The 112,728-nt window shown below is 48.1% G+C and overlaps 6 protein-coding genes and 1 further gene across 15 annotated transcripts; 6 read left to right on the forward strand and 1 right to left on the reverse strand.

Moving 5' to 3' along the window:
• The first annotated feature begins 9,612 nt into the window (after nt 1-9,612).
• On the forward strand, nt 9,613-23,010 carry MPG (N-methylpurine DNA glycosylase). Of its 6 annotated transcripts, none has more exons than XM_085238097.1 (5): nt 9,613-9,678; nt 11,973-12,090; nt 15,337-15,562; nt 18,496-18,700; nt 22,493-23,010. In XM_085238097.1, exons 2-5 carry the CDS (start codon nt 12,062-12,064, stop codon nt 22,885-22,887), a joined length of 855 nt encoding a protein of 284 aa, XP_085094223.1. In that variant the 5' UTR covers nt 9,613-9,678; nt 11,973-12,061; the 3' UTR covers nt 22,888-23,010. The 6 variants fall into 6 exon arrangements, with proteins under 6 accessions (XP_085094223.1, XP_085094222.1, XP_010717700.1 ...); XM_085238096.1 differs by having other exon boundaries at nt 9,630-9,682; XM_010719398.4 differs by lacking the exon at nt 9,613-9,678 and adding an exon at nt 10,003-10,560.
• Nucleotides 23,011-25,154: 2,144 nt separating this feature from the next.
• NPRL3 (NPR3 like, GATOR1 complex subunit) lies at nt 25,155-65,073 on the reverse strand. Of its 2 annotated transcripts, XM_085238095.1 has the most exons (14): nt 64,802-65,063; nt 63,537-63,606; nt 59,000-59,038; nt 55,601-55,730; nt 52,477-52,551; nt 48,694-48,847; nt 47,808-47,889; nt 42,265-42,402; nt 41,625-41,781; nt 39,877-39,983; nt 38,505-38,634; nt 31,046-31,235; nt 29,727-29,919; nt 25,155-25,896 (listed from the first exon to the last, which is right to left on the reverse strand). In XM_085238095.1, exons 1-14 carry the CDS (start codon nt 64,917-64,919, stop codon nt 25,731-25,733), a joined length of 1,749 nt encoding a protein of 582 aa, XP_085094221.1. In that variant the 5' UTR covers nt 64,920-65,063; the 3' UTR covers nt 25,155-25,730. The 2 variants fall into 2 exon arrangements, with proteins under 2 accessions (XP_085094221.1, XP_085094220.1); XM_085238094.1 differs by lacking the exon at nt 59,000-59,038 and having other exon boundaries at nt 64,802-65,073.
• Nucleotides 65,074-70,459: 5,386 nt separating this feature from the next.
• Nucleotides 70,460-71,147, forward strand: BLVRB (biliverdin reductase B; the record flags this gene model as incomplete). The annotated part of the gene is given in 2 exon segments (NM_001303174.1): nt 70,460-70,583; nt 70,878-71,147. The product of NM_001303174.1 is annotated as a biliverdin reductase B (mRNA).
• Nucleotides 71,148-73,147: 2,000 nt separating this feature from the next.
• LOC100551072 (hemoglobin subunit alpha-D) lies at nt 73,148-74,118 on the forward strand. The gene is made up of 3 exons (XM_003210742.4): nt 73,148-73,306; nt 73,440-73,644; nt 73,943-74,118. The coding sequence occupies exons 1-3, from the start codon at nt 73,215-73,217 to the stop codon at nt 74,069-74,071; spliced, it is 426 nt and encodes a 141-aa protein (XP_003210790.1). The 5' UTR covers nt 73,148-73,214; the 3' UTR covers nt 74,072-74,118.
• A 2,030-nt stretch (nt 74,119-76,148) lies between these two features.
• On the forward strand, nt 76,149-77,004 carry LOC100539006 (hemoglobin subunit alpha-A). Its single transcript, XM_003210748.4, has 3 exons — nt 76,149-76,312; nt 76,462-76,666; nt 76,778-77,004. Exons 1-3 carry the CDS (start codon nt 76,218-76,220, stop codon nt 76,904-76,906), a joined length of 429 nt encoding a protein of 142 aa, XP_003210796.1. The 5' UTR covers nt 76,149-76,217; the 3' UTR covers nt 76,907-77,004.
• Nucleotides 77,005-83,598: 6,594 nt separating this feature from the next.
• PGAP6 (post-GPI attachment to proteins 6) lies at nt 83,599-101,867 on the forward strand. Of its 3 annotated transcripts, none has more exons than XM_085237335.1 (13): nt 83,599-84,043; nt 88,654-88,831; nt 89,833-90,040; nt 90,131-90,264; nt 90,659-90,924; nt 92,107-92,420; nt 93,189-93,282; nt 94,172-94,295; nt 95,060-95,196; nt 96,664-96,842; nt 97,309-97,455; nt 97,921-98,037; nt 98,474-101,867. In XM_085237335.1, the coding sequence occupies exons 1-13, from the start codon at nt 83,950-83,952 to the stop codon at nt 98,768-98,770; spliced, it is 2,289 nt and encodes a 762-aa protein (XP_085093461.1). In that variant the 5' UTR covers nt 83,599-83,949; the 3' UTR covers nt 98,771-101,867. The 3 variants fall into 3 exon arrangements, with proteins under 3 accessions (XP_085093461.1, XP_085093462.1, XP_085093463.1); XM_085237336.1 differs by having other exon boundaries at nt 83,606-84,043; nt 92,110-92,420; XM_085237337.1 differs by lacking the exon at nt 83,599-84,043 and adding an exon at nt 86,693-87,957.
• A 155-nt stretch (nt 101,868-102,022) lies between these two features.
• On the forward strand, nt 102,023-105,160 carry MRPL28 (mitochondrial ribosomal protein L28). The gene is made up of 5 exons (XM_085237338.1): nt 102,023-102,363; nt 102,440-102,592; nt 102,803-102,937; nt 103,582-103,668; nt 104,742-105,160. The coding sequence occupies exons 1-5, from the start codon at nt 102,076-102,078 to the stop codon at nt 104,832-104,834; spliced, it is 756 nt and encodes a 251-aa protein (XP_085093464.1). The 5' UTR covers nt 102,023-102,075; the 3' UTR covers nt 104,835-105,160.
• Nucleotides 105,161-112,728: the final 7,568 nt, after the last annotated feature.

The following is a 112,728-nucleotide window of genomic DNA, read 5'->3' on the forward strand; positions in this document are numbered from 1 at the left end:
GGGAAGGTGAGGAATCTGAGTTTCTCCAGGGATTATTCTAATTAGACACTAGCTATTTTTAGCCCATATCATACGTTGGAAACACAGCTTTAAAATCACCCTAGAGCAGCCAAGTTAAATACTGTAATAACCCTGAAAATAGGGTTAGTGAATTTAATGGCTAACAATAACATTTCTAGCAATAACACTAAACCAGAGGCACTAACTGCCATGCTTCTTGGCACAAGCTGAATACCAGGAGGGTCAGGAAATAATCTGCAACATTTGATGGAAGCTCACAAGTCTCTTGTTCTGTTCAGCAGAAGCACTGTCATTAGCCACTGTGAGTGATGGGTGTCCGAAGTCACTTGAATATACACTGTCAAATTGTAGAAACAAATTATATTTACAGCAGCTTCTATATTTATGAATATTACTGCAGTAAGTCTCATAAATTATCCAGCAAACCAGTGATTATGGCTAATGGGAAGGAGGCCAGTGGCTTAGTGCCCAGAGTAGCACAAGAATCCTGGGCTTCGTCTCAGCTTGTTCTGGGACCAGGAAGGAGCAGCACCAAGTCCTCCCTGAGTGCTCCACAGTCCCTCTGTGCCATGGTGTTGAGCACCTCAGCTCAGCAGAGAGCTGTGGACCTGTAAGTATAACATACTGGTGAGTCTGATCCGTATTTCTTTCTCCTGGGTGATGCAGTATGCCCTCATATCAGGATCGTGCTTCCTGGGCTACATACACGCCGAAGCTGAGGTTTGGCAAAAGCTCTGGGGGAAAAAGTCCCTTCTTATTCCTAATGTAGCAGCCTCATCTGACAGTCCTTCAATTACTTGAGCACAGGTTTGGAAAGATTCGAGTTAAACAGCTCCAAATATGCAAGTTTGATCTTATTTTATAGCCACAGAATTGCCACCTGCTTTAAAACCTTTATGCTGTCCCCTGAGGAACAGCATGAAGTATTGTCCCGCAGCACTCCCTGGCACAGGGGAGTCTTCACACCAGGCTCCCAGCACAGCCTGGGCAGAGATCTCCATTCCCAGGTGGGGGGCAGGCAGAGGCTGCTGGAGCGATTCTCTCAGGCTTGCAATCTCCCACAGCCAGAGACAGTTCAAGTCCTGGTTCCCTGCAGGTAACCCTGCGGATCTGTGCGGTACCGTCATCCTCAGACGTTTGGGCTTTGTTTGCCCTTATCCACATGTCTCTCACTCTGCAACCTTTTAGCTGCCTTCCCACATGGTAACAACTGGACCTAGTTCAAGCCACCAGCTGGAGATTCAGCTCCCAAACCAGCTGTGGGAGCAGCTTTATTTGAATAAATTCTCTAAGACTGTCCAGACCAAAGCAACAGAGCACACTGCTTTTCTGCTTTCCTGCACTTGGCTCTCCCAAGGGCTTTGTTGTTGGGGATGCAAAAAGCCCCTGGGGTTACACAGTTGGAACTGTCCATAGCAGTCAGATTTCATGTTCCCATGCATCTGACTGGGGTAAAGACTGTCAATTTGCATCATCTTGAGCACAGCTGTCTGCAGAAAACTGAGATTTCAGTTTTGGACTTTTTTTGATTTGCTTTACTTTTGTGTGTGTGTGTGTGTCCAGACATCACCCTTATTTATGCAGCAAACTCTTTCAAGGAGTGTGACAGGTTCAGGGCTGTATGAGAGGTGACTGCACAGCCAGTTGGCCTGCAGTGCACGTTTTCCATACATCCCTTAAAAATATCTGCCAGCTAACCCAATCAGCACAGCTGGAATGTGCCCTTCCCCATCCATCCATGGCCTTTGTGAGCACATCTCACAGGGGTCTCTGACACAAAAGGATTTTCCCCACACACATCACCACGAGGACCAAGAAATCTTGACAGCACTGGGAGAGTTAAACTCAAAATGCGAAGTTTTGCTTAGTTTGTTGTGGTCTGCCAGAGCACTTCAGAATCTGCCCTGAGCACTGGAAGCACCACCTCCACCCTACAGACAACGAGGTAAAATGCTGCTCAACAACCAATTTCTTTAATCCCTCAGGTTTTTTGCTACTACAGCCCTTTATGTCAGCATCAATTTCTCTGTCGCTGTGGAACATCTCCATAGCCCAGGTGTGTGGCTGCAATCCTACATCTGTTGATCCCACTCTGCTGGTGTCCTCTCTTTCTCCAAAGGAGGATTTCAGAGTTCTGAAATCACCCTGACTTTCTTTCCGGTGGTCCCAAAAGTAGTTTGCATTCTTTGCATTTCTGGAGACCACCCAGTGCAAGCACAGTTTCTCCTGGCACCAAAGACCCAAGTGCCAAAGTCAGGGAGGGTGAAGCCAGACCCTGGGAGCACCTCGCCACTCCATGGGAAATGATTCCTCTTGAATGAGACCACGGGAGAGTGCTGATGGGGAAGCTCAGCTTCTCTTGTTCCTGAATGCACCAAATCTGGGGTATACATTATCCCCAAACAGCTGGTTCAGCAATGTGCACAGCCTTCTCCTGGGAAAGGTCAGGCATACAGCATGCCGAGGGCTGACAGGGCAGGGCAGAGGAGTCACTCGCTGCAACATTTCCCCTCTAGTGATCACTTAGTTTATCTTTGATTAGAAGAGACTTTGTTTTTTACTTCAACCAGTCAGCCTGAGAAAAACAGTATGGCAGTGCTTCAAACTGTCCAGCTAACTGCTTTCCTGAAAGCATTTTGAGGGCTCATCTTACCCACAGAAATTGCTCCAGAGAAACAGCACTGAGTCCAAAAACGGATCCTACAACATGTAAGTTCTAGCCCTTCCAGCTGAAAAAATGAATTTGATTCCAACAGGAACTGATACGTGAGTGAATTTAGTGATGCCCATGTAAGATGTGTAAATAGCATGTGTAAATAACACCATAGCTATTTGGATGTTGGTGACTGCAGCAAATGCATTGAGCCGTTCTGCCTCCCCTTGTGAACGCAACAAGTCGGCTGCATTAAGGCATTCTTCAAAATTATTTTCTCACTGTGGACACAAAGAGAAATTCTACATCTGCTCAGACCAAGGAAAGCAAACCCCAAAGCCCAGCTGTGGTCATTTTATCGACACAAGGAGGAATTCTGGAATTCTGACTTAACTCTAACGTGTCTTTTGTTACCCCATATCACTGTACATTTGTTAAGACTACAAGTGGCCAACAATTCCAGTGGAGACACAATGGCAAGTTTTATGTGAAGGTTTAACTAGCACAGCCCACAACATGTAGCAATGCACAGCTCCTGCTGCACTTGCAGAGAGAAAACAGATAAGTAGGAAAAAGCCATGAGCTAAGTAAATGTGATAAATTTTCAGGAAGTAGGAACAAATAAATTGGGAGCTTAGCTATTTTGAAAGTCATTCCTATTTTGTCAGTGCGTATTTGTATTGGCTCTGTGTTCCTAACTTTCCAGTAAAAATTCTGTTTCTCACCATGTGACAACATATTTTAACACACAGCCAAAAGCAATCCATATTCCAGCTAAAGCACCATCGATGTCCATGTTGTACGTACAGAAAACCTCCGTTATGGCTGCTTGGAAAAGGGAGAAATGTTTCAGATCACTGCATCCAGGTGTGATTTGTATCTTAACCAGCTCCAGGACTAAGCCTGAAGGGAGTACATATGTTCCACTACAAGGGCACAAAATGTTCCCAATTGCAGTTCTTGCGTGTCTTTCTTTGCCCACCCATGACCACGGAAGAGTGAGCAGATGTGGAAGAATGAGAAGCAGTGTGCTAGTTAGCCCTGCTGCTCAATGAGCATTAAGGCCTTTAGTTAGGGTGGGTGTGCTGTAGAAGATTGCTGATTTCTGTATAACCACCCCAGACTGTACAGAAGTGACAGGAGGATGTGGCATTGGTTATTTAATCCTGGTTACCCACACAAGGCCATCTGAAAGCTGGAAGTCCTGAAGAGCGGAGCCCCTCCACCATCTGTGCAGCTTCCAGGGGCAAAGCCAACTCCTTCATCCTTCCTTCAAAGCCCATTAAAAACCCTTACATAGAGCTTTTCTCTTATACTGCCAAAAGTTTCTCCTTGTCAGTGTAGAGGAATTACCACCTCAAACAGGGTAAGATCCCCTAGCAACGGGACTTTTTTCATTAATAATTAAACTACACTGGGATTTTCCCAACAGAATTTGAATGGTCAGAGTATGAATTTTCTTGGTCAGAATATGATTTTCCTTTTATTTTATCTTTTATTTTTTCTTTCTACATTCCTCAAGTAAAAGCCACAGCAAAGCTGCAGCACAGACCTGTCCTGGCTGAAGCAGATGTTAAAAATGAGGGAATGCTGCAGAAAGCTTTGGTGATTTATATGTGAAGCAAACTTCACCTATATTGCAGTTATGCCTCAGGACTGCTTTTTTTCCTGGGAATATCCGAGTTCCCATCTCTTCAAAAAAAAAGAGACATTTGTTTTCAGTGACAGTACTTGGAACTGGAACACCAAGTCCAATGCCAACTGAAAAATTGATATGCAGAGGGTGCACCTCACTGCTTTCCAGTTCCTTGAATTCTCACCCCAGAGCCTGCACGCCACTGCAGGCAACAGTCACATCAAACCTAATGATTTTCTTTCAGATTTGACAGTTCAAGAGCCTTTTTAAAGGGGGAAAAAAACAAACAAACAAACAAACAAAAAAAAAACGAGACCTCAGAGAGAAGCAGGAGATCTTTCAGTGAAACAAAGCACAACAGACCTCCATATCTGATTTCCCTTTTTTTTCCATCTCCTCCTGTCCTCCTGAGGACCTCATCATGCTATCAGCTCCCCTGCTCCCCCATTCCCACCTGTACCTCCCCATATGCTACATCTCCCCGGTGCCCCATAGGCAGCATGGGACAGGAGGGTGGCCAGCACCACTGTGTTGAGTGCCTGGAGGAGTGCAAGGAATTGCTGAGCACTTTGTTTTTCTTTTTCTAATGTGGCAGAGAGAAAAATGTCATTCCAGATCTGTACCCACTACCTAGAAACTGGGTTTCATAAAATCTATGGGAACTCAGTCTGCAGAATTCAAAAGGGAAGGACACCTACATTAAGGCAATGTGAGTGCATTAGGATTCTTATCCTGGAATAGGTTTAAAGGGAGATGAAACAGCAATTTTAGTCACAGTTACTACATTTGAAACGCAAAACCCGTGAGAGAAGGATCTCTGGTTCCTGTTTGGCCTATAAGCCCTGAGATGAGCCTCTCTTATGCAGCATTTAGAATCTTTTCTTTTTTGTATCTACTGGGACAAGCAGCTGGAGTTACCAAACACTGGGAATATCATTAACTTACACTTAAGTCAGAGCTCATCTTTTTGCTGCTAGCACTGCTACACAGGCAGCACACCCTTTCTCAGATCACAGCCCACATACAAACAGCTCTGGTCAATGATTATCCCTTGCAAAAAGCCTGTGACACCGTCCCTCCGGTCACCTGTTTACATCCCAAATGTTCTCAAGTTCTGCTATTTCAAGCTTAACTCTTCTGACCTTAGTCAACGATATTCAATCCAAGCCCTCCTTCCCATATCCTGCAAGGCAAACAACTTCAGGTCAGTTTTAGCAACCAGTGCTATGTCGTGCCTGTGGTCAATGACTAAATATGCCCACGCCCACGTCTCCTAAATTGGGATGTCTGTGATAGCAAACAGCAGGGTCTGGCTGGGCAGCTCTGTTTCACTGAAGACAATTTGGGGCGTTTTTGCTCTTGAACATTTTCTTTCACCTTCAGACCATTGCCTGGATGATTTCTGACTTATTAGGAGGGACCAACAAAGCAGGATAAGCAAAACCATTGTGACTCCCACAGAATGCCTCCACAAGCAGATGAGTCAGATAACAACTCCACGAAGCAGAAGATATCTGCCTCCAACAGTGCAAAGTACAAAAGCTTACAGATGGTACAAAACCAGGTCAGATTGTCATATTTCTCCTAAATACTTCACAGACTCAGCAGGTTGCAGCTCAGAGACTTCCTGGGTTGGAGATGGTGTGTCTGTGTTTAATACCCCTGAATGGAGCTTCCTACCGAGCATTTACTCAAACAGTTCTTGAGCCCATACAACTTTCTGTGTCCATAGGGCCCTATATAAAAAAGCTCCTCAGCTTATGTGTGAACTCTTTCTTTTTGATTCTGCTCTTTCCATTTCAGTCTTTGTTCACTGTCCCCAGGACAGTGAGAGACTGAGTCCCATTCAAGGGGTGAGCACCTGGTCTTGTTTGGAAGATGCTCTGTTGTCCCAGGAGAGCCAGTCAGTAGGTGAGCAGTCTTTATTCCAGCACACTCACACAACACAAACATCACCTTTGCAAAGTTCCCTTTGGTGGACACCAATGCAATGTAACGAAATGACTCCCTGCAGCTTTTCTGTATTTAAAGGGGTAAAGGATTACTCCTCTAAAAACAAATGTTCAGAAGCAGCTCAGCTGCATCTTAGTTCGTGCATTTTTCATCTCTTGGGAGACAGTGCTAAAGCTTACCTGAACTACTCCACGCCATTGCATGCTGACACTGCACAGGTTGCAGAAAAAGTGTTATTCAGTTTGTTACCCTGACCTCAACTCTGCTGATGCGTCTCATTTGTGCCTGCTTCTCCTCTTACTGCTCTAGCCTATGCATGCCAAAGGTGATCTGTTGCTGGTCCAGGGATTACAGACACGCTTGTGTGCTTTCACAGGGATAGACAGCTCCGCACCATCACACCATCAGAAGAACCAGTTCAAGGAGCTGGTTTAAGTACAAGTCTGCAAGTTATCGTACTGGCACAGTGGAGGGGAAGCTGCTCTGCAGGACAGGGACAAGAACAAGTGCCTGGAGGCAAAGAGCACTGAAAGTGGCATTTTCCCTGCATCCAGTACATGCTGAGCACTCTCAGCAGATGGGCAGTGCTGGAGGTGGCTGGTAGCTCTTAGGCTTGCAAAGCTCTGACTTTATACACACACATACATATACACATGCATACATATGTACGCAGTTCCTTCCCACTATATTTATATGTCAAGCATGCAGTATGACTTCTCTTGATTTAGGCAACACTGAATAAACCATCTTTAACACTTTCAGAAAAGAAAATGCAGTTTTTAGAAAAGCCTGGCTGCTGGCTTGTGGCAGCTCCATCTCACGTCTCCCAACAACCAGTCAGTTCAGCCGAACTTTTGGTCTCTGTCTCAGCTTCCCACCAGTCCTGCCCCATGCAGCTGGGAGAGATCTCAGGCACATCAACGCCACCAAAACCCAGCAGACTGGCCTGCTTGCTTGTTTTTTTTTCTATTTGTTTCTCTGCATTGAGTGATCCCGTAAAGCAAAGCATTTCTGTCATGTCAGGGAACCAAAATGTCCTGTATCCAAAACAAAAATAGAGACCCAATAAAATCCATTAGTATGTTACTAAATAAGACTTGCCTGCCCTCTCTGGCCCAGAGCTGAGGTTCCCAGGAGGTCTGTTAATATTCTGTTTTCCCATTACATGCAATGCACTTGCTAGGATTCTTTGCACTCCGAGTACAAAGTGGGTGGAATGGCATCCATCATGGATGTCACCAAATTTAGAATAAAACATACACATCTGCTTACATAACAAGTCGAATGGGCTTGGTTCACAGAACTAGATATTTGATCCATGGCTCAGCTTGGGTGCGGGAGATACCAAAGTGGCTATAAGCCTTTCTCCCATCCAGTAGCTGAATAGCTCTGGTACTAATTTGAGGACCATGTGTACATACCTCTAACAGGCACTGGCTGGGAATAGCTCTGAACAAGACACACTGGGAATTGAAGCGAAGTAGGCAGCAGCAACCAAGACTGGATGTCACGGGAGGCCAGGAGTGGATGTCATAAAATCCCTGTGCTGTTTGGAACTTCTTCATCCATAAGAATTCTTCAATAGGTTGCCCATTAAATTTTGCAGCTGACTTGCAAATCCTGGTGAGAGTCATGTGGCCATGGCAAATGACCAGTCAGCAGTCACTGCGGGGAACTGACTTTGTGTGTCCTTCTAACTGAACACGAAATCCTGTTTCCACAAATATCACGAAAGTTTTGGCATCTTACATGGAGAAAACTTGGATATCTGTCCCTTAAGCTTTCTTCTTCTTTCATGCTGATCTGCTGTCTGCACATCCTGGAAGCTGTGGGGAACAACTTTGCAAGCACTGTACACATGCAGTGTGTACACTTTGCAAGAGTGTGCCACAGAGCCCAGGACTCCAATAGCCAGATTTTCTAACAATGGGCTCCGAGTCATTCCTTTCAAGGAAAACATTAAAAATGCTTTTGCCCAATAGGGGGGGAAACTTCAGTCTTCCCTTTAATCTTCCCAAACGAATCAGCTTTTACAGGAGGCTATTTTAGGTGTTGATTCTGTAATAGTGAAGTTATTGGACAAACGAAGAACATGGTATACGCTGTAGCTTTGAACGATTCACATTCCTCAGGTGCTAAAAGCTTGAAATACTTCCTCTGGGCATGAAATAGATCTGCCATCAAAGAAGTCAGCAGTCCTCACAGTGCCTGTTCCACAGATTCCCAAAGGAGAAAGTCTGCAGAGCTGAACTGGTCTGACCCCAGGAAGTCCTTTCCACGTCTCTCATTCTTGCCTCGTTTTGCCTTGAATTTTCAGGATTTGCTGAAAGGCCAATCTGATGATTGGCTGTCTGTCTTTCCGTACGCATTCTTGGCCTTCCTTCTTAGATTAACACAATATTAAAGCTGGGATGTTAACCATGTGAGTGAGGGGGTCCAAGATGCTAACAAAGCCCTTCTGAAGAATTCTCAGAATTCTGGAGAACTCAGTCAACACTGCTTACACTTTTTTTTTTACATTTCCTGATTTCTTTGCTAATAACACAAGAAACTGATTTCAGACTGAAGCGAAGTGCAGCCAGACAATAACATCTCCGTAACAATTCTAACTACTGTGAGCTTATCTGTGTCCATTTTAGCAAAACAAGGTGCTGTAAAGATCTCCAATTAAAACATTCATAACTTTTCTTCCCTTTCTTGGACCACCGATGGGAAAAGCATGAAGAAAATAAAGCAAGCACAGGGTGTTGCATGGAGAGCTTTGGATGTAGTAACAGTTGGAAGTGAACCAAGTAAAAACCAACCCAGCAACTCCCTCCTTCCTATACTGGGAGATAACTACATCATCTCTCATTGCAAGTTTATGAATTAGATGATGCTAAATGCTCCTTCTTGGCATGGCTGCCTCTTGCACACCCCACACAATTGGTGCAGTGCTAAGTATTTTTAGGACATTTTATTGTAGAAATTATTTATGAACCAACAGCCCCAACTGCGTGTCTCCAGAACACGATGAGGAAAGCTGTGTTTTGAGCCTGCGCTCCATCTGGGTAAAAGCTGAAGCCGAGAATCTTCTGCAGGCCAGGCACTCGTTCAGGCAGCTGAGGGAACAATTCATGCAGCCTTCTGTAAAGTCGGCTTGTGGCCGTATTCATCACAACGTATATTTTTCTGAGCTTTATTAACATGAGAGCGCAGCGTGCTATAGAGGTGATACTGAGGCAAAGCCAAAAACCCGCAGAACGCTTCACAAGCGAAGGGAAGCCAATACACGGCCGTCGTTCCACGCAGGCCGCCGCCGGCCGCGGCCTAGCCGTGCGAAGGGAGGCGGCTCCCCGCAGCAGCCCGCCCCGCAGCAGCCCGCCCCGCCCCGCCCCGCCCCGCCCGGCTGCGCCCAACGGCGGAGCGCGGCCCGGTAGGTGCGTGTGCGGAACGGCTGGGCCGCCTGCAGGCCGCAGCGAGGCCCGGCCCGGCGGGGTGCGGGGCGCCTCGGGGAGCCCTTGTCCTCTCTGCGCCCCGGGTGGGCTGAGCGGGTGTCGGTGGGCCGGGCGTTGGAGCGTAAACGCGTCCTGCGGTGTGAAAGCCGTGTGCTTCTGGGCTCTTCTCAGCGCAGCCCTGACTGCTCTTTTGTGCCAGCAGGAATGGCGAATGCGTCGGGGTTTGTCGTCAAAAAGGCTGTGAGGTCTCACCCAGCTGTCGGCGTGGTTATCGGTGCTGTTTGTTTCCACGTTACAGGGCTGCGTCCTCAAGCATCGCTCTTCTAAAAAATATTTGCTGTGTGCTGTGAGTCAGCGGTGTTGCACAGGCTGTAATGGACACTCAGAAAAACGCTACCATCCCCACTGTGTGCATACGTTCAGGCTGGGGGGAACGCGGCCTGACCAGCTGTACAGTAAAGTGTACACGTGCATTTTGAATAAGGCTGCACTGTGGTTTCCTGTCACGTTGCTTCTGTTCTGCAGGGAGCTTCCTTTGGCCTCTCTGTGCGTTAGGTGAAAGGCTGTGGATTCAGTGACAGGTGGTGCAGAGATTTCAGAGAAGAGGGATCTTGTAGCTAAAGGCTGGAAATTCAACGGATACTGTGTGTATCTGCCACAACAGTGACAGGATTTGGACCCAATCAAGAGGAGAGATACCCAATCTACAGGAATGCCATCTGATTGGAAGATCTGCTTTGAAAATCTCTTCTAAACAAGATTGCCATGTTAGAATTGAGGCTACTGTGCCATGAAAGGGAAAGTGTTTGAGGTCTGCTGGTTCACATCTATGTTTGACTCAGATTTTCACAGCCTTTACAGTAAGCAGTGATTTCATAGCTTCCAGTTATAGGAGAGGCTTTAGCTTTTGTTCCTGTGTTATCAGAAGTTTTTTGTCTCACCAGTGTTATCAGTTTTTTGGCTCACATACAGCATGTGATCCAAAGCTGTGAGGGAATTTGTCCTCATTCCTCAGATCCTTTGTTGATGTAGAGCCCGAAGGCTTCATTCTCGGGTTTTGAAAATGCTTGCTATTGTGGTGGACATTACATCAGCTATTTATCTTAACCTGCATTTACAAGTGTATCTCTGCAGATCATCATCCATTAAGGCTTAGAGTCAGTATTTTGTTTTCTTACTTTAATTATTTGACTGTGTCTGGTACTACAGTGCAAAACACAGACAAATATTCTCCCTGTTACCATACAGATTAATCCCAAACCACTAAATGTAGAAAATCCTTCCTCTGAAAATAGAAGAAAGGCAATTTCTCACTCACAGACACAAGTTCATAACACGTGTGATTCAACCTCTCAGCTGACTCTCCTAGAGCAGCATCTTAGCTATTACTGAGTTTGTTTCATGACTGATGGCAAAGTGTGATTTTCTGCATCTGGTTTTGCTGGAGAGTTCAGGCTGTGCAGGGCTTCAATACTAAGAGCTTTCTTTGAGTAGCTGGCCTGAAATCTGGAGGAAATTATCTGTCCCATAGCCCTACTGTCAAAACCACAGGACTTCAGATATTACTCCTCTGTAAGGACTGGGTATGCAGCAGATCCTTTCTCTGGGTTTGAGCTGAGGAGGAACCATGAGAACCTTCTGCTTCTGTACTTATGCAGGGAGCAACTCCAGGATTCTTCTGTGGGTAAATCTTTGTGCTCTGTGCCTTTCCTCCTGGTCCTTAAGTTGCTGTGCTTCAACAGAAGCCCTTAAGTGGAACCCTCTGGATATTATTTGGATGTTTGAAGGTTTCAGTCAGTCACAGGTTTTCCTTTTTATCAATGCATTAATGAGAGAGACATCTTTGGTCATTCAGTGAACTTTACAAATCATGAGTGTTTTCAGTGCCGTCATGTAAGTGGAAAAAAAATTACTCATAGATGATTAGCCAAATACTCCCAAGGGACATTTGCTGTACATGTCGATGTACATCAGAAAACGGAACTGCCTATCAGTGTTTGTGGCCTCGCTGAATGCTGCTTGATAATGGCTTGGTCAACTCGGGTCTCTGGGGACTGAGCTAACTAACATCCATTGCCAGTGTTATACTTAACTTGTGTGCTTTCATTTCGTGCAGCTTTGTCACACTGCTGGAGTGGTGGGGAAGAATTAGAATAGAATAAAGTGACTTAAGAAAGTCAACCAAAATTAAGTGGAATTTTGATGAGGGATTTTTTTTCTTCATGATGTTTCATTGCTTTCTCTCATTTGGTATCTTCTTTGGTCTTCACAGAAGCATGATTATTTTTGACTCTGAAAAGCTCAAGATGTCCAGCAGGCAGTAGGAGCAGAGACTGGAGCTGAAAGGACTCCGTGCAGGAAATGACATTGCCAGACCTACAGAGCCCTCAGTAAGGTGTATACAATCATTGTTTATTTTACCATCCTTTGGGGTATTAGTAGGATTGCAAATTCTATCAAAGTCTGTATCTGAAAAGATTTATGTAGTATTTGTGATTATAGTTATCAACCCCTGCCTGTACTCTTCTTTCAGGAAGGTTTTTATGCCTCTTCTCACACTGTTGTCCAGAGAAATGCCTGCAGCCCTCTGGTTCAGTGTGAGCAACTCCTGCCTCAATAAGATGGTTCCCATCCTAAACACTTTGTGGAAAGATAGGAAAAAAGAGGGTGTGAGTAAATAGGCAGCCCTCCCAGTGAGTGGAGGTCACCTCTAGAGTGGTGCAAGGATGTGCTGAGCAACATTTTGCAGTGACCTGGAAAAGGGGCATGGTGCTGACTGTCACAATGTTTCCAGCTGGTTTAACTTTATTTTAGGTGGTGAAGAGGAAGGGTGGGCAGTGAGTTGTAAATGCAAACTGATTCATATGGCCAGGGGAGCAGTCCTAATTTCACACACAAAATGAGTGAGTTTTTGGAGCTGTAATGACTACTTCTGTTATGCTTTCTTCTTCAGTAAAGAAGGCAAGGCATACTTTACCATGTCTCTTGCAAATACAAGTAGTAGGGAGAACCAAACTGCATTTCTGAGAGGCAGGCTCAGAACTCCTTAAGGGAACGTGTAGCAATGCGTAGGTAAGTGGTGGTTGTTGCAGTGTGGTTGGATGATGTTACCCTGGTTCAGAGGACCATTGGATGAACTGTCCTTTGGTTACTACATACGTGGAGCTGTGTCTGCTTCAAAGTTTTCTGGCCAGAGATGTGGAGGATGCTTTGAGAAGCACTGTGTGTTCCTTCTATTCTTTCCTTGCCTTCTGCTTTTGACCTGTGATGAGAGCAGGATGCAGGAAGAAATGTCCTTTGCTTTTGCCCACTGTGCTATTTGTATATACCCACATAAAATTTATACAACTGGGAACTGTATAAGGAATTGTTTCCCCAGAAGTGGCACACGCATACACTGCTTCATCATATGTGTGTCAGGAGCATCTGGCAGCTGCAGGTATCTGGGTATATGCAAATTACTGATGCAATTACTTTGTCTTATTGACTACACAAGGAAATACCTACCCGTGCAGTCTTAAAAGGATTGAAGAACTCTGTGTAGACTCTGTTGTCCCTTGTCTTCAGGGGGTGTCTGCTGCTGAGCTGTATTTTTACATCAGTGTCAGTGTTTCTGATTCTGGCTTAACAGGGGCCCTAAACAATTGCCTGAGAATAGCCCAGCAGGCCTGAACACTTCAGGCACTGCGCAGAGCTGTTCAGTTCTTTCTCTTCTGACTTCTCTGCTTTTTTATGTATCTGCACACAGGTGCTTAACAGCTTGCAGCTGGTTTGGTTACAACAGAATTAGTAAAAAATGATTGAATCCACAGCTGGTTCTTATTTGGGGGCACACAAAGGCTGTAGAATTTGTCTGCAGATGTGAAGAGATGGTGTCTCTTACTTCCCAAATAAATAGGGCTTGGGTACTTGAAATGCACTGATACCTATGCTGTGTTTTTTCATATGCAAGAAGGGATTTGTTCATAAAGGTAACATCCTGTGTAGAAAAAGCAGATAGGCTTTGAGGCATAGAGTTTTATGTCTTGTATCATGGCGTGGACAAACACAAAGCATGCATTGGGGCTTTTCTGGATTTCTGAGACAGTATTGCATTCCCTTCACTCTGTTATTGCTTTTAAAGCAGTCGCATGTTGTAGGCTCTGAATTTCTCATGACTGTGAGGCAGTATCCTACTGCTGCCTCTAATGAGAAGTGAAGATGCTGAGGTCTGTGTAGGATCAGCCTAGAGCAATGTAATTACAAGTGCCCTTGGGCTGCCAGTGTAATGTTTGTCTAAGAGCACTTTTATCTTCTAAGAATGACTTAACTGCGAAGGCAGTAGGTGTCAGGCAACTCAGATCCTGTTTCTGATGCTGCGTTCCATAAAAGCACAAATTGAGAGATTGGTTACGTTTTCAGCATGTCTTCATGTAGTTCCAGTTAATACTGTCAGAGAAGCCTGGAAGTAGTTTTCAGCAGAAAACATTTACTTGGTTGACTTTTTAGAAGTTATGATATGGAGAAGTGTTCCTCTTTTGTCCCTTCCTTCCTAAACTTTCTGTTATTCACATCCCCCTTCCCAGACAGGACTCATATTTGCAAAGTCCATCAGACAATTTAGTCTGAGGGAGGTAAGTGGCTTTCAGTGACATTTCTAGGAGTTGCCACAAAGTAAAAGCTGTAGCACAGAGCAGAACACCTGACGTGGAGTTGGCAATTCTATGGCAAGTCTCTGACATGTTTTTATTGCAATACAGAATGCAGATGTTGCACTAAAATAGCTCCAACCAAAGCTGGTTGCAGTCTCAGTGCTAATCCATCACCCCTAGCTTCCACATCATGCTGTTAGCCAGCAGACACTTCGGAGAGCTTTACAGAATAGGTAAGTTTGTTCTTGTTTGACAAGAGTAAGGACTGCAGCACAGAAAAAGACACGCAAACATTTTGAAGCCAGCACATTGGTGACAAACCTCGAAGAACAATTTCAGGTTATGTAGTTGTCACAAATACATTCTGTAGTTTGGAACACGCTGTTCTTCATCTCTTTGGTAGGTGAGCTGAAGCCTTACTTTGTGGAGGTCTTAGTACAGTCATTTCTGCAGCGTGACAAGCTTGACAGTGACTGTAAATCAGGCATCTCCCAGCTCCAGTGTTCTGTATCCCCTGGAGATTTGGATTCTTACCCATTACATCACTATTTAAAACGATTGATATGTCACTTCTGTGAACTTTTTGAACCAGCACAATTTTAGAAGTGTTTTCATATTCTCTTTTGTCTGCTTAATAGATTATTTAAATTCTCAGTAAAAAGAAGATGGTACAGGTTTACCTTTGCTTTCATATTTCCTAACCTAACAGTTAGCAAACATATTTTTACTGCTACGTGGACCAGAGTTTATTGTTATCTTAAGCCCTTAAAAGATGAAAGCTCAAACTGCAGTATTCTGTTTGCATGTCAGTAGAGCCCAATATTTGCCTAACCTGACATAAATCCAGCTGAATATGTCACCTGCTCCTTTGGTTTGCCTGGACTGTCTAATCAGTAATACCTTTCACAGCCTTTGTAGAGGGATGTGTAAAAATAAGAATTTGTGGAAATGAATTATTTTAAAATAATCTTTACATTTCCAAATATGTTTGCATTTATTTCCTAGAACTATGTCAAGAAAAAGAAAGCTGTTGGCTCAATTAAGTGCCCTCCAAAGCAACTCCAGCATCCCCCCTTCTGATGCCTTGAAGAGCCCCACCACGACTCCTGATGGGAACTCTTCTCCAAAAAGCAGCAAATATTTTGTAACAGAGAAAAAACAATCTTCCCAACTTGAAGCAGATTTCTTCAACCAGCCCTGTATCAGCCTGGCCAAATCCTTCCTGGGACAGGTAAGACATAACACTGACATGAGCTCTACATGCTGCAGTACAATAATAATTCAATGTAAAGGGATGAGTTGGTTTTTTTTTTTGCAGTTTGCCTCTGGGGCTTTGCTATTTCAGGAGTAGTGTTCTCATTATTTTTCTTGTAAAATTCTGGTTAAATTGAAGACTAGTTATTAAATCTATTTTGGATGTAGTCACAGAGGTAATTTTTTAGGTTTAATTTACTGTCGCACTTCAGAATTAGTTCATTTTTTGTGGAGTTTCTCCTTTTTTTCTGGTTTACTGAAATACACTTTGCTGTTTGTGGTTTGAAGGTTGTTTAAGGCCAATTATTTTCCCTTCAGGTACTTCTTTGTTTGTTTTTGGCTCCTGCTTTTCCCACTGGAAAGTAATGCTGTGCAGCCAGCATCATTTCCTTCTCTACCTCCATTTGATGATCTCGTGATGCTAATAGCAGGTCCTTGGCCTTTTCTGACTGATCTCCACTGTCGTAGTGTACTGACATATTTTATTCTCATCTGGCAGTTCAGCAGCCTGCTTGATACTTTCCTTTATGCTGCCTTGTATGCTCTAAAAGTTTGATCTTTTATTTTTGCAGTTCTGAATAACTCAGGCTTACCAGTAGAGATGGTGCTCACCTCTCCCACATTATTAACAGAAATATGTGAGGCAGCATAGGCCCTGGCATGGAGGCCTCTGGGACTCCACAGCTCTGCAGTTAAACTCTGTTCACTCTGAAATCTGTTCTTTCTGAGGTCTTAAGTCATTACCTGCTCATGAAAGGACCTCCTCCCTTATGCCAACGCAGAAATGTTGAGGAATCTTTGGACCCTGCCTTTGGGAGAAGGGGAGCTAAACTGTGTCTCTTCTGCTCAGCGAGTCCTTCAAAAAACTCTCTTTTCATTTCAGAGAGCTCCTCCAATGTTGTCCCTGTAAAAAGTTTGAGTCTGGGACCTTCTAAACACAATTGCAGAATGTGTTTTTACTATCAGTGCTGTGATCTTACCTTCTCTGAGTCCTCTTTATATTTTTATTACCTATAGGGTAAAGAAACTTCCTGGGTTCTCTTTGCTTTAGATACTTCAGGAATTTGTTCCAGTAACTTTGTTTTGGCCTGTATCTCTGAATCTACCATTGGTTTTACTTCTGAAGGATATTGTCTTACATGTAATGGACACCTTTGCTCTGCTTTGCTCCTGCTGTGTTTATTTTTAGCCTTTCTCAACCTCTCTCTTATACATCAAATGTATTTTTTCTCTTTATAGACATCCTGCTAGAAGTTTGCCTTTCCTGCTTTGACTTCTGGCTGTCTCTTTTAAGTTCTTAACAAGTTTCCTTGTTTTATGTAGTTTCCCTTTTTGCTGATAAGCAATACTGTACCAGATTATTTTTGGACTTTAATACTTGTGTAAGGATCCTGAATTTTAAGCTTCATGGTCATGACACAAAGTTGTTTTTCAGTGCTGAGTCTTTGGCAAAGAGTTTGGATCAGTTTGAGAGCTTTGTTTTCTCTTGGGAGGTCCCTGATTACTGACTCTGCAAAGTACTTTTTGGTGTCTAGAAAATAGAGTCCGTGTCCCATCCCACTGTGAGATTTTCTTGCTGTGTATGAAGACACCTGAAGCTGTCCACTAATGCATTTTCTGGTGTCTCAATGACTTTAACATCCTCATACATTCATCTCCCTTGGCAGATAATACTTTACTCCTAATTCTATCCTTTTCCTCTTTAGGCCTAGAATTACAAACCAGGCAAATTCGATGTCATTTTAACATTTTCTTTAAAGTATAACATATGTTCTCCTGTGACCCACTCCATGCTCTTGTTTTCATATAACTGCACTGGTAGTTTAGTGCTTTGTTATCTTTGTTCTACCAGACCTTGGAGGTGCTTTCTGTACTAGCATTACTTATTACATTTAACTGTTTCAGTTGTAGATATTTTTTCAGAAGAGTCAGGGAAATGCCTGCATACTCTTAAAACTGTAACCTTACCACTGCTTTTCATTGTACTGAAAGAGCAGTTTGGCCACATGGGTGTGCTTTTGGAGTATTGACATGCACCAGTACTTTTCTGAAGTCATTGTTTTTCACAACAATAAATTACTGATGTTTTCAATTAATTGGGAAATACTGTGGGGAAAGCATGAGATGCAGGAATTGCAGCTTTGTAAGGAGTTCACTCATTGTTTTATTTTCTTCAGGAGAATATTTTCAGAGTTGTGGCTGTTTATTTTTCTTTTCCTCATCTACTTGGTTTTATTTAAGGAGCTGGCAGCAAGGAGGAGCACACTGCAGTAACAAAGACCTGCTGTTTCTGCCTGAGGCCAATTATCAGCTCTCCTGCACTGGTCCTCTACGTGGTGCAGAAAACACAGAAACAGCACTGATATTTCAATTATGGTTATCTCTATAGTTAGGTGCCAGGACTTTTTTGAAACACCTCCAAGGGGAGAGTCTATCCAATCACAGCAGTTATTTGGTTAATGCTGCTGTCATATTTCTTCTGATTGAACGAATACTCATTCGTGGTGCTTTGTATCAGTGGTGCTTTTTGCCTTAAACCGCGTGCAGTCCTGGTGGTTTGGGGTGAGAATGCAGAAAAGAACCACAGAAGCAGTTCTGTGGGCTGTGGGGATTGCTGCTTTGTTGTACATGTGGTCATAAATTAATTCGGTACGATACTGCCACAGCTTTGTCCCCCAAGCATTTTGCTGGGTGAATGATAGGTAGAAACGTCTTGTACTGGGATGTGGTCCAGACAGTAGAAATTGGAATCGTTCATGCTAGCTTACAGACTGCGTTCAGAGAGTGAGAGGACAGTGGGCAGTGCCATAAGGGCCCTTTTCCTGGTGACTTTGCTTCAAGCAGCCTTGTGCTCTGGTTACTTTGCACGGGGGGCTGTTGCTAACTGATGCCCTCTGACCTCTGTTTCAGATTCTAGTTCGCAAACTTCCTGACGGCAGGGAACTCTGGGGGAGGATTGTTGAAACAGAAGCTTATCTTGGTGGGGAAGATGAAGCTTCTCACTCCAAAGGTGGGAAGCAAACTCAACGGAACGCAGCCATGTTCATGAAACCAGGAACTCTGTACGTGTATCAGATCTATGGGATTTATTTCTGCGTGAACGTTTCCAGCCAAGGTGAGTTGAGGCCAAAGCACATTCAGTGGCCTATATGTCAGCTTCAAAAACTATCAGCAGGGCCATCTCTGGCTACACAGCCAGCTGGGATTTTGGTGCTGTTCAGATGCAGAAATAAAGATCAAGGACTGGAAGGGAATCTTTGCAGGATGGTGCTTTCGGTTTGGATGACCCGAGCTGATGCCTCATCCCTGTGATGCGGTGCACTTTGTTCCTTCAGGGTGGTGGTGTGAAAAGAAACTTGCAGTCTAGTGAAAGTCTAAATCTTGGTGTCCACTGTCAGGAGAAGAAAGTTTTCTGTCTCCTGCCTTTATCCCCAGAAACTAAATGCCAAGGAAAACGAAAAGATCTAAGATGTCTGAGCATTTTATCTGAGTTGCTACAGAAGCTTTTTAGCTGCTTTGCTTTATCTTCAAGAAAAACAAACTAAAAAAGAAAATCTCAAAAGCAGGCTGTGACAGGATCTGCAATCCTCCTTTATTGCTCTCATGATAATAAACCAATCCTTAATCAAATGATTCTCCTTTTAACAAGCAGGTGTTGCTTTCCTTACAGATGATAGTTTTTGCCTCAGAAAAAGAATGGTTTTGGTTAATTACGTACCTTGAAATTGCAGTATGTGTTTCTTAAACACTGATTTTGTTTGAAAAATCTCAAAAAATTCTTTTCCACCATTTCCAAGATACGGCATATTGTATATTCCACAGCAGAATGCGTTGTGATGATGACCATTAGCCCTCTGGTTTTGGCCTTTGGAAGGTAGCCAAGCAGAAAAACAGTGCCAGGTAATAGTGTGGGGAAAGAGCCTGTCTTCCTAAGTGGAAGTCTGGAGTCTGATGGATGAACACATGTGAACTGCATTACCACGTCTCTGCCAAAGCTGTTCAGATAACGAAAGCAGAATGATTCTTTGTTCAAAACGGGGCTCTTAGCATTTGAAATACTGGCAAATAATAAAGGGACGAAGGGGGAATCTTTGTGTACATCACTGAGGTAAAGCTGAGTCCTGTAGGATTTTACTGGAAGAGGCCTTCCTGTTGCTGCTGACAGCCGCGTGGTGTATCTCTACATTGCTTTGCATTGAGGAGAAATCCTAAATGATAGCAAAATATACCCAGTGTCTCAGTGCACATGAATCCCACAGCGCATCTTGGTGCTGGCAGCAGAATCATCTTAGCACACAGAGCTTTCCCAGGAGCTGAGAGGCACACTGGGCTTCCCTCACTTCAGGAAGGCAGTAATTGCTGGTCGAGCTTCTCTTTGACTTTGCTGTGGTTTGTTTGTCAGGAGTTTGCCAATGTGAGCATTTTGCTGCCAGACCTGAAGTAATCTCTTGTAAAATGGGGATCCCGGTGATTCTGTACCCAGGCGCGGGGTCACACAGCGGGGATCCCAGACCGGGACTTTGAAGGAAGTGTTTTGGGAACAGTGAGTCAGATGGGTGGAGAGAGGAGAAAATTTTCTTCTCTCCGGCATCCAGGAGCTGTTTCCAAGACTGAGAGCTGGAGTCAGTCCAGGGAAGGAGAAGCGAGCAGCGCAGCGCGGGTGTGGGACTTCCTTATCGTTCTGTGATTCCTGACTGCCCAAGGACAGAACCGGCCTCTTCCTTGTTGTCAGATCCCAGCTTTTAGCTCTAAATCCACTCCTTACATGGAGTGACTCTGCTAGGCGTGGGAGGGCAATGTGTGGTGTTTCTGGGCTGGAGCACGGGCCGGGCACTCCTGCCAACAGCAGTGTCTGTGTCAGGCAGCTGCTGAAGGCAAGTAGCCCTGGGAGCAAGCTGGGCAGGCTATACAGAGAAGGCTGCAGCACTCTGGCAGGCAGGAGGTGAGCCAGAAGGATGCGGCTACTGCTTAGCAGTTAAATAAAACTGATGTGCAAGCACCCTCAGGAGGTCCCAAACGTCCTCCTAGGAGGAGTGGGCAGAGAAAGCAGTAGCTCATTGTGGCATCCCTGAGCTCCTGTCTTCCCCTGGCGGTCTTGCTCTAATTCTCATCTGTTGTGCACATAGCTAGAAAGAGCTGGAAAGCTTTCCAGTGGAAATGCTCACAGAGCAGCTGGAGACAAATGCCAGGTACCCTGCTACTGCTGCGTGGGGGTCAGGGAGCGCTGCAGCTGCTCTCAGCATGTGCCTTTATTCACATCAGCTCACAAGGACACTTGAATTCAAGTGCCCGCAGTTTCTACTTGCATCTGTGATGGATGAGGGCAAGGAGTGTAATTAGCCATTCCTCAGATGCAAGAGCATCCCAACGTGAAGGATATTTCTGTGTGCATGGATGAAAAGCAGAATTAGGACGTGGAGGATGTTCTTAAAAATCTAAAATGATCTTTGAGCTCTAAATCACTGCAGCAGCTTTTGGCTGCCAGATTAGCTTCATTCCCTTCCTTAGCAAAGGGAGTGCCTGCAAACAGATTGCGGACAGCTGTTGGAAGTGTTTGTTTCACGGAGCTGTGCAGAGGGCAGGGGGGCTCTGTGCAGTGCAAGGCAGTAGGCACACCTGGCAACAGCAAGAGATCGGGCTTTCAGTTTGTGAGCTGAGAGCAGCTTGTTGTGGCACTTGTACAAAATAGGAGAGGGATTCTATTTGGGGGAATTGCGGGTCCCTGGGGATCTGCTGGGCTACGAGAGCCTTTGCCAGGCTTGAGCACAGCTCCAGATGTTTGCGGCTGGAGAGGGAAAGGAAGTCCTTGCAGAGCAGCATCCCCAGTGCTGAGGCGGAGGGGAGGAATGCCGTGGGCAGCCCCGCACAACAAGCACTGTGTGGGGCAGCACACAGGCTGCATTGCCAGGCCCTCACCTCTCCCACTCAGGGTCAGAAGAAGACCTTCCCTGCTTTCCAATGGAAAATACTGGAGAAGTATTTCTGTCCCATTTGGGCTGGAAATCTTCCTTGCAGGGGATTTTCTCTGCTCAGAGCTGCGTCTTTGCTTCACCTTCACCAAAATGAGGGGGAGCAGCCGGTCCCAGTGGCTGTGGGGAGCCATAAGTTCCTAGGCTCCTTGCTGGCAGGGTGATGAATCACACTGGAGAAGAAAACAGGAGTTTTCTTCACTTTTTGTCACAGATGGGGCTGTCTTTGCTGAAGCGATGCTCCCAGGGCTGTGCAGCCCCATGCTACCCCAGCACCCATCTCACAAGAGCTTCCCTGGCACGAGGACGCTGACCTCGCTCCTCTGTATCACCCAAGGCCGTGTTTGTCACACCCACACCTCAGCCTGTCACTTGGATCAGTAATGCTTCCACCCAGGGCTCCTTCAGAGCGGCCCAGCTGCTCCCCAGCCCACAGCTACATGCCAGAAGCCCTCCTCCAGTCCAGCTCTGCCTCGTTCTGTTGGCAGCATCTGGACTTCTTTCTCCTCTCATTTGCTGGCTGGAGACCTTATCATCAGAGTTTATTATAAATCCACTGGGTTTGGGAGCAGCTTTGGATAGTTATGTCAAAACTGAACCATGTGTGTATTCATTCCTCAACATCGTGGTGATATAAGAAAAACCTCTTGCCCTCTGGCAAGCCTTGGAGCTGCAGCTTGGCCTAGGAACATCAGGAAGTGGGGCTGGGGGAGGACAGATGAACCAAGGACACAGAGCTGTGGGATGCTGGACATTCAGCATAGGGAAGGGAGTGCACTGACCACGGGTTAGCAGCCTGAGGGAAGCACAGGCCCTTTGGCTGGATGCTGCAGGCAACTCCCTGCTCTGCCAGGGGCAGGGAATGCAACTGAAGTGCTTCTGCTGAGATGTTCCTTCTGAACAAACCTGTACTAACACGTGGCTCTTTTTCTGCACAGGGGAAGGGGCTGCAGTCTTACTCCGCTCTCTGGAGCCTCTCCAGGGTTTGGATGTGATGAGGGAGCTGCGCAGCACTTCAAGGAAAGGACCTGCAAAGCCACTGAAGGACTGGCAGCTGTGTAATGGGCCCTCCAAGCTCTGCCAAGCATTTGGGATTGATAAGGCTTTTGACCAAAGGGACCTGACTCAAGATGCAGCCATCTGGATGGTACCTGGACAGGAGCTGCCAGGGGAGCAGGACGTGGTAGCCACGACCAGGATTGGTATTGGGAACAGAGGGGAATGGTCACAGAAACCTCTGAGGTTTTATTTACGGGGAAACAAATTTGTGAGTGTTGTAGACAAGAAAATGGAGCGAGAGATGGCAGGAATGGAACCCATCTCTTGCAGCTGATGAATCTTGCAAGTGTGCCACCAACCAGGACTTGAGCTGTGCTCTTTAGGAGAGTCTCAAGCCATGTTGGGGCAGCAGCAAGGGCAGCTTGGAGGTTTTTAACAATAAACATACTTTATTGCAGCAAGGTGGAATTTTATTCATGGGGCAGGCTAGAATGGATCTCCCAGCAGAACTGAGGTTGGATTTGAGCACTGAAAGCCACTTTCTCCCTTGTGAATGGATCCAGGCTCTGGTAAGGTGGATGACTAGTGAAGGGTCACTGCTTTGACCTGCTGTGCTGCTCCCCTTTGTGCTGGCCCCCAGGAGAGGCCAGAACACTTGGTTTCTTCAGTGGAATGCCAAAAGAGTGGGTGGCAGTAGGGCTGACAGAAACTATGGGAGAGCTGGGTTTGATCGGACTGGACATGAGGAGGGGAAAGAAAAATCCTGCTGCTGACTACAGCTGCCTAGTGGGAGGATGCAGAGAAGGCAGAGCCAGAGTTTTGTCAGAGGTACACAGGGACAGGATGAGATGTAATGGGCACAAGCTAGAAAACAGGAAATTCTCATTAGCTATATGGAAAACTGTTTCACCATGAGGGTGGTCAAATGCTGGAACTGGGAGCAATCAGACCTACCAGACAAGCTCTTGAATGACCTGATGTAACATTTTCTCTGAGCAGAATTTGGATAGAAGACCTCTAGAGACCCTGACCAACCTACACTATTCTATAAAATCCAGTGAGTTTTTTGCTTTGTTTATTTTTCCAGCTGCTTTTGAGACCAGTTCAAAGTTTATGAGTGTGGGAGCCCGAACATAGAGGAAGAACCAGTGCTGAGATCTCTGCCTCACAGCTCTTTCTGCAGAGCTGCAGCCTGCTATGAAGTACAGAGGGAGGGAAAAAGTAGGATTCAGGGGAGAATCCACAGAATTGCAGCCATGCTGGCAGTTTGCCCTGCACATGTGGCACCAAGCCCTGCAGCTAGGCCAAACAGTTGCTTGGATCTCAGGTTAGCTGCACGCTTCTCCACAGACAGGTGCTCCCTGCCTTACCTGTGCTGTGTGCTGTGCTGCACCAAGCCACATCTTGCACAAATAATCCACTGCCAGACTGATGGTACCACTGTGCTGTGCTCCAAGCAGCCCCTGGACAAGCTGTGTCTTTTCACAGCTGGCTGACAACCAGTAGGCAGCTGTCCTGCCCATTCCAGACAGGGATTTCTCTCCTCATTTAGGATTCTTGTGCAAGAAAAAACTCAAGTTTTCAAACCCCTCGACCCACCCCTTCTGAACACACCTTGCCATGTCCGGCTCATTAACTCACCTTCAGATGCAGCTGCTGGGGACTGGGTGGGCCGGTGTTGTGCTGATTTCAGCTCAGACATCACTTTTGTTCTTCTGTAACATCCCTGCTTGCAGCTGCAGGAAGGCTCGCAAAAGGGATTGTGCTGAAGTAGCTCCCATCGGGAATCCAGTGCGCTGCAGGCCCTGTGCTGTTCCTTGCTGGCTGCAGGTAAGTTGTACAATGCTCACATTTTCACCTCCAGTTGTGTGGGCAAGTGAAGCCCCACTCACAGTCCTGCAGCTCTGGGAAAAAGCTCCAGCTTGTGTGTGTGTGTAATAAGGGAAAGTCTAAATGAGGAACACCACACACCCCTGGAAGCCACCAGCACCATAGAAGCAAAGATCTCCCCACCCTCCTCGGGTACAGAGCTGTGCAGACAGCCTGGGCTCTCGCTTGGTCTTTCCTTCCTGAACAGAGCAGCAATTGCCAGTGCAGCTGCTTTGGCTGAGCAGCCCAGCCCGGTTCCACCATCATAGCTGGCTTACGTTCACGATGCAGCCAAAAAAAGTGGCAGCTGTCTGTGCTGTTGCCTCTTGTTGTAGCCTTGGCATAGCTGAATGAAGATTGCTGGACCAAATCAGGAAGCAGAGCCATGGACATCCCTGTACCTTGTTTTTCATCCGGACAGCTTTAGTGCAGGCCAGCTCCCTAATCTGCTTCCCTGCAGCCATAGTGGGACAGAGTAACAAAACAGGCCCTGGAAGGGCAAGCGTGACTGCTGTTAGTCTGCAGCTTTGGGGAACTGATACAATGCTGCACCTGCAGCACAGCCAGCCAGGTTCAGTCCTCCTCAGAGCCAACCAACTTCCTCCCACCACAATTTAAAACAGACCTGCAAATCAGCTAACAAATGGGTTGCCTGGTGACAGCAGTGCCCCTACAGACACTCTGTAATAAGGGTCCTGGGCAGAGGAAAGCTGTAATAAGGCAAGCAAATCATTTTCATTCACAAAACTGTTTACTTGTGATACTTTGCATTTCTATTTATGTCCCCACTGCTTCCAGATAACAGTGGTCAGATAGAATTAATTCCTCAGTACCCAGGATCATTCCCCTAAAAGCCAGGCCAACTTCACTCTGCCCTTAAGCAGAGGCCAGGCAGTGAGGACAGGCTGCTCATGAGCAGTGCCCACTGCTAAGTGGTGGTGGAGAGCAGGGAAAGCACCTCTGGTGCAAAGCATCCACCCACACATCAGTAACACTCCAGTAAAAGTCATGGACCACTCTCACCTATCTCAACAGCCCCACTGAAGGAGTAGTGCCAGGGAAGGTCGGCGAGACAGCAGCTCCTGTGCTGTGAGTGTGGCATGGCACAAATCCAGGCTGGGAAGGAGCACGCTGCCCTGCAGTAGGCACACAGCCCCTCACACAGAACTGAGCTGTCGCACAGGAAGGTGTGAAATGGAGACACAGCAGCAGAGAGCCTGCTGTACGCCGTATGCTGAGAAGGAACCAGACTTATCTTTTTTAGGCATCTTGTAGAATATCAAGAGTGTGGCAGGTTTCCACTAGCAGTCATTTCAAGAGGGACTGAAAAACTGAAATGACCGGGTCCTCGTGGCTGGTCACCACCAGCACGCTGCGGAACTTGTCGAACAGCATCAGCAGCTGCGAGCGCCGCATGTTCTCGTTGTACATGATCTCCTCCAAGTGGTGTCGGCCTCTGAAGTAGTGAAGCAGCCTGCAGGAAGGAGAGCAAGAAAGGTGTGGGCCAAAAGCAAATGCATGCAGCAAGAACTGGTACTGTCACCTTCGTGCTCCTCTCCAATTGGACACAAACCTGGAGGCATTCGGGTTGTGTCCTTCATTTATGTGCAAAGTGAAATGAATGAAATCTGCTCTTAGCTCAGGCGTGCCTCGCACACAGAATTCCCCTGGAAAAGCAGCACAGGGACCATTACCCACCAAATTCTCATCTCCTGAAGTACCCAATTCCCATCATGCTCACTTGGCTTCACAGCAGCTCTCTGGATGGATGCCCTGCTCCCATGCTGGCCTGATTGGTAACAAGAGAACACAACCCTGGGGTCTTGCAAAGGTACCACAAAGTCTCTTAGCCTGGTGCATTTCCTGAGATTGTCAATAATTCTAAAAGCAAGAGTTAAAACTAAGAGGGTATTTTTGCCCACAGCAGTCCATTACATGGTTGGCACTGGCAGATAAGCACTGAGGTTGGATGAGTCTGCAGGTGGGGGGAGAAGCTGCAGCAGGGAGATGGAAATTTCAGGCACAGGCGCCCCAGGGAAGCTCTGAGAGTAACAGAGGCCCAAAAGAAGCTCTAAACACTGACTCTAAGCCTGAGCCATGATGACTACTGAAATCCCCCAGTCCCCTCTGGTCAGTACAGCCATCCCCTTGGTGGGCACCAACCTGTCACACAGACACCAGAAGCCTCAGCCCTTCCTCTCCCACTTTGTATCACTGCTCAATAAGTGATTTTAAAGGAGATTTTAAAAGCACCATGCTCTCTCTGCTCTATGAAGCTGCTCAGGTGATGTCCCCTGGCACAACCACCTGTGCGAAGGATCAGAACCTGGTTTTCAGCAGTCACACGGACCACGGAGGAGTTTTCCAATAAGTACATCCACCCTACGTTCAGAGAGAGTCTGGATTTGTAGCGGGTGAAGATGAAATAGTTTCCATTCCAATAAAAGCTAGAGAGGATATTAAAGAACACAGAAATGCTGTTGGAAGACACCCCAGAGCCCAGCCCAGGCTACTGCTCCAGCCGGACTGCTGCCAGCACTGGAGAACTTCTTCAGCCTTTTTTTCACCTTGTTGGGCAGTGAATATTTATGGGACTCAAACGAGGCATAAGATGGAAGTTTTTAGGGCAGTGATTTCTTTTGGGTCCTTCTGAAGCTGCACAAATACATCTGCTGACAGATGGCTGCCTCCAGATTCAGACGCAGTGATGGAAGATTATTCCTTTCCATTGCTCAGTACTGTTCTCCCCTCTCTGATTTACAAGAGCTGTTCTGCGATCAGCAGTGTGGTGATACAGCAGTTCCTTAAACTACTTCACATTAAAAAAAAAAGCCAACAAAAGCAACTATTTCACCTTAGTCATTCAAATAAAATTAGCTTGTCTGGCCAAGGAGATATCCCTTCTACCAGTACTGCTTGAAGATGGAGCACAACTGTCCACAGCTTGATGTCACCTCTGAATATTCCTCTGTGGAGTAAAGGACCCCTGTTTCTCAAGCTAAGAGCAATAAAGAAAATCCTCAGAGTGGCTCTATGCCCATGGCTTGGGAGAGAAGCCATGAGTGAGGCCTCAACCTGTCTACAAAAGCACTGGTTGACGTGCAGTGAGGAACACTTTGTGCACATAACTGAAGATCTGGTTCAAAAAGAACCTATGGCTTTCTCAAGTTGATTCTGGAAGAACATGCCCCCCTTTTCCAGCAGCAGCTATGGAAACAACTTGGCTTTGAATTCTGGTTCAATGCTGTGAGGGTTAATGCAGCCAATGCTGGAGCCAAGCTCCCATTTTCCTCATTTCCCCCTTAAGGTTTCTGCTTGCAAACACTGCTGTGCATAGCAATGGACAGACACAAGTCCCTTCTGTGCCATCTGTTTAATGAATACCAGGAGTTCAGAGGCACAGGCACGCAAAAATGTATCAGGCTGAACTTTACTGCCATGCTGAAAATAGACCATCCCTTTGTGCACACAAAACTATACTTGGAAGGTCAGTTACAGTATATTTAGTGCACTAACTATGCATTTATAGCAGGAATTTGTTCTGGGAGGCAGCTGATCCAGCACAGCTATTTGCCGTAGCACAGCCCTCATTAGGTGCTGCTCCTGAAGACGAAGCAGAAAGCAGAGCTGATGCAGTAACCTTTGCTGGGGTAATGAGGAGGATCAGCTCATTCACTGCAGCAGCTTCTCTGCAATTATTTACAGTCTCATTAAGAGCCACGGGTTTACCCAGACACTCACCTCAGATGGTTCACAGCACAACACGAGAGAAAGTACATACAGAACCACCAAGTTACACTGCCTCATAAAGTCACAAGTAACCAGAGCATCTCGCATTACCATTTCTATTTTTACACTCCAGCATCCTACCCGCAGGGCTGCTTTGTTTATTCTACCTTCTCTCTTCCTCACTGTTGACTTTAGAGTAAGTTACAGTCGTCAATTCAATCTGCAGTGGAATGGAAATTCAGGCTGCAGATGCCTAGGATGGCTCTGCTAAAGAACCTGGTGCATGGGCAATCTGCAAAGCAAACATCATTATGGCAGCTGCCTGCTTACTGAGCCAATTTGCTGAAGAAACTGAAGTCATTTTTGGCATCTGCAATTCAAAAGCTTTCACACTGCTGCTTCACCCAGATGAAGAGGTGGCAGGGAAGCAATCATGAGATCCTTTCCTCTCTCCAGGATAATTAACAATCTGCGTTGCCATTAAACCAGCCCGGTGTCCCCACAGAGTTTATTTAAAATAGCACCGGTTATGATTTTGTTTTTCCTTCTCTTTTTCGTAGGTTTTGTAACCACTTCTCCGGTAATGAAGAACAAACATTTCAAAGTTCTCAAGTGGTCCAAGTGTTGCCACTCAAGCAGAGAATATCCTCTGAATAGTTTACAGAAGGTGGAGGAGACGCCTACCCAGCAGCACCGCAGAGCTCTGCACAAATACCTGAACTGAGCTGCAAACCAGGAGGAGCAGAGCAGGCTGCAGAGGATGTCCACCCGCGTTTGTAAAGCTCAGGAGAAGCTGCAGATCTCACTCCTGGTTGTTTTCTGCCCTATGAGCGTTCCAGCCAGTGAAAGAGGCGTTCCAGTGATGCCACTGTGTTTTGAAATGCTTAGGAAAGAAGAGATTCCCTCTCCTTTTTTCCAGCTGTTAGGAAGTCATTCTGCTTTTCACAACATGCAGAGCCACATCTTGCTTATTTTAAGTGTTGAAATTTGTTGCTGCACAACATGACTTTAACCTACAGAACTAACTAACCCACTCACACGAGCAGCTCATTTCAGATAAACAGGCTTGGAAGTCTTTGCAGGCCGTTCTGTGGAAGGGTTCAGGCTGACTTACCTCTGATGCTTTTTTCCTTTGTCTCCTATTTGTATGTAGTTTACAAACCTTAAAATAAATAACAGCTGTCTTGGAAATACTAACAGACACAGAACGACAGCACCAGCACTAGGTCTTTGCTTTGGATGCTTAGAATTGTGTTCTCAAGCTAAGCAGTTATGTCTGCCATGTGTGAACACAGCAAAACTGGAAGGCAAAAAGTGAAGGCCCTGTTGTCTGACCAGATGTCCTGATGCTCCTTCACCATCCAGAACTCTGTAAACAAGTGTTCTTGTAACACATATATTAGTTTTTGTTCAAAAGTGCTGTGTGCATATGAAATAGGTACATGAAACAAAATCAAAATGATTTATCTTCCAAAATCCCAAGCTAATGGTATTTGATAAGAGCCCACACCTATCTGTCCATAAAACAGCAAGGATAGGGAAAAAAGGTCACGCTCTGCACTCCCTATTTCCTACCTTGCAAACATGCGAAGATCTTCTGGATTTTGGGCAGCAGGGACATTGAGGATAGCTTCCCGCTCGTGTTCCAACAAGCTTGCCAGGAGATTCTCTGTCATCCTTTTATTCAGGGGTGAGTCCCCGCCAGGTATCAACTCAGCACTGGAATTATCCATGCTGGGACTTGTCAGAGTCATGTCATCACTGCTAGCTATCAGGGGAAGAGAAGAGACACGGAATTTCTATGTTGCTCAGCATAATGAAGTAAAGATTATCATTTCAGGCCATATCCATGAAGTCTTTCCAAACAGTCCCCTCAGATTTGTAGAACAAAGAAAGTGGGTCTGGAAACACTACGTGTAATTGTAATTTGTGATATGACAATGTAGGGATTTTCTCAATGGGAAAGTAAAGTGTTTCAACAACACCATCAATTTATGTGGAAAACTCTACTTCTGGAGACTATAAACAGTCCATAAAATATTTGAAGAGAAAATTCCCAGCCAGCTCTGCTGGAACACCATGAAGTGGTAAAACAAAAAGCCTAACAAAAAGCCTAACAACACAGAAGATGGAAGCATGCAGAAAGCAAGGCCAAGAAGCAATATCCTCTTGTGAGTGAGCCAAAACAAGCAGATCGCAGACTTATCAGACTCGTGTTCCAAGAGTTCTGCCCTAATTCACGAGCTGCGTAAAGCTGCAGGTTGCACAGAGAATCTCTCCCACTATCCAGCCTCAGTGGTGCTTGGCATTCTGAGAACACTGCTCATAACAGCATAACATAACCACACATCCTGGGGTTTCAGCATTGTATCTCATATGCCCTCTTGAAAATATGCTTTCCTGGAATCACGCCGATGAACGGCACTGAGGAGATTAAAGAGCCCAGGGAAAGAGAAATCAGCCATTTGTGAGACTGACACCCCTGCACTTCTTTAGGGCAGCTCTGCAGCCTACAGAAACAAATGCTGCTTACAGCACATTCTCACAATACTATTCCTCTCCTGCTAACCAGAATCCACGCAGCAACAGCAGTGCAGGCAGAGGACCACTGCTGTTACTCTTTAGTTACTGCAAGGAAGTAGGAAGTTCCCTCAGAAACACAATGAAGTGCCTCCAATAAATACTAAAATTTTGACATGACCAAATGAGATCTTAGCAAATTAAGAAGAACTACTTGAAGCACTTAAGACATCCACCAATGCCCAGCTCTACGTTAGCAAGCACCCCAGTAACGACAAGTTATCTTTCTGCTAAGACCTGTCACCCTCGGCACTGCTAAAAGGAGGGCTAGAAGTGGGCTGCAGTATGAACAGCAGAGCAAAGTTGGCTCATACTTGGAGAACCAAAGCTAAGAGCATTGGGGGTGCTTAAACTTCGGCCTCCAACTCTGGCGGTGAAGGGCATGTCTTCATCCTGGGCACGGAACTCCTCCTCGTTTGGGGGCACCATCAGACAGACGTAGGTGTGGAGCTGAATGAGGAGTCGGTGTTGGAGCATCCATATCACCATTTGAATGAGCTGAGTCTGCAAAGTGAGAAATGAGGTATTAAGCACTGTGAGAGAAAAAGCAATGCTCAAAGAAATCACAAGGAGAAATGCTTTCCAAGACACAGAACAGTTTCACATCTTCTCTGAACCATTAGTTTGTGCTTCCCATCACAAGCAGGTGACCAAGCACACATGTCCATCACACCAAAGCCTCCATGGATGCTTTGCCTGTAATCAGACCTTTAATGACCTGCACATCTTTATGCAGCACTAACCAGCTCAGCCAGCGTCCTCACACCAACCAACCTTGCAGCCAAGAAGAGCTTCAGCACCCACTGTGTTTCAGCAGAGCCCCCAAGTGCCCTCAGCACACGATGCCAGCCATATGAACACAGCCACACTTCACACTGCAGCCATACAAACCCACGTGTTCGGTCCCCTTCCAACAAAACAGTTCAGAAGGTGCTAAATAAGGGATAATCGTCCTTTCCAGACACGGTACAGATAAGAAACGAATCACCTAGGTGCACATCTCAATGGCCAAGGTGCTGGGATCAGTTTGGGGGTCCATGACAGTCAGAAATCCCCACAGGGTTAACCCAAAGCAGTAACATTAAAGCCCAGGTTCTCCCAGGAAGACAGGGAGAAGGCAGGGAGGAAGGACAGGGCCTGACATACTGTGATATACTGTTACCCATTTGCTCACCACCTCTCTGCCATATGAGGGCAGGTCAAAGGCACCTCACTTTCCATGGTATGGACGGGCAAGACTGAGAGTGCCAAGAGAAGAGACTCGTGTTAAACCAACATGCAGAACACCTCTATATTGCTGAACAACTCCACAGCGCCCCAAAAGTGATGCTGAAAGCACAGGGTGGGATGAGGGAGAGGCATCTGTAGGTTCTTGGCGTAGCCTCTCTTCAGGAGTTTCAGAGGAGCATTCAAAAGCCATCATCGTGTCTGAATTTCTGCACAAAAAGCCTTTTCATTTCAGTACAGGCAACCCTTCCCGTAGCTAACAGCTCTGAAAACACTGAATCACTGACAAAAGCTGTTTGGGGATTTCATAGCAACCAGTGCTGTTTTGGTGAGAGACACGCAGAATGAGCTCAGACAGAGAAGGAAGCTATAGCTCCACTGCATTAATCATCAGGAGAACGGCCAAATCTCAATAAAAGCCCCAAACTGAAGTTCATCAGCCCACATCATTTTCCTTTTTCCATAAGTCATTTAATTTTCAATTCCTCCTTTGCTATCGAATCACAAAAGAAACATCTCCTGCCTGCAGATAAGCCCACACCCCCTTTCTAGGGATTACAACTTTTTGAGGCTGAGCGGATTTTAATCTTAAAACATATGATCTGGGATGGTCTTCAAACACTTCTTTTCCAGAGAAGGTATAATTCATTTTCTACATTTAAAAGAAAACGTACAGAAGAGGAAAGTTGGCACGAGATAACAAGGACGTTTGCATATCATTCTGCTAACATCTGAAATCAGCCTGGAGGAAAGACGAGGCCGACTGCTCGAAACCTTCCAGATGCAGGAAAAGATGTCCCATATGTTTCATGTAAATTTCTGACCTGCTGGCATGCGGTGGCATCCCACCAGCTGGTGTCACAACAAATCAAAAGGGGTCTGACACTTCATGGGACAAATCACAGCAATTCAAGGAGACAGCTTTGCTAATAAAGTCTGCTGCCTGTTCTTCTGGACACACACACAGAATTTACAACCATTTTCCATCTGCTTCTCTTGAGCTTTGATGGACCTCTCAGACAGGTGTGTAGGAGGGCAGGTTTCCCCATACCACCTGCATTGCTGTCTGTTGGTTTATCTCCACACTTGGGCTCGGTCCATTTGACTTGCCGGTCTCTTTTCTGAAGCCAAAAAGAGCTGAGAGTAACTTTGCAGGGCAGGGCATGCTCCACCCCACAGCTGCCCCACTGAGACCTCAGCACTGCAGGAAGCCACAGCCCTGTGAGGCCAAAATGGAAATACAAAAGGAGACCAATTTCATTGATTAATTCAACACTCAACACTCAGTTTCATCCACACCCCTCTCTCTCCTCATGCTGCCTCTCTCCAATCTGGGCTGAGGGGTTCCCATCTGGGGGATGGGCCCCATCAACGGGGCCATTCCCACTGGAACGGATCAGCCACCCCATTCCTCACCCCCACAGTGGCACAGCAGCACGTGTTGTCATGCACGACACAACGCAGGGCACTGCCAACAATACACTGCTTTGTGCTTACTGACCAAAGCAGAGAAGATGGACACTCTTATGTCAGCCCATCTGGGCAGGGAGAGCCCCTGTCCCAAAGGGGCAGGATCCAGCACTCGTTGGTTTTGTCCCTCTGGGAATCAAGGGGAGCTTTTGTAAAACTGTTCAGTATGTGTTAAATAAAATGCAGTTCTTACAAAGATTCTTTAAAGCTGTTTCTTTCCCAGGCCTAAAAAGCCAAATGCCCAGAAAATGGGAACTGGATCCAGGCTGGATGTGGCTCTGGGCAGCCTGGTCTGCTGGTTGGTGACCCTGCACACAGCAGGGGGGTTGAAACAAGATGATCATTGTGGTCCTTTTCAACCCAGGCCATTCTATGATTCCATAATTCTGTGACTGGCAACACGTTCAGGAAAGGGAAGAGAACAGCAGCATGGAATCACTCAGATCTCAGCCTGGTGTTTCTCTCTGCATGAAGATGTACTCTTAGTTAAAGCACGGCTCACTGTCCTACTGAAGGACACGAGTGCCTCTTCTCCAGCTGAGCTGTTGATGTGACACACACTGTCCACAGTCTGACTTGAGAACAGCACTGCTTTGGGTCAGCACCTCCACTGCGGTATGTGTTGAAACACAGTAAGCTCCTTTTATCATTCAAAATACTCCATTTTGCCAAAAACTAAAGCTATTAAAAGTTCTCCCTGTTTTGCATAGACAGCCCCTATTAATGCAGAATATTACTGTGTAATATTGCCACGTTAATCATTATGTGACAGCTCTGAATTCCGCCAAATCAGCTTAACTGTTCTCTCTAGTTAGACTTGGAACACCCTCTTTTTAAACTTGCCACATGAGAAACCCTGATTTTATACACAACCCTGAATCTTACTTCCATACTTCTGCCACCAAAAGCTCCTGTGACTCTTAACACCTTCCAGACATCCACTCAGCATTTGCATGCAGCTCTCCTCCCACTCCCATCCTCTGACACGCACTGTTTTCCACCGTGCTGCTACACAAAGCACAGCACGTTTTCCATGTACAGCAAAGGCCTCATCTGCTGCAGCCTTACTCCAGCACTGTGGCCAGACTTACGAAATCAAAGGTGAAAAAGCATTTGCTTTGTCTTCACTGGCAGCCGTTGTACTTTCCCACCTGTTTTTTGGCCACAGTTACCCCAGCCCCATGAAGGGTTAGATAGCTACAGTGAGCACATGCACTATGACAGTGCTTCAGCAAAGGGGATGCAGGGACAAAATGGGATGTCGAATTCACACGAGTACACTCCTACCTGAGGGGTGGAAAGATCCCCTCTGCATCTAATGCCACAGCACCAGCCGTTGTGTTTCTGAGTGCTTGCACAGTCACACACACACTCACAGCTCACTTCAGCAATGCTCCTTGGATGGTGGTGACACCCGTACATTTAAGCAGCGACTGCTGCACTCTGAAGTGCATACAGTGACATGACCACTGCTGCTCTGCCACACACTGCAAGAACATTCTCCAAAAAGGCACGGGGCCAGGCTGCCACGGAGGGTGTTCTCCACACATGGGCACACGTATTCTTCATAAAAACTGAACCATTTATTCTGTATGCAATCTGTCCACGCAGTGCCTCCTTATCACCCACCTCTTTTGAGGAAGAGCATCTACAAACGTACAGCCTGATTTAGACTATATTCAGATCCACTTTTGAAAAGGGAATTTGAATTATACCTTCAGTGAAATCTGCAGTCTCAGATAAGCTGAAAATGGGCCTAAGCTCAAAGCTCAGAGCTCCCTGATTCTTTTAACTAATGCTATAATGATAAAAGTAATCGTAGCTTATCAGCAAGGAAGGGAACAAGAGGCTGGTAATTCTACAAGCAATCCTGTGCAAATTGGAGGGCCAGATTCTCAGCAGCAAAGCTCGTCATAGTCTTTAGAAATCACTTTGTTCTAAGGCAGGAGAAAATAGAGTGACCCTAAACAGGAAGGTGAGTGCCAGAAGTTTTCAGGTGCAACACTAACCTGCTTGCTGAGACCCTTTGCTTCCGTACGTAACCTCAAACCTTCTTGATCAAGACAGAGGCAAGTCCAGGCAGCTAAAACTACACAGATGTGCAGCCAAATTCTTCCCAATAACAAAAATACCAATGCTGTTCTAGCTACAAATGCAAAGCACAGCAGTATATGGACTGCTGTGGGGAAAGCTAACTCCAACCCAGCCAGACCTGGAACACCATTCCAGCAAAAACACCAGATTTGTTCCCAACCACAGAGCTCCATTCCGGACTGCTGTGCAACCACCAGTGCTGTGCCACACAAGGGAGAGGAGAGGCTGGGATAAGAGCCCAGAGTCATGGGCAGCAGAAGAAAGACAGCCTTCTTGGGGTCAGGAGAGAGGAGATGCAAATTGCTTTTATTCCAGAAAAAAACACTACGAGGGAATATGAGTTTCCCCTGCCACATCAGCTCATGAGATCCAATACCAGCAGTATGAGATACATGGGCTGCTGGTCAGGACACAGTCCAAGGTGGGGGGGCTTCCTGGAGTCCACGTAACACTTCTCAGTGCTGCTAACAGACAACTCGCCTCTGTGAAAAAAAAAGAAGTCACATCTGCTTTCCTCCCTCTCATTCCCAGCTGCAGAAGTGCCTCCCTCGTTCAGCACCAGCCCTGGAGCTGCTGATCCTCCCCTGAGCGAATTCCACCTGCTAACATGGCAAAGAACTTTAGTGGCTGAAATGAGTTACATGAATAGAATCGAGCTGGACAGGAGCCAGAGCTCCAGCACAAAGGGAAGAGGGAAAGGAGGAAGGCGTGTGCACATATTGAGTGGGAAGGGAAAAGAGGGCCCCCTCCTCCTCTCAGCAGCACCAAGGTATCATTAGACCAGCTAAGCTGCAGTCACAGGCTCAGTGCAATATTGCTATCCAAGCAGGGCAGATGTAACAGAAAAAGGGAAGCTAGCTTAGAGATCTCTACACAAAGACCAACAAGTTTGCAAATATGAGCACGAGACCACAGATCACAGACTTAAAACCACTGCAGAGCTCAACTGCAATGTACAGCTTGTCATCCCAGGCAAGAAAAGAGATCAAGAAGACTGGCTCCAGGAAAGCTACTGTCTCGTGCACAGGACATGGCTGAGAGCACAGGCAATGCTGACAACTGCGTGGACACCTCCCCTACCTGACAGACAGATGCTCATCCAGAAGGGCATGCCAGAAGGAAGGAAGCCAATCCCAGGCTAAAGACAACAATCTAATGGGATGGGTGCCATGAGACCTCAACTTCTACAGACAATACAGCCCTTCCTACTGCAGCACTACAGGCAGCAGGCAGCACGATGAATGGCACAAGGTATGGCCACCAGTTAAATTCTTCAAAGCTTTTTTAAAAAAAGGACAAAAGAAAACAAAAAACATCCACTCCTATGTACAGAGAGTAAAATTACAGTGAAAGATCCAAACTTTGTTCATTTTTTCAAAGGCAAAGCAAACATAATTTGACAGTATTTACAGTTCAGAGTGCAGCACATTTTATTGCTGCACAGCAGAAAAAAAAAAACAAACAAAAAATAAAACACCCACATTTCATCAGATTAATCACTCTATCGACTAGATCTCTGTTAATTATAGTTAACTACAATTGGAGCCTGACCACTCCTGCACAGGGATTAGATTCATCTCATTAGGAACCAGCCTTTTTTAAAGGCTGGTTCATAATAAAACAATACTGCATAGGTAAATCAAAGTAGAGGAAAGCACTGTTTCTACACGAATGTGTGATATAAAACCACCTAAAAGCTCTTTCCAGACCGTATTTCTCCAAGAACCAGCATGCTTGCCTTCATGGGACAGAAACTAACCATGTCTCACAGCAGCCCAAGGGATGTGATGGTCTCCATACCTTCCCACAGCAGTCCCAAGCATTCTGCAAGCACAGAGACTCACATCCCCTTTTCTCAGCACCATCCTCGTCCTCAGTGTGTGGACTCACACCACAGGGCTGAGTAAAACCTCTCGTGCTGTTGATCTTTAGAGCCCCGTCAGGCAGGTGAGCACCAAACTGAAGACACACGCTCCAAAAGAGCCATTTCAGCCCTCCAACAGCTCTGGCAAACATAGGCACACATTGCTGTTTCAGGGCTTTCCTCATGACTGCAGCAGTATGTGGCAAACATTCGTTATGTGTTTTAAACAGACATCTGAGAACAACCAGAAGTATCAATGGAGAAATACTAGAGCAAGTCATTAATCTTAAATGGGCTACTGAGAGTAAGAATGCCTCTCAAATCTACTGCAGCTACAACAGAATTAATGCTTCCATTTTCCAGACACAAATTTGTCTGTAATACAGCAAAACGCTGCCAGAACAGCAGGCACTGCTCTCCCCCACCTCCAAAGATGGCAGCTGACCAGTACATACTACTGGGATTAGAAGCTTCATAAATAATTATCTCTGATCATAATCTCTGCCAGCCTGTAATTACAACAAATTCTTCTCTCGTAATTGTGTCTGTGTGCTTAATTGATGTTAATCTTCTAGGTGTTTGAATTGTGACTAATTTCATATAAAGACAGCAAGTCATCAAAGCACAAAGGCTAGCAGCATTTGGAGGCACCCCAACGGAATCTGCCCAGGCTCCCTTTGCCACAGTAAGCTGTGCTCAGGGGTCTCATTTTCTTCACCTGGGAATGTAGCAGCATCAGAAGGTGTTATGTTGTTATGCTCCTGAGCCCTTTCTTACATTTCACTGGTTCCCAGAAAGGCTGCAAACCATGATCTATGAGCTCCTGCCCTACTAATGGTGGCAGACTACAAGAGTCCCTACTGCATCACTCAAAGAAAAGAAGAATTCTGATTTTTCTTTCAGGAATGTGCTTTCCTAACACAGATCATCCACATGGCTTCACCTTGACAGTCCCCACAGCCTTTTGGTACGTGGTTATGAAACAACAAATTATGTTTGGAAATGTATTAAGAGGTGAATTCTACAAGAGCAAGTTCCTAAGCAGAAGCAAACCCGATCCTCGCTGGCAGGGCAGTGACCCAGTGCCCAAACAGCTCCTGCACGCTCCCCCATCTCACCTCCTGCACGGGTGGCACGAGGGGGTTCTTGAACTCTGAGAGTGACACTGGGAGGGAGAACTTGGAGAGCATTGATGGCAGATTGTGGCCCCGGAACTGACAGGAAAATGCATCTGCCAGTGGAGAGTAACTGCAAAAGAGAGGGAGAGCAGAAATCAGTTAGTTTGATATTGTTGGTCAGTGTAATATTTATCCACTTAAGTATTACAGAAGTGGGAATTCCCAAATGAAACATCTAGAAACACGTTAAGGGTAATTTATGGCATGTTGCTTCTTGCTTTAAGTAACCAAGCAGTGTATGTATTTTCATCCTGGCACTGCATTCAGCTTCACTGTATTATTCAAGGTGTTGAGGAAATCCAAAAGACACAAATAAAAATTACAAAATTGTAAACCTGGGCTGTCTGTGATCAAAGAGCAGGGACTGTACAGCTGAGAGACTACAAGAGTGGGGATGGGCAGCATGTAAGCACATCTTCAAATACACAACATGCAGCTGCAGATGGGACTGCTCTCCCTGCCTGAGCAGAACAAGAAAAGCAGTACTGATGATTGATTACAAGTGTGGGAGAGGCAAGTTAAATATTAGGAAAACTGTCTTTAAGAACAGCACTACCATATATGACAGGCACAGCTGCTCCTGAGTGACCTCCAGGTCTGTTTCAGTCCTATTTTTATACCTCCACCCCATAAGTTTTGACCTAAAATTATTTTCCTACAGCAGAGTTCCAACACAAATTCTATAAACATCTCAAAATCCAACAGCAAAAGGGCTGTCAGTCTTCAGCAAAGTACAAGTACCCACTGCAGCTTCCACACCTTCTCTGGCATTGCCACTGCCTTTTCTCAACCTAACTGTATCACATTCTGCCTACTAAAAACACAGAAGTATAAAATGTCATCACATGAAACAATGCAGTAGTGATGGCAACACTACCCTGACTGATTTGATACACTTCAGGCAATGTCGTGTGCCAGATACTCAGATGTCCAGTGAAATATTCACTGATTTAACTGAATCAAGCTTTCTAAGTCTTTCCCTATCACTTCAGGTCCATATTACCTCTTCTGAAATGGACAATCAATGATAAACAATCCCAAAAATACTAGAAGGAGCATCACAGTATAAATATCGTTTCCAAGTCCACGTTGCTGCAGAAGCATATTGACCTGCTCTGATGTTGCTCCCAGCCCCAAACTCTTACATGGCTTTGTAATTTCAAGCACATGGAATGGTTCGTGCTCTGCACAACTGCAACAAATTGGTACACAAAGAGCTGTCCCATGCTGCATCCAGTAAGACAGGGAAGGAAAGGGTCTCTGCACTTCTCACCGCCTTCTTAATACAACCATTCATCTTCCTTCTACTTACAGGCAGACACTGGCATTTGGTGAAAGCATGTAGACATTGTTCTCACACAGCGGATAAATAATAATGGCTTTTCCCCAGTAAACGAGATGTGCAGCAAGCTGGAAAACCTGCATCGAGGAAACATGGAAAAATTAGGAGAGCTAAAAAGCAAAACTCGGACCCTTGGCAACAGTTACATACGGTGACAGAAAAATCATGTCAGATGACTGCAAAGCCTTGCTGGAACTGAAACGAAAGCGAAACATTCCGTCCTCTCACGCTGCCTTCAGAGAGCGTTTGGGCTTTAATATAACACATGGCACTTCAAAAAGCATTTGACAAGGTTATTAATTTCCAGAGGTTTGCATCACATTTGTAAGGAACTTAGTATTTCCTGTTTTTAAGGAATTCCTTCAAACTGTATTAACAGAGGTTTAGTTGCATTTTATGCACCAACAGCCTATTTTTGTTTATGCACAGAATGCACTTAAGTTTATGCATGAAAAATAAAGTGAATTGGCCTCCACCATGACACAAACATAAAGGAAACAAAACGGACCTTTTAATGCTTGGAGATATTTCAGTAATGAGTTACACAAAGCATTTTAATATGTTTTAAAAGGTCAGTGGTTGTAACAGGCTCTGGAAAAGCCACATAAGTAGCATCTAGGAGACGTAAAATCCAGCCCGTATCATTAGATGTATTTAACTTTGCTTTTTTGTGGAGAACAGAACCGCAGACGAGCAGGGAATTTCCAAAGTTCATCCCACAGCTGTAGAACGCCAAGTCAAAGTAACACCACAACCACTGTAAGTAGACCTGCACATCTTATTACAAGAGAGGGCCTGGACTCATGACCCAGAGCACCTGAGATGACAAGCCATGCTCTCCTTTGTCACACTGAGCACAGGACACATCCCTGGGTCTGAACCAGTCCTTAGCAAGGCTGAATAGCTCTCCCCACTGCAGTCCCAGCACAAGAACCAGGCCTGACAAGCAAAGAGCCACAATAACTGTGCTGCTCCAGTGCTAAGTGGCCAAGTGACCTTACACATGTTTAAGGCAGCCAGCAGGTAAGAAGCTGCACCTTGGCTGTCTTCTGCCCTTGGGCAAGAGAACTGCAGAGATGCACTTTGGCCAAGCAGGTCCAGCCACCTATTTGGCCACGGCAGCTGTAAGCACTTTGGATGTCTTCATTTGCACATAGACAACAGCATGTTAGAGCCATGACAGACCACTGTGGCATAAGTCAGCAGTGCTGTTTGTTCCAGGTTTGTTTTGGTTTTAGCTACATAATGAAAGGCACAGAGAAGGCAGAGATGCTCTCATCAGTGGAGCGCAAAGACTGGACAAGAAGTATCAGTCACAAGGCGGAACGCAGGAAATTCCCACTGGTTATGAAGAAAAGTTTTTCACTCAAATGCTGGTGAAATGCTGGACCAGGGCCCAGAGAGGGTGTGGGATCTCCATCACTGGAACTATTCAGAATTCAGACATATTCCCAAGCAGCCTGCTTTCATGGACTTGCTCGGAGCAATGTGGGACCTCCAGGCTGCCCTACCACCCCACAGCAATTAATGATTCAGACGTGGACGCACAGTTACTGCACCACTGATCTTTGTCTCTCCAGTCTTCCCCACACTCTAAGGATCAGGAGTTCTGTTCACACGGAAAAAACTGGCATATACCACAGAAACACACTGGCACACAGAAAGAAAACGTCTCATGAATTAAAAGAATTTCAACTACTGCTTACAGTTCCCCATACCTGCAGCAATGCCAAGTCAGCATCCTGAGCCAGCTGCTGCAAATTCTTCACAGCAGAGGTAGTTTTAATTACTCTCACCAGGGCAGGAGAGCAGTCCAAGGGGAGCTCATTAAGCAATGACTTCTCATCATTTAGAAGTAATAAGGCATGGTAAGGCCTGCAGAAAAAGAAGGGAATACATCTGTAGAGTAAACTGCAACTTTTCCTGAAGGTGTAGTTATTCCCAGATTGGGATACCCCGTCAATCTACTGGCAAAATGAAGCCCTTAACATCCTTTTGCTGTAAGCAGATTTAGAGTAAGCCTATTTTTATTTTACAAGATAAGATGTTCCCCATTAAGGGGGGAGAGAGGGCCGTATGCTAACCCTAGTGACTGCAGAAAAAAATGATGGCACTGTGTTGGCACACAATTAATCCTAGAGAATTAGACTGAAAAGAACTAATTTGCATTACTGAAACATAGAATGAAATAGAAGAGGGAAAAAAAGCAGGATCTGGTTACTTTTGCAGCTATAAAGCTGTAAACACGGAGAGCAAAAAGTAAGGTATCAAGGGGCCCAGGCTGTCTCTCCTATACAAGTAAGATTGGTCCTGAGTCAACAGATGGAAATGGGCAGTCTGAAGGACTCTTGCTCTTACCTGATAGATTTCAGGCTTCTCTCAATCGCTTCAGGGGGAATAAAATTTGTTGCAACATAATGGATTTTATGAGGCAGGCAGAAGCTCACTTCCAGCCAGTTGTTGATATGTAACCGGACCACTCCTGTTGTACAGAGACTACAATAGGAAGAAAAAAACACATACAGCATTTATAGTGTATTCCAAATGAAAATAGTGGTCCAGATTCACTTCTGCACGTGAGTCACATCAGGACAAGCAAGGAGTGAGTGTACCACGTTCACCCCCAGGCTGACTGAGGCCAAGCTGGCTCCTGGCTGTGAGGGCTCCCCTACCTTGTGCTCACAGAGCACTGCGCCCTACGAGGCTTTGGGGCAACCTGCAAGACTTCTTCCCACTGGTCTGCAGCTCCCTCTGCTATTAACACTGCAGCAGTATCTCACGGGAGAACAGTTTCTTGAAGGTCCATGCAAGGCCCTTACACTAGAACACGCACACACAGGGCTCGCTTTGGGTTGTGACACTTCCAGATACTTCAGTGATGAATGGAACTGAGTCAGAAGTACTTCAGAGGAACGGAAACAGGAGTCTCTGAATCTAAGCAAGAAATGAAGCACACCCAGATAGGTACCTAAGCTATTGGAAAATGAGCACAGGTGGGGAAGAGAACAATTCACTAAGCTAGCAACATCTTACAAATCTCTATAAAACTCCCAGCCTGCCAACTTGAGACATGCCTGGGGTCAGCTTTGGTAGAGGGAGCGGGACTAAACAGGGGAGAGGAGGCAAAGCTGAGCATCATCCCTTCTGTGGGGAGTGAGGAACAAACACAAACTTGCAAATCAATCCTAAACAACAGCCAACTTTGTGCTGGAGAGCTGAATTTCTCAGCGTGCCTCCAGGCTGTTGTCCTCCGAGATGTGTATCAGAGTGTATCAGAGCTCAGGAAAAACTGCATGAACTCGCACCTCAGCCTAAGAAGTGAGGCCAGCCAACCCAGCACCAGCCCCTAAGGACACACTGCCTAGGATCAGACACAAGGAGTGTGCATGTAGGTCTGTCATACATGTAGAACTTAACAGGCCGTGTTTTCAGACAGAAAGGAACACCTGGCTCCTTCCAAACATCCTCTGGTTTTAGAGTTTGTTGTAAAAGATATTTTTTTCTAAACAAGACAATATTTTGAAGTTTGCACTCTGAAAATTCCAGTCTACATTTTAAGCAAAATTGTGTTGAGATTAGCAATAGGACTTCTGTGTCAACAAAACACGAGAATTTCCTCTCTGCACAAAACACATTCAGGAACACTCCAGGAACAGGCAGTGTGAATACACGTCCTGGACATTCCTTATCAGGTGGCTTAAGCACTTCTACCTACTGCTCAGCTTCGAGACTCAAACCAACATGCTCCTTTTTAACTTCATCTGCTTGGAGATAGAGCTTAAAGACAGATGGAAATTCAGCTTTGAAACAAAAGCATCAGCAGCTCATGCTGCTAGCAGAACCGGCCACCAAAGCACACCAGTGTGAGAGCACCAATATGATCCTGTCCTGCCCTGTTCATGAGGGAAAACCTCACTGCAGACAATGCTTTGTAAAGCAGCGGCCGTGGTTTTGTTCTCAAATCCTGCACCAAACGCTGAGAGGTATTTATTTGTCAAGGTGCAAAAAGAATAAGCACTGCACATTTCTTCCTTTTCTTAAGAATGCACTGAAGAGATGAACCTGCTCTCCCTGCTGCTGCCATCTCCCACCTGGTCAGAGCTCCGGGCCCTGAGGCAAAGCATGGGCAAACACCTCCCTTTCTCTTGCATTAAATGTGCAAGTCCATTAGCACTGCTTATCCCACCAGATGTACATAGCTGACAGAGAAAGGTGGATTATCTTAAACACATGCACATAAAGGGCAACCTGAAGCAGAAGTTACCCATTCACACCAAACACTCACAAGAGAAAACGTGACAAAAAATCCATGAATGAATGAAGAGAGGACATGAAAGCACAAGGGGCTGTTAAAGTGGGCGACCAAACAATGACAGCATGAAGCACTTGCACGGATATTTTCCCAGCGAAGTTGAATGTTCAGAAAACAGAAAAAAGTGCAGTTGGCTCCTTTCATCCTCTGGCCCATGTGCACGATTTCAGAAGCTTTAATTATATAATTACCCTCTCCACAGTATAATTGTGACTGCAGTGCATTATACAACAATAGTTTAAAATTAAAGACAAGAAGAAAAACAGATTTTGAGTTCTGATCTCGAATTTAATTTCATTTTTCCACATTTGCATTCAATCCCAAGCCTTCATTATAGCTTTCTATAATGGTTTCTCCTCCACCCCTCTCCCCTCGAGCGGAAAACAATTTAACTCTAATAATCTGGCTGAGAATAAGCAGTGACCCCCAGCAGCAACGGATGGGACTGCACCTGGCCAGTCACAGGCAAACCGTTACACCACCGTGTATGCAAGGATTTGTGAAGCATGAAATACAGTCACAGAAAGCAGGCTGGGGTTGAGTCCTGAGAGCTGGGGCTGCTCAGCTGGAGGAGGCTCAGGGGATCCCAGCAGTGCCATAAATACCTGAAGGCTGTTTGCCTCACGTGCATTACTGTACATCCGGCCGCACTGAACTTCAGCTGCTGTTTTATCCAGCAGTTTACTGGCATTCAGTAGTAGCAGTAAGCCCTGGGAGATGGCTAATGAGTCTAGGAGGAGCAAAGTTCAAAAAGAAACAGAAAGAACAGAGCAGCCATGGAGCCCCTTATCAGAGGATGCTGTGGTCATTAAATATTTACTTTGGCTTGCAGGAGAGAGGACTGAATTCGGGAAGTGAGATCAGCTGAAGGCTCTGGAATATACAGAAAGCACCTCCAGAGCTGCCAGCTGCAGGAAGCTGGGGAATATTGGATGCAACATCACTGCTCCTTTGCCCTACTCTTATGCTCTGCCCAGAACAGCGGCTGCAAGCCACTGCCCCGAAGTGGGAATCCAAAGTTTCCCAGTATTCTGCATGATTCCAGCCTTCTCTGTACAACTACCAACAAAATATACACTATACTTCACCTCATATTTTATAAAATGGTTATGAATTCCTACAGACACACAGAGTATTTTATGTTTATTCCATCTACATCAGAATTTAATAACATTTCTGCTAGTTGCAGTAACTCACATCTGAGTTTATTTTTGCTAGAAGTTGTGACTGTTTGGAGCTCTGAAATGGTTTTACACTTTGGTGTAAAGGATACATCCACTGTCCTTTGGTCAACTAACTGCAGCTCATTAATATCTTACACACATCCATATACATCCCCATATAATAATTCATTATTCCCCTTCTCAAGGTAGGATGGGCTAGATCCACTGAGCAGTTCTAATCCCACTAGCTAAAAATGTATGAAGGCACTTTGTGTATTAAGAACAAAGAAATACAACAAAAAACGCCAATCCTCTCCTCCCCAAAAGATCATCTTTTCACTTTTTTTCTGATATAAAGCTAGTAGAAATTTGCTAAAACCAGATGAGCACTTAGCTATCATCAGACTAACCAACTAAATTACCTGCACCTGTAGATAAACTTAGTGAAAGCAGTCTTTATTCCTTAAAATGAGCACTGGCCTAAAAGAGGCTGTCATTATAAAAGAGGTCATCTGTGGGCACTGGAGGTGCTAGCAATGGGAATTGTTAGTCTGCAGCCATTGCTCTTTGCTCTATTACAGTGCAGGAGTGTGGGAAGGGGAAAATGAAAAAAGATTCCCAAATCAGTTTTCTGAATTGAGTGAAGAGAAACATTCTGGTTTTAGCCCTTAAGAGTCAAAAGGTCCCAGGAAGTCATGCTGACTACCTCTAAATTCCCACTTTAATAACACTCGGTTCCTACAGCAGTAGTGTTACAGTCCAGATGACCTGGAATTGCTTGCTGCCTTATAAACTACGGATGTTTCATTCAAAATGCAAAGGACATGCTGAATTACAAAAAGATTCACACACTTGTGGTCCTGCATAAACCACCTTACTAAAAGATGTGTTGGATCTCGCCTGAATTACCTCAGCACCACCTACAGGAAAGCAAGGGCTAGGAAGCATTTCTGGAGCAAGTGGAGTAATTCAAGTGGCCCTTTGTCTGGAATTCCAAGAACACCATCCAGTAACATTGTTGACTGCTCTTCAAACAGAGCTTTCCACTCAAATGCAAAGTCATTTTATACTTCTACTAACAGCTTATTTCTTACGTTTGCTCGTGACAGTGCTGTGCAAAGCAGAGCCAAAATAGGCTGCGCATCCCCTCTCTCCCTCCCACACTGCCTACATGAGAGAGATTGCTTTATATTACCTCTGGGAGCCAGCACCAACGTGTGCTTTGCCATGCTCCTCGTTTTGTGGAAGGGCAGCAGTAATACACCCCACACTCCTACTGTCACAGCTACATGCCACAAGATGTCACTGTGTCACTAAAATGTTTGGAAACGAGATAAGGAATTGCCTAGTCACCAGCACACAGCCTGAGAGGAGCAGAACAAAGTAAGAAGTAGGTGAAAAGTTTCAGGTAAGAACAACAGGCTACACGAAGAGTGCCCTATGCTAACATTTAGGACAGATGTTGTGAGAGTTGCACTGAACAATAAACAAACACGCTGAAATTCAGAGTTCTTGAACACAGTGTAAAAACATCTTATTAAAAGCTTTAGTATCATTTAATTATTTAGGTTCTCAGTGTCTTCCCTTTGTATAAGGGGAACTGCATCCCAGGGAAGCTTAAGAGTTGCTCTGAGATAATGCAGTGCTCTAAAGTTAAAGAAGGAACTCAACAGCAGTTTGCCTAAGCCCAGACAAACACCCACATCAAGGGGCACATCTTTCTGCCCACCAAACCCTTCTGTTCTCTGTCCTTATTTCCCCAGGTGCATTTCCTGAATGAAACTGTCTGCTCAGCATGAGGAGTCAGCACTGACATGCTGCTGGAGGAGGACGCTGGAGGAGCTAGGTGCCCAGCTCCTGCTGAAATCCAACCTTTAATCCACACTTCTTTGAAATCCTCGCCAGAGCCTTTAATCCAGTCAAGAAACAGCATGTTGTACTTTCCATTCTGCTGAAAGTCTCACAGTCTAATCCAAATTCTATGTCTAGACATGCACAGTGTAGACAAATGAAGGCAAGGCAGTATCTGGCATTGCCACCAGTGCTTGATGTAGCGTTTTTCCCTTACCTGTTGGTTTTGACCACTTCTACGGAGATAAGATATTCATATTTTGACACTTTCCAATTCTACAATTTGTTTGTCATTACACGCCTCTATTCTGAAGAAGAAAATAATTCTTAAAGCTGCAACAGACCACCAACTGTTAAGAAACATAAAATACCCAAAGAGACACCATGGTGATGATTAGGAGAGCAATTCTGCAACCATTTCACCTGACAGCAAGCCTTCACATCATTCTACCTGGTCTAAAAACAGATTTCAGTGAATCAGCAATATGAGGAGATGGATAACTGCCTAAGGAACAGGGCCAGGAGGTCTCAGTGAGAAGCAGTGTACTATGAGCTACGAAGGAAACGCTACTTACCTGTCGTAAGTCTCTTTGAGATCTCTGGCCAGTTTGCACTTGGGCAGGATGTGATGAAAAGGTGACTGTGGCCCTTCGGTAGCTATGGAACATTTCAAAACAAGAAAGCAAATAACTAACTTCAAAGTAGAGAGAATTTCCTCTTCCCCCCTAGGCACAAACCAGCACCTTAGGCACAGAATCCCTACCTTCTTAATTTACACTTCTATTTCAAAGCCTTTATGATAATCCAAGTTAAATGTCAAGATAATAACAGAGAACTAATGTCAGCTCCTTCTGATGCTAAATTCAGTTAAACACACATATTTGTGAACTTGACAAGCAATGATATTAAATGGTTTTGTTTTTATACATACTAGTTTTAGTTTTCAACACTTGCAGCAAGACGGTGCATCAGACGGTGCAGTCAGTTCACCCTGACTGTGGTTATTATTATAGTTAATTGTTATAAAACATGGTCAATAAAAATGCTGTAATACAATCTGTTGGCCATGTAAACAGGTAAAATTTCTCCACAAGAGGTCTGGTGACTTGGGACACAGCATTAGCACGTGCCAGGCTTGCTCTAGGCTGAATGAAGCTGCACCACATGAGTTCATCCATCTCATCTGACAGGCAAATTCAAACATTCAGTGCACACACTCCAGTGATTGCTCTGAACTAAGATAGCAAAGAAAGCAGCCAGACTACCTCACTTTTAAAGCTGACATCTCTGCACAGGAATTGTGATCTTGGATGAGGCAAAATGCAGTCAAAAGCTGTCAGAATGCAAAAGAGCACCAAAACGAGCACATCCTGATCCCAGCCACAAAAGGCTCCATCAGCACTTTTCTGAAAAAGTACTCCTGACAAACATATTCCTGTCCAATCTAAGCTCAGTACTCACTTTCTGACATGGCAGACACCTCATCCTGAATAGCTAAGATGAGTTTGGCCTCCCTGGTCAGGTACTGGCAGCGGCGCTCCTCGTGCTGCAGGACGATGGCGATCCGACGGGAAAGATTGTGTAGGCAGTTTATCACTGATGGATCTGCATTGGCCTACAGGCAACACAGAACTGGTCGGTCAGTCAGCCACAATCACATTTCTGGAACTAAAGTGATGGGTAAGTAATCATAAGTAATCAAATAATCATCTTCAGCAGATACCGTGGTCAGTCTTTGGCACTGGGTGAAAAAAAGGAATTTTCCGTGAGAGCAAAAAAGCTGTCAGAGATATCTACAGGTAAGGAAGAGCAGGATGAGGGATTTCTAAGCTTTTCCTTACACAAGAAATTAACACAGCGCTTGGAGTATGTGACTCATAGCTGTTTTATTTTTTCCAGTTGTTTCTGGGCCTTTTGCTAGCAGAGAAACCAAAGAACTCAATTTTACACAGCAGAGAAGAAAATGTCAAGTTGTTTGAAAAGGAGGAACAACATAGAATCACAGAATGGGTTGGGAAGGGACCTCAAGGATGACCAAGTTTCAACCCCTGTGCCACAGGCAGGTCTGCTAACCTCTAGACCATGTGCTAGAACAGGCTGCCCAGGGCCCCACTCAACCTGGCCTTGAACACCTCCAGGGATATCTCCAGGGTATCCACAGCCCTCTGGGCAGCCTGTTCCAGCACTTCACCACTCTCTTGGTAAACAATTTCCCCCTGACATCCAATCTAAATCTCCCTTTAGTTTAAAACCCTCCCCCCTTGTCCTGAACATCATGATGTTCAGCTCACTGGGAGCGTAGGGACAGCAGTGCCTTCAACATCGCCTGTTTATACTGCGATTCCCTCACATCCTCACAAGACAAATGCTCATTTTATTAGAAGCACCAACATACGACCAACACTTTGATCCAAACCAGGATGAATGTGGGTTTACATTCCAAAGCGTTTCACGAATATGGCTTGTTACAAACACTACATTTGTGCCAGTCCCCTTTGTGCTGGAAAAATCTATCACGTAAGGACAGCTGACAAGGGGAGACTTGGTGGCTCTAGTCAGGGAGTGCACAGCACACAGCTGCCTCATGTTTGTTAAGATATTTAGAGGAATTTACAGTTCTAGCAAGTGATAACTTGGCACGCAAACTAGCAAACCATGAGTCAACACTTCTGAATTCTGCTGTTCTTGCTGAGTCACGACACGTTGTAGCCCTGAAGCTTAACACAGCAGGATGGGTGCTGATTATAGCTTTTGGGACTTTGCCTGCTGTCTGCATGCTGCAGATGGACTCTCCTCTTTATCTCAGAATACCTCCACCCACACTTTGCAGTGCACAAATTTCCACTTGCTTTACACACAGCACTTTCCAAAAACTTGACAGCTCTCTATGAAGTATGAGTGTCTTATTTGGCAAATACCGTTCACTGCTGCGTTAAACACGTAACTGCATCAGTATCCTCACACTGCCAACACACAAAAAAGCAAGTTTTCCCTGGAACCACTAAACCAGATTCTAAATAAACACACATCAGCTGAAGTCTTCATTATACCTCACCAAGCCCTGGCAATGCTGTGAGTGAAGCAGCATTGTTTTCAGCACTCCCGCTTCCTCAGTGTACAAAAACACAAAGTGTTTGCATGTCCAGTTACTTACTCACAACCAAAGCAGGATGCTTTACTAGAAGATCAAGACTTTTGAAGCCTATGTCTCTCAGTGCGTGAAATACAAAATCAGCTTCTATACAAATGAGCACCTCCTAATCTAACAATATCCCACTGGATCCGCAGCAGAACTTGATGAACAACTTCTTGCTTGATTCAGATTGATTGCTGGCATAATTGTCACTTGTGAAGCTTTGCTCTTCCACTGAGGGAAAGCCACTTGGTCTGTGAGTATGCATATAGTCACCACTGGAAAGCCAGCAGTAAGAAAAGTACTAAAAGTACTTCACAGCCAGGTAATTGGAGCCTTTTAAATCATGACATGATATCTAAAGTCGTGGTCAAGCCGAAATCAACCATCTCTGGAAAGACAGTTATTCCAACTCTCATTTAAAAAATGTTCCTTCACACGTATACAAGGCACAAAAATAGTATGATGGCTCCACAGATGTAATATGTGGCTGCAAAGAGAAATCCAGAGCTCAGAAATCAAACAAAGCGTGAACATAATGAAATTTCTATAGTTTTATGCTATCAAATTAGCCAAATCAGGATCTCTTGACACAGATCCTAACTTCTTAACAATAGATTAGATCCGAGGAGAAAATTGAAGGAGAACATACATAACTTCTCCAGCTTTTTGGTTAGCATTAAAATTCATTTATTCCTCACGTGTACCTTCACCTCAATCAGAATGCTACAGCCAGCTGCTCCCTGGCATGTTCCTTCTTTTACAGAGATCTCATGCCTAAGAAGTGGCAGCTTCCAAACACTTCCCACTGAATTGTAAAAGAGGCCTGGAGGCACTGAGCAACAGCACAGTGTATCACACAGCATGACTATGGGCACAAAACAGTGTTGTTCTGACATATCATTTCAAGAAAAGCATCAGGGTTATAAAAAGGAACAGCTTTTGTCCAAACACACAAGGACTGCCAAGAAAACTCTTCAGGCATCAAATCAAGAGCACCTTCATCCACAGACCGGTTTTAGATGAAACTGCAAGACCATCACCCCAGGAATGTGGCCCCACTCAAAGCACTGTGAGAAGAAAGAGGGAAAAAGGAGGGGGGGAGAGGATGCAACAACATAATTTACATCATTTAACAAAGTCAAGCGCCTAATTTATTATTACTCAATTGTCTGTTATTCAGGGGAGCACTGAATTAGAATGCTCCACATAATGGAAAAAAAAAACAGGCAAAACAGGTTCAAGGACTCAAACCCATTCCTTCTAGTCCAGCCCACATAACTCCTGGCCCAAGTGATACACCTCCCCAGAACCCAGAGCACTGCACTAGCACATGGAGCTGCCCCCCATCCAGGTCTGAATCCGAGCCAGTAAACCTTTACTGGAGTGTGATGGGTCTAGAGTGTGCAGAGCAGATTTCTGAATGGCTCTGCACTGAGCAAGCTTCAGCTAACCAAAGCCATGGCAAGGATGTAACTCACAAGGCTGGCCACAACGTGCCACTGTCTGTGTGTGCTGTTGCCTCTGATTCTGGAGCAGAATTGGACACCAAGGTCAAAGTTGCACGGAGCCACAAAGGCCCAGCAACATGCTAGTGCATTACAATGGATCTGGGCTTATTCTGGGCAGAAGAAAACAGAGAACAGCATCTGGCACACAGCACAGGAAGACACAAGCTGCCTTTCCACACAGCTAGCTTGGACAGGCTTCAATGGCACTGTTAGAAAAATCACAGCAAGTTACCATTTCACGAATCACAAATGACAAGACGCAAGCAAGACTGGCAACAGAGGTCATATATAATTTACAAAGTGATATCTTGCAAGCCTCTACCCTATAGCTATTTAAAATAAAACAAACAAAAAAACAGCTCTACAGTATGTCCTGAAGAGAACAACTGTGCTTGAGCTATATAGAGCACTGGGCTGAAAAAGTTTCCCACTTCTCAGTGTGATGTTCTACACTGTTTAGTTTTGTTGTTTGAAATGAAAATCTCCAAGTGAAATCAGGCACCAAATGTTTTAAAAGAGACTACTGGAACATGAGCCTACTGCACCCTGTTACACAGCTGAGGTGCATCCCACTCCCCAGTGACAAGGGACAGTCCTTACCCTTAGGGCAAACACGACATTGAAGAGGATCATAGTGGGCATCTCCCTCTTTGGTGAAGGATCTGTTTTGGATACCTGGAAAAGATTTAGAAGAATTCCATAGACTTGTGTGCTTTGGAACCGGTAATGAAGGGAGAAAAAAAGAGAGAAGGAAAAAAAAAAAAAAAAGAAAGAAAGAAAAGCCTAAATCAATCAAGTAACAGTTTGCTGAGAGGACAGAAAAATCAAATTAGAACATCAAAAATGTCTTGCAAAAAATAAAACCGTGGTTTTTGTTGTTGTTGTTGTTGTTGTTTTTTAAATTAAAGTGTCACAGTTATTCTACATTTTCCAAGAAGCTGATAAAGCATTTTGGTCAGAACAATAGGAGTGTGTAGCAGCCTTGGAGGTGTCTTGTATTGCATCTTAGTACCATTAGGGGCCTACACAGAAATTTTCCTCAGCACAACTGTCATATACTGTTAGCACAGAAAATTTCTCAGCTCTATCCACATCTATTTCTCTCCTTTTAAAAAATCCCCCAAAGCCCCCATTTGGACTGCATCATGATAACTATTGCTTCCATCTGAACTCTAGAACTGCCCCAATTCAAAATCACCTTCTGTGTCCACTTGTTCTCAAGCTACAGGTTCTAGGATGCCTTGTGAACTTCAATAAAGATTTAAAAGCATTTATGTGCAGGGTCTGATTCTTCCTTAGAATCAAAGAAACCACCACAATTAACATCAGCTGGAATTGAGCTAATTTTCACCTCAGCTCTTGTGCAAGAAAAAAAGAATCAAATACTAAAATGGAATAGAAAATGGTGAAAGAATTTGAAGAATTCAGAACATCACTACATAAAAGGCAGTCTGACACCTATAATTAAATACTGGTGCTCTTCTAGTTTCTGAATCTCATCTGAGGAAGAATTTGCTGAGCTGTCCTGTGCAGTAACTTACTGTGGTATGAACACCAAAGAAATTCAAACCAGAGACTGTCAGGTTACTGCTTCTGCACCGTGGGAAAGGAAAGAAACAATCTAGCTTCTTCCTAACTGCCAAAGGGTCCCCGATTTAGACCCAAATGAAGCAGCAGAGATGGCTGCCACATCCAGAACATTCTGAAAACTAGAAAGTTCTAGGGTGCCTGCTAGGGTGATAAGAACACACCCAAGAAAAAGATTCTTCTAGAAGCAACAAGAAGGTGTTTCCAGCACTCTGTCATGTTGTTTATTTACTCAGATGCAATTTCATTTAGACAAATTGAAAATGAAGTGAAATTTCATGCAATTATGATAAAAGTGACTCCAAAGCAGAGAGAATGTATAACATGTGGTAAACAACTGCAAATATGACTTTTCAATTTCATTCAGATTCACCACACCACATTTAGAAAGCTGTGCCTTTTGGACAACACTGGCAAAATAAATGAATCTAGTTACTGTGAAAGAGCAGGCCACCGCTGTCACGGCCCTGAGGGCACCAAAAGGTCTCAGTGGCATTGACCAGCACCACTTGGGTCCCCACTTCAGCCCATGGCTCAGGAGCCATGCTGGCTCAGTATGGAGCCTTCAATCCCTGTCCAAGGATGGGCCTTGGACCTATGTTGTGGGTAGCTTGTCTCCTGGATAGACCCCACCAAGTACACAGCAGCCCTGTCCTCCAGCCCTGCCATCTCCTTTTGCTCCTGGCTGGGCTCCCTGGATGGGCCCTGGGCCTGGTTCATCTCTTGCCTCCTGTGGGGTTGGTGACAGACCCTGACCACTGTAGTCAGACCCACACCTCTGTATCCCATCTTGGGAGGGTGTTGCCTGTGTGGGATTGCCCAGACAGCAATGCAGAAGGTCCAGAGCATCCCCCTCTTCTCTCCTCCCTTCCTTAGTCCTTTCCTCCATCATTTCACAAAGCCTCATACACACTGAGATGGGCTGTAGGAGTTTCTTTGACAACAACACAAGGTAACATCTTCTTGTCTCTCTGTTAGCACCATACTATTTGCTGTATGTGTCTGAGCTAGAACCATGAATGGCAAAACAAGAAGTACCTTGCAAACCTGCTTCAGCTTCCCAACACCTGACCAACTAGCTTTCTCCACCAGCACACTTTTGGTGCCCTAGGGCAAGTGGGCACTGTTGTTCTAAGCACAGACTAGGCCTTTCTGAAGTACTTGCACAGCTTGGGGGCACTTGAATTCTGTCCTCCAAAGCATCTTAGACATTTGAGGGTTGAGCCTTGGTCACATTCGGTCACATTTCCTGTAGGCTCATGAATGAGTTTCGGAAGTGGAACACCAGCAGCTTTTGATGCTTGATGCCAGCTTCTTACTTGGATGAAGGTAGTCCTACAGCAATTCGATCCTCTAAATATCAAGCAGCAGTTGCCAACAATCTGTTTGCACCTCTAATTATAGATAGAAAGGATGACAGAATTGGCAAGCAGATCTTTGCCTGAAAAACTGAACAGTTTTGTAAATTTTTGAAAAATGAGATGAAAGCAGTTCAGTGATACAGATTAGTGTTGTATTCAGAAATTACCAAGCCTACTTCATTTTCACGGTCTGTCAGGAAGAAAGAATGGGAAAGGGATTATTTTCTATATAGAACCATGCAAATTCTTTCCTAGAGTTAAGCAGGGCCTTTTCCATAAGCTGGGTGGCAATTGCTTTCATTCCAATCAGCTAAAACACAGGCCACAGATCAAGGTCTCAATACAAACAGCAGCCTAAATTTGTCCATGAGAAAATTTTAGACCTCTTTCTAACATCTGTGAGGGTTTTGTTTTGTTCGGTTGTTTTTTTTTACTGCCCTGCTAATTGGAGGTGCTAAAACCCTTCCGTGCAACAACTAGCATCGTAAGAAACTTGTTTCTTGAGGTGGACTGTTTTATTACTACTTCTCTTTATCCACACTGCTTTTCTTAAGTAACCAGGTGGGCTTTTCTGGGAACCACTGACACAGCTTCCTCAGTTTGCCAGTCATTATGGTTATCTGGAAATACATACAGACAGCTCCAAGCATTGTGAAGAATCAGAAATCAGGAAGAAACAGGATCAAAAGAAAACATATCCATTCTGAATTTTAAGTCCCCTAGCTGATACACAACTGGAAAAGAAAGCATGCCCGCAAGCAGATCTCTTACCATACCTGCCCAAGGGCATGCTGAAGCAATGTAGGGTGGCCAACAAAGCGAACATTATCAATCTTCAGTTCAAATTTTTTGCCACACATATCTGACTTTGTAGCCAAAATTGTTGCCAGGATGACATCTGAAAACCTTGAAGAGCAGAAACAGAAGTTATTACAGTTTTCAAAAAGCACGCCACTTGAATGTTCCTCCAAACAGATTTATTTAATTTGTGAGTTTTTTTAATATTGTAAATTGTGTCTAAATTACTGTACCTGCATACCCCAATTATGGAAAATTAAGATTCCCTTAATTATATCTCTCAGATCATCACAATTATCAAACAGGAAGCATTCAAGACAAAGGCTGCAGGGTCATGCTTATTTAAGTACATGCTCAGCAAAATACATTGGAAAGATTAGATGCAGTTTGTTTAAATACAAAAACAGCTTGAGTTAGCCATTGCCTGGATTTAGCTGCAGGTTAATGAACTTACTAAGCAACTACATACCAAAACAGCCTGTCACTCAAGCACAACAAAGACCTTTAAGCCACCCACTGCGACAGAGGGGAAGGCAAGACAGAGCTGATTCAAATAAGAGAAATAAATATTCTGCACTTGTCCCTCCTATTCAAATCTAACCTCATGAAAGTTACTTCACTTAACAGACCTCAGGCTGCAGTCAAACGCCCAGCGGCACCCTTCTGAGAGCTGCATGGCATCACCCAGGCTCATGTGCTGCACTGAACCAAGACAAAGTCATGGCAGTGGGCCCTCATTGCCCACCTTCTGCAGTGGGACTGCGCTGCTCCAGAATTGTGGTGGGAAGAACACAGCCACGAAATAGGAAGGCAAGTATCTACAAGGAGTCTGCCAAATAAAATACATCCACAGCTGCAAAACTGGGTCAGAACTGCAATGTGACAGGGAAGGATTCTGCAACCACTTTCTGATGGCTTTACAACATTGGCCTGGTCTTTCAAAATATTCCTTTTCCTCAGGGCATCCCCTGAGACAGCAGAGCTCAAATCCATAGGAAAGGGGACCTCGGTGAGCTGCCAGGAGAAGCTCATTATTGCAGGATGGGAGCAGTGAGAGGTTTGATATTAGCAATGTTCTTTCCTTTCTGATTTCTCTGAGACTCCCATTTTACCAAACGCATATCAAGCCAGCTTCTGAAGAGACCAGCTTTTTTAATCATGGCAATATTTATTTCAGTTTCTTTATTTACATTCACGATGTGTGCCCCTGTCTGACCACCCCCTCCACCATGCAGGTATCCCAGATAACACCGTATCACTCAGAGAAAAGGGCAGACATGGGTGTGTTCCACACCCACCTTATCTCCTGGCCACAAGCAGGCCCTCAGTGCCCACAGAAGCAGTCAATGTACCACATTCCTGGTTTACTCTGAGTGAGTTACGGTGCATTACAAACAGAGACAAATATACAGACAAGTCTTTTGTGTGTATCCACCTGCATATGATTCAGGGGCTATTTTTTCATTAGACCTACATACACTGAAGGTGTAGGATAACACAGGGCCTTTCTGAGATGTCAAAGCCTCTGATGCTTGTACAATAAAGTCATCCCGACCATGGTTGGCTAGTGGAAGGGGCAGCTCCATACAAACTTCCAAATCTTCTGCTCCAAACAGGATGCCCAGCACTGCTGAGGGCTAGCAGAGACAAGAGGAGACTGGCCACAGACTCCTGGGACACAGTGCCAATGCTCCTCAGCCACGGCACTGGGTTGGGTTGAACAACTGGGCTGGAGTTTGTTAAAAAAAGGTAATGCTTCCTCAGACTGGGCCTGGCTTGGCAGTCCCTGGTGATCACATTTGAAATAGGAAAGAAAGTCACCAAGACAGCAGTGAGCTTCCCCTGTTCTTTCTGTCCTGCTCAGCTGTGTCACTTAACAGGTTCTTCGTGGAGCCAGGCAGACTGTAAGAGCAACAGATCAAAAATGACCATCTGCTTTGTTAAGTGGAAGCAGGAGGGCAAACTAGGAAGTGCCTGCTTGCTGGTAAGAAATGAGTCACTTCCTTCCCTCAGCCTTGACAAAGGACATCTTGGGAGCTGGAAAACCAGACTTCATTGTGATGACTGACACCACTGTTAAGATTTGACTTCAAGATGGAATTACAGCAACAGTTACTTTCATGCAGAATTGTGGTGCCAAACAGTTCAGCATTTCCACAGGAGAGCTCATGACGCTGACGTTCACCATCAGCGTGACTTTGCATTTGGCTTGGTAGGGAGCAGCAGATTGAAAGGTTAATTTTGTAAAGCTTTCCCTATCTTCTTGCTGGCTGGAACCTCCTTCTGGGAAAATGCTTCAACATGCTCAGGATATGTGTAACCCTCGAGATGGGTTGCAGGGGTTCCACCTGATGGCACCTCCAGAGCAACCTGGACTCCAGACACATTCTCCTGGTCTGACAGACTGGATTCATTGGTTTGGTTGTTTGATCCTACTTCTCACCCCCCAAAACTACTACACATGATTTATACATTTCTCAGGCCTCTGGATGACAGGGAAACTGAGGGACAGCAGATACGTGACTCCCATCATTTTATCTCACACAATAAAGCAGCCAACGCAGGCTGCCTGCTGCCACCAGCATCTCCTCTGGAACTGACACAGCTGAAACAACAGCGCCTTTGCCTTAGCATGCAGACAAGAGGGGGAAAGGATCTCAAACAGAACTTCAGTGTTTCCCCAAGGGCGGATAATCACTTTTAAGGTGCCATAGAAATTTAAAAATTCTTTATAATTTTCAAATTACAAAGAATTTGTATTTGAGATAGGGTAAGGGGGGAGCTGACTATCTAGGTGACCATCTTTATGCTATACAAGGACTAGAAATGTATTTTAATACTTTTGGGCCCTTGGCAGAGACAAGCCCTTTTCCCTCTGCACGTTCAGGAAGGGGCTATAATGCAGTTGTCAATTCAGCTTAGAAGGGCACCAGGAAGGAGCAGCTGCTCAAAAACAGCTCTGCAACGAGCTCTGCATAATTATTGTGAGATTATAAATAGTTCAGTCACTCATCTGTACTTTTCAGTCATTGCTTGTCAGAAGGCAGTTTGCTTTAGGGCTCCTTGCTGGAATAACTACAAAGCTAAGGCTATTCTTTTGCACTCTTGGAGGATCACAACTTTTCTCAGTTCACATTAGGGACGGTACCACACTCATTCTGGTTGCCCTGCAGAAAGCACAGAAGTGTTAGTAGGACCTCTGTAATTATCCTAGCATTAACTGTTAGCAATATATTTCCTACAGACACTGTGATTTAGCACATAATTGCCTCATCATTTGGTGTAAAGTAGAAACCAGAAACAAAGCACATTGACAGGATGGTGAGAAAAGAAAGCCATTCTAGACAGAGGTTGTTGTTGAGAACATTTGGTCTTACCCTGAAACCAATTGTTCATCGGTTAGAGGACATTGGTCTCTGAAATGGGAACATGGCCATAAACACAAACAAAAACATAAACAAAATAAACGACGCAAGTACATAAAATACAAAAAGAAAAAAAAAAAAGAGAAAAAGATAATGTTAAAAACTAGGAGGATCTATTAAGAGTCAAACTCCTGTAAAGAAAACGGTAAGTATTGAGAAGAGGCACAAGTTAATGGTAGGTGAGTTGCTGGGATGTGCTGCAGGCTGAGGTTGGTGGCATTTCAATTCTCTCAGCAATGCTATGGCAGTGTGTTTCCACAACCTGCTGCACTTACGGAATTGCACTCATTAAACTCATGCTTACCTTAAAACAGACAAACAAAAACATAAACAATATGAAAATAACAGAAGAGGTTCCACTCTGATTTAGAGCAGATTCCAAAAGTCGGTTTGTTTCCTAGAGTTTCGCCAGTGGTTTAAAAGGCTTTAAAAGCTTTACGCTGCCCACTGTAGAAAGGGGAGGTCAAATGGAAACCTCCAACAATTATTTAATGCAGGAGACAGCTGATTTCCACTGGTCATGTTGAGAAGGTAGAACAACCCTAGAGGACAAACTATACAAAGAGGGTGATATTACAGAAAGGGATGGATGGGTGACCGGACAGGAAGAGGCTTACAGAAAGGAAAGCTTTCAGAACAAATAACAAGGAGAACACTGAGGTCCAGTGAAAGAGGGACAGAGGATATAGAAACATTACCACAGGAGAATGACTGTTTGTTAGAAAGGGTCATTCTTTGTTTCAGTAGCTTGGGTTTCTGTAACAAAAGTATTTAGCCAATTGATGACATCAATGCTGCAAAGCTTGCTAAATCTCTTTGGTGAAGTCAGTTATGCTACTGAAAAATGCAACAGGTTTCTTTATGTGCATCTGCATTAGAATTTTTGCTACTGTATCCCCTCAAAAAAAAACCACCAAAACTACAAAAGACATTTCAAACCAATTTAACAACGCTTTATCTTCTGGCTTCAACAGAGCTAATGCCCAAATCCACATTTTTGGAGGAAAAAAAGAGAATAGCAAGCATCTCCAATAGCTCTGAAGGGTGTATATTATTGGGATAGCACTCAAATCTGAAGGATGTTTTTGAAGACAGCAAATTAGGGAAGTATGAGAAGAGGCCAGCATGGAGAGCCACTGACCGGTCATTAGTTTCAGCAGTGACAGATTTTTCTGAGCACCTCTCTGTTGCACGGCCACCCCCAACACACCTCGACCACTTGTGTTGCTTGACTTGCTCTTGAGGGGAATAAAAGATCTATATTCAAAAGACCTGGAGTTACGACTCTATGGAGCAGAAATCAGTATTGCCAATACACAGCAGTAACCTGGAGGTAGGACTTGATGAATAGAGTGCAATTCTCTTTAAGTAACAGAAAGCATAATGAACACCAGGAAATTCATGTCTAAGGGATTCAAGAAATTATGCATACAAAGGTGGAAATGGAGTTATGGCACCTAAACTGATGTAATGTTCTGGAGCCATAAAGAAATATTTACAACTCAACTGCTCCACAAGCGATCGGCTCAAAAGTAACCATTCTGGCTTCTAACAGCTTAGAAAAAAAGTGATATTGAATGCTCTCTAGGACATATTTGATCCTAGATTGCCAGTGAATTGAAGGCAGTCATCCAGTATAAAGCAGGATGGGTCCAACCTTCATACAAACCATTGCAGTGACTAGATAGATCTGAAATAGCCTTTGTTATTAAACATGAGAACATTATCAAACTTGCCATACACCATCCACTCAGCTTAGCATCTGCCCTCTCCAAAACCCCAATTTGTGCTGCCAAAAAACATCCATAGCTACTACCGATATGTGGTGATTTAAAGGGATCTTTTTGCCAACCTTTCCTTGAAGCAGTCTTCCAGAAATAACAGTGATTCACAAATGACTTTCACGTGGGACAACTCCAATCAGATAATCAAAACCAGCAGCACGTGGATGGGACTTCATGCTGATGAATCTGAGGACGACTGCTCCAGGGAGAGCGCTGCTGCAGCTCTGTGCTGCACCAGGACAGAACTGCAATGGGGAGACAGGAGGGGCTCTCACAAACCTGGTCACTCCCCAGCCTTCAATAGAAACATAAAAAACAAACATTCCAACCTGGAGCCCAGGGGAAAAAAATCATACAGCTTCTCAGCCAGAATCCCGCTGGCTCAGTGACAACACTGGTTTTATGGCATATAATGTTTAAGATCCTTCCTTCCCTTGTCCACTCACAACGACTACAAACCACAGGTATCTCCCTCTCTCCCCAGCCATTGCCCCTCTGCCTCCGCTCACTCCCAGGATCTGTTCTTCTGCACGGTCACCAACTCTGTTACACCTCCACCTGTCTCATGCATACCAGAAGCTCGAGCCACCTGCTGTGCACAGCCCTGAAGAGACTTTATAGCTTCCTGATGGAAGATGTGCTTGCGTACCTCATGCTGGAATATTATTTCTATCTGTGTCATTAAGTCTAGTGAAAAAATAAACAACTTCTTGCCTAATGTGACTTATCAGTACTCAGTGTGTAAAGAGCATTGGTAATTTCTTCTACTAGCAGGTACTGCTGAAGAGGAGGATATTTAGCTGTTGCGTTAAATGCACCCGCAAGCTTCCCTTCTACATTCCTGTGAGAGAAGATAGCTTTTTCAGTGCATTCACAGCACTGTGAATATGGGATAGAGGTTTTTCATAAACAAAACTGAAACAAACGCAGTTTTGAAAGACGCTTTGAATTTCTGAGTGCAGACACACAGCTGTGGGAGCAGGATTAGTACCTCAGAGCAACAAGATGCTGCTCCCACCACCCCCATACCTGCATCCATAGGGGATAATATAAGGCATGTCGTGATAACAGACCTGTGTTGGCAAACATCAACATCAGGTACATAAATATAGGGCTTATAAACTCCAGTAACATCAATAAGCATCAGGTGCAGACAGTGCAGGATGGATTTGTGTGTGTATTGCTGTGTCAGACTGCACAAACAGCAACTGTTTTTTCTGAAGGCCATCACTGCAGAGGGGGATTTCCGTCGTAGTATTTCACTCAGTGCTTCAGAACAGCCCAGATCCACTTGGTGGTGTGCCAAAAAACTGATACTTTGTGCTTAGGGAACTCAGCTCCCTAAAAGCTTAATAGCTAATACCCGACCCAAGAGACCTGAGTGCTAGCCTTCAGCCCCTGACTCCTGCACACCACTACAATAAAAGCATCTCCTTGTTTAAGGCAGACTACATGTCAGGACATCCAACCATTCAACCTACTTAAAACTACTTTCAGTAAAATACTGAACTATGAGCAGTTGTCTCATCTGACCATAATTTGTCAAATTATCATAACCACCAAACATTCACTGAGCACTCCCAGGTTGCATCGTTGGCACTGTCCTGTGGACAGTCTGAAGTGCCATTCAACAGATATCAAACTTAAGAAACACATTTTGGTTTTGCTTCAGTTCTGCACTGTACCACACTGTGTTCCATGGAGACAAGATAGAACGCTGCAATGGAAGGTTTCAAAAATACCAGAAGATGTAATAGACACAAATGACCTCAAGCAAGATGTGTTACCTCTGTTATACTGTTTTCCTAAGGTGCCTGGAAAAATGTATGAACTTAATGAAGTTAATGCCAGAGATGGCTGTAATTTCAGTGAAACTGTTCTTAGTCAGACTTAAGAACCAGCTTACATTTTGCAAGGTTGGCATCTAAATTGCCTTTTGGTTAAAAGTAATGACAACTTCTTCATTCTTATATCAGAGAACAGCAGCAAGTACTCCAGTATTAATATCTGAAATTAAAAGACGTGCCACACACACACACAAAAAAAAGATCTACGACTGAACTATGGCCCAGGTTTGTCTCCTATCTGATAATGATACATTTAGAACACAGCAGATTTCAGATTTTCTTCCAACACCAGTTAGAGTGTCTATGTATGTGCAAGCTGAACAACGCACCACCTATGTTTGGTGCTTTTGTTACTCTCTAATTTCCTGCAGCCAAAACACCCAGTTTCTAAGTCTCAGAGCCCTCCTGAGCCACTGTTTCACTTCATGGATACACAGGCAGCTACATCTCCAGAAACAAGATTAGTTACTCAGTGGTGCACAGCAATTCTGTATCACTGTTAAGCTAAAGAAGAACATGAGGCAACTGTGTAAGATAACCAGTTACAGGTAGGTAAGTGGAAAAAAGTGGAATTTTGCCAAAGGATTAATGCTCCTGGCTCTGAAAGAGTACCACGGCCTTTCTAACAAGCACAACTTCCCCGAGCTGCACTTTGCCCAGAACACAGCAGACTCACCAGCATTCACTCATTAGACATTTCTTATTATCACTGATTTTCTCCTAACTCGGCATTACAATACCCCTTTGCAGGTCTTCTGTGCACTACAAGTGTTTGCCTACTGAACTAGCAGGAAGAAAAAAGGAGGCCAGCTCCTCCTCAGTTTTAAAGTCAGACGAGGAGAATCATTTTCTCCCTACCTGGAGTCCCCATCTTGGTCCTCTGAGGTATCACCAGAGCTATTCACCGCATATCGACTCCGTGGTTTATCTGAGGCAAAGAATAAAGACAGCTTTCTCAGGGAGCAAACTCCTGACAGTGTACAGTAAGGTCTTGGTTTGGTTTTTTCAGTTCTCACAAACACATTAACAAATGGGAGCAAGAAGCTTACATTTTCAAGGGACATAGAGAAAACAAAAGCATTCAAAGAAACAACTTTCCTGCCAAGTACCAGGGAACAATTCATGTTTGCAGAACCATGTTGCAATTCAAGGAAGCAAAAATTAAAAATTCAACTCATTAATTGTCCACATTCTTGCTCATGTTTCAGGACAATAACGATGTTCCAGAAGCCCCCTCTGCAGTGACACATATCCAAATCTTTTACCAACAAAAAGCTGGGGAGCAACAGGAGGGAAGCAGACAGTAAATAATAACCATCTTTTCAGATTTTACTTATAAGGACAAAATGGGGTTCAAAAGTGATTCTTCCTCAGTGAAAAATGACTCACGATCTAAAAAGGGGCATCAAATCTCACATGAGATACAGGGACTGCTGTGACAGGACAAGGGGAAATGGTTTCAGACTAAAAGAGGGCAGATTCAGATTGGATGCGAGGAAGTTCTTTGCAATAAGGGCGGAGAAGCACTGGCACAGATTGCCCAGGGAGGTGGTGGGTGCCCTGCTCCTGGAGACACTCGGTGTCAGGCTGGGAGAGTGCTGAGCACTGATGGAGCTGTGGGTGTCCCTGCTCATTTTGGGGGAGTTGGACCGTCCATTCCAATTCAGGTGATTCTATGACTGTGATTCTGTGACATGTGGCAGCTGCAAACGATCCATGGGAAACGACCTCATCACTGGATTAAGACCCATCGCGTGCCTCTCATGATCACTTCGTTATGTTCTCAGTGCCCAAACCGTTAAATGTTCCCAGGCACCAAACTCACACGGGAACTGAAAACTGATTCTAACGCTGCCCGGTGACAGGTCAGGTTTGCAAGCCGTGATGCTGTAATCCCACAGTACTGACCGCGCTAAGCCCTCCCAAACCCACTCTGGCCTTTCAGCAGCGCACTGCAAAGCGCAGGACACGAACACCAGGGCTGGCCGCACGCGTGGGCACGGCTCCACATCCTGAGAGCGGGGTGCCACGCCAGCCAAGAGAGGCCGTGGAGGGGCTGCCGGGACACGGGCCGGATCGCGGCCCCGCGGCACGGAGCGGCCCCGGGCCCGGCGCGCACTTACTGGCCTGGGCGGCGGGGTGCTCGGCGCCGCGCTGGAAGGGGAAGCGGAAGAGCAGCTTGTTGCCGCGGCTGCCCGAGCTCACAAGGATAACGCTGATGGGGCTGGTGCTCTCGCCCATGCCGCCGCGCCGCAGCGAGCACCGGGCGGGCAACGACGCGGCTCGGCAGGAAAGCGGCCCGGCCCGCGCGACTTCCGCTTCCGCGCCTCCGCCGCCGCCGCCGGTTCCCCCGAGCCGCGGCCGATCGGCGGGGCGGAGCTGCGGGCGCGGCGCTCCCGGGCGGCCCGCGGTCAGGGCCCGGGCCGCCGCTACGGCGCCCTCGGTGCGGCCTCGCGCCTCTCAGCTCGGCGCCGTGCCCGCAGCGCGGCCCGCAAGGCCTCGGGGTGCCGACGTGAGCCTGAAGTGCGGCCCAGCACCTCACAGCTGAGCCCCGAGCTCCCGGTGCGGCACAGCACGTCAGGTTGGAGCCGCTTGTCCTCGCAACAGCTCAATGTCCCACCTTTCACAGAATCACAGAATGGCCAGGGATGGAAGGGACCTCAAGGATGATGAGTCTCCAACCCCCTGCCACATGCAGGGCCACCAACCTCCCCATTTAATACCAGCCCAGGCTGCCCAGGGCCCCATCCAACCTGGCCTTGAACACCTCCAGGGATGGACGGGGCATCCACAGCCTCTCTGGGCAGCTGTCCCAGCACCTCACCACTCTCATAGTAAAGAATTTCCCCCTGACATTCAACCTAAATCCTCCCTTCCACAACTTAAAACCATTTCCCCTTGTCCTGCTGTTATCTATCCTTTCAAAGGGTTGATTCCTCTCCTGTTTGCAGGTTCCCTTCCCTGTGCCCCCCTCCCGCCCCCGTTCAGCCCAGCACATCACACTGGAGCCCCTGTGCCCCCAGTGCAGCACAGCACCTCACGTTCAGGCTCCCAGCACGCCAAGTTGGAGCCCTGTGTCTCCAGCCAGCATAGAATCATAGAATCCTTAGAAGATGTCTGAGTCCTTCTGCCCCCAGTTCAGCCCAGCACTTCTCACACCCCACTCAGCACTCCCACTTCAGCCAAGGGCTCACAGCTCGGCCCAGCACCTCATGCTACCCAGCAGTGCTCCCACCATCGGCCCAGTGTTCCCATTTCGGATCAATATCTCACATGCCCATGCACAGTGCACCAGATCAGCCTGGCACCATCAGTACCTTCCAGCACCTTGCATATCCACAGTGTCCCTGGCACCTCACACCTCTCCGATGCCCATGGTGCCTGAAGGTTCATTCCCACCTCTTCCCACATGCCCACACACCCCTTCACTATTTTCATGTCTCGAGATCTCCTTTGGTCACTTTGAGTCATTCAGTTATTACAACTCAAGAACTTCAAGCTGCTGGCCAGCAGCAAGTGCCACAAACTGTATTCCCCTGGCAGCTCTTTTGGCTCATTTGTCTTATTGTGTGTCCAACTGAGATCAGAAAACTATCAGCAATTATGTCAGAGGATGGCACAGGTTTTTCACATAAGTTCATCCATATTTGATAGCAATATTTAGATATTTGAATGCTCTGAGATATCCCCACTCTGGATTTTTCTCTGCAAGATTCTTCCCTTGGACTTCAGGCAGAGATGGGTGGTTGGAGACTGAAAGGGAGATGAGCACCCGCAGTGAGGTCTTAATCTGCACAGCCATTCTCTGCCAGGCAGGTGATAACAATTGAAGCAAGAGAAGCTGTCATTGAAGAGAGAGAGTTGTTGGTGAGCGATTAAAGAGCAGTCACATTATCACAGCAGAGCATTCATCGTGCTCCAGTGCTGGGCAGCTACGTTAGAATTTCCCAGTGTGTCCGCTCCCAAGCATAAATTTATGTTCTTCAATAAAAAAACTGCAGGTGTATTTGTCACTTCCAGCTCTTGGAGATGAGTTAAAGCAAAGCTCTAGAAAGCTGCAAGCTCTTTGAGTGCTAATAGGAAATGAAAGAATAAAGCCAGGATAAAGATTCTGCTTTTAAGATTTCCAAAGCTTAATGCACCCAAATTCTTCAGAGTTAGAGCAGGTGTGTGTGCCACTGTTACCCTCTGAAATTCCCTTGAGAGAGAGGTGACGGTGCAGAACAGAGGCCCATGGGGACAGTTACCCCATCTCACAGAGGTACAACCATTCATTTAATGAGCTGGAAATTATAACCCCACTTATAATGAGCAGACAGGTCTGTTGCTGACTTCAACTGACACCCTGCTTTGGCAGCAGGATGAAAAGAAGACCTGCATTAGTGCAAAAAACCACTTTTCTCATTTGCTCCATGCTTTGTTCCTGCAGGAGCAGGACGTGGCAGGACAGGCAGCCCCAAAGCCAGGCTGCTGTGCAGCGGGACTACATGCCAGCTCAGCCTGCTGCTCCTTCCCAAGGCTCTGGAAACATTTCACAGTTTCATAACAAAGATACATAGACTGTAGTCATGCTATAGGTTTATGAAGCCTAAATATGAAAAGCAACAGAAAGAGAGAGAGAGACACATATTTGATGCAGTTTTCCGGATGATGTATTAATCCTGCGACCAGAGAAACAACAGTGGCTGTGTTGTCCAATTCCTTGAGTTGCATAGGCTTAGCACCCTGTGGGCAGCTGGAACAGTGGGTGAGGAACTTGGCTGAGAAGGGACAGAGCCCATCATTCTCCATGTCACACTGCTGCACATGGCTGCAAATCGCTCTACTCCCACCAGGCTCTTTTCTGAAGAGCTCCTGAAGCTGTCCCCAGCACAACTCTGACCCTAGGCAAGCAGTGAGCCCCTCCTAGCAAACTGTCACCTTTGGGCTGCTCTGACTTTTGTGATAGTGCAGGAGCGACTCTTGGAGAATGAATCCAAATTCAATAAAGATTTCAGCGCTTATAGTTCATATACAAACCAACAAGCCTCTGGTGCAGGCATCACTCTGATCTTCATGCCTACATGGACATTAATCCTCCAGTCATGGAGGATCGTTGTTCAGGTTAAACAGTTGGCAGCAAAATAGGAAGGAGTACTGCTGGCATCTGCCTGGCTATATCTGAGTCACGGGGACTTCCCTCAGGCACTGTCAGCAGAGCTTGGAGCATAGCCATGCAGTGGGCAATGTAAGAGGTAGCGCTTTCAGAGGGAGACAACAACAGCATTATTTTCAAAGTATTTTCCTATTGGAACACTGCACGTGTTTTTTAAATGCATGTAATTAGAGATGATGAATACAGCTTCCCTCAGTACCTCCATCCATTTAAGCTATGTAAACTGAATACAGCATTTTCCTGTATAAAGTGCTTATTGCCTGTCCTGCCAGCCACATCTGGTGCACATTGCGTGCAGCTGCTGGTAGTGCTGTGAAACACAAACACACCTTGATAAGGAATTTGGCTTATACACATCAACCTGCTCAGCACAAGCATGCAGCGTTGTTTGGGCAAAAAACATGGTCTGACACCTGCCCGTGCCACCAGCTTGCTGTGCACTGCTTCTGAGGTTTAATGGGGTGGCAGAGGGACTCACCTCTGCTTCATGTGCTGACACAAAACTCCCCAAGCATTGGTAGCAACCATCTCCAGCTGGGCATTTCCTGAATACTTTGCCCACTTAGCTGTGATTACAGACCTATGCTGGCCTTTCCTTTACTCATTTGACCCTTCACCCATCACGTGTCCATGCGCTGAAGACACAAACCTTCCAGCGCAGGACCAGGCTTTATGTGCATGCCCAGCATGCAGCACAGTGCATATCAGCACTGTCTGAGGTGCTGAGGGCTATTTCAAGACACAAGGGATAACTGGCTGTAAGAATCACACAGCTGCAAATCAAAGAGATGCAGTATGAGGCACTTACTGATGCAGCTCAGATCTGTATCAGAGGGAATTGCAGATTAAGGAAACAAACTGCTGGAAACATCAATGTTACCGTCTCAGGAGGCACTCAGCATTTTGAGATCTGTGGATGGTGAGGAACTGTGCACATCTGACTGGGCTTTCTCCCATAAACACGCTTCTTTTTAGTACTATACTTGATTTCATAAGCTGTCTCTCCCTGTCTCCATATGAATCATGACTCCTGGTGCTGTAATCAGCAATATCAGTAGTGGAGTTGGTCCCTAACTCTTTGCAAGAGGCCAGTAAATGCCTGACAGTGCTGGAACATGTGCCAAAATCTCCACTGTTTTCCTCAGAATCAGGGTCTCACTCTCCCTCCCGAGCCATACTACACATATCCCAGCTGTCCTTAGCACTACCTAGGAAGTACTGAATATGCAATGCTAGGCCATGTAGTGGCTGTGTGTTTTGGAGGTATACGATACGGCCCAGAAAGACCCAGTCTAGTGTGCACGTCTGTGAAGCAAGGTGACAAATACAAATTACTGTCCAAGCTTTTTAGTTTGCTCAAAATCCACTCAAAATCCACTTGAAGACATGTCCTTATCCTCCATCACTAGAATGTTCCAGCTCTATCTCTCCGTTCACATGCGCCCAGTCAACTTTTTCAGGCCACACGGCCAATACGTGTTAAGAAGCAAGAAGCTGATAACAGCAGCAAACCAGGAGGCCAGTGCACTGACCCTTACGAAATGGGCTTTGTTTCAGGGGGAGATAAGGGTCTCCCACCTCCATGGGTGGGCCTCTGGAGTGACCAATGAGTGTGGACAGACGCCAAGGCCCGCTCTCCTCTTCCTCTTTATAACCAGGGCCGCGAGGGCACTTAGTACAACCTGCTCTGGGTGTTCACTGCAGGGAGCCTGAGCCAGCACTCTTCTGCAAAATGACACTGACCCAAGCTGAGAAGGCTTCCGTGACCACCATCTGGGCAAAGGTGGCCACCCAGATTGAGGCCATTGGGGCAGAATCACTGGAGAGGTAAGTCATCCACAGCACCCATCCAGAGGGTGCTTCCTCTCACACTGCTGTTAGGATGCATCTCGCTTCAGTGCTGCATGAGTGAGATTCATGCAGCCGTGTTAGGATTGATGAGAATTGCTTGATGAGTTGTATGCTTATTAACGTGATTTTTTTTTTCCTGGAATCACACCTCTGCTACTAAATCCTGATGGCTTCAAAATTTTACAGCAAAAAAATATTTTTTAGCCATTCTATGGGTTTGCTTCCCATTGTAGTAATTGAGAAGAATTCATAACTAGGAGCCCTAAAGAGGAATTCAAAGTCACTCATACTCGATATCCTGAAATAGGGTTATCACTACTAGGAAATGAACTTAAACTGATTTATCACATAAGTTGCCATGTAATGGACATTAAGAGAATAGCTGTCCACATCTGTTAGATGTTGTTGTTATTCAAAGTTATTTAAATGCTATTTACAATCAGTCTGAAATATCGTGATATTCCTGCTGGGACTCCAAGTACCACTCATACCAACCCTGGTTCATTCAGCTTATTGCAGTTTGAAGATCTTACAAAATTGCTTGTGGTATAATATAGGAAATGTAGTGACAGTTTCAAGCTTCCAAACTTCAGGCTTCCAAAGCTCTACTAATTGCTGAAGGAGTGTATTTCTGCAGCTTTACAGTGCACTTGTCCTCACACATGCTGAACTTTGTTGTCTTGTTCTCCTCCAGGCTTTTTGCCAGCTACCCTCAGACAAAGACCTACTTCCCTCACTTTGATCTCAGCCAAGGCTCAGTTCAGCTTCGTGCTCATGGCTCCAAGGTCCTGAATGCCATTGGGGAAGCTGTGAAGAACATCGATGATATTAGAGGTGCTTTGGCCAAACTAAGCGAGCTGCATGCTTACATCCTTAGGGTGGACCCAGTGAACTTCAAGGTGAGTGGGCACACTTTCAGGGATGAAAATTACCAGTCACTGAACTAGAGGACACTGGTCATTTAGACTAATGGGAGTTTGATCCCTGACTGTGTGGTACAGCCTCATGTTGCTGCTGGTTCCCCAGCTGATTTTTAACCTGAGACTAGATTTTCTAGCAAACCATCTGGTCCAGTTTAATCTGCTACCTGGTTGGGACGTGTATTTTTTTCATTCCAGAGCATGTTGCAGACTCTTAGATTGGCATCTGTTACTGATTACAATGGATTTCACCTTTTTTTTTTTCCCTTTCAGCTGCTTTCCCACTGTATCCTGTGCTCCGTGGCTGCCCGCTATCCCAGTGATTTCACCCCAGAAGTTCATGCTGCATGGGACAAGTTCCTGTCCAGCGTTTCCTCTGTTCTGACTGAGAAGTACAGATAAATGGCTTCCACACTGGGTTAGGGATGTGCACCAATGGCACACAACAGCTGCCAAGTTCTGGGGTATTCTTCCTATGCAGTCCCCTCCACTGTCCTATGCAGGGGCTCAGCCATCTGCAGACCACAATAAATAATTCAACTGTGATCCATGGTCTCTGTGCTTTCATCTTTCATGTTCCACCCACACCTTAGTGTTTAGGCAGTGTGTTTGGAAATCACTACATAATTCAGAGGGAAAAATACTAAGCTGTGTAGTTCATGTACATAATGAGAATAACACACTGCTGAGTAGAAGCCCAGAACAGGCTAGAGCCCTGTGACTACTACTGCTCACAGTTCAGAAGCTATGTCAACCAAATATAAAGCTGATCAGGAAACATTCTTTTATCCTGCTAGGATAATGAATGGACCCAGGCTTCTTGTTTAGACTCTCCAAAATCCAGCACAGCCTGTTCTGAACAACAGCTGCATTGCCAAATGGTGTGATGTGCACAGGGCAATGCTGCGTATTGACTGTGTGTGCTCTTCTCCAAAGGGCCTGGACAAGGTGAACACCTTAAGCAATCACACCTGCTTAGTCCCACCTGTTTGGTAAAGGGACCTTCCCCTCAGCTTGACATTTCCTATATTTATATCGGGAACTTTGCTTGCTTTTGAAATTTGGGAAGACTAATGGCCCCTGGAGATCAATGATGATATCTGAGGGACCAAAATTCCCAGTGCTTGGCATTCCCTTGAGGGGAATGCATGGACCTTCCATACCTCTCGGCCAACACCCCAGCTCCCAGATGATAAAAGTTATGTGAATTTCTTTGTTTGCATCCTTGCTTTCTCTTCCAAAGTATTTCCAAGACTTTACAGTGGTACACATCACCTCTTCACACGCAAAAAAAACACCTGGAGTGTTAGAGCAGCTTGAAATTCAGAAGCCCCTCGTTTGTTTGTTGGTGTGTTCTCCACCTGAGTGACCCAGATGTTGTGGGCAGGCCAATAACTGTGATATCATCCAGTGCATCTGGATGGGTCTGTGTCTAAGGGCAGAGTGATTCCAGCTTCATTTACTGAGCTCCCTTCTCTTCCAGTGAAATTCTTACCAAGTTACACTCACTGCTCATGCAGGTCTCAGAAGATTTTTGACATGAAAAGATGTGTGCAAAGCCCTAAGCAAATGAGCGTGAACTGGCACTACAAGCTGCAGTGCTCATCTTGTTCACGAAATGTAAGCACTGTATTTGGGCAAGGAGAAGAGAGATAAGATGCAGAAGTTTTAAACCACTGAGCTGCTCTAAATCTGCTGATGTTGACCAGGGCACCTTCTTTGAGCAGTAAGTTTTTAAAGCATCCTATCTTTGTGGGTCTCTGGGTAACCTGAATGTTTAAATCAACAATTTACAGTGTAGGTCAGCATGGGGTACATCCCTAAGCCCAGATTTGTATCAGTGATTTCATGCAGAAGCTCAGTGAAGGATATGACAGTCCCCAACCACTGCATGCCCTATGAAATGTCCTATGGGAGAGTGGCAGGAACACACACTGGGATGGGAACAAGGCAGCAAGTCCAGGCGTGATGAGCAAGAAGGTATGGACTTTAGAAAGACCAGGTGCCAAAAAAGGAGATTCTTCCTCACCCAGCTTTCTCTAGGCTACTGCAGACAGAAGATGGGAGCACACAGAGGGCAAAGGTGGCATGAGAGGGCAACAGGCCCAGAGGCTCTTTGGAGAGGGCTGGATGTGTCAGAGGCTGGAAGATAGCAGGGCCTGGGACACATGGGGGACAAGGAGCCATGCAGGCTCTGGGCGAGGGAAGAAGGGTGCATCCTGACAGGAGTGCCAAGCAGCACAAGGCCGAGGCTGCAGCATCCACAGGACAGTGGCTGCCAACTACGGGGTGCAGCCCTGATGCACGCCTTCCCCCAGCCTGGTGAGGGGCTGCCTGGGATCCCCTTTGCATGCAGTGCAGAGGGCCAACCCAGGGCAGGGCAGGGTAGGACAGGGCAGGGCAGCAGTGCCCCCTCAGGGCCCCCTGTGTGGGCGTCAGGGCCCCCCAAGGCACCGCCGCTCCCTGCTCCCAGCGTTGCACAGCCACGGCCCCTCCATGTGGATAAGATAAGGCTGGGGCGGGTGTACAGGGAGCTATAAGAGGTCGGCCTTGCAGGCTCCTCCACCACACACTGCCACCAGCCACCAGCCCACCCCACCAGCTGCCACCATGCTGACTGCCGAGGACAAGAAGCTCATCCAGCAGGCCTGGGAGAAGGCCGCTTCCCACCAGGAGGAATATGGAACTGAGGCTCTAATTAGGTGCGAACCAGGGCCAGGAGCACCTGGTGGGGTGGGAACTGGGGAGTGGGAGCCAAGGGGCCAGGTCCTGGGTTGTGTGGGCTGGGCCAGGGGGAACTGCAGGGCTGCAGATTGACCAGCCTTGTTCTGGCAGGATGTTCACCACCTATCCCCAGACCAAGACCTACTTCCCCCACTTCGACCTTTCGCCTGGCTCTGACCAGATCCGTGGCCACGGCAAGAAGGTGTTGGGTGCCCTGGGCAACGCCGTGAAGAACTTGGACAACCTCAGCCAGGCCATGTCTGAGCTTAGCAACCTGCATGCCTACAACCTGCGTGTTGACCCTGTCAACTTCAAGGCAAGCAAAGGCTTGGGTCTTGGGGTCCTGGGGTCTTGGGGTCAGGGATCTTGGGATCTTGGAGGTCTTGCGGCCAGGGGATCTTGGGGTAAAGGGGTCCTGCTGTCAGGCAGTCCTTGGGTCAGGGGTCCTGGAGCCTTGGGGTCTTGAGGTCAAAGTGTGATGGGTTCCTGAGAGCTGGATCTTGGGGGCCAGGAACTGAAGGCCAGGGATGGTACCAGGGCCAGGATGGGGGACAGACTGGGGCTGAGAGCCCTCTATCCAGAGCAAGGGTACTGAGCCTCTGTTTGCCTTGCAGTTGTTGTCGCAGTGCATCCAGGTGGTGCTGGCTGCACACTTGGGCAAAGACTACACCCCCGAGGTGCATGCTGCCTTCGACAAGTTCCTGTCTGCCGTGTCTGCTGTGCTGTCTGAGAAGTACAGATGAGCCACCGTCTACAACTTTAAGTCTTCAATAAAGACACCATTGCTGCAGCACTGTGTCCATGTGTGCTGGGGCTGGGGAAAGGGCATAGGGGCCCAGGGTGGGCTGGGGCACACTCAATGCTTCCCTGAACCCCTTGGGAGGGAGGTAGGGAGGAAGGAAGCTCCTTCTTCCACGTCTGGCATGGGGCTTGCCTGGTTAAATGTGATCCTGAAGCTGGTAGCAGGACTCTCAGGACAGAGCTCAGCCTGCACCTTCCCATGCCTGCAAACCTGCTTGGGGTGGGTGAAGCCAAATGTGTTTCTTTGAACACCTTGAACAATTTTCCATAGGGGAAGGATTGACCTCTCCTGGCTCTATCACCATGGCAGGACTTCACTGGGAATGCTGTGGGAGCTTAATGCCTGTATGAATTTTGTGAGCAACGAGACAAGTTCATTGAGTGAAAAAAATTCCACTGTGAACTATGAAGTACAGACACAATTCATAGCCCCTAAGCCACAACTCTCTAGCAATTGCCTGGGAAGGGCCCCTCCACTTGTGCCTTGGGTGCTTGCTTTTCCCATGTCATCTGGAGAGGCTGGAAATGTCACAGGCAGAGCTGTAGTCCAATACAAGGCTCCTGCTTTTACATCACTGGCTTTAGATCTGAAGGAGATGGTGGGTGGTAAGATAGTAAACTAGCCCTGGGTTTGCTCTGCATTGTGACCAGAGGAGAAAATCGGGGTTTGTGAGGAATGAGGGAAGCTGCACTAGGAAATCAGCACCTGCTTTGCTAGGGAGTCCCCATGCCATACCCCACTCCTGTGAGCACACTTCCAAATGCACTGCTTTTCCTCCATACTTAAAGCACTATCTACATCTCAGCACATCTGTGTTCATTTACACCCAGTTATTCCTGTGCCCACGGTTTGAGGAGCTCTTCTGCCTTTGCAGTTTGTCCCACTGACGTGTGCATGGGCAGCAAACACACAGCCTCCCCTCCTTCTGCTTCCCAGAAGAGCAGTCCCCCTCCTCCACTCTTCCCCTCCTCCTGTTCTCTGATATGGTGCCAGGTCAAGCTAATCTCCCCCAAACACAAATGATAAGAACCGCTGGAAATGGAGGAAACACGGGTGTAAACTGTCCCCCCCATGCCAGCTCTCAAACCTACTGGAACCACTGCAACCTTTTTCACCTTCCCAGCCCTCCTTATCTTCTTCATCCTCTCACCTTCCTCCTCACCTTCATCATTCAGGACATGCAGAGCTCACTGGGGGTCGTTATGGCCATACATTCCCCTCTTCCCCTGCTGCAAGCTCCTGTGGCTGCAGGACAGTGCCTGCATCAGGATCTGGCACTGACCCTGCAGCTCTTCTGTGTGCCCCATTTCCAGCAGTCAGGGTCACCCCAAGCCCCCATAGCAGCAAGGGCTGGGACAAAGGGAGCTCTGGGGTCTGTTTGCAAAGGGATGCAGCTGTGGTCAGGGAGAAAGACATGAAGATGCATTGGGGTGCACTGGTGTGAGGAGTGCAGAAGAAATGAGCAGAAGCTGCAGTGAGAAAGAGTGGTGGTGTGTAGGGGCTACATTGCAGAGTGGTGTGTGTAGGAACAGTGCACGTGCTGGGGCAGTTTGCATGTGTGCAAGGACTGTGCTGGAGAGGTCAGCCTGCATCACAGGGGCAGCTCCTTGAGGCACAGACTTCCACAGTGCTCCTGAGCCTACAGCCCCCATATTTCTGTCCCCTCCACTCTGCCTGCTCCTCCTGAGCAGAACACATCCCTTCTGGCCTCCTTGAGGGACCCCTCGTTGGCACCTCAGCCATAACTCTATGCCAGGGGGCTGGGGACCGACTGCTCCACCTGCTCCAAGACAGACCCTAACCTCAACCCATGCCGATGCAGACACTAACCCTAATCCTAACCCTAAATCCAGACTATGCCAACACCACATTGCCCCAACCCTAACACTGAGCCCAAGCTCGTGCCAGGATCCAACCCCCCCAGTCTGTGCAGTATCGTGGGTGGGGCAGGGCAGCAGCCCTGCCTGGCTGGGGTCCAGAATCTATGGGGCGGGCTGGGGGGCGGGCAGTGACCAGCACAGCATATAAGGCTGACAGCAGACTGCAGGGGCACCCGTGCTGGGGGCTGCCAACGCGGAGGTGCAACCATGGTGCTGTCCGCTGCTGACAAGAACAACGTCAAGGGCATCTTCACCAAAATCGCCGGCCATGCTGAGGAGTATGGCGCCGAGACCCTGGAGAGGTAGGTGTACATCTCTGTCCTCCAGCTGCCTCTCTCCCATCTGTCCCTGATCCTCTTCCTGCCCTCAGTTGTCCATGTCCTATCCCTCCCTGTCTAACCTGTCCCCCTCCCCTTCTGCCCTGCTGGCCCTGACTTACTGTGCTCCACAGGATGTTCATCACCTACCCCCCGACCAAGACCTACTTCCCCCACTTTGATCTGTCACACGGCTCCGCTCAGATCAAGGGGCACGGCAAGAAGGTAGTGGCTGCCCTGATCGAGGCTGTCAACCACATTGATGACATCGCAGGCACCCTCTCCAAGCTCAGCGACCTCCATGCCCACAAGCTCCGCGTGGACCCTGTCAACTTCAAAGTGAGTGTCCGGGAAGGGCTGACCCACCCTGCCCCGACCCCAGCCCTGTCTTGGGCCATGCAGCCACCCTTCGCCTCACCCTCTCGCTCACCTTCTCCTTTTGCCTTGCAGCTCCTGGGCCAATGCTTCCTGGTGGTGGTGGCCATCCACCACCCTGCTGCCCTGACCCCAGAGGTCCATGCTTCCCTGGACAAGTTCTTGTGCGCTGTGGGCACCGTGCTGACTGCCAAGTACCGTTAAGACAGCATGGCAGCTAGAGCTGGGGCCAACCCATCGCCAGCCTTCCAACAGCGAGCAGCCAAATGAGATGAAATAAAATCTGTTGCATTTGTGCTCCAGCCCTGGTGTCCTGCTCTGGTTGCTGCCTGTGGGGAGAGAGCGGGAGGGATCTGCTCTGGGGCTCCATGCAGCTGAACTGGGAGCCCCTGGGCCAGGTGGGTGTGCAGAGGATATGGGCTCAAGTGGTGGTGTTTGAGTGGTGTTTGGGTGGTGTGCCCAGAAGACAGATGTGTTTCTGCTGTCTGTGGGCATGAGTAGAGCTCTTACAGGTGCTGGTGGACAGGAAAGCTTTATGGATTCTTGAGGTCTCCAGCCCATCCTGAGCTCCCCAGCAGAGCCACATACCCATGCTGGGATCCCACACAAATTCCTTACCCCATGAAGCCCAAAATGTAGGGAAACAGATCTCATTCTGGAAGGGCTTGCAGGAGGTGGTAGGGAACAGTTCCCTGCATCTGTCACTGTCTGTGAGGTGGCATAGCAAGGACATGCTGAGGACCTTCTGCACTGGGGCAGCTTTCTGTGCATGCCTATGGACTGTGGCCCTCATAGGACTTCTCTGCTTCCATCTCCTGACACCTTGCTACATGCCACTTGTGGGGAGCCCAAGGTACACCGAGTGGGCAGACAGGCTGGGGAAGACCATAGCACTCCAACAAGAACCATCAGTACCTGGGGCTCAGTTCCTGCTCTTTGAGCTGTGAGCCTCAACAGGGCAGGTGGTGAAGCGATGCTGGGTGCTGGGTGCGGGCCCTGGCTCTTATCACAGCCAGCAGCAGGGCTGGGGATGGCCATAGCCAGTGGGGTCTGCAGGTGGCTGATAAAGAGCTGCACGGGCTCTCCTCCAGCTCACGGGTGTGGTGAGGGACGTGGACAGGAGATAGCCTTGGGGGGGTAAAACCTGCCAGGTGCTGAGTAACTGCAGCTTGTCCCTGCCAGGGATCTTAATGCAGAGATGGAGGTTTGAGAAAGCCCCAGGGTGGCCAGCACAGCAAAACACAGCATGAAGCCAGACTGGGGTTACCACAGGTCCCCTCATTCCTTGTCATACATACCGTACAAATGAGTCCAGATGGAAGGATGGACATTTGCCCCAGTTCTACAGTGACCATCAGGGACCACATGTGACTCCAGAGAGCTTCCAGCCCTCAAAGATTCCTCCTACAAAGCACCAGCCTTAGGTGCCACAACTCCACCAGGCCACGCTCCAGTTTTCCCTTCTACCTCACACCATCCAGACACATCTATGGGCATTGTTCTCCACAGCAGAGAGCCTCTGCTCCTGGGGAGCACAGGGAGAACAGGGAGCAGGGGCATGGACAGGCAGGGCATACACAGCACTGGGAACTAGTTTGCCAGGCACCAAGAGCCAGTGCCAAATCCTACATAGATCTGGGCTGCTTCAAACGCTGCTGCAGGGGATCCTTGCAGTCCTGAGCGTGGCAAAGGCAGTGCTTGCACAAGTGGGGCGAAGCTGCACGTAAAGGAATGCATGTTCTCCAGCCTGGAGCTGGAGAAAGCAATGGGCAGCACATATGGAGTATATCCATGTGTGTGTGCATTAATAGAAAAGTGTCAGGAGCAATGCAGGGGGATGATGTGTGCCAGGCTTGGCTGTTGTCCCTGCTGCCTCTGCCAGACCTCTGCCTCCATTTGCTCTCACACCTTGTTCTGACCTCAGGTGGGACTCAGCAGGGGCAGTATTTTGGAGGAGGCAGCGAGCAGCGTCTTGGCTGTCTGGCTAAAAAACACTGTGCTGCAAACAGCTGTGTGTTTTGTCCCAGCTACTTGTCCCTGCTGCCACAAGATGGAGGCCTCAAGCCGTGTTGCCTTTATCAGAGCCAGCCAGACAGCTCAGCTTTGAATTGGAGCCTCCAGCCTTGGCTAGGATGGGTTTCCATCAGGTCCCAAGCTCCTTGGGGTGCTGGTGTTGGCTTGAAGGGGTGCACGGAACCCCATGCTGTCCAAGGGGCCAGACTCACTGCCAGGAGGGTCTGCACTGCCAGCTCGGCAGGTCTGGGCATGGTGTGGGAACAGGCCCCCCACCCTCTTCCTACAATCAGAAATCACAGAATCATAGAATCACAGAATGGTTGGGTTGGAAGGGACCTTACAGCCCCCAACTCCACCCTGCTGTGGGCTGGCTGCCCCCAGCTCAGGCTGCCCAGGGACCCTCCATGGCCTTGGGCATATCCAGGGATGGGGCACTCACAGCTCCGGGCAGCAGTGCCAGTGCCTCACCGCCCTCTAAGTGAAAGATTTCCTCCTCACATCTCACCTAAATCTCTCCTCGTTTAGTTTAAAACCATTCCCTCTCGTCCTATCACTATCTACCTGAGTAAAAAGTTGATCTCTCTTCTGTTTATCAGCTCCCTTTATGTACTGGAAGGCAGCAATGAGATCTCACTGGACCCTTCCTCAGGGTGAACAAGTCCAGCTCTGTCAACCTTTCTTCACAGCAGAGGAGCTCCAGCCCCATCCTCATGGTCCTCCTCTGGCCCCGCTCCAACACCTCCATATCCTTCCTGTGCTGGGCCCGAGGCCTGGATGCAGCACTGCAGTGGGGGCTCACGAGGGCAGAGGAGAAGGGGACAGTCCCCTCCCTGTCCTGCTGCCACCCCCACCCCCTGATGCAGCCCAGGATACAGCTGGCCCTGGAGAGAGTGCTTCCTGGAAAGGGACACGGTGATATGTACTTGTGGAAGAAGGCAAACATCCTAGAGGAGTTTAGCAAGAATTTCCCATTCAAAACGTACTTCCTCAGTTAGCAAAGAAGAAAACACAGAATTTTCTTCTTGAAAGCCAACTGTAATATACCAGTTGAGAATCTTGCTAGAGAGATGAGGGAGAACATCACATGTTTACAAAAGGTTCTTCTATGTTTTCATCTGACATTGGCATTCAGTAGACCAATAGCAAAAAAAAAAAAAAAAAAAATAGCAACCTATAGGTTGCTATTAGACAGGAAAAAATCCTGTCTAAGCAGCTTGTTTGCCTTAGGTTTGGGCAGTTTTTCTTTCCTAAATGTCAGCCTTTCCATATTCAACTGCTCTCTCTGATATATCCAAACCATTTTTAACCCAATGCTTTGGGTTGCTCACAGCCCTTCCAGCTCAGACCCATCTGAGATTTTAATAAGTGTATTCTCTATTACAACACATAAGTTATTGATGAAGGAACAGTGAAAAATGATGTTGAACCAAGAACTGGAATCTGTCACAGAAGGAAAACAGACTCATCTGGAATGATTCATTCTTGGCAGTAGCAACGCTTATTACTCATCTCTTACTTCGATTAAATGTCCCACTGTTAGTTGTGAATTGAAGTTGACTGCCTTATAGTTCCCTGGTTTCCACTTTTTACCCTCCTAATAAGAATAGACCCTATTGTCTTATTCTGCAACCCCATCACCCTCCACCATTTCTCAAAGATTCTGATGGAGTGAAATGGCTTCAATCAGTCGCTGAAGTAAAGGGGAATTTTTTTCAGGCAGTCTGGACACACTGAAATGATTGAACTATACTTTAATCCACTCTTTTCAGGACCTATCTACCTTCCTTAAGTGTTAAGTCCTTTATCAAAAATGACATTTTAGTGAAGGCTGACTCTATTTTCTCTCTTCTGTGAGTACTTTTCCTATCCCTGCTGCATCAACACCTTCCTCAGGGGATATTTTATTTTTAGGCTTTAAGACCCTCGTGAATTTTTGTCTTGGTCTTTTGATCATGTCCCTGTGTGCTCAGTATTCCTTCACCATAATGTCAGTTTTGATGGAGGACTTAAAGTATTTTCTCTCCTTCCTTTCCTGAAAGCAGACTGCTCCCAGTGGAGCAGCCACATCAAGCATCAGCTGCCTGGGTCCATAGAGAGAACAGGGATGATAAAAATAAGCACTATCAGAACTTAAAACATTGTCTGGGCTTTCTTGCCATCACAAAAAGTTTAATGCCATAAACAATATCTTAGAAAAACTTTTTGCACATCAACCTCCAAGTTGACCTTTGAGTAATCCAAGTCCCATTCTGTGAGTTCCCTTTGACCAAGAAGGCATGAAGCATGCTGAACCCCTTGCTGCTGGAGATACCCATGGCAGAACCCAGGCCTTGGGTTTTACAGCTGAGAGGATGTGGAGCAGATATGCAGTAGTTTGACACTGGCCACAAATTCCTTCTCAAGGCTGTCACTACTGCATGGGAGCCATTCATCAACCAAACAGCAGAAATTTACCACAGCTCTCTCACAGTTTTTTCCCACTTTGTTTGTGGCTAACCATGTGTGTTTTGGTCATCAGATCCAACCAGGTTTCCACTGTGACTGTACCACTGGTAATCCTTTTCAATGACGAAACAGCACTTTTCTGTCAGGCCTGCTGGACGTTGTCCACTAAGGATTGATCTGACTCTCAATACGGAATGGAAATGCAGACACTTCTTCCTGCCATTCACCTATCTTCCTACCGCACACCAGCCACCTGAGGTGATCTGAATGTGCTTAGGGATGTTGACACAGAGAACATAAGAAATGCTCTGCTGGACCTGATGGTTGGTTCATCTCACTCAGTGCTATGGTCGGCAATAGGAGATGGCATTGGGGAGAGCACACAAGCCTCGCCATTTTAGGTTGTGCTCCTCCAACACCTGCAGCAGCAATAAATGATTTCAGAGAATGAGTTCCTGCATGTTGCCTTCAGCATCTGTTTATTGACCTGTTGTTGCATGAATTTATAAACCTGCTGACCCCATTTGTTTCTACAGCTTCCTGTGGCAGCAGGTTCCAGAAGTTCATTCTCCCTCCCTGCCTCACGTGAAGTCCCTTTTGTCCGTTTCAAACCAATCTACTGGACTCATCGATGGCCTCTAATTCCAGTACTGCAGAATCCAATGAGCACCAGATCCACATCCCCCTTATGACTGAGTAAAGTAGGCCCTTTCTGTGCCCTCTCCTGACAAACCTCAGTCTTCCCAGACCATCATCATACTGCAGCTGCCCCACGTCCATCTCACTTGCTCTCAGACACTCAGTTGATCTTAGGACTCTTCCTGCATGCACTGTGTCCACAGATTTAGGGGCCAGAACTGCACGGCCATACTAGGAGCCAACCAGTGCCTGGCCTGCCACAGGTGTGGCTCCTAGGGCAGATCAAGAAAGGCAAACCTGCAATGAATCTGATGCATGAGAAAAGACCTGAGACACTGCTGGATCAATTAACCATACACTACAATGGAAAGCCTTTCACCACTCTCCTGTAATGAAGGAACAAAGTCTGATATTTCCATCTTGAGTTGAAGTATACAGCTCTCCATGTTCCTGAGATGCAGTTCTTCATTGTAATCTTCCTTTCTAGATCCTGTATCACTGTGATTTCACTTAGGCAACGAGCTGCAAGGCAGACATAACATAGCCAGCCTGTAGCTGGAGGGGGATGGAGAATAGGGTTTCCCACCCAGCTCTGCTTTTTGACTGCTTGTACCAGAACCAGACAAACAGGGCTACGGGAGCAAGCTGTGCCAGCTCTGTGCTCTCTGCTTACGGCCAGGAGGAGCCCAGCAATGGATTTATGGAAAGCAGTATAACAAAATGTGCAGCTGCTTAGTCAGGAAGATTTTATGCCTCCTTCAACAGTTGAGCAGCTGAGTGTCTTTCTTTAATAGAAGTGTATTTACCAAAATTCATGGGTCAGCATTGTTAAAGCTCCATGGACTGAATTTGGACAGGTCACCATTACTTATTTTTCCAGATCATACCTTCAGACGGGGATGTTTGCAGCACAGATATCACTGCTGCTGGGTTGTCTGCCTGGGAAAAACACGGCAAAAATCATCATGAACTCCAGAGAAACCCCCAGTAGACTCTTACCCACACCAATTAGCAAACTGCAGATGTAGCCCACGCATGAGATTTGCAGGAGTTTTAACGGTAAACAAGGAAGATAAAGAATTTCTGTTGGTTCATTAAACAAAAAAACATTCTCTGGAATTCTTGACATTCTCTTTGAGGCAGCACAAAAATGAGATCGTGTCCTCACTTTAAAGGCCAACTCTGCTTATGACAATAGGACAACAATTCCTCTGTGCAGGATGGGCTACAAAAGATGCCGCTGACCTCAGGAGCACACAGGCTCTGAGGTGTGGTTGAGCCAGGGTGGTTCTGTGGAGAAAGGGGATTTTTTCAGCCTTGGTACACACAGAAGGTTACTGGCAAGAGGCGAACAACCCATTCCCTGTGTACACAGCGGCTGGGGCAACAATTAAATGTGAGTGATGTGCACTTCCCGGTGTCACTGCAGCGGCTCAGAGGTACAGAGGCAGAGCTGTCATAGGGTGGGGGGGGCGGTTTGCCACGTCCCAGCACCCGAAGATAAGGATGTTGGCGAGCTTCGAGCCCTTTGTTTGCCCAGCTTTGCTGTTCCCGGGGCAGAGGAGCAGGGCAGGGTCAGCAAGCCGCCGCTGCGAGCCCCGGGCAGCGCAGGGAGGGCGGCTGGAGGTGAGCCAGCACCGGGCCTGCGTGCGGCCGCACCAGGGAGCCAGGGCAGCATTCGAGGACTCCGGGAGAGGCTCGGAGCAACGCCGAGGCTGTGAGCCCGTCCCACGTCACCCTCCTGGGGTCTCGGGAGGTGCCAGGGTGCGGGGGGGACGCGCCAGGACCGTGTGAGCTCTGGGTCTGTGGGTTCCCCGGGGTTATCCGCGGGCCCTGGGGTGCAGTCAGGGCTCCAGGACTCCTCCAGGACCAGAAGCTCATCTCGAGGGCCGTCCCCACCACGAGGGCCGTCCCAACCACGAGGGCCGCCCCCCGCTCCCAGATTCATCCTGGCGCTCCCCCAGCGCTCCCTGACGGCCGGGACCTTCCAGCCGCCGGCGAACCCCCGCGTACCGGCTCAGCTCCGGCCGTCCCGGGGGCGGAGCGGGGCGGGGCGGCGGCGGCGGAAGCGGGAGGCGGCGGCGGCGGGCGGCGATGGCGCTGCGGGGCGGGCGGCGGGCGGCGATGCCGGGGTAACGCGGGCGGCCATGGCGCGGGGAGCCGGCCCGGCGCTGCGCCTGCTGCTGCCGCTGCTGCAGCTCCTGGCGCTGCCCGCGGGGCGCGGCAGCCGCACCGGCGCCGGTAAGTGCGCGCTGGGAAGGCCGGCCGGAGCCGGCCGGCCGGGAGAGCCGAGCGGCCGTGCTGAGGGGCGGGCGGGGTCGGCGATGGCTGTCCCGGACAGCGGCCACGAGGGTCGGTGTGGGTCCCCGCCGTGCTGCCTCCAGCCCGAGACCGCCGGCGATGGAGCCTCGCGTCCCTCTGCGGCCGCATCGTGGCACGAGGAGAGGACGAAGTTTAAATGGGGCACCGAGGCGAGGAGCTCCGGGAGCCCCGCTGATGCTCCGGGACGCGATCTGCGTGTGGCGCTTTGGGCAGGGTGAAGCCCGGGCTGTGCGCGGCAGCGGGACGGGGCTGGGATGTGTGATGGATGGGCCTCGGAGGGCAAGCTGAGGGTCCGGCAGGGCCGAGCCTTACTTCACAGTGGGCAGAAAGCTGTGCGGAGTGCAGTGTGAGGGCTGCTGAGATCCCTGAGCTCGGAGCCGGGAGCTGCCGGGAGCTGCTTTGTGCTGTATAAACTGTCGTCTGCGCTCAGCAGAGCACTGCTGTGCTCCTTCTGGGCCAGGCTGGTTCCTCCTGGAGACATCGGGGATCAAGCCTGGATGGATCGAAGGGCCGCAGCATCTCTCCTATGGAGGCAGGCTGAGAGAGCTGGGTTTGTTCTGCCCGGTGGTGAGAAGGTTCCGGGGAGACTTCATTGTGGCCTCCCAGTGCTTGAAGAGAGCTTGTAAGCAAGAGAGGGACTGACTTTACATGGCTTGATAGTGATAAGAGAAGGAGGAATGACTTTAAACTGAAAGAGGAAAGATTTAGGTGAGATTTTAGGAAGAATTTTTTTATTCAGAGGTGCTGAGGCCCTGCCACTGCTGTCCAAGCAGCTGTGGGTGCCCCATCCTGGGATGCATGGAGGGCCAGGCACTGAGGCCCTGCACAGCCTGATCTGGTGAGGGGCAACCAGCCCACAGCACAGGGGTTGAAACTAGATGATCCTTAAGGTCCTCTCCAACCCAAGCCATCCTATGACTCTTAAAATTTTCCCCTCTGTGTGTGGTGGTTGTTTTGTTTCTCAGGTGATGTGTTGGGGTGGATGGGCAGAAGCGGGCTGCGAGTGGGCTGGAAGCAGGTGCAGTGGTTTTGGAGGTGCAAGGGCTGCTCTTTAGGGCAGTGAGCCCGGGGCTCCCACTGTGTGCATGGCAGGGGCTCTGCTGGGGACCTGTGCTTGTCAAGGGCTGTGCCTTGTCCTGAGGAGAGCCAGCAGCTGATTGTGGTGCTGGAGAAGTGTGGTTGTTCGCTCTCTTCACCCTGATGTGGAGGTAGGTGTACGTAACTGTGGTTATCAGTTGCTGAGAGTGGTTATCATGCTGCACTTCAAATAGCCTGCTCGGGGAGCTGCTGGCGCCACGGTGAGATGTTGCTTTGCCCCAGGCCAGCCCTGCTCCGGCATCCTGCTCCGTGGGTTCCCAGCCCTGAGGAACCTCCCCTGTGTTCCAGGTGTGATATTGGGTTCTTCTCAGCGTCATCCTGCCAGATCAGGGGAATGCCACGTTGAGTCTGAGAGCTGTTAAGGATCAGGTCGTCCTGAGAGGAGTGAATAGTCCTGGGATACATAAAGATAGGGTTTTTTACATGGGTTACATTATAAATAGCATAAAAAAACCTGCCGCAGTCATCTCTTGTCTTGAGTCAGATTGATGTAACTGAGTACAGTCTGTGTAGCTGTACTCAGGGTTTTCTTGCACTCTTTATGTCCCTTTAGAACTGCTGCTTGACCTAAGCCCTGCACAGGGTTGAGCCTGCTGGCTTGTGAAGTGCTGGCTCTTCTGAAGCCCCAGAGATGCTTGCATCTGCTCTGAAACTGGGACCTTGTCCTTTTCATGGGGAGCTCTGAAACCAGCAGTCAACATGTCTGGAAGTAGAATGAGATAATCTTTGGATGAACAAATCCAAGCTGTCGCAGGTGGTTCTTTATTCAGAAATTCAAAGAATGTGTTTCCTCTGTGCATCTGTGATTCTCCTCATGTTTTGTTTGTTTTCTTAAAATCTTTTCTGCTTTTTGCATCATCTGTTTGAAACTTTTAGAAGGAAGCTGTTGTTCAGTGTCAAATTATGTTGTTTCCATCCTTTCCCACAGGGGTTTCCCAACTGCCTTGTTCAGTTCAAAGAGCTGTGAGCATTGCTGGATGGTCAGGTCTGACTCCCCAGGTGTTGCTGTGCTTCTGAAGAGTGAAGAGCAGAGCGGAGTAGAAACAGGCACATACAGAGCACAGCAATATTTGAATGCACGCTCAATGCAAATAGGGAGCAGGAGCACATGCCTCACTTGCACATGACCTGTCTTTCTGGCTTTTCTCTACTAATAATCTATTTTATCTGCATGCAGTGTTTCCTTCTCAACCCAGGCTGAGGGTGAAGCAGGAATCAATTCAGCAATTCGGTGCCCAGCATAACAAAGCCTGTGAGTGGAGCCCTGGTAGGTTCTCTCCAGGCAGAACTGTGCCGTTGAACTTTGTCCACACTGCAGGCTCAGGTGTTCACCTTGTCAGCTGTCACATGCTGCGCCTGGGTCTGTGCCATTCCCTTGGGCTGTATCTGCTGCTCACCTCAGTGAGTATAACTGACCCATCCTTAATATGACCCACATTTGACTTCTTCATTTTGCAGCCTGCCAGCCCTCTACTCCTCCCTAAAAAGCCTCATAAGTTATTCTTCTGCTTCTGTGGCCCTTTCAGGGTGAGGAGCTGCTGATGGGTGCTGTTGGCCGTGCAGAGCGTGGCTGGAGAGCTGAAACAGGTTTTGTTGGGTGCTGGCAGAACAGTTCATCCCTGATCAGGCTGTCCAGTGTGACCTTTGGGCAGGACCACGGCTGTCCAGGCTTTACTACTGTCTTTGTCTACCCTTGGCTTGTGCTGGCACCCAAGTGTCACCAAGGACATCCAGAAATGAATACGCTGTGTGTATGCAGAGTGCCACTGGGAGCAAAAAAGCTGCTGATTAAAGGCTTCTCTCTTCTGTAGTTCCTATGCATGAAATAAGACGGGGTTTGTAGGAGAGCACAGCTGATTTCCTGCCTCCACTCTTGTCTGTAGGAGCCCATACACTGCACTGGCATCACATCTGCGTTTGCTTGAAGGGTCCCTTCAGTAGTATCTGCTCTTTACTGGCCCACAGAGTGACCTAACCCTGCAAGGACTGCCCATGTGCTGTGCTTTGCTCTGTGAGGAGTTTGTGCTGCCCTGTGCTGGGGTGCAGCCCACGCAGGTACCCTCGTGTGGCTCTGGGTGAGCTCTGACTCAGGACATCAGCTGGGGCAGCCAGTGGCTGTGGTGTTCTGCTAGCACCCTTTTCCTTGGAGAGTAAATCCTCCTGTTGACTTATTCTTTGACAGCAGTGAAAGCTGTGTGGCTGGTATTTCTTGCTTTCCTGTTTCTTCCTTTCTCAGTTGGGTTTGCAATGTGCCTGGAGGCTTTAGCTTGGTAATTTGCCAAGAAATTAAACCCATTATGACTATTCCTGTCTCTTTGCAGTGCCGTGTGTTCAGGTCAGCATGCGTCCTGCTCTGGGGCATGAATCGTATTTCCTGCTCAGATTAGTTTCCTCTTGGCACGAAGTACAACCCAAGGCTCTGCTCTTGCCTGAGGAGTGCTTTTTTCCACTTTTTCTGGCACCTCACTGAAACTCAGCTGTGTGCTGCATGTTTCCACATGACCCTGAGCAGCATGAGTTGAAGACAAGCTACACAACACTTGCTGCTTTATTTTCTGATCAAATGGTGCTTCTGAGTCTGAGAGCTACCACAGTTTCTCTCCATTTCACAGAATTCCAGAGCAGAAAAGAAGCATCAGGGAGGGCTGGCTAGAGATATGAAGGCAAATTCTTCACCTTGCTGACTGGGAGGAACCTCATTTGCTGGTGGAAAAATGACCTTGGCTCCATTCCTAGTACGGTTTTGCCCTGGACCCAATCCTGATATTACGTTTCTTTTCTATCCCTGATTGTAGCCTGGTTGATTTCTTGCTGACAATGACAACAGTGTAGTTCTGCGTGTTGAATGATCTGCAGCCTGGGAGCGATCTGTAGGCATAACTGGGCAGAGGGATGCATGAAGGCTCTAGTTAGTCCTGTGGCACTTTTCACTCTTGTCCTTTTGCACAGTCCTTACGCTGGGGCTGCTGTCGCTATTCCAGCAGCCTTCCTTCCAGGTGTGAATGTCTGTAAGTTATATCTTTGAGAGCAAAGTTATGTTTGCAGCGAATGGATTTTCATCATGGTGCATGGTACAGGGAGACGGTGTGTTGTACAGAACAAGTGCTCAGCAGAAACAGATCCAGACACAGCTCTTGCTGTCATCTTCACACCACGTTTTGTGGAGCTGGCTAAGGCTCTTTTAGTGCTCTCTGGCTGTAAGTGACAGTTTTGCAGTGGATCTGTGCAGCTGTTGCTATTCGGTCGCATCTCATTCCTTGGGACCTCAGTAGATCACCAACTAAGTGTCTATTGGAACTGAGCTGAGAAATCAAGGACACGAAGGGTTCCTCTCCAGTGGTGTTAAAACTCTTGTGAGCTCCCGTGGGTGTCTGTAGCAGTGCAGCCTGCTCCCAGCCACCCCAGCAGCTGCTGTGCTCTCTCCCTTTCAGGCTCCCTGTTCGTCTCTGAGTATTTCTCACAGAGTGCACAGAGGCTGTCCTTCTACAGCTGGTATGGGAACGCCAAGGTCTTCCACTTCCACGTGCCAGAAGATACCGTGCTGCTTCGCTGGCTCCTGCAGGCATCCAGGGGGAAAGAACCTGAGTGCACCAGCATGGAGGTCACAGTGTATGTATGTCCCCTCACCAGTGTGTGCACGTGCAGTCTTTCTTATCTTTCCTTTGTCCTTGTCACTCACGACTGGAGTTGTTTGTTCACAGGAGGCTGTGAATTCGTTCATCAGTTGGAGCAAGCATCATTTCTTAATGTTACACTAGCACTGCATCTGTGGTTTTTAACACTGTCGGAGCATTTCATGTTACCAGTGGATCAAGGAGTCAAATGCAGTGTCTTAGAGAGGCCTTAGAAACACTGGAGTGAGCTTCTCAGTGAGGCTGTTGTTGCTCCTCAGAAACAAAGGTGTTCCTGGACCTTTCTGTACCTGTTAGGATCCCGTGCATGTTACCAGAGGATGTGGCAGAACTGCAAAGGGCTTGAGAGGATCCAAAGCAATTGTGCTTTCTGCATCCCAGAAGGGTTAAATAAATGCCTCTTGTATTACGCAGCTGCCTACTTTTCTGGTATTTCAAATTTTGAGATACTTATCTTGAAAGCAGAAGCACTTGTGTTCTGAAGTCAGTCACATAGGCCTTCCTTGGTGAGTGTGTTTTAATCTGTCTGCCCTCCTTAGGGGAGGAAATAGGGAAGATGCAGATCTTAGCTATAAAAAGAAAGCTCTTAATTGACGGTTTAGCCTAGCTGGCTATACAGGGAATTTGCTGATGGTTATTTAAAAAAAAAAAAAAAAAAGCAGTTTTGTGATGGGGGCTTAACTTAAGTAAGTGTTACGGAAATTTGCTTTCAGGCTTGATGGAATGATGTAAATCCTTATCTTAATAAGCAGCCAAGTTAAATCAATCTCTGAATAAGTCTAAGATAAGGTAATGCCAGTCAGTCCTCCCTGAATGAAAATGATGGCTCTGCGCTCCACTTAAAATGTGGGTTATTTCTAGCCTGCACCCGCTCTGATCTCAGGCCAACTTGGGTATCTATTCATGAGTTCTATTCCAGTTTATCTTGCATGTGTATTTACATCCCTTTATTTATTTGGATTCTGGTTTCTTTTGAAGGCACTTTCGCTATGGAGCCCCTCCTGTAATTAATCCACTGGGCACTCATTTTCCTGCAAACGCAACCGTCCGTCCCTCCTATAACATCAGTATCACTCTGAGCAGCACTGTGCAAAACACCACCTTTGTGAACATCACTACCCCTGCTGCAGGGGACTGGTTCATTGCTGCACATCTCCCTGAGGCCGCTGGCAGAATTGAAGTGAAGGTAAGGGCTCTGATGAACATCTCGTACAGCCAGCATACTCTGTCCAGTGTGTCTTGCCACATCTGACCGGTCTGCTCTCCCCTCCTGCAGGGTTTCTCCACTCCATGCACCTATATGTTTCAGGCAGATATGTTTGTGCTTAGACTCACTGATATGCCTGTTCTGGAGCCTGGTGTTGCCATGCCACAAACCATCGTCTCACCTGCTAAGCCACTGCATGTCAAGTGAGTGAGAGCAGCGGCTGGAAACACTTGGGGCTGTAGGTGGGAGGATCAGATTTCTCACTGGTGCTGCTTAGGGTAAGCCACTGTTGTTTCCATTCTGGATTGGACTGTGCTCTGGAACTCGAGGGCCTTTAACCAGCTCCATGTGGCAGGGTGATGAGGTCTGTAGGGCAGCGCACGTGGGGGCTCTTCTCTGACTCTTTGCAGGTAGACTTAGAGGTTTGGCTATGGGAATTTGTTAGCTCCTAGACACCCCTGTCCTCGGAACGATATTCACAACGCAAATCAGGGCATTCTAGTTCTTGTCACAAAGCCAGTGGGACTCTGTGGTGGGCTGTGGCTGCCCTTTGTTCAGAGTACAAATTGCGCAAGTTGCTGGTTCCTCTTCCTGCAGGGTTTTTGTTCCCAAGTACACTGCCAGAATGTGGTTTGAGCTTCGAAGCTGCGTGACAAGTGAACGGAAAGCATGCGCTGTGCGGGTAGTGCTGGGCTCAATCACACTGCCACAGTCCTTCCAGAGGATCATCACTTGCACAGGGAATGTGAACTGCAGCGTAAGCCTGGATTCACTCCCTTGGGAGAAGTGGTTGCAGATCATGGTGGAAAGTCTTGGTACTGCCAATGCCAGTGTGTCATTGGAGATGCTGGCTTCTTTCACAGGTGAGCTTCCATTTTCTCTAGCCATGTGGGGGAGAGACCAGAGAGAATTTTGTGTCTGTTATGTCTCTTGTGCCTTTGTGTGAATGGCTTAGTGTCCTGTGTTCCCCAGCCTGCTGTTTGCCTGGATATAATCTTGAGGGCTAAGATCTAGTCGTTGCTTGGGTGTAAAAAGAGTAGGCTCTAGTTAAAAGAGTAGGCTCATCCAAGACCTGCCTGTTTTGGAAATGCCTGAGAAGTTTAGGATCTCTGAAGAAATGATATTTTCCAAAGGATGTTTGAAAAAGCAGTGTCTGGTTTAAAATCTAGCGGGGAGTGCATCTACTCAAAATTACAGTAGCCTCCATCGGTGTGCTGACTGTTTATTGGCCATAAACAGGCTTCAGACAGAAATCCATCTCGCGGAGGTTTACTTAGGGTAATTTGGGTTGTAATGACATGTCACAATTCCACATGCCTCAGGAGGTCACAAGGTCCTGTGGCTGTCATAGGCACCTTTGTGTTGTCCTGTAACATGACAGTGATCCCAGTTTGATGGTTGGAACCTTGGAGCCCACCAACTAGATGCGTTTTTAAAAGTATTCTTTGACTAGGGCTTGGCACTGGCAGCTGAGGTGTGAGGGGGGCATTAGAGTCTCTGGGAACTACGGGCAGGCTCCAGCAGTGAGATCTAACTGTCATGTTTGGCTCCAGTCACTGTAACTTCGTGTTTTGTGCCTGTAGCTGGTGTTGAGTTAACTTATCTCTTTTGCTTAGCCTTGTATGCCCAGGGCTGAGAAACAACTAGAGCCTTTTCCGAAGCCTCTGGTTTTGGGACAGTTAAATGCTGTGCTCAGTCAGTGCCTAGTGAATATTCCCTGTCTGCTGAGTACACTGATGTGTTATGATGCTATGTATTATCCCTTCTCCAGTTCCTCTGCTTCCCAGCTGTTTCTCAGCAGCTGCAGAATATTGTCACCCGCTGTACCATTTGTCTGGCTTTTGTCAGTGTCCCACATTTGGATGCTGATACTAGGGTCTCCATGGCAAAGATGGTGCCTTTCAGAGTCTGTAGCAAATTCTGAAGTGCCTGAACCAGCTGAAATACCCCACAGTTTGTGCTATAACATGAAGGTCTGAAGCTACTAGGGCCCTATTGAGGTGCTAGTCCTGACTGTGCTGATTCCTCTTCCTTTTTCTGCTTAGCAGATTGTAGACCGGGAAGTACCAGTTCATTCCTTAACTTCAGCAGCCTAAACCAGAGCCAGGCTGGTTCTGGACCAGGGAGTCCCACTCTATCTACAGGAATGGCTTTGCGCAACACTTCTGACCAGAGGAGCTTCTGCCTCCAGAGTCAGCCTGTTGTTCGTGAGGACCTGGATGTGGTGTCTGTGCGGTACAGGCTCTTGAATGGTCCCAGCGTAGCTGTGTACTCCATCTCCCCAACCCTCCTCCTTCTCAACTTGAACAGTGGCATGGATAGCGGGGGTTCCCTTGTGATGAATCTCCTGCTTAACAAGGTGCAGTAGGCTTCTTCATGTGATTGTCTTCTCTTTGCAGTGCTTGTCCCTGTCCCAGCTCCTGGGTAAATTCGAGAGGTTGTAGGTACCAGTGAGACTATTTTCCCTTCTTTCTTGATGTTGCAAAGCACTCTTGTCCTGCTTTTGATATTTACATCATTTATTGCTTGCCAGTTCCAATTCAAATACCCCACCTCACTGGAATGTGGTGACGGAGGAAATGGAGATGCAGCTGCTTTTCATCTCTTCCGTGGAAGCCTAGAGTGTTGCTGCCAGGAAAGCAGACTGATAGGGAAACCCAGGGATTTCCTATCTGAGTCACTGATTCCCAAACTCCTTTGTTGGCACTTAGAAATTAGTTCTCTAAAAGCGTGTGTAGGAAGCTTGTTGCAAGGGCTAGTTAATGCCCTCCTGAGAGCTGGAGCACAGCTCAGCCCTGATGTCCATCTGCCTCCTATTTTTACCACCATTAATTTGTGCTGACGTGATGTGCTGGTGTAAATATTCCATCTGGGAGGCATTTCCAGCCATGCAGTCTCCCTGGGAAACATTTTTCCTGTGACTTTCAGCAAAAAAATACAATGCAGTGACAGGGCAGGGTGAGGTGAATGCAGGTTGGCCCAGAAAGAGCTGGGGATGGATGACTTTGATCAGCAGGTTTTACTATCACCTGCTGCTCCCATAGATTGTGAGCAGTATGAGAGATTAATAGGTTGTGAGGGGGTGGCACTGAGGTGCTCTGATTGGGATATTTTTCTGTTTGCACAGACGTCGCTGAGCCAGGCCAATGCCACTGTGGTTGCATGTGTGAGTGCTGCTTCGCCGGTGCTGTCTCTCAATACCACGCAGAACTGCAGCACAGGTATGAGAGCCACTGACAATCACCACCAGCTCAGCTACAGAATCTCAGGACTAAGCTTTTAGACCTTTGCTTTTAGGAGGTGCTAACTGACTCAAATCCTTTGTGTGATGTTTTGAGGAAGATTATTTTGGCCCAAGCCCTCCTAATGCCATCATCGCTCAGTTCTGGCAAATGCCCTGAAGTATAAGGGTGCAGATGCTCGTCTGGAACCAGGAGCCAGGTTCCATCAATTAAACCATAACTGTGGTTAGCAATTGAGTCTCTTGCAGCCTTGTTAGCAGGTTTGGGGCTAGTCAGGGCCTTAGTGGTATGCAGAGAAGCTAAACTCTGCATTGGAGGACTAGAATCATAGAATCATATCATAGAATGCCCTGTGTTGAAAAGGGCCACAATGCTCATCCAGTTCCAACCCCCTGCTGTGTGCAGGGTCGCCAACCAGCAGACCAGGCTGCCCAGAGCCACATCCAGCCTGGCCTTGAATGCCTCCAGGATCCACAACCTCCTTGGGCAACCCGTTCCAGTGTGTCACCACCCTCTGTGTGGAAAACTTCCTCCTAATATCTAACCTAAACATCCCCTGTCTCGGTTTAAAACCATTTCCCCTTGTCCTACCACTATCCACTCATGTTAACAGCCATTCTCCCTCCTATTTATATGCTCCTCTCAAATATTGGAAGGCCACAATGAGGCCTCCCCAGAGGAAAGCAAACAGGCTGTTCCACATGCCTTGTGCTGTCCAGGCAGGTTCTTTCAACACCCCAGTGTCCTGTGAGGATGGCAGCAAGGAGCTGTAGGAATATCCGATTTCTGTGCAGCTGGTCTCAGCCGAAGATTGCTGCTGGCAATCTCCCCAAGTTCTGGCATATCACAGCATTCTCTTCTCTTCAAGCTTTCTTCCAGGGCTACCCTCTGAGTCTGAGCACGTCCTCTGCGGAAGCAATGCTGATTGTCCTGTACCCACAGACAGATGACTGGTTCCTTTCCTTACAGCTCATGTGCCCGAAGGGCCAGAGGTGAGTCTGGTGTATTATCCAGCCTTGAGGCTGAGGCAAAGCACTGTACCTCCTGGTACTGCTGCCCTTGTCTCACATGAGCAAAACCAAATGCCTCCCACTGTCCTGCCTTCTGCTGCAGGCTCAACACATGTGGTAGCAGTAAGGCAGTGGCTACAGAGAGGAAGGAGAGAAGTGAGTGGCAGTGCTGCTCTCTGATAAGCCCTCAAGCAGCTTGTCTGGTGCTGACCTGCTGTGTCTCACGCTGACTGCATGTGGGTGGCAGAGTCTGCATGGATGAGCTTTCCCAGATGCGTGTTGAGGTGATAAATTGGAGAGAGCAGTGTTGTAAATCAGAGTGCTGTTACTTCCTCAAGGGGTCTTTGAAATGCACGCAGTTGCTCTCATAGTCTAGCAGTTTGCATTCCTGTGATTCATCTGTGTAAGGAGCCAAGCATGCTCTGTAGAATGGTGCTGGCAATTGCTGGGTCTGAGGACCAGTCATGAGAATCTGAGACTGTTATATAGTCTGTGGAAGAGTTGAGGCCTGCCTGTAGTCTGAGTAGAGAAGGAGTCTCTCCTCTTGGGAGTGATGAAGCAGATCCACAGCTGGCTGTGGTGTGAGGATCCCTCTGCTGAAATAAGAGAGAGCTCATGTGAGTGGGAGCAGCCTGATGGCAGGACACAGTGAGGCCAAGAGCTTTCAGAACCCCTCAAGCAGAGTATTCCTGTAGCACAAGGATGCCCAGAATGGCCAGGGTACCAACAGCCTGTTTTCATTGCAGTGAATGTAACACCGCAGAAGCCAAAGTGACTGTCATAGCATACCTCACCCCCTGCTTCAATGACTGTGGGCCATATGGACAGTGCAGCCTCCTGAGAAGACACGGCTACCTCTATGCTGGCTGCAGCTGTAAAGCTGGTGAGTGCATTTTCCTATGAGGCCTTGCTATCTTCCCCCAAGGGAAGGCTACGTTCTTCCATGTTGTTGTTTAAATAGTGGAGCCAGGACTGTCACAGCTGTCACAAACAACCTGGAATCACAGTGCCTGCCCAAAGTGCCCTCTGTACCTGTGATGCTCTCTATGGGCAGTGTCCTGATTTCCCTGAGGAGTGTCAGATTCTAGGAAGCGCCACATGGGGAACAGTAAATCAGGCTGAAGACAACTTTCAGCTGAATGATAATTTTACTTCCAGCTTTGAGTCCCCAATGGCCTTGAGAGGTGCTTCTGAGCATCCCCAAAGAGATCAGCATGCTGGCAGGGCTGCCTGAAAGTGTCAGCATCAGAGCCTATATCTCTCAGGGCAGTTTATTACGTAGTGTCCTGGTACAGGATGTGATGAGACGGGCTGGCAATCTCTGTGATTTGCTGTGGTGCTCTGTCTCATGCCAAGAGCCATGATGCAAGCCAACCCTTATGTTCAGAGGTGCCCCTGGAGGAGGCACATTTTTTGTCAGCTGCTAATTATAATAAGATGAGAGAACTGGGCAGGAGTCACTAGCTTAGGGAAGATGATAGCTGTTCTGTGCCTGGATGGATCCTTGTATCTGTTCTTAGCAGAAAGGCAAGGTGAAACGTGGTTCACTGCTGCTTTGGACCTGATCCAGGATACCCTTGCTGTCTTCTGCAGTTCTGCTGCTAGGCTTGGATTGTGACAGAGAATGACATCCTAATTTCCTGAAAGCGTGCCATGTTCTGGGAAGCATACAGCACCCCCGGGGGAAATGAGGAATCAGGCTGAGGACAGCTTTCTGCTGAATCACTTGGAGCAAAATGCCCCAGCTGAATTTTCAAGACCCAGAAATAAACTGAAAGAGAGCAGCCTCCTGTGGGCTCTGCAGGGACAGCAGGGGGAAGGGGACAGAGCTGCTGGGTTTGTTTCTCGTGGCACTTTAATGGGATGGATTCTACTCTTAACTCTTCTTGATGACCGTGGAGTGGCTGCATGTACCCAGGTTGCCCTGTGACTGACCTTTCTCCAAAAGGAGGGCATGGGCACCCTAATTTTGAATAAAAAGAAAATTTAAAAAATTAAAGTGGCTAATAGAGCATATTAGCAATCAGGGCTGCTGCAGCAGAGCACGTTAGACAGCAATTGCAAACATCAAAACAAGTCAGCTGCTTAGTGTAAATACTCTTTGGGTCCGCAGTGAAACAGCAGTCTGTCTGCGAGCTGCCCCAGATGCTGGGTGTCTGATGGGCTCCCAGTGGGGCACATCTGTTTGTCCTTCCTCCTCCTGATGTGCTGCCTTCTCGGGTAGTGGAGACAAGGCTCGGGGTATTTCTGGGGTGAGAACACCTTCTTCCGAGGTGTTCCAGGCTCCTGCTGCATTCTGCAGGAGTACAGGGTGGGGCGTGAGATCCACACAGGCCTCTCTGCTCTGCAGGTTGGAGCGGGTGGAGCTGCACAGACGATACCAAGGCCCAGTCTGTTGGTGCACAGAACCTGGCCACCCTCCTGCTCACGCTGAGTAACCTCATGTTCCTGCCGGCAATAGCGGTTGCTGTTTATCGGTACTATCTGGTGGAGGCCTCTGTCTACACCTACACCATGTTCTTCTCCACGGTAGGGATTAACTTTTGTCAGATCCCCTGCCAGTTCCCCCTTAGCATCAGGAATTTGAGGAGCATTGAGTCCAACGCCTGCTGCGTTGGACTAAAGGCTTTGGTGGAGCAGTCCATCCTGGAGCTCCCCAGGATCCTTCTAGGATCATTGGACATGCACCTCCACGGACATGTCCCGCCCCTTCAGAGCTTGGATGAGGTGTTATTTGCACTGGGTTGTTCCACCCATGCTGCATGTGCTCCCATTTAGGAGTTGGACCCCAGAGAACTGAGATGGGAACCCAGCACAGTGCTGGGAGGGTACGGATTGACAGCTGCTCTCCAGCTGCCTTCTGCAATGCTGTGCTGGTTTAGTGGAGCTTCCTGAGCATGCTGCCAGGAGGGATCCTGGCTACCATTCTTCTGCTTCTTTACATAAAGCTGTGTGGTGGTGCTGGATTCATGTTAGCCTTTGTTTTTTCTTCCAGTTCTACCATGCATGTGACCAGCCAGGCATCGCAGTGATGTGCATTATGGACTACGACACACTACAGTATTGTGACTTCTTGGGCTCTGTGGTGTCCATTTGGGTGACGATTTTGTGCATGTCCCGGGTGAAGAAAATTCTGAAATACGTGAGTGCAAGATTTCATTGTGGGTACTCTTGTGCTGCAGGGCCAGGCATGAGCCAGCCGAGCCACAGGTGGCCGAGCTGTGCCCTCCTGTGGCAGCACTTCGGTAACACAGCACATACAGCAGCTCCTCTGCTGCTTGCTGGGTTCCCTAGATAGCCCGTCTGGGTAACAAGACTGTCATCCAACGCCACTCTAATTTTTAACCCAGTGTTGTTTTATCCTAGGACCTTGCATTGTGAACCTGAATGCTTGTTTGTAGGTACTGGGCCCTGAAGGGGCTGAGGTGAAAGATTTGTGGATCCTCTAGTTTCTCCTTCTAAAGGCGCAGTGCTCCTGAATTGTGCATGCATGCAGGACTGGGCCAACCAGGAAATAAAATTCTCCCTGTCTTAGGCCTTTGGCATGGCCAGCCGTGCAGTGGCAGAGGATAAGCTGCTGACGTTAGTGGTGTTCTCTCATTCATAGGTTCTTTTTGTCCTGGGGTCACTGCTAATCGCCATGTCCCTGCAGCTGGATCGCAGAGGGGTGTGGAACATGATGGGTCCCTGCCTGTTTGCCCTCATCATCATGATCTCAGCATGGGTAAGTAATGACAGCCAGATAACCTGCTGCCCTTTGCTCCCCTCGAGAGAAAATGGTGGCAGAGCAGGCCCTGGATGCCAGCTCATCCAAACACAGACCTGTTTTTTTTGAAACACCCTGGTGGACAGAGTGCAGGGCAAGGAATTTACCTCCCATCTTTCCAATATCTGAGAAATCCCCTGCTTATGGATCCTGCTGCTGCAGCTCTAATTCGGATCGCACTGGTGGCTGGAGTGTCATTTCAGAATGGTTGGTTGTTGCCTATGCCCTGGGCAGGAACTGTGGTATCAGCATTGCCCTCTGCCTGCTGGGTTTTTGTGCCACGTCTGGATGCGGGGTCTTGCACATGAGCCCAAGATGGAGGGAGACTGAATTTTGCCAGAGGTATATCTCTTGCTGTGAAAACTTTAACCCTTCTGTGCTTTCACACCTCCAGGTTTACCACGGAGTGAAGCGCAGACACTGCTACCCCTCCTCGTGGAAGCGATGGGTTTTCTACCTCCTCCCAGGGATCACCTTGGCTTTCATCGCCATCTCAGTATATGCGTTCATGGAAACCAATGAGAACTATTACTACACTCACAGCATCTGGCACGTGCTGGTGGCTGGCAGTGTTGCTTTCCTGCTTCCACCTCGGGACAAGCATAAGAAGCCCTGGGCCTGGTCACAGAAGCTCACATGTCGCTATCAGATCTGCCAGAATGACCGTGAGGAGCTCTACGCTGTCACCTGAACTGCTTGGCTCCGTGTCCCAGAGGTGAAGGGCTGGTAAGGTTGTTCTTTGCCAGGCCAGCCTTGGCTGCCCCTCTGTAGCACACTGGCTATCTTATGTGCTCTTTCACTGTCTGGGGCAGCACAGATATCTAGACTGGATTTAAAGATGAAGACGGTGGGCTTGTCTTATGAAGGCAAGTTTGAGGCCCCCTCCGCTTTTCTGCTGGGATGGGGCAGGCTCTTCGTGGTTCCAAATCAAGGAGTAGTCTGCCCACCACCTCCCCCATGGCCCTGGGGGAAATTGCCAACCCATTTTCCCTTTCTACTGTATCAATAAGGCTTGGGTTCAGCCCGTGCTGCCCTGGAGCCAGAGGCTGCAGGACTCTTCCCTGCATTCACTCTCTTAGCAGAGGTCTGTGGGACAGAGATTTCCCCTGCTATCCTGCAATCAAAATTTGCTTTGTCAAGAGAAGAACAGACTTCTTCTGCCCCTGACCTAGAGGTAGATGCTTATGAGTGCTCTTGTGCTAAAAGGAAGGGAGCTGATCTCAGCATGCCCTGGGTCCTTGGTTGCTGTATCCTATGTGAGTCTAGAGCCCCTCTCTTTGTGAAACAAGGGTGATGCTGCTCTTACCTAGTCCTGATTCTGGAGAGGATGAACGAGACTTGAACTTGGGCCCTAACTTCAGGATCAGACTTGCCAAGAATGTGAAAAAATTGTGGGCATATGCAAGAGCATCAGAAGCATCTGCCTCAGAACTGTGAAACACGTAGCAGCGCGAGTTTAGTCTGAGTTTTACTTTTGTCCCTTTTAGTTCATTTGGAAGGAGCTAGGCTACTGTACAGTTTCCCTTCCTCTCTTCGTGTTCAGGTATTTGCTGTCTTCCTTTCTTTTGTGGGTGCACAGTTCTGCCCAGCTAATGTAGGTGGCAATGTCTCTCAGGACTCCAGCGTGGTAGGTGGTGGGCTGTGGCACTTCACTTGCAAGTTAAATTAGTTACACTACTCCCAGTTCCTGCACCTTTGGACAGCAAGAGTTCACTCTGTATCTGTGTTGGGGTCAACCTGTGCTGAGCTGGAACTTAGGGCTCTAGAGCAGCTCCAGCTTGAAGGCATGCTTCAGTCCTGCAGTCATCTGAGCACAGTATGGTCTTATGGCAGGTTTGTTAACATGTGCTTTGAATGTGTGCTGCACCCAGCACTTTTCCTGTGCTTGCATACAGCATCACACTGGAGCTGTGCCACCCCTGAGCTTGGCCAGTTGTGGCTGAGAGGCTGAGAGTGCTGCAGTCACAGCTGCTCTCAGGCCATTGGCAGTGTCTCAGTCCCTCCAAGAGCCACCTCCATGAACTCCCAAGGTAGCTTTAGTCACTTTGGGTTCATCTGTATCACCTTAGCCTTATTGGAGGGCACTCAGATATAAGAAAGCAAGACCAGAAACAGAATTGGCAATTAGGAAAGTAGTCTTTGCCCATCCCTATTATATAGATAAGGGCTCAAATACATAGTTCCCTGCCTGTTTATTCTAGCCATGGAGGGTGGCTGAGGGAGAACAGCTTAGGACTGTACAAAGGTCTCCCTTCTATGCTAGAGTTAAGATAGTTAAGATGCTGATGTCCATGTGTTTTTGTTGCAGCCTGTGGTCTGGCTCTCTGCAAGCTGACTAATTTCCATACAGCTGTGACCCCAGTAATTGGTGCATATCCTCCCACTCTGGGATCAAACACCACGTGTGTGGTATTTAATCTTTCTAATTGGGGAAGGTGAAGGTTCACACTGCATTGCTCCTGTCTGGTGTGTGTACTGCTCAGAACTGGTCTGCAAAGCCAGCTATCCTTTGGGGAGGAAAGAGCTATTAACAAAGGATAACACTTCCAAGTTTATAGGAAGCATTTATTTGCTTTCAATAGCAGCCAGCATTCTGCTCAGCTCTGCACTTTAACTTCTTGCAGTTAATCCAGTCTTTGCCTAATTAATCTGCCTGTTAATCCAGCCTCTGCCTTTGCACCAGGGAAGGAACAGCCCCAGGCACCAGCACATGCTGGGGGTGCCCAGCTGGAAAGGCCCCTGGGGGTCGTGGTGGACAGCGGGTTGAACAGCAGTCAGCAGTGTGTCCATGCCATTAAGAAAGCTGACAGGTCTCGGCTTCAGCAGGCGAGTAGCGCCAGCAGGTCCAGAGAAACGATCATTCCCCTCTGCTCAGCATTGGTGAGGCTGTACCTGGAGCGTGGCATCCAGTTCCGGGTCTACCAGTGCAACAGAGCCCTGGGTGTACTGGAGGGAATCCAGTGACAAGCCACCAAGAGGCTGAAAGGACTGCAGCACCTCACCCAGGAGGAGAGGATGAGAGCTGGGGCTGTGCAGCTGGGGCAAGCTCAGGGGATCTCATCCCTGCCCATAAATACCCGAAGAGAGGGCACAAAGCGGACACGGCCGGGCTGCTCTCAGCGCCGGCTCTGGGCGAAACCCGGAGCACAGCAGCTCCCTCTGCCCGTCAGGCAGCGCTGCCGTGCTGTGCGGTGCCGGAGCCCCGGCACAGGCTGCCCGGAGGCTGCGGGGTCTCTTCCTTGCAGCTGCGCCCAGCTCTGGGCAGCTCTGCTGGGGCAGCGCTGTGGCAGCGACCCCGAGGCGCCCCCGACCTCAGCCGCGCGGCGACTGCAGCAACGCAGCCTTCCGCAGCGCCTGCCTGCAGGTGCTCAGGGCCACCCCCTCCCGCCTGTGTTTCACTGACACACGCAAGGCTCCGCTCCCCTTCCCTGCGCGTTCCGTCCACGCCCCGCGCGCACCGGGTGCCCGCAGCCTCGCGCCCGGCGGTGCTGCGCCGCCCGACTGAAGCAATAATCCTCCTCCGGCCTCTGGTGCGGCACCGCGCGCTGCGTGCGGAGCTGGAGCCGCGTTGGCCGGGGAGGGCGTTTACCTTCTTTATTTCGGGTCGAGTCGGAGGAAATCCGATTTCGGTTTTTGGGTTGTTGGTTTTTGTTTTGGGTTTGTTTGGTTTTTGTTTGGTTGGTTTTTTTTTTTCTTCCTTCGCTGTTCATACCTGTGATTATTTTATACGGTAAATTTTAAAGCTTCTGATTTTATAATTTAATAAACGTAATGGTATTTGAGGGCAAGCTCGAATCGCGCTCTTACTGTGTGCGGGGCGTCTGTGAGTACTGCGGGGGTGGGAGAAACGCCGTGCGAACGCGGTCGCGGATCGACCCTCGCCGGCCACCGTCGGTCCGTCCTCCTCAGCGCCGTCCCGCCAGCCAATGGAAAGTCGCCTCACCCTCCACTTCCGGTCGCGGGTGCCGCTGGGACCGGAAGCGGAAGGCGGCGGCGATGCCGCTGCACAAGGTCCCGCCGCGGCTGTGGCCGAAGCTGCGGCTGCAGGAAGGGATCTGCGCGCGGCTGCCCGCGCACTTCCTCGCGCAGCTGAACGACAACACGCAGCCCACGCCCGTGCACTGGCGGCCGCTGGGCGTGCGGTACCGGCGGAACCCGCGCACCGGGGAGCGGGAGCGCGTGCAGGACGTGCCAGTGCCCGTGTTCCTGCCGCGCGCCGCTGACGAGGGGCTGTGGGGCGGCGAGGGCTGGATCCGCGGCTTCCGCTACGCGAACAATGATAAGGTGAGGCCGCCCTTCCTCCCCGCCCTCGGCCTGCCCGCTGGGCTCGGCTCGGCTCTGACCTCCCGCCTGCCCGCAGCTCTCCACGCGGGTGCCGAAGATCTGGAAGCCGCAGCTGTTCGAGCGGCAGTTTTACAGCGAGATCCTGGACGCCAAGCTCACCATCACCGTCACCATGCGCACGCTGGACCTCATCGACCAGGCCTACGGCTTCGACTTCTACATCCTAAAGGCAAGACCCCGGCGCGGCCCTCACTGCCCTCTGTGACCCTGAACCGAGAGCTGCGCCTGCTGGGCTCTGGGGGTGGCTGAGGGATTCCGCTCCTGTGTGTCCATCCTGGGAGCCTGCAGGCACATAGCCAGCTCTGCTCGCTCTGACACGCCTGTGTGTTCTGTAGCCCCTGCCGTGTGCCTGTCAGTGTAATTTATTTTCTCTCCCCAGACCCCAAAAGCAGATATGTGCTCGAAGTTGGGGATGGATTTGAAGCGAACGATGCTGCTGCGACTGGCACGGAGGGATCCCAAGCTGCATCCTGATGATCCGGCCAGGAGAGAGGCGATTTATGACAAGTACCGGGTGTGTATTGGGCCCGTGGTCCTGGCTCTGCTGCTTGCAATCCCTGTTCTGGTGCTGCAGCGATGTCTGCTGCTTGTCCCCACTGGTGTTGTGTTATTCACTGTGTTCCAATGCATTCTTCTCTGTTCAGGATGATAGGTATGGCTGCAGAAGATCTAAATATCTCTGCCAGCTGTTTCTTATCTCCCTGTGGGTTGCTGTAGTTTTCTTACTGACCAGTTAGCAAGACAAACATCTGTTTTTGGTGTGAGCCCGCACTAAGCACTGATAGGAGCACACACTGCCTGCAGCAGGCAGGAATTTGGTAGGGATCCCTGTCTGCTTTGTTTCACTTTGTGTAAGTGATGATGGGCGCTGGCATAGAAACAACACTGACATGTACAGTCTGTGGGGTTGTGCTGAGAAGCAGCTACAGAACTGTTCAGAAGAGAGGCAGAGCAGTTTACATGATGATGTATTTGCTTGCAAAGGGAAAAGGAGAAAAGGGAAGAGGACTTTGGCTGCAGGAAGTGGAATGAGCAGGGGAACAGTGTTTCGGGCTTATCTGTGGTAATGTTCCTACTGGGTCATTTCTGTGAGTGGGCCTGGAGGGGATTTGCATGTTACTCACCTGGAAGACACTAAACCACCCATTTTTATTGCAGGAATTTGTGATTCCAGAAGAGGAAGCTGAATGGGTTGGCTTGAGTTTAGAAGAAGCAATAGAAAAGCAGAGGCTTCTAGAGAAAAAGGTGAGTTTCTGAGGCAGTGCTGTCCTGCAAGCACAAAGATATGTTGGGCTGCACATGCAGTTGATCTGAGCATCCTGAGTGCTTCTTATCAAAGGAAGTCCAAAATTCTTGAGTAGCTGTTTGAGCCCAGTTAAATCTGGGAGCTCAAAAGATGGTGCTGCGTTCAAATCCTTTGCAAGATCTTATCTTCCGGTCAGGGGATGGATATTTAGTGGGGGATGATTCTCTTTCTGTTGACACAAACATCTTTGCCTTTGGTTATGTTCTGTAATACAACTTGGATTCATTTTCAGGGCTGACTCAGTTTTGTGACCTTTGATTACAGCAGCTCTGTTAGAAGCAACATGTCAAGGAGGGCACACCAGATTGCTGCTGAGGCCCTGGCTCTCCCTGGGGTGGGGTAGGGTCTCTTGATGACGTTTCCCCAAGGCCCGTTTGCTCCTGTTAAGGGTGCTGGGCCCTGCACTGTGTAGGGCTCCAGTGTCTTCAAAGAAAATGTTGTTCTGACATGCTTCAGAGCAGCCCTGATCTGGAGAAGGGAGGCAAGTGTTTTGAGAAGGAGGGGGGCCCCTGGGAGCTGCTGTTGATTCACATGGATGGGCAAAACTAGAAAAGCTGAGGAATGTCCCACACAGGTGCCTGTAATCTTTACAGAGCGGAACAGCAGTTGTAAGTAGAGGAGTAGCATAGTGAGTTGCTTTGTTCACATACTGAACAAACCCAGCCCATCTTCCACTGGTTTTAACCATCAGCACTCCTACAGCACTGGCTCTCTGGACCCAACTGCATGCAGGGGAAAAGGCCCTTGTCTTGCATGAGACATTTATGAATCTCACCAACATCAGAGATCGCAGATGAAGTACTGTGGGTGTTCTTTCTTCCTGCACCTATAACTGGTACTTCCCAGCTTTCTGTTGTCCTTGTCAGGCTGCAGACTGGATAAGTGATGCGCAGTTTGCTAACACATTTGTGAGAGCAGGATTGGTACAGTTGGGCATCTTCCTGGCACTCGTTAAACCAACTGCTGCTCAGTTTCAGGCTTTCAAAGTAGCTTAATCTCCTCTTTGTTTCAGGACCCCGTCCCACTCTTCAAGGTGTATGCTGAGGAACTCGTCAACCAATTGAAAGAACAGGCACTTGAGAAGGAGAAGGAAAGAAATAAGTAGAGCAGAACTCCCTGCTACAGATGAAGCTGTGGGGTTCAGAGAGCCTTCTATGTGAGCCACACTTGTGGAAGAGGCAATGCAATGAGCGTGCCAGGGGACGTGTTGCAGTTATCAACATCTAATTATAGCAGCCTAAATTCCATTGAGGAATTGTCCTTGTTGGCTGAGGAAAAGTTTTCTGTCCTCTGGTCTCTGAAAGCATTCTTGTAAGACTGACTTGATGTGGTAGTTCTGCCTGTGCAAGCAGTTGATTGCTGTTTAGTTTGATCCTGATATAAAATGAAATATTATGCATCTGGAGAATACCAATAAACTTTTCTCTGATATTCACTGGTCATTAGTGTATGGCAGGGACTGCAAGATGTAGCTGTGGTGCATCTTAGATCGGTCCCCAGTTCTGTTCTGCAGAGGAGAGAAGATTGTGCTCTGAAAGGATGACCTCAAACCATCCTGCAGCCAGTGCCTGCTGAGCTCCCTGGCCTCTTCTCCTTTGCCCCCCAGCTTGGAGGTGAGGGACAAGCACAGAGCTTATAGGACGCACCTTGTGTAAGCTTGGTCTGTGGGTTGTAGCTTGCATGCAGTAAGAGATTCTGCCTCAGCCGTGTCTGGGGATGAGGTATGTTCTCTCTAGCACGTAAGGACAAGTATGCTGCCTTGGTTTCTGAGCCATAGCACTCATGGTGAGAAGGAAGGTGGCATGTAGAGCAGCGTGTGGCTGTTCCCCTTTGTGCTGAAATGAAGGACTACAGGGGAGCAGAAATTCCCAGTGTTTCTTCTGACTTAAAGACTGGCAAAGAGGTGCTGCAGAGGAGGTTGCTGGGTAGGCATAAAGCCTTTATAAGACTGGGGATGAGGGAAGTTGTTGAGGTGAAGAACAGGCTTGTCTGCTGCTTTGGGGGCCTGGAATTGTGTTGGATCTGTCTCAGTCTGTATCCAAACCAACAGATGAGTGTGGCATGGCTATGCAGCCCCTGGCTGCACTACGTTTGAGCAGGAGGCTCAGCACTGCAGGGGACAGCTTGGGTGGCAGAAGCTGGGGTGTTTCCAGGCTGCTTGCATGTCCCAGCTCTGGCAAGTCCAGGTTCCCAAGAGCAAACTTGCGCAGAAGGTCACATTTGCCTAATTAATGATTTCTTAGCTAGGCCAACACAATGACATTTGCTTAACTTCTCCCTCTCCTGCAACTGAGCTGAGCGGGAAGCTGCTGCCCAGCTCCTCCAGGGACCCTGACACTCTGCCCTCATTAGAGATAATTAGCTGGGACAAGTTCTTCGTTGACAGCTCTGCTCATCATTAGGGCTAGTACAGCTCATGCATTTTAATGCAGTTCTGAGCAAACCTGCTGCCAGTGGCTCTGTCCCTGGAACGTGCCGGTTCCATGGCCGTGTGGTTGGCTCTGCTGCATCCTGGCATCTCAGCCCTGCTCTCTGTTGGTGGGGGAGGTGTTTGGGATGGCTGGTGGCGCAGATATCAGCTCATTCTTACCTGAGCCTGGGTTTTAGGTACAAAAAGTGATCTTGCAGTCTTGTGGTGCCCATATCCCTCAAAGGAGAGCTTTGGCCATGTGGCATCCCCAGCAGCAGTGCTGCCAGCACTGTCCTTGGAGGTGACTGTTCCTCAGCACTTCTCATCAGGTATGCATGTTCTGCAGGATTTGCCATCTTAGGAAGGAGGAAGGAAGCAGGCATAATGGGAGCTTTCAGCCAGATGTAGAGGAGAGCTCCTGACGCACTGGGGCAGGACTAATGCCAGCTCTGCACAAGTGCATAAGGAGCAGCTCCATGGGTGAGAGATTAGAGGCATGCATCATTCTACCTCAGTTATGATGGCTGAATGGATTCTGCATTCTGCAGCTAGCAGGGAGCCCAGGCTTTGCAATTCTGCCTTCCCAAGCAAGGGCTGGTGCCTTGAAACCATGTTTGAATTTTTGTCTGTCTCACTTGTGGTTCCTAACAAATCATAGCCACTGATCTGAGAATTTGCTTGAGGTTAAGGCTACATTCCTCCACCAACTGAGCCATTTAAATTAATGAATTAATGAGTATTTTACTTGTAAATTCTCAACAGACCCATCTGTGCTCAAACGGTAAGTAATGCTTTGGGAGCTTTAACAAAAGAAGCGGTTTTGTGTTGGAGGGACAGAGATGGAGAGACAGCAGCATCTCTGAGTGTGAGATATTTAGAACAACAGGGCCAGGCCCTGAGAAACCTGTTCTAGTGCTGCAGCCAGCCCTGCTTGGAGCAGGAGGTTGGGCTGGAGACCTCCAGAGGTCCCTCCAGCCTCATTTTTTTCTGTGATTCCACTCCTAGGAGCTAATCCACCCTGTGAAGCTCCCTGTAAAGCAGCCGCGAGCTTGAAGAGCAGTTGTCAGAAATGAAGCACAAAGGCCAGCCACTGTGCTGGATGGAGAGGGAAAGCCCAGTTAGGGCAGGGGGAGGAGGAGTCTGATAGCTCTGCACATTCCCTGGGGCATGGAAAGCCACCACCTTCCTCAGAGCTCCTTCTGTGCTCCCTCTTCCTCCCACATGTGCACAGAAGTAGCTCAACATGCAAAACCACCACCTCCTGGGGATCAGCTGCAGGTTGGCACGATGAAACTGTCACCCGTGTTTTAGGTCACCAGGAGCAGCGGTGACAGCTGGGCCAGTGTGAGCAGAGCTCCAGTGCTGCAGCTGCAGGCTGTGAGGCCAGGCTGAGCCCAGCACTGGACCCTGCAGCTCTCCATCACAGAGCAGCTTCCAGCTCCAGCTGGCTCCCGGCTGCCCTGGCCCAGGACTCAAGGTGAGGGATGGCTGCCTCCACCTGTGGCTGCAGTGTGGAGGGCATGGGCTGGGGCAGGAGGGCTGTGGGGCAGCACAGGCTCCCTGGGACCTGGCCATGAGCTCTTTTGCTTTAGCGTGCTCTGCCAATTCTGTGTGCATCTCCATCACATGCCTTCTCTAGACAGCCATTGCCATGGCAACACTTAACATAGTGCTGTTTCAGTCCAGTTGAAGCACAGAAGATGGCTTTAGGGAGATGGGAGCTGGTGCTTGGCCTGCAGGGTGCCCTGAGGTGTCCCCTTCCTGTGGGCCCCATGGGACCCATCACCCTGGGGCTGGTGGTCCCAGGCAGAGGCAGCAGCAGGATGGAAAGCACTGGAAGCTCCTGCACCGTGGGCTCTTCCCACAGTGCTGCTGACATGGCCAGGGCCGGAGCTGGCAGAGCTCGGTGTATCAGTGAGAGGCCTGTGGTCCTGTGGTCAGCGTGAGGGGCCGGCAGCCATTTTGTGACAGCGCATCCTCACCCCATAGTAGAGCTGGTGCTGCTCTGCTGCGTGGCTATGGCTGTGCTGGGCTGCAAAGCAGCGGTCTGTCCCTGCTGAAAGGGCAGCTCTGCTGTGTGGATTTTTCCTCTTATGCATTACTCTGCTTTGATGAACATCTCCTGCCCATCCTGCCGGCTCCTGCAGCAGCTCCCTCCTCACCAGCGCTCTCCTCCTTGCCCTGCACTGTTGGTGTCATTAGCAAGCTTCAGCTCTTGAAAGACAGCAGTACCTCCATTACTCTCCTGGCTCTGTTTGTTGGAGCTTCTGAAACCAAACCTGAGCCGTTGGATACAACCCCTGAGAGCATACAAATGCACCGACAGAGCATCTGCCTCCGGTCTTTAATGTATCACATTTTGAGGCATAAGCCATTTTCCTAAGTCTGCCTAGTGTTCAGAGCAGCAGAGGAAAGCATCCAGCGCAGCAGCGTGCACCAGGCACTGGGGCTGAGCACGGCCGTGCTCCTGGCCCTGCTCTCGCTACCTCCAGCTTGCTCTGAGCTGACTTCTGTGCTTTGTTTCCTGAAGCAGCTCTACGTGATGGGGAGAAGCGATGGGTCCCCGTAGGGATGTCCAGGGGGCTGGGAGGTGCCTCCTCCCAGCAGTGGCAGCAGTGCTAGCAGCTGGGGACAGTGGGGGGCAGAGTGTCGTAAGACCCTGCTGGGGAGCACAGCAGCATGAGAAGGCGCGGCAGGGCTGGTGATGGCTGTGTGCAGGCAGAGCTCTGGCGGCTCTGAGCCAGGAGTTACCATGGGAACCGACAGAGGATGCTCGTCGAGTGCAGAGAGCAGAGATGCCGGTATCACTCCATGGTACTGGTACCTGCAGCCCTGCAAGGCATAAAGCCTTCAGTTGGTGCCCACGCTTTGCTCTGAGCCACCTGTGGCCATGCAGCGAGCAGGCACTGAGCTGGAGCTGCAGCAGTGGGATCTGCGTGCTGCTCATTGCTCTGATCGGCTCCCCTTGGCTCTGCTGGAGCTGAGCTGCATGCTGAACTGGGGCCAGCAGCATCCTGCATGCAGCTGGCCGGCATGTTTGTGTAAGCAGAGCCTGCCCGGCTGTACCAACAGCCGCCTGTTTGTCCGTGTGTGGGTGGTGAGAGCCCTGACGTCAATGCCTGCCTTTCATCTCCCCGACACGACTGGGCTCCCTGCAAGCTGCAGGACGGTTTGCTCGACTCACTGGCACCGGCTGAGCTGTGCAGCAGTGCCTGCTCCACACAGCAACTGCAGACGGAGCCAGAAGTAGTGATGGCGTGGGTGCTCTCCTTGCTGGTCTGTGCCCAGTGTTGCAGGGCTGCTTGGCTGCTGGTCTTCCCTTTAGGGTTCTTCTCCAGGGATCTGTTCTCAGTGGGGCTGCCCCACAGCTTGGGGTCAGTTTAGAAATAGTCCTCGTTGATCATCAGTGATGTTCATCCTTTGGGTTGTGCTCCTCAAAAGCACCTCTTGCTCACTCTATGTGCTTGTAGCAGATCTGGAACAGCTCTCGGTTGGGCTGTGGAGGAGGCAGGGAGAGCCCATCTCCAGCTTGGTGTTGCTGCTCAGTTCCACATCTCTGAGGGCTCTGTGCCCTTCTGCCAAGCAGCCTGTAATGCCCAGGCACTAGAGTGGTGTGCGCTCTGCCAGTGTCATCCTGAGCCCATGCAGCAATGCTGAGAGGTGTCACATGGCACAGGGACAGGTCTGGAACCTGGAGGGGTCCCACTAGCACCATGTGGCAGCCACAGCCTCTGCCTGAGCCCTGGAGGTACTGCTCAGGACAGCTGGAGATGAGGACACAGCAGTGTCTGTCCTGAGTCTGCCAATGAGTCTGTGCATTCACATTCCAAAAATGAGCCCACAGTCCTATGAAATGTCCTGGGTGCTCCCTGGGTGCTGCCTCCAGCCAGATATCAGTACAACAGAACCTCATTCCATGCCCCTCAAAGCTTTTGGTGACAACGCTGTCTCCAGCCAGCACAGATGTACCACACGCACCACACTTTCCTCCCTCACTGCTGACACCTTCCAGGCTGCCTGCTCCAGGACACAGACTTCCCTTTACACATCATCTGGCCTTCCCCACGAGGATGATGCTTTGATAATATTTACACAGGTGTCCACAAATTCTGTTCCCAGTAGCATTTCGTCTCACCTGCAGGGACAGGTGTCTGACACAGTGCCCTGCTGTTTCCTGGATCTTCCTGCAGGAGATGAAAGGGAAAAGGGATGTTGTGTCAACCAGGCGGTTCTGGGCAGTGGGTGCATAGGGCTGGGGGAGCTGCGAGCTCTCATTCTTTGCCCCATGTCCTTTCACCCTCGCTTGTCACTCTGTGTCGATGTCACAGTCTGTGTCCCTGTAGCAGCATAGAGTTGGGAAGGGAGTGGGGCCACCCCATGGGACAGCTCAGGGCCACCTGCCTGGCCCTGCAGTGGGGCTGAGGGGGTGACCCACCACTACAAACATGCTCCCCATCTGACCATGTAGCTTTCCTTTTTGATTCTCAGCGAGCCAATTCTCTCTTCTTCCCTGCATCCCATACACAGGCGTCATCCCACGTGCCTACAAGGGCTGGAGGACACATAGAAGAGGAAGGGAGTGGTGTTTTGTACAGTTCTGCAGTGCCAGACCATCCCTACAGATCGGCATGGCCCCACAGCTGCAATCCCACTGCACTGCTCCTCTCCACGGAGGGTGCCATGAGCTGAGGTTTCTCTCCCTGCAGCTCCCTTTGTTCCCGCAGTCTACCCAGCTGTCACATTCTCCCTACAACCCTTTTTCTTCTGTTTTCACAGAGCTCTGTCCAGCTGCCAGCGCTCAGCACTGCAGGCAGGATGACACTGTGAGGTCTGTGCAGGCATCCCGGTGCTACGCCAGGTGCTGGCTTGTTGTCCTTTGGCTGAAGCACACATCCCTGGGTGGCAGGGACAGGCCCGTGGCTGCGTCCCAGTTCCTGGGAGCAGGATTGGTGCTCGTGGCCCACTGGACACTGCCTGCGGGACCCAATGGCCACGAGCACCAATCCTGCTCCCATTGGCCTGGTGGGCCACGTGTGTGGGGCTGGCAGCAAGGCACCTCTGCAGCTGATTGCATTGTGTATCTGCCTATCATCATCAAACACCCTCCAGGAGAAACAAGGGTCTCTGTGCTGGAAACGGTGCAGCCAGCAGGACAGGGAGGTGACGGTCCTTCTGTACTTGGCACTAGTGAGGTCACACCTCAAGTGCTGAGTCTGGTTCAGGGCCCCTCACTGCAAGAAAGAACTGAGAGTGTGTCCAGAGAGGGGCAATGGAGCTGCAAGGGGTCTGAAGCACAAGTCCAGTGGGGAGCAGATGGGTGAGCTGGGGTTGTTCAGACTGGAGAAGAGGAAGCTCAGGGGAGATCTCATTGCTCTCCACACCTGAAAAGAGGCTGTGGCAAGGTGGGAGTTGGCCTCTGCTTCTGGATAACAGTAATAGGACAAGAGGTGGCCTCAGGTTGTGCCTGGGCAGTTCAGGTTGGGTGTTAGGAAACATTCCTTCTTAGAAAGAGCTGTGATGCAGTGGCACTGCTGCACAGGGAGCGGTGGGGTCACCATCCATGGAGGTGTTCCAGAACTGTGGGGATGTGGCACGGAGGGATGCGGTCAGTGGGCATGGTGGAGTGGGTTGGGATTGGATTTGATGACCTTAGTGGTCTTTTCCAACCTGAATGATTCCATACTTGGCCTCAACGCCTGGCACTGATAGCACGGCCAGGCCAAGGGTAGAACTTCAAGCAGCCCAGCACAAAGTTGGCAGCACCTTGGCTCAGTGCAGCCCCGTTCCCAGCCATGTTCCCATTCCCAGCGCTCCCCATTGCTTCCCCACCTGGACAGAGTGGTCTGAAGGTTGGCTGTGCCTGGGTAGAACCCCAACACTGAGGAGGACAACGATGATGATGAGGGCTGCACCATGGTGCTGGACGGCCCCGCATGGAGTCATTGTGCAGCTGGTGGGGAGCGGCCGGCCCGGGGGAGGCAGCGCTGTCTGCAACAGCGTTCAAAGAGTTTTGCTTAAGTGTTGCTGCTCTTCAGGGCTTCCTCCAGAAAAAAAAAAAAAAAAAGAAAGAAAAGAAAAAAAAAAAGGGAGAGAAAAAGAAGATAAATCTTTCCATGCTGGATGAAAGCGGCCTGTCTTGACTATTTACCCAGCAATTATAAGTAAATCGGTGGTGCCTAAAGGGGCTGGTTGCCATAGTTACAATAGGATTGGAAGGACCATCATTTGGTCCTGGCCGCAGCCAATCAGGCTGAGAAGCCAAAGCTGCAATATAAAGTAAAGATTCCCATCTTCCAGCCACACAGTTGCCAAGAAAGGGAAATAGGTTCAAGAGTGTTGGAAAGTGCTCCGGACAGCAAGCAGGGCGGCTGCTCCCGTCATGGCGGACTGCGAAAACCCAGGCGGCGCGCGACGCAGCGGGGCAGGCAGGTGAGAAATCCCAACGCTCCCCATCTCCCCGGTCATTGTTCTCCTTCGCCACGGCCCCCGCCGCCCCACCCCACCCGCGGCCACCACCGACCCCCTCGCCCCAGCCCCAAAACCCACAATGAAACCCCCTTCGGGTGAGAGACAAAGAGATCCGTGCGGA

The sequence above is a fragment of the Meleagris gallopavo genome, chromosome 16 (genome assembly GCF_905368555.1).
Source record: "Meleagris gallopavo chromosome 16, MGAL_WU_HG_1.1, whole genome shotgun sequence".
Taxonomy (NCBI): Eukaryota; Metazoa; Chordata; class Aves; order Galliformes; family Phasianidae; genus Meleagris; species Meleagris gallopavo.

Coding starts and splice junctions, on each gene's coding strand:
- MPG (XM_085238097.1), top strand. CDS start 12,062: ATGACATTGCCAGACCTACAGAGCCCTCA. Junction 12,091..15,336: donor CCAGACCTACAGAGCCCTCA/GTAAGGTGTATA, acceptor TTTATTTCCTAG/AACTATGTCAAGAAAAAGAA. Junction 15,563..18,495: donor CCAAATCCTTCCTGGGACAG/GTAAGACATAAC, acceptor CCTCTGTTTCAG/ATTCTAGTTCGCAAACTTCC.
- NPRL3 (XM_085238095.1), bottom strand. CDS start 64,919: ATGGGCGAGAGCACCAGCCCCATCAGCGTTATCCTTGTGAGCTCGGGC. Junction 59,039..63,536: donor GACCAAGATGGGGACTCCAG/GTAGGGAGAAAA, acceptor TTCCCATTTCAG/AGACCAATGTCCTCTAACCG. Junction 52,552..55,600: donor TTCAGCATGCCCTTGGGCAG/GTATGGTAAGAG, acceptor AATCTTTTCCAG/GTATCCAAAACAGATCCTTC.
- LOC100551072 (XM_003210742.4), top strand. CDS start 73,215: ATGCTGACTGCCGAGGACAAGAAGCTCATCCAGCAGGCCTGGGAGAAG. Junction 73,307..73,439: donor GGAACTGAGGCTCTAATTAG/GTGCGAACCAGG, acceptor TTGTTCTGGCAG/GATGTTCACCACCTATCCCC. Junction 73,645..73,942: donor TTGACCCTGTCAACTTCAAG/GCAAGCAAAGGC, acceptor TTTGCCTTGCAG/TTGTTGTCGCAGTGCATCCA.
- LOC100539006 (XM_003210748.4), top strand. CDS start 76,218: ATGGTGCTGTCCGCTGCTGACAAGAACAACGTCAAGGGCATCTTCACC. Junction 76,313..76,461: donor GGCGCCGAGACCCTGGAGAG/GTAGGTGTACAT, acceptor TGTGCTCCACAG/GATGTTCATCACCTACCCCC. Junction 76,667..76,777: donor TGGACCCTGTCAACTTCAAA/GTGAGTGTCCGG, acceptor TTTGCCTTGCAG/CTCCTGGGCCAATGCTTCCT.
- PGAP6 (XM_085237335.1), top strand. CDS start 83,950: ATGGCGCGGGGAGCCGGCCCGGCGCTGCGCCTGCTGCTGCCGCTGCTG. Junction 84,044..88,653: donor CGGCAGCCGCACCGGCGCCG/GTAAGTGCGCGC, acceptor TCTCCCTTTCAG/GCTCCCTGTTCGTCTCTGAG. Junction 93,283..94,171: donor CACGCAGAACTGCAGCACAG/GTATGAGAGCCA, acceptor CTTCTCTTCAAG/CTTTCTTCCAGGGCTACCCT.
- MRPL28 (XM_085237338.1), top strand. CDS start 102,076: ATGCCGCTGCACAAGGTCCCGCCGCGGCTGTGGCCGAAGCTGCGGCTG. Junction 102,938..103,581: donor CGATTTATGACAAGTACCGG/GTGTGTATTGGG, acceptor TTTTTATTGCAG/GAATTTGTGATTCCAGAAGA. Junction 103,669..104,741: donor AGAGGCTTCTAGAGAAAAAG/GTGAGTTTCTGA, acceptor TCTTTGTTTCAG/GACCCCGTCCCACTCTTCAA.